Source organism: Lynx rufus, unplaced genomic scaffold (assembly GCF_022079265.1).
Source record: "Lynx rufus isolate CCGP_SWC_20201006 ecotype Redwood Valley unplaced genomic scaffold, mLynRuf1.p SCAF_16, whole genome shotgun sequence".
NCBI classification, from domain to species: Eukaryota; Metazoa; Chordata; class Mammalia; order Carnivora; family Felidae; genus Lynx; species Lynx rufus.
This window is the reverse complement of record NW_025814830.1, coordinates 53515748-53634513: the sequence shown is the minus strand read 5'-3', so window position 1 is coordinate 53634513 and position 118766 is coordinate 53515748. Positions and strand designations below refer to the sequence as shown.

The following is a 118766-nucleotide window of genomic DNA, read 5'->3' as shown; positions in this document are numbered from 1 at the left end:
CCATGCGTATCCCCCGGGCTTGGGTGCGGAGGACCGATAAAGAGGAAGGGGCGTCGCTCCTGTGGCTGGGGCGTGTTCCACGGCACCGCTGATTTTAAGAAAGGGCGATGCTCCCCGGTGGGCCTGACCTAAAAGGGTGAGTCCTCTCTGGCGCGGAAGTCCAAAGTGTCCGAGGGTTTGGTGCGATGGGGGTACTCCATTGCTGGGGGCGGGTGGCTGAGAGAGACTCCTGGCCGATGGTCAGCAGGAAAACGGGGATCTCGGGTACAAATCCACGAGGAAGCATATTCCGCCACCAAGCTGAACGCGTTTGGAACCGGCCCTGAGCCCCAGGCGACTGCACCTTGCTGGCCTTGGGGTTTCGATGCCCCGAGGACCCGGCCGTGGTGCTCGGTGCCGCTGACCTGCGCGGCTGTGGGGGCGTCCGTGGGTGGCAAGGGCTCCGGAGGGTCTGGTTTTAAGGTGGCGGAAATGTGTTCCCCAGCCGTAGAAAAGGAAGATGGCATTTAGGTTGTCCCCAGCTTTTGCTTGTCTTGAACTCCTTTGGTTACACGTTCTCACTCCAGAGTTTCTGCAGGGTTTTTAAGCTGAACCTTTAGATGATGACAGGAACCAGCAGTCCGGAAGCCCTGGCCTTGTGTGCGCCCCACCCGCTTCCCCACGCCCTCACCTGCACTGGGTCTTACGATTTTTTTTTGTTTTTTGTTTTGGTGGTAAAATACACATAACATCTACCACTTAAACAAAATTTTTTTAACTAAATAAATTGGTTAAAGTTTATTTATTTGGGGAGAGAGAGAGAGAGGCAGAGAGAGAGAGAGGATCCCAAGCAGGCTCCGCACTGTCAGCCCGGAGCCCGTCACGGGGCTCGAACCGAGGACCTGAGCCGAGATCAAGGGTCAGATGCTTGATCGACTGAGCCACCCAGGTGCCCCCATGTTAACCATTTTAAGGTGAATTATTCGGCGGCATCACACACATTCATCATGTGGCTCAGCCATCACTGCTGTCTGGTTCCGGAACTTTCCATCACCCCCAAAGAACACCTGCTACCCATTAAGCAGCCCCTCTCTACCTCTACCCCCACCGCCCCAGCCCAGCCCAGCCAACTGTGCTTTCTGTCCCCAAAAACAAACAGGGATGAACACATCCCTGCCCCTCCGGTCCCCCCCACCCCCCCGCACCCCCCGCCCCCACCTTCCTTGTTCTACAGCCTGCTGATCCCAAGTGGGAGAGCCGCCTGTATCTTGTCTGGCCCGGGCCCCCTCAGGCCCTCCCCTCTCTGGGCAGGGGGCAGAGTGGCGAGGGGACAGCGTGGAGGGGTGGGGACTGCGGCCAGGGAAGAGGTCCTGCCCTGTCTCAGAGGGCGGCTCTCACCCCGCATCACAGTGGCCGTGGTGTTCTCGGATCTCATGATGTTCAAAAGAGGGCCCGGATCGGGATATTTATGGAACAGGGAGAAGCGGGGGTGGTCGGGAGCTGGGAGCCATTCTGCCCCACGGGCCTAGCTCCCTTGCCAAGGGAATGAATGAGAGGTGCGGGAACAGCGGGTCCCAGGTTGCTGGAGGCTGGAAAGCCCCAGACAGACACCCCCGGCTCGGTCTCCAGGCCCAGCTCGTTCCTGCCAGGCTCTTTAAAGATTCTAGAACATTCTCTTCAGCTGCCTGTGTGCCTGGCTGTTTCCATAGCACTGCAGAGCATCTGAGGAAAAGCAAGCCTGGGTGTGTTGCTTTCCTGGAGTGTCTTAAGGCCCCCTTTGGGCCGAGCACCCCCTCCCCGTGTGACCTGGAGATGTCCCCCGGAGGGGGTTGTTGGCTGGATTTATGCTGGCCCTCAGCAGATGCTGTGGGAGGGCTCTGACCTCCCCAGCCGGGTGCATTGTGCTGAGTTGGCCTTGGGGGCTGGGGCTGTTCCTGGGCTGAAAGAGGGAGAGAGGAAACCCCACCCCTGCAGCCTGCAGCCCGCGTGGGCCTCTGGGAGGAGGCTGGGGGCACACCAGCTGTCGGGGGGGGGGCGGGCTGGAGAGCTCTGGGGGTGCAAGCAGGCCTCCCTAGGGCTGCCTGGCTGAGGGGGGACGTGCTGGTTTTAACAAGCCCACAGGGGCCTGAAAACCTGGCTCCCACTTGGAAGTTTTCCTAAAAGGCTCTTCTAGACAAAGGCCGTTACACCCGAAGGTCTGCAGTCACATTAACTTAGGATCTCAGGTTTCATTTATGTGTGGGAAAGCCGAGGCTCTGGGCCTCCCATGCAGCCCCCCCCAGCGCCCCGGTGCCGACATGAGAGAGTGAGGGGTGTTTTGGGGAAGGGGGGTGGGGGCCCTCCCCGCGCAGGAGGGGCCGCCGTTGTCACTGAGGGCACACCCCGCGCTCGTCTCTGAGGGATGCGGTATGGTTAAACCATTTTACAGGCGAGGAAACTGAGGCTCAGAGAGCCGAAGCTGTTTGCCTGAGATGGCAAAGCTAAGCGGTGAAGCTGGGACTTGAACCCAAGTCTGTCGGCTCAAAAGAATTGCGCTCACGACTTTCTTTCTCTCCCCGCCCGGAACCCATCGTAAAGACAGGACGAGGTAGCTATTTAATTATTCATGATGCACACTTTCAGTTAAAAAAAAAAAAAAAAAAAAAAAGCTCCAGAGGCCATTTTCTTTTCTTTTCTTTTCTTTTTTTTCTTTCAATATTTTTTTAAAGGCTTACGTTTGAGAGAGACAGAGAGTGAGTGGGGGAGGGGCAGAGAGCAGGAGGCACAAAATCCAACCCGAGCTCCAGGCTCCCAGCTGTCGGCACAGAGCCCATCGCGGGGCTCGAACTCACGAACCCGTGCTTAACCGACTGAGCCACCCAGGCGCCCCCAGAGGCCATTTTCACGGCACCCTGGGGTTCCACTTTGAAAGGCTGCTCTGGGCTCTGGTTTCCGAGATTCTGATTTCCACCCTGGGCTGACCCCGGGGGTCCTTTCCCTCAGGGCCCAGTCTGGCTGAGCGAGAAGGGCCCTCCTGTCTCCATGTGCCCCGCACGCGCACGCGGGGACCGCCAGCCTCCCTGCAGAGGCTACACAGCTAGAAGAGTAGAAGCCACATCTGAAGAGCAATCTGACCCCCAGATGTAGGCTTTCTCATGCAAAATCGTGTGCCCTTGACCCAGGGGGGCTTTGAAAGCAAGAAAACTCAGGATAGGATCCCTGGACGGGAGGTCCTTGGGCAGAGACAGCAGGCCGGGGAGTGGGGGACCTCGCTCTGATTCTGGTTCTGCCCCGGGCAAGCTGTGTGGCCCCCCTTAACGCGATGGATAAGAGACCGGAGATTTTGCAGGGGTGACGTTAGGGCTCGTGTTAATTGCTGTGTAATCACTGGAATGTTAAAACATCCACGGGGGAAGCTCACTCTTCCGTCGGGGGTCCTGACGCTTGAGCAGGCGCAGAACCACCCGCAGGGCACGTTACAACGCAGATGGCTGGGCCCACCCCTAGCATTTCTGATTCAGCGACTTCGACTTTTTTTTTTTTTTTTTGAGAGCGACAGAGAGAGCGAGCAGGGGAGGGGCAGAGAGAGAGAGAGAGAGAGAGAGAGAGAATCCCAAGCGGCCTCCACACTGTCAGCGCAGATCCCGACATAGGGCTCGAACCCAGGAAACTGGGACATCAGGACCCGAGCAGAAACCGAGAGTCAGACGCTTAACTGACTGAGCCCCCCAGGCGCCCCGTGGCTTTGACTTTGGAGCAAGGATGCCATTGGCGCTGCGCTGACCATGCAGAGGCTGCTTGGGATTCTCTCTCTGCCCCTCCCCTGCTCCCGTGCTCTCTCTCTCCCTCCCCGCTGCCTCTTAGGGGTCAGAAGGGCCAGGAGGGGATTTTAACCTTGGGCTAAAAATGTGGGTTTTTTTTTTTTTTTTTTTGATGGGGGTGGGCGCACAGTCTCAACTCGACCTCTGGAGGGGCTGGAGGCTGAGGTCGGCCACGCAGGTGGTCCACCACGTCCTCAGTGAGCGAGCCCCGGGAAAACTAGACATCAGGGCTCCGGTGAGCCGCTCGTTTTGGCGATACTCCGAGCACATCAGTGCTGCGGGAATAAGCACCCCTTTGGGACACCTGGAAGCTTGTGCTCCGCGTTTCCAGAACTCTGCCCTATGCACCTCTTCCCTTTGCTGAATCAGTCTGTCAGCTGTAATGGCATGGGTCCAATGGCTTTTCTGAGTCCTCCTGGTAAGTCGTCAAATCTGAGTGTGATCTCGGGTGCCCCCAAACTTGCCGTCGGTGTCAGAAGTGAGGCGGTCTTGGGACTCCCAAACTTGGCGAGCAGCCATTGGAAACCACGATGCCGTGCAAAGGCCCTGTGGTATGAAGGCATGCTATGCACTGGGACTTTCGCCAGGCCGGTGTAGCTAGGATAGATGGTGAGGGGGGTGGGGTGTCAGCCATGGAGACATAGGCACAGTGCCTGGGCTTGCTCGTCACCCCACACCGATGTGCGGTTTCCCAGCAGCTGTCCCCTGCTGGAGATAGACAGCTCGGGCCTCCAGAGCCGAGCTATTACGCACAGATCCCCCACCTCTGCCTGGCTGTTTTCCTGAGAACCAGGAGCTGTTCTGGAATGTTCCCTGGGCTCCTGTCTGAACTCTGCTTATGCACTGGTCCCCGGGAAGTATTCACAGAGTCAACCTCAGCTTGTCCTCCGGGCGCGTTCACCATGAAGGAGTACTGGCTCCGTCTGGTGGATGCGCTTTAGTCCCTCGGGCACCAGGCAGCGTGAGTCCGAGCCCCCAGGCACCTGCCCTTCCGCGGACCGCGGGGGTCCTCGGGTCTGGGTAGAGGAGATGCCCGCGGGATCAGAAAGGACCCCACACGGCGCCACATTCGGGGAGCGCTCGCCTGCGCTGTGAGTGCTCCCGCGTTAACTCCGTCGTCCTCCCAACCACGTTTCGGGGCAAGTGGTGATGACGCCCATTTCACAGATGAGGGGCCTGCGGCCCAGAGGGGCGGTAAGTGACCCCCGTAAGTGACACAGATGTTCTGGAATCGGGTCTGACTCCAGAGCCGGGCCCTGGGCCCCCCTTCAGCCAGCAGGAAGGCTTACCTAACATACCCCTTTGGCTGATTGGCTCAAAGATGCTTTCTGGAGTGCTCCCCAGGCCAGCCTGTGCTGGGGATTTCGTGGCTGACTTAATTCGGGTCCCAAACCAACAGAACCCAAGGCAAGGTCATTTGGGAAGTGGTCTAAGATACGGGAGCAGGAGGGTCGAGGTGAGACGGGAGGGAAGAAATAATGGGAGGGTTGGGACCATACGAGGCAGCAGGGACTCGGTCCCCGTGGGGCACCCTGGAGGCTGTCGTGTTCCCTCTAAGGTCAAGGCAGCTGATACTTGCCCTCCCCTCCCTCACACTGGCCCAGGACATCAGGCCTCTGCATTTCCTTCCCTTACAGGTGGGCAGAGTGGTCCTGGCCAAAGACAGCAGCCACTGGGCAGAGAAATGCAGGTGTGGGTGCTGGAGGGCAGGTGGGTGCATCACATAAGGGCAAAGGGGTCAAGGACCAGAGTGGCAAAAGAGAGGGCATATGGTCCGTATATGATTATATTATTTTTTTAGTATTTATTTATTTTGAGAGAGAGAGAGAACGAGTGCGAGTGGGGGAGGGACAGAGGGGGGGGGAGAGAGAATCCCAAGCCGGTTCCATACCGTCAGCACAGAGCCTGACTCGGGGCTCGATCCCACCTACCCTGAGATCATGCGTGGTCAACATATTATTAACATATAATTCACAAGGGGTCTCAGACTCCAATTCCAGGGCCAGACAGGGACCACGAGCGAGCACATGGTCTGGGTGGGGACAAGGGTGGCCGACCGCCCAGGTCTGGCCTCAGAACTGTCTGGTTTTAAACCCGAAAGACCCACGTCCCAGGCAACTCAGAATGGTTGGTAGTCCCCGTGTAGACCGTAGAGCCGTGCAGAGCAGGTGTTCCCCCCCCCCCCGAAAGCGGCAGTGGCCCCCTAACTCAGTGAACTTCACCGGTTAGGGGTGTCATCAGCTAACAGTTCAAGAAGCGTCAGAAACCTGGATTCTATGTGAAATTTACCAATTCTCATTGGAGTGAATCCACATTTATTTATTTTTTTAAACATTTATTTATTATTGAGAGACAGAGACAGAGCATGAGCATGGGAGGGGCAGAGAGACAGGGAGACACAGAGCCCAAAGCAGGCTCCAGGCTCCGAGCCGTCAGCCCAGAGCCCGACGCGGGGCTCGAACTCACAGACCGCGAGATCGTGACCTGAGCCGAAGTCGGACGCTCAACCGACTGAGCCACCCAGGCGCCCCTCGGCTGGGTAGGTCTTGACCTCTGTTATCCCGAAAAGCTTCTGAGTAGCCTCGTTGGAGCTTTATCTTCTTAAGTGTTTCTACCTCTTCTCATTATGAGAGAATTATAACTGTATTATAGAAAATTCAGAAAATGAAGGAAAGAAAAAAAGCAGCCCGAAGAGATCAGCCCCCCAGAGCGAGGCCAGTGGGATCTTCGTTTATTGCGTCTCATGCTCCCCCACCATTTGGTACACAGGTATATGTATTTGTACCTGTTTCTTCGCACGTATCTGTGATACTGCTGAACGTAAACTACTTATCCTGCCTTTTGACTTAATCCTGAGCATTTGCGTGTTACCGCACGGTGTTGATCACCAGCTATGGCTGGTTTTAGCTTCATTTGATTTTTCTGGTGGAGGGGCTTTCTGTCCTGAAAGTGGTTTTAAGCGGCCGCGACACCTTGGGTTCAGAATCCAGCCGTGCGGATTCCCCACGGCGTGACCTCTCCAGGCCTCAGTTTGCCTCGCCTGGAAAATGGGGATAATGAATAGCACCGCCTCCGAGGTTGCTGAGAGGACGAGCGCCTCTGTAATAGGCGTGTGTGTATCCCCGGGACTCGAGATCTCGCACAACATACGGGCTGTTTCGTAAACCGTTTCCCTGCGATGCCGCGATTTCTCTGTGTCATTTTGGGGGGACCCTTCTCCATGGCCGTCTCAGGTTTCTGCCTGTCTTGTAAGCAGAAGCATTGACTGTCCGTAAGGCTGTTGAAGTAGCAGAAGGCCTTGTTGGTTGGACGTGTTCCCCCGAGCCAAAGGCAGCTTTGGTTCTCTGCCCGCTAAGACACGGAGTCTTGCCTCAGGACAATGGCCAGGCAGGCTTCCAGCCCAGCAGAAGAGGTTTGGATTTCCTGAGCTCAGGGTTCCTCCGTGGCGAGGAACATGCTGGGCCACGGCTCATCGCCCCCGAGGGACCTGGGACACAGGGAGCAGAGGCAGACCTAAGCTCACGTTGCTGCTGTGCTGTGGGTAACGAAGCCCTTCTCTGACCCAGAGAGCTCGTGTCTTCCTTCAGCCTTGGAGGTGGTAGGCCACTCGTGGGCTGTGTGCAGGGAACGATGTCTGCTCACCGCAGTCCCTGGGTTGCTCGGTGGTCCTCTTGGTGTATGTACTGCTCATCCACGGTCCCGGGCCACTCCGTGGTCCTCCCCAGCATGCGTCCTGCTCATCCACGGTCCTGAACACTTGGTGGTCCTCCCAGTGTATATACTGCTCGTCCACAGTTCTAAACCACTTGGCGGTCCTCCCCGGCATGAGTCCTGCTTGTCCACGGTCCTGAGCCACTCAGTGGTCCCACCCCCTGGCATACATCCTGCTCATCCATGGTCCCGGCCCACTCAGTGGTCCTCCTGGTGTATGTACTGTTCGTCCATGGTCCCAGGCCACTTGGGGGTCCTCCCCAACATACATCTTGCTCATTCACGGTCCCGGGCCACTCGGTGGTCCGCCCTGGCATGCGTCCTGTTCGTCCACGGTCCCGGGCCACTCGGTGGTCCTCCCCAGCACCACTCCAGCGGGTGCACAGCTTTCCCTCACTTCTCTTTCCTGTCACCCTTCGGACCAATCTCCCGCTGTCGGAAACACAGGTTATTTCCAATGTTTTCACTGTTTATACAACGCTGCAGCGAGCAGTCTTGTAGCTAAGCTTTGCTCTCGTGTGACTCTTTCCAAACCATGAGTCACAAGGGAGCTGAGTGACGGGCCCCTGCTATTGGCTTATTAGGGGCTCTTGAGCCCCTCGTAGATTGAGGCCTAAGTGATCTGAGCTGCTGGGGTGTTGCTCGCCCCGTTCCCCGCTGGCCCATCTCCTTGGGCCTATAAAACCATTCCAGCCTTCCCGTCCTCCGGAATCCCCCTGGGGAGCGCTTCACAGGCTGAACTCTAAAGGAAGGGGCATCGGGGCGCCTGGGTGGCTCAGTCGGTTGAGCGTCCGACTTCGGCTCAGGTCATGATCTCACGGTCTGTGAGTTCGAGCCCCACGTCGGGCTCTGTGCTGACAGCTCGGAGCCTGGAACCTGCTTTGGATTCTGTGTCTCCCTCTCTGCCCCTCCCCGATTCATGCTCTGTCTCTGTCTCAGAAATAAATAAACGTAAAAAAAAATTTTTTTTAAAGGAAGGGCCATCCCTCTGACTCTGGCACCAGGCCCCGAGCTCTTCAAGAGAGAGATATCCTTAACCTTGTGTCCCCAGTTACCTGGCACATAGTAGGTGCTCATCCAATGCTGGCTGAACCCCTCCAGTCAGGAGCCATAAATCAAACCAGGAGGTTATCAAGACATCGTACTTCACGGTATTTAACCCGCTGAGTCCCCCGCATGGTAAACATCATCCTAACTTCTTTTTTTTTTTTTTTTTAATTTTTTTTTCAACGTTTATTTATTTTTGGGACAGAGAGAGACAGAGCATGAACGGGGGAGGGGCAGAGAGAGAGGGAGACACAGAATCGGAAACAGGCTCCAGGCTCTGAGCCATCAGCCCAGAGCCCGACGCGGGGCTCGAACTCGCAGACCGCGAGATCGTGACCCGGCTGAAGTCGGACGCTTAACCGACTGTGCCACCCAGGCGCCCCTCATCCTAACTTCTAACAGCATGGATTTGTTGTCCTGCTTTTGTGCGCGAACCACACACACACACACACACACACACACACACCCCGCGTGCTCTTTTCACGTCTGGTTCCTCTGACTTGGCGTCACATTCGTGAGACCCGGCCCCGCCGCCACGGGCAGTCGTAACTCATTCTTTGTTCTGCGGGGGTCTCTGTCCTGTGGATAGACCACCCTTCCCCCCCACCCTTCTACCGTCGATGGGCATTCGCGTCATTGCCAGCGTGAGTAGTGCTGCTGAGAACATTCTAGCACAAGGTCTTACACGTGCCCTGGTCCTGTGGGCGTGTTCTGAGGAGTAGAGTGGCTGCGTGTGTCTAAGTTCGGCATTCGTAGATACTCTCAAGTGGTTAGAAACCGTTTATCCGATGAATGACGTTCTCGAATCTAAGAATCAGGGTGATGGATACATCGAAAGAGTAACTACGGTCAGGGCTGGTCTCCGGGGCGTTGGGGCCGTGAAGTCACACAGGGCCCCCTGATTGGGTAGGCCACGCTTGGGATTTAATTCTCCGTGGTAGCTGGTTTGAAATTCTTAATAATTTTATCTTTGCATTTGCGTTGTTTTAATCTGCTTTTTTAAAGTTCATTTGTCCATTAAAAACATTTTTTAAGGTTTATTTTTGGCGGGGGGAGGGGCCGAGAGAGAGGGAGACACAGCATCTGAAGCAGGCTCCAGGCTCCGAGCGGTCAGCACAGAGCCCGACGCGGGGCTCGAACCCACGAACTGCGAGATCACGACCTGAGCCGAAGTTGGACACTTACCCAGCCGGGCCACCCAGGCGCCCCTGCATTTGCGTTTTGTAAGTCAGGTGCGATGGGACAGTGGAGCACGCGTGGGGGCCTTGCTGGTGCCTCCCGCTGCCACCTCCCTGCCTCCCGGAACCCATCACAGCCGCCGGCTCCCTTCCCTCCCCAGGAACCACCTCGGCTCTCCACCCACTTGTCCGAGAGCGTCCTGTGCCCCAGGGGGTGTGTCCTCAAATAATGCATTAAAAACGGCAGGACAAGCAGGGTTGGGGGAAGGGGGTGGCGGCGTGGGGGAGGGGAGGGTGGCCAGAAGAAAGGAGAGAGGTCTTTCCTGTCCTTTGAGCCAGGAGGCGCACCTTCTCACCTCCCCCCTGCTGGGGTTTATCCCGCTCTCGCTGTGGCCCCTGCCCTCTGCCTGCACGGCACACACACGTGACCACGTGTAGCTTCTCACCGCCCCTGTGAGCTCAGCCTTGCTGTCACCATCCCCCGTGGGCAGACAAGGAGGGGGAGGCAGGGAGCTCGGGAGCCCCCCACCCCCACCCCCCCCAGTGGTGGCTGGGAAGCGGGTGCTGGGCGGATTGGAAGGCCGCCGTGTCCGCCCCTAAAGCCTGCGCTCATCGTCCCCTTGGGGTACCAGGCCTTCCTGCAGGTCAGGGTCCCCTCAGGGCGATCATGTAGAGGAAGCCTTCCGGGGGCCTGGATGACAGCCAGGGTGATATCAGCAGAAGGCTTGGCTGCATTATGGCTGGGGGGTGGGGTGGGGGTGGGGTTGGCAGGCCCCCGGGGCTAGAGAGGGGGACAGTTGGGGGGGGGGTGACGGCGGTCTGGAGAGGCCCAGCGGTCTCCTGCAGCCCGAGGGCGGGGAGTGGCCGTTTCAGAGCCTGGCAAGCTTTATGAAATGATCATGAGGTCACGGCTCATAACGCAGAAGAGGTCGGGCGGAGGCGCCTGGCTGGACAGAGGGCCTTTGTTCCCCCGGCAGGGACTGCGGGGGGCACTTTGCCCAGAATCGTCTCAGAGAGGAAGGAAGCCGAAGATTTATCTCCCCGAGTCTAATCAACTTCCTTTGGAGAGGCCGCTCTCTGTCCCACACAGAACCCTGAGTGGCCCCCCGAGAACGCTGTGCCACACGTCCCTGAAGGCCCCGACTTCGAAGGGCCAGGAACACACGGTTCGCTCGGGGAGGCTTAGAAAGGCGCGTACGTGAGGCTTCTGTGCCAACCAGGCACGGTCACAGCTCCCCGTATCGGCCCCCCTCCCGGCCTGCTTGTCAAGTTTTGTTTATCGTGGTCGGCTCGTGTTGAAACGAGAGGAGCAAGAAAATGGCCAGAAGCCGGAGGATTTCCCCCAGATCGATAGCTCGGCTGGAAATGGACTGGAGGCCGAAGGGCGGCTCATCGATCACCAGATACCCTTGGAGGACCTGCTCCCAGAAGGGCAGTTCGCGGGCGAGTGAGCGAGGAAATGGTTAAGCCGCGCACGCACGGGGGCTGCGGCGGCCAGGGGGCCGTGGAATGCGTTCTACAGCAAGTTGCAAGATACGCTTGTTTTCTGCCAACTGCTGACAGCGGTTTCTGCTTCGACACGGAAGCGTGTCGCTCCCGCGGGCCCCTGACCCCTTGGCCGGCAGCGGCCGCCCCAGGACTGGATGCCCGACCCCAGCGGGGCCGGTCAGCGTCTCTGTCCCGTGAAATGGCCGTCGAGACGGGTCCTGGGACACGGGACGTGCGCTCTTGGGTGAGGCCAGCCTCCGGGTGGCTCCCTCCAGGACCGGGTAGGGGCCTCCTGGGCATCTCCTGGTTGCGGGGCTCCTGGGCGGCTCAGCCAGTTAAGTGTCCGACTTCGGCTCGGGTCATGATCTCACGGTTCGTGGGTTCGAGCCCCGCGTCGGGCTCTGTGCTGACAGCTCGGAGCCTGGAGCCTGCTTCGGATTCTGTGTCTCCCTCTCTCCCTGCCCTTCGCTTATTCATGCTCTGTCTCTCAAAAATGAATAAGTGTTAAAAAAAAATTAAAAGAAAAAGAATTCCAAGCAGAGCCCTCATGGACCCGGCGCTGGGTTTATGTTACCTGCAACCAAAGGAACTCAACTGAGCAAGACAGACCTGGCTGGAAAGGTGGTCTTTCCACTCAACGGAAAGAGCTTTCCGATCCTCCTAGAACTTCATTCAAGGGGGGCCACCACTGGTGGGGGGAACCGTAGAAGACAGACAAAGTCCAGGATGAATATTTGAGAGAAAAGGTAGTCCCCAGGGCAGATGTCTGGTGGAGAGCCCCATGCGTGCGGGGCAGGGGTCCATGGGAACTGGGAGCAAACTCCGGTAAATTCCATGTTACTATGGCGAGTGTAGACAGAGCCAAGCCCTCCAGGGCAGAGCAGGGCAGCTCAAGAACCCCAAAGGGGACCTCTGCACGCGCCTGACCGGGCAGAAGTCGGGTCTGGACCGGATGAGAGCAAAGAGAACCTTCTCCTCGCCCAGTGCAGCCAAGGGGCCCCCTCCGCACACCTGCCCTTTGGTGTCGATTGTCGTGTTTAAGAAACCGTGGAATCGGCTGAACCTTGTTCTCATTCTCCATCGTGAGTTCGTGTATGTCCAGCCCACCTAAGCCCCCAAAGGCTCCCCATTTCCCAATGCCATCACATTGGGGCTTAGAGCCTCAACATATGAGTTTCGAGGGGACACAAACATTCAGTTGGAAAGGCTCTACCTGGGGGTTTTTCCTGAGGATCTGGCTGCGTATCCTGACCCCGTTGCTCTAAACAGATCTCAGCCATGAACACAACCACGTGTGCAAATAGGAGTCCTTCTAGTGAGTCTCTGAATGTGGCATGGTCTTGGTGACTCCCGACACACTGTGTGTGTGTGTGTGTGTGTGTGTGTGTGTGTGTGTGTGTGGCTTCTTGTTTTTTGTGTCCGGAAGGTCTTTATATTTCTTTGATAAGGAACGACTAAATGTGCTTTACAATGGTCGAACGAATGCGCCACCGTGATATTTCAGCAATGAGATCGCGTTCTTGGGGTGGCAGCCTCAGGGGCCTTTCCAGCAGCTGTTCTGTTGGGTTTCTGTGTCTCCCTCTCTCTCTGCCCCTCCCCCGTTCACGGTCAGTCTCTCTCTCAAAAAGAAAGAAAGAAAGAAGGAAAGAAGGAAAGAAGGAAAGAAGGAAAGAAGGAAAGAAGGAAAGAAAGGAAAGAAAGAAGTCAGGACTCCCAAATAAGAGATCTGAGCCACCGAGGAATGAGCTTCCAGGGACGCTCCCAAGGTCCTCAGGCGCGTCTGGGGAACCCCTCTCAGGAAGACGGAGCCATCTGGCCACTCTATTCTGGAAGGGTCACTGCGTCCACATTCACCGTCCCAGCCACCGCCCTCGTTACCCGTGTGAATGAGAGAATCAGAATGACGTGATTGCAGAGGACTGGGCGAAAGGACACAGCGCTAAAATATGCAAACCCGGCATTCCCCAACTGCCCATAAATTTGCAAGTTGGTAACATTTTTGGGTTTCTTTGTTTCGGTCCTGGCTGGTCTGGCTTGGAGGGTGTTTGTCCAGACTTCCCAGAGTGGCCCCGGGGTGGGGGTGGGGAGGGTGGGGCAGGGCCGCCTCCCCAAGCTGCAGGTGTCTCTGGAGGACGGGAGCAGGGAGCGCACCAAACCTGGGGTCCCAAAGGGCGCAGGCTGAGGGACACGGGGAGGAGGGCGTGGTGATCAGAACAAGGGCTGTGGCATCAGAAGGCGTCCCCCAGCCTGCCTCAGCCTCGGCAAACGTGGGCAAGTCACAGGACCTCTCTGAGCATCTGTTTGCTCGTCTGTCACATGGGACAATAGTTTCTACCCCAGAGGGGCCCCCCGGGAGGATGAGACCTTGTGCTTTTGAGGTACAGACACCAGCCTCCGCCCAGGGTCACCACGACTGCAGGTGACGGACAAGGTGGAGTTTCTACCTTCCTTTGGGCAGAAAAGAAGGTCAAGGGGAAGGAGCTAACCTGTATCTAAGTCAATAACGTACAGGAGCCTTACAGTTTATTTGCTCCAAACGAGACTCTGCGAGGCAGGGTAGGACTTTTCAAAAAATGTAACGTGCCCGCAAATTCCCCGGAGGATCTCCAGCAAAATTAGCTTCTGATTCGGCAGCTCTGGGGGTGGTGGCCGAGGGTCTGCGTTTCTAACGGATCTCAGCCTTTGCTGGTGCTGCTGGTCCCTGACGCCACCCTGAGTGACACGAACGGAGGCAACTCTCACTGCACCCATTTCACAGAGGAGGAAACAGGCTCCGAGAGGAAGCCTAGTTTTCCATCTGCCTGAATCCGTGTTCGGGGCTTTGGCGTGGAAATGAGAGAACTGACCCACAGATACAGCTGCAACCCTTTTATGACCTTGAAAAAAGTCCTGGTCATTGGGACGTCCGGGGGGGGGCTCCGTCGGTGAAGCGTCCGACTTCGGCTCAGGTCATGATCTCGCGGTTCGTGAGTTCGAGCCCCGCGTCTGGCTCTGTGCCGACGGCTGGGAACCTGGAGCCTGCTTGGGATTCTGGGTCCCCCTCTCTCTCTGCCCCTCTCCTGCTTGCACTCTGTCTCTCTCTCTCTCAAAAAGAAACATTAAAAAAAAATGTTTTTTTAAAAGTCACAGGCACACATCCTAAGCCGCCGTGATCCCCACGCGGTTGTCACAAAGTCGGCCTGGACAGATTCTGAGGTAGGGGGCTGCGTTATCCCCGCAGATTCACGCCATTCCAGACCGAGGTGCGTGGGAGTGCTGGTGGTTTGTTGGGCGTGTCGAATCGAGCAGAAAAACAGGAATAACGAAAGCCAACCTCTGCTGGCCACTGAGGAGCTGGGTGCTATTTTGAGAGTTTTCCTTAATGCCTAGAATAGGAGGTGGGTGCGATCACTGCCCATTTTACAGACGGGGAAACTGAGCCAGGCAGAGAAGTGGCCCGGTCACACAGCTAGTGGGTCTTCCCTGCCCCCTTTCTTGGCGTACTGCCCACAACGAGCCCCTGAGGCTGCAGGCTGAGGGCATTTCTGCCCTTAAATTCTGTGGGTTTGGGTCCTGTTCCTGAGCTGAGCTAGCTTCTCCTCTCTTCGTGCGTCCTTTCTTCTCTTTGCAGCAAAGGGCAGTGGTGGAGTTCACAGATTCCAGAAGCAAATCCCAGCTCAGACATTCTCATGGGATTTTGAGCAGGTCAGTTAAGCTTTCTTGGCCTCCGGGTCCTCGGGGCAGTAACGCTTGGTTAATGCCTGAACTTGCCTCGTGGCCCGAAGGATAATTAAACGGTTCTGAGCCTCCAAGCGCTCGGAACATGGCTGGGCACATAGTGTGATTTGCGTGCTTGGTATTGTTACGTTTTCAAATAACAACGTCCATGTTTACCCAAAGAACAGAACTTGGTTGGAGAATTCTTTTTTTTTTTAATTTTTAACGTTTATTTATTTTTGAGAGAGAGAGTGCGTATGTGCCCAAGCAGGGAAGGGGCAGAGAGAGGGGGAGACACAGAATCCGAAGCAGGACCATTCTGAGGCACCTCTGGGCAAGCGGTCAGCAGTCCCCAGGACCTTCGTGTTTCTCTACAAGTCAGGGACGCTTAGCTGTCACACGGAAAGTGAGTCGTTAAGGGAAGGGTTCTAACTACAAAGCCGGTGTCCATGGGACAGGGGAAAACATTAACCAAAAAGCATGCACGGGCCGCCCGGCTGGCTCAGTCAGAGGAGCGTGTGACTCTTGATCTCGGGGTCGTGAGCTCGAGCCCCGTGTCCTCCCACGAAGCCCCAGCCGGCACGGCGACAGCTTCCGGTGACACACCCGTGGTTCTCCATGCTGCTGTGCACGGGAACCCCCGATGCCTGAACCCCGTCTCCCAGAGCTGCTGACTCCGTTGGTGTGGACGCAGCCTGGGCATCCGGGCGTGTGTGGACTCCCCACGGGATCTCGCAGACCGTCTGTGCCGTCCGAGAGCGTGTGTCCGGGCGTGCGTCCCAGCTCCGGCGGCCTCCCGCACGTGACCGTGGAGGACTCGGGACGCTCATCCGTGGGGCTCATCAAACCGGCTCTCGATCCTGTGGCGTCGTGAGGTGTTTCCCCAAGCACCACCAGATGAACGCCCTTTTATTTGGGGCCCGTCCTTCCCTGTCGGCCTCCCCTGGATGTTGGGGCCCCGGTTTGCGCCATGGAATCAGCGGGCTGCCGGGTGGGGCCAGGCCTCACAGTCACCTGGCTGCGTGTCTGTGGCCCTCGGTGTCCCGGTGGGTGTAAGAGCTGCGGGCTGTGGTCAGGGCGGTGCACCACGCAGCGGGAGTGAGCGCGGCGCCCGCCAGCTTCCGGAGGACCGACATCTCAGAGGACACAGCCTCTCTTCCTCCCGGATGAGAGGGGGTGTGACAAGCATAAGCTCCTCAGGGAGGAGCGAACTGCAGGCCGACCTGTGGTGGCTTGAACGGTGGCCCCCCCCCGCCCCCCGCCTCCCCCAGAAGACGTGTCTGCCCGGCACCTGTACGCGGGATCTTGTTTGGAAATAACGTCCTTTTCGCTTTGTATCAGCCCCTCGACGTTTTAACTGGCTCGTGAAATCCACACGTCTGGCCATCGTGAAATCCACACGTCTCGACATCGGGCCCTTTGTGTAAAAATGTACAAGACCGCGAAGTGCAGGCTTGCGCGGAAAGGCCAAAGATGGGGAACAAGCGACATGCTGGTCCGTAAGGGACGGGCTCAGTTATCTGTTCTCAGACGGCGGCACGTTATAAAAACAGACGGTCGTGTGAGCTCCAGGGTGGATGGTACACGGAGGAAGGAGACCGGGTATGACGCTGGCTTCCGGTGTGTGTGTGTTGAAGGGGCTGTGGATGCACTCGGGTGTGGATTCACAGACTGGCTCCGAGCAAAGCCCCCGGAAGCTTCTGGTCGTGGCTGCTTTGGGGGAGCAGGACTGGGGGCCGGGTGTCAGGATTTCCCTTGTATTCTAGCCTTCTCTCTCTCCGACTGTTTGAAATTGTTACCGTGTTGGCTGGCCGCGTGAATGATTCACCACACAAGTTAATGGAGTGAACGTCCGGGAGCCATCAGTTGAATGGAGATGCCAGTTTGGGGGTCTGGGAAGGAGATACCCAGCCTGTGGCTACTGATGGGGGATTTTGCTACTTTCCACCTCAACGGAGAGAGCGCGGGTGCTCTTCAAGTCCCCACGGGCTGGCATGGGTGGAGGTTGTCAGAACACATCCAGAGTTCAGGCCCGTGCTTTTCTTTTTCTTTTTTTTTTTTAATTAAAAAAAATTTTTAATGTTTATGTATTTTTGAAAGAGGGAGACAGAGCACGAGCAGGGGAGGGGCAGAGAGAGAGGGAGACGCAGAATCCACAGCAGGTTCCAGGCTCTGAGCTGTCAGCACAGAGCCCGACGCGGGCCTCGAACCCACGAACCGTGAGATCATGACCTGAGCTCGAGTCAGACGCTTAACTGACTGAGCCCCCCAAGGTGCCCTGGCCCCGTTTCTTTAAGGCTCTGCTCCTCAGGCTCGGGCGTGCATCAGAATTGCAGGGAGGGTTCCTTAAAACATAGCTTGTTGGGCGCCCCCAGTCTCTTGATTCCGGACGTCTGCGGGGGGTACCTGCACCTGCCTTTCCCACAAGCTCCCAGGTGATGTGGATGCTTCAGGCCCAGGACCGCACGTTGAGGGCCACAGCTCTGAGGGTCCCCACCCTGAGGTTGGGTACTTCTCTCCCCAGATAACCTGCCAGCCCTTCTTCGCAAAGCCCCCCCGCAGCAGGTGGGGGACCCCCCTCCCCGGCCCGCTTTGTCAAGGTTAACTGGGAAAGCAGACAGGCTGCAGCTGAGAATTGGCAGCCGCGTGAGGGACAGTCTAAGCCGCACCCAGACGGGCTCTGTCAGAACCTTCCAGCATGGGCTCAGCCTTGGGTGGTTGAAAAACCCTGCAGGCGAGGTTTAGAGTATGGGCTGTGCATGGTGTCCCGGGGCCGCTGTGGCTCGGGACCCCAAGCTCTGGCTGAAACGGCACAAGCGTCCTCTCTCTCCGCTCTGGAGGCCTGGGGTCCAGAATCACCGTGGCGTCAGCAGCGCTGGTCCCTCTGAGGCCGTGAGGATCTCTGTTCCAGGCGCCCCTCAGCCTGTGGACGGCCGCCCTTTTCCCCGTCTCCTCGCGTCGTCCTCCCCGTGTGTGTCTGTCTGTGTCCACATTTTAAAACGACGCCAGTCACGCTGGATTAGGGGCCCACCCTGCTCCGGAATGACCTCGTCTGAACTGATGACGTCTGCACTGACCCTATTTCCAACTAAGGCCACATTCTGAGTCCTGGGGTTGGGGCTTCAGCCTATGAATCGGGAGGCGTAGAATTCAGCCCCCAACAGACCAGGTGTCAAGTTTGTTTTCCGGACTGTAATGAGCACGCGGGTTAGTTGGGGACCTTCTTGCGATGCGGATTCTGGTTCAGTAGGTCTGGGGCAAGACCCCAGAGCCCGCATTTCTAACCGGAGCCCCCGGATGGAGGGTCAGACAATATTCAGGATTTTTGTTAACGGTATTGTGGTTGGGTGACAAGTGTCCTATTTCACAGGGACGGAGATGGGCCTATTTAGGGCTGAGGGTCAGGATGACTCTGGTCTCCTTTCAGATACCGGCAGCCGTAGGAAATAGGGCAAAATGTTAACAGTTGCTAAATCTAGGCGGTGGGTAGAGGAGGGTTTGTTTTATTCTGCTTTGTTCCTCTTAGGTTAAAGAATTTTCATAATCTTTCCAGGGAGTCCAAGGGGCAGTGGGGGCTAAGTACCTCTGGGATGGATGGAAGGACAGATGGGTGGGCGAGGTGGGGGGCTGGGGGACACTCAGGAGTGGGGCGTTGGGCTGCAGGGGTGCCCCTGAGTGCTCTGACTGGGGACAGCAGCTTCGCACGCCAGCACCTTCTCCGCGTGGTACTGATTCTTCCCCCACCGACCCTGCCTCCGGTTTGTTTGCGGGTGGGCTCAGGGAGGGGTCAGGAGTGGGGCGGCCTTCTGGGATCCCCGGGGCCTGCTTCCCGGGCCCCGGGGGCAGGGACACTTTACGTTTCTGAGCCGCGCAGGCCTCGCTTCTGTGTCCCCGGCCCTTAGCACCGAGTCTAGCACTCAGCAGGGGCGCAGGAGACGGGCTGAGCGAGTGAATGATATGACAAACTTACCCTAAGGGACTGGTCTCCTCCAGGGAAGCCAGGCTCAGGATGCCGTTTCCCATACAGGAAGCCCTCCTCGGGGTTCTAGAAAATGCAACTTACTGAGAGAGTTGACGCTTAAAACCGTCTTCTCACACCATTTTAAAAATTAGGAAAAGACCCCACCCTGTCGCTGAAGTCTGGTATCTTCCACGCGCACCACACATCCCGTTGGCAGCAGCCCCTGAACCTGTGCCCCGCGGCCCTGGGCGTGGTTGTGGCCAAAGTCGCCTCATCCCGCCACACAGCGTTCTTGGGGGTGGGTGCCTGGAGGCCTGTTCTGTCCCCCCCCACTTTTTGTTTTAGCTGCCGGACAGGAAGTCTCTTTGACACCTAATTCCTGGTTGCCATAGATACACGGTCCCTTCGGGGAAGGTAGTGAGCAGACTGCAGGCTTGGAGGCCAGACCTTCTGCAAAAATCCGTGCAAAGCCTCTTTTGAAACTGAGGGCTTCCTTTATGAGCCCTGCTGCCCTCCCGGCCCCGGGGCTGCTTTTCACCATATAAGGCAGTCCCCGCGGTGGCCTCACGCAGGTGAGCGGGCTGAGACACAGGCCTTGCTCAGCTCAGCTGTAGAGACACTGCCATCTGGGCCTGTGCACAGAGGATTTTAGCAACGAGGAGGTTTTGGCACCTCTCATGGTCTTAGAGGAAGAAAAAGGCCTGTGGACCACAAAAGCAGAAATGCAGCTTTGTCGTGGCGAGACATGGTGGGTTGTGAATCTAGGATGTCACCAACTCTGCGAGGCTCACGAAACACTGTGAAGAGGCCATGTGTGTCCTGTGTCACCCAGAGTGGGACGGCATGCATGTGTGTGTGTGTGTGGGGGGGGGATGGCCAAACCCAGGGTGTGAGGAGTCGTGAGGTCCGCTCAGGAGGGTGGAGGTCACTGAAGGGTTTTTAAGCAGGTGACAGGTGTGAGGGCACGGTGTGGGGTCGCTGCTCCCAGGGCAGGGGCAGGGCGCCCCTGTGGCCTTCTCCCATTGCTGGTCTCTGGCTGTCCTCTCCTGCCTTCTCCTTCCTATGACCCCTTTGAGGATACTGATGAAGTTTTAAAAAAAATTTTTTTTAAATTTTTTTAATGTTTATTTTTATTTTTGAGAGATAGAAACTGAGTGCGAGCGGGGCAGGGGCAGGGAGAGAGAGTGGGGGGAGACACAGAATCCGAAGCGGGCTCCAGGCTCTGAGCTGTCAGCCCAGAGCCTGATGCGGGGCTCAAAGTCATGAACCGCAAGATCATGAATGAGCTGAGCCGAAGTTGGATGCTCAACGGACTGAGCCACCCAGGCGCCCCGATGAAGTTTTATTTGGATAATTGGAGAGGCAGGAAGAGACTAGAGCCCCAAGTAAATGTCACATGCGCAAACCTTTGAAAAACACGCGATTCAAAGAGCACGGTATGAAAAGAGGAAGGAGAGAGACTGGGTGATGGCGAAACCAAGGTCAACACCAACCGAGTTAAGTCACAGTGATGGCATGTGTCCTTGATACGATGGACGAGCAGACGCTTTACACCCCTCAAAGGGGTGTAAACCCACAACCCTAGTCTAGTCATGAGGAAAACACCAGGCAAATCCCAATAAAGGGGAACCCGACAGAACACCTGACCAGCATGCCTCAAACTGTCCCGGTCATAAAAACCGAGGAGAGTCTGAGCAACCATCCCCGCCTGGAGAGCTACATGTAACGAGGGATCAATATTGCTTCACTAATGGTGACAAATGTGCCATACTAATGCAAGATGTTAATCATAGGGGACACTGGCTGTAGGTTGCACAGGAAAGTTTATTTACGTATTTTGAGAGAGAGAGAGAGAGAGACAGAGAGCCCACGTGCATGTGTGGGGAAGGGACAGAGAAAAGAGAGACAGAATTCCAGGCAGGCTCTGCACCGTCAGCGTAGAGCCCGACATGGGTCTTGAACTCATGAACTGTGAGATCACGACCAGAGCCAAGATCAAGCTGGCTTAACCGACTGAGCCACCCAGGCACCCCTAAAGAGTTTATTTTTAAGTAATCTCTACCCCCAACCTGGGGCTCAAACTTACAACCCTGAGATCAAAGAGTCACGTGTTCCACCTACGGCCAGCCAGGCGCCCCTGAAAACACACAGGACTGTAGCAAAGTCTCTTACAGTGATCGTGGGCGCCACCTTGTGGGCACATGGCCTCATTCGCTGTGACAGGTCTGGGTTTGGAAAATGAAAGAGCCAGTTTTCTTCCCTGCAGTGACTCTAACCCAGCAGGGGTGAGGGGTGAGGCCAGACCAGATGCAAAGCACACACAGGACCCTTCATCGTGGCTGCTTCTGTTTGCCCCTTGACCTTGAGCTAGAGATAGAGCTTTCCGTCCCCCTGTCACCGGTCCAAGATAGCCTTGCAGGTGCGACCATGATAGCCTTTTTATTTCCTGCCGCTCCTCGAACCCGCTCGACGCCGGATGAAAAGTCCAGAACTTCCCCATGATTTTTTTTTTTTTCTCCATTCTTGGGAAACTAAGTCTCGGGTCACTTTTAGATTGCTGGTGGTCTCAGTTTAGCACTGAAAAATGTCCAGTCCCGACTGATAACGCTTGGACCTTCATTCAACATTAAATCTTCCCCACTCCCTTCTAGAGCCTGCTGTGGACATTTGGGGGGTGTGGGGGAGTGTGGTGTTTGTCTTCCTTGCTCCCTTCTTCCCTTACAGCTGCTGTTGTCACTAGGGTTGCCGGATAAAACCGGGATGCCCAGTAACATTTGTATCAATCATTTCTTTTCAGGGTGAGTAGTAGGTCCCATGCAACACTGGGGACTCTACCAAAAACAATGACTGTTGATCTGAAATTCAAATTTAACTGGGCATCTTGTGTCTTCATTTGCTACCTCTGGCCACCCTGCTTTCTGACCCCTGCGGGCTCCCAGCTGAGGGACGGAGGGAGGAGAGGTTATCCGTGCTCCCGCCACCCCCCATTGCTGCTGTAGCAAACTACCCCACCTTTAGTGGCTTAACAGAGCAGTAACTCACTCCCTTACGGTTCAGGAGGTCACATGTCTGAGACCAAGATGTCAGCAGGTCTGTGTTCTTGCTGGAGGCTCCAGAGACTTTCTCCCCTGCCTTTTCTGGCTTCTGGAAATCCTTCCTCCACCTTCAAGCCAGTAACACAGCTTCTATCACCGTGTCCCCGTGTCTGGCTCTGGCCCTCCTGTCCCCCTCTTAGAAGGACCTGTGATGACATCGGGCTCACCTGGAGAGTCCAGGGTTATCTCCCTTAATCACATCCGCAAAGTCCCTTTTGCCAAGTAAGGGCACGTATTCACAGGTTCTGAAAATTAGAAAGTGGATGTTTTGGGTGGGTGGGTGGGGCCTGATATTTGCCCCCCCAGCTGTGGCCAGCTGGCTTTGGGTCATCTGGGCCCAGCCCGTGTTCACAGCTGATCTTGATCTCAGGGCCACTTCGGTGCATCCTTGGAAGCCTTCCTGGCCCGCTGCAACTCCCCCGACTGGGCATTGCCCGGCCTTTGGCTGGTGGCTCCCAGTCTGCCCCGGGGCGGGCTCACGCCCCTGCAGTCTGTCCTTGCTGGACCCCGGTGACTCCAGGTGGCCGTGCCCACTTTGCATTCTGAATCCTGTCCCAGATCCTGCACCTCTGATGAGCAGCGGGGTGGTGGGACGGTCACTGCCAGGAGCAGACCCTTCTCTGCTGGGCCTACACCTCTGGTAATGCACGTGTGACGTGGGCATTGGCTGGAGGCCGTGGGGGGACTGCCACTCCCCTAGCCCCGGTCCTGAGGTGAGAGGCTGGCTCCCCACTTACTCCTGGGGAAACGGCCTCAGCCCCCAGCGGGTCCCTTCAGATTTTCCCTCATCTCCACAGCCCTTAAGATCCCCCCTTCTGGGAGGGATTAACTCTCCCTGGAGTGGAGATGTGAGCTCACAGGAGGGGAGGTAGTCCAAGGGTGTGCCAGGCAGTGGAACAGAGAGGCCCTCTGGTCAGAAGGGCCCGTGCCACCAACCCAACTCATCGCCGTTGATGTTGACCTTGATCACGTGGCCGAGGTCATTTTTGTGAGACTTCTCCACAGTAGGGTTAACCCGGCTCCCACGTTCATCCTGTCCCCTTTGGAAGGAAGTCCGTGTGCAGGCAAGTTAGGCTCTACCTCCTTGACTACAGAGCATCTACATAAATTATTGGGTTTTTTTTGGTTTTTGTGGGTTTTTTTGAAGGGGAGATTCGCCTCTTCTCCTACATGTATTGAGTCACTCGTATATATGTAGTTGTTTTATTAACTTCCTAAATTTCTTTCGTGACACGTAGCTCCACAAATAGGGCAGGCTTCAAACGCGAGCCTACGTTTGACCCAGATTGATACAAATTTCATTACGTAGGACATTCCAGAAACGGAAAAACTGCTCATGCCTTTGTGTGTTTGGGATTCATTCCAAAGGCCTTTAGCCTGCTCTGTTGTTGAGAATTGTTAATCACAAAAGCTCCAGGGGTCATGCAGCATGAACTCATCAAAGTAGCCCAAGGTCTGTTTCTTGGCGTTGGCGATCACTAGGCTTCCAACATTTCCTTCAAATCCGCTCTTTTAACACATGAAAACGTACCCCAGGAGAAGCCGGGGCACAAGCCACATCCTAAGTGACTTTGGAAAATTCCTGATATTTCAAACTTACTCTTGAAATGAGCACCTACAGCTGAGTCCATGGGGGGGGGGAGCCAGACCTACGAAGGGGAGTTCTCCCCCCAAACACCCAGCTTTTAAAGGGTATGCCATACAAATGTGCAAATTTCAAGCCTATATAAATATTACTAAAGCACGACGGTTAACCGTACTAACTTGTGAGCCAAATCTGGCTGGCTGCTTGTTTTTGTATAGCCAGTGAGCTATGAATGATCTTCACATTTTCAATGGTTGGGGGGGGGGGGATCAAAAGAATTTTTCATGACGTGCGAGAGTTACACGAAATTCAAATTTCAGTGTCCGTCATTAAAGTCCTAGCCGAACACAAGCCACGTTCGATGGTTCGTGTATTGCCTGTGGCTGTTTTGTGCAATGACCGCGGAATCGAGTAGTTGTGACAGAGACTGAATGGCTTGAAATACCTAAAAACATTTACTACCTGGCCTCTCACAGGGCAAGTCGGCTAGCCCTTAGTTTACAATTTTTTTAAAATGTTTATTTATTTTTGAGACAGAGCATGAGTGGGGGACGCAGAATCGGAGCCATCAGCACAGAGCCTGATGTGGGGCTCGAACCCACGAACTGTGAGATCATGACCTGAGCTGAAGTTGGACGCTCAAGCGACTGAGCCACCCAGGTGCCCCAGCGAGCCCCTACTTTAGTGCTTAGACCAGTAAAAGCGTTTTTCACGGAGGACAGTTATGTCACCGATGTTGTTTAGAATTGCCAGCTCGTGGTGATGGTAAGCACACTGACTGTGTGCATGGTGTAGCCACCGTGAATATTACTGCAGGGTTTCCTGAGGCCAAAGCACAGCCAGGGCTGGGGGGGGGGGCGGTGCAGACAATGGGCGCAGGGGTGTCCCTGGCTCTTGAGGTTGGGACACTATCAAACCAACCGTGAGTCGGTCTGCTTTTTATCCCTCTGAGCCTGCTCGTGTGCGTAACCACAGGGGGATCCAATCCTTCCGCTAGCTTGGCTGCAGGTGGCACAGACCTAACCCGAATGAGCCGGAGAGTGGGGATCCTTCACCGGTGTCGCTGGGCTTTGGGACACTTGCTTCTCCTGGACAGCTTCTCCTTGGTGCTCAGACCAGTCGTGCCACGAGGGACCGCGCTTTACAGGTTGTCATCAGCCACGTGCAGCCCTCACGCAGGGCTAGAAGCAGGAAGGAACTCCCCTCGCCGGGTTCCCAGCTGGAAAATGGCCAAGGGGTAAGTGAGTGGTAGGGAGGGTGGAGGCAAGGCTGGGCAGAAAGAGCTTGGAAAGGCAGGAGACCCTTGACACAAGAAGGGAGAATGTTCAGATGGCTTCTGAGTTCTTCTGAAGCCTAGACATGCGGTGTGTTCCCTTCTCTCCCACCTGTTGCCTCACGACAGCCTCTCACTGTGCTTGGTTTTTCCTCTTTATCATCCCCCAACCCGCATTCATTCAGCAAGTGGAGATCATGAAGGGGGCGCTGTGAGCAGGGACCCAGCTCACAGCTGTGTCCCACTGCCCGGCAGGGAGCGGGTGTCCGGGGTGCATCTACGAACCGGAGAGAACAGCACCACTTTGCCCTTTTGGACCTCGGCCTTCCACCAGGACCAACCCCGCAATCTGACAAGGCGGCTTTGTGAACCCCGTGCCCCCGGGAACTTTGGGCAGCTCCCCTGACAAAGGTAAAGCGTGAGCTTTCAGAGGGTTTTGTGGCAAAGTGGGGTTTGGGTGGAGTTGGAAAGCAGCAGGCCTTGGTGCCAAGCAGGGCCAAGTGGAAGGGACCAGCATCAGGTCTGGGCTCCAAAGTGGAGCAGCGGCTCTGTTCTCTCGGGAACCACAAAGCCATCCTGGAGCTCGGCGCCTGGGTTGGACATCTGGCAAAGTTGACTCAGATTTTCCGGGCGAGAGCGGGAAGCTTTCATTGTCACTGAGAGAGCGTCAACAGCAAAGTTGGGGCTGACCTGTGATTTCGGAGTTTTAAGTTCTTTTGGAGTGAAACATTCACGACTCAAAGGGATCTTTCTGATACTTTACAGGTACAGACACGCGTCCTTGAGAAAGAACGTTTCTTGTGAATTTTAGGATCAGTAAAAACCATCAGCTGGCTTTATCTGTCTGTGTCTGTCATTGGGGCCTGATGAGTGGCCCAGCTGATCCCGCAATTCTAGTTCTCCGTCTCTAGGGGGCAAGATAGGTATTTGCCAGTTAAATGCTCCCTTGACTGGTTAGGGCGGGGGTTGGAGGAGGCAAAGGGGCCAGGAGGAGGCTGTTACTGAAGTCTGGCCTGGGTGAGGGGGCTCCGGGGGACATGGAGGGAAAGGGGTCGATGCAGGACCTATCTTGGAGGTAAAACAGAACCTGGGGAAAGAGGAACGAGGAGGCGTGGCAGGTGTTGACATGCGCCGAGGAAGGAGGTAGAGAGGAGGAACAGTTTTGGAGGGAAGAGGCTGAGTTTGGGTTCCGCTGGGCTGGCTTTGAGGTCCAGCCTTGCAGAGACGCCTGCTAAGCTAAGAGCACATGGGGTCAAAGTGCAGGCTTGGGGGTCAGCACAGCGGACAGCTCGAAGTGAAGTCACGAGGAAGGCTGTTATCTCGGGAAGGGGTGCATGGGGAGAACACGGAGAGGGACTCCCGCAGAGCAGAAGTCAGCAGGGACTCGGTGAAAACTTCCTGGGAGAGGGGAAGAGAGAGGCCAGGGACTAGCGACCTAGAAGCCCAGAAAGGAGGGCTTTAATAAGGCATGCATGCGAGGACTGAAAGTGCCCGCTGTATTTAGGGACAGGGCCCCTGGGGCCAGGTTTCAGGGGTTTGAGGAAGGAATGGAAAGTGAACGAGTTGGGATAACAGTCTGGAAACATTCTGGAGTGGAGCGAGGGGGGGTGGGGGTACTGGTGGAGAAGGGCGTGGGGTCAGGGACAGTGGGTCAGGCTGGAACGGATATGAGCACGGTTAAACGCCGCTGGGAAGGACGAGTTAGTGAACGCGGGCAGAGGACTCGGTTACCTGGGGGAGGGCAGGGGAGGGCTGGCACCCAAGCTGCGGGTTAGGGGTATCACAGGGGAGCCGCCTGCGTCTGGATCCGCAGTTACCTGCCTCTTCCCTCACTGTCTCCACTGGACCCACTCTCCTCTCTCCCAGCTACTCCCTCATCCCAACCACACCCCAGCCTCTCCCACCCCCCCCTCCCCCCCAGGTGCTCCTCGTCGCCTCCGGCCCCAACCCTGCCGCTTCTCTCTCCTCCCCGCCCTCCCTGCGCCTCTGCAGGCGCTCCCGCGGGAATCCTGCCGCTCCCGGGTGCTCCTTCCGGCCTGCTGGCCCCGCCCCTAGCCCCGCCCGCCGAAGCGCCATGAGGTGCATGCCTATTGGCTGACTTCTTTCCAGGGCTCGGCCCCCTCAGCGTCCATGTCTGCTATTGGGGCAAATAGCTGCCCGTCAGCGCTGTCGCCTGGCAACGGGGGCGGGCTGCTCCTGAGGAAAATCCATGCCGGAGACCTGAAAGGCAGGTTCTGCTGGGAGCTGGGCTGGGGGCGCTGGCCCGGCGGCCCGGAGCGAGCAGCTGAGCCAGAGGAGGGGTCTGGGGCGAAGGCCCGGGGCCCGGGGGAGAACGGTGCCCGGAGTGGGCTTGGGCCCTGCCCCTCTCTGGCCGCCCACTCCTCTGGGCCCCAGGGCGGGAGAGGTGGGGGGTTTGGGGGGACAGCTGCGAGGGAGGGAGGGCCTCCCCGCGTGGTCAGTCGGAGCACAAAATCACCCCGCGTCTTCTGCCTTTCGTGTGTTAAGATCAGAGGGTCCCAGCAGGTGCTTACTTACCCCCGGATACCCTGGGTTGAGGCCCGCTCTCGGGAAGGGCGGTGGTAGAGGCGGCATAGACGCGGGGAGAACTGGGGAGCATCTGTGGGAGAAGGAGACGGGCGGGGGGGGGGGTTGGTTATGTTGGACTGGGGGTGGGAGTGGGGGATCTTGTATTCTGACCACAGCTTACTAGCTCTGTGGGGTGGGGGTGGGGGGGTAGTGGAGCTGGTGGCTAAGTTCACAGAGGGGAGAAAAACAGCGCCCCAGGGCTAACAGCCCTGCAGATAAGCTAGTGGGGCTCCCTGGAGGAAGGGAAGCCAGCCTTGGGCGGAAGCAGGGACAGGTCACCTTCCGGCCAGCAGGGACTGAGCGCAGCCTGACGGCGGGCCCAGGCCTGAGCTGGCCCTTCGCAGAGGGCCGCTGGTTCTGGGATGTAAGCAGGGCTTGAAGTCTGTATGTCCTGATGAGGTGGTTGGGGGCCTTCCCGGAAAGGGGGCACTGAGGGCCAGGTGACTGCCCTCAGGACAGTGGCCCCTTGGAGGCAGGGGCTGCATGTTGGCAGCCAGAGGGGAGAGCACCCAGGACAGGGGCCAGCGGGGGAGGCTGTGAGGACTGACCGTGCTATCTGCGGCTCCGTTCTGCGGGAAGACGGCTCCTGGCTGTCCCCCAACGCTGAGGGGGTTCCTTGCTGCCAGGCCGGGCTGCTTCCCTTGTTCCTGGGGAGGGACTCAAACTTGCCTTGCTTGGGCCCATCTCTCTCCATTTCTGGCACCCAGAAAGCCCCGTGTTGCCTCGTTGAATCTCTTCTTCCTCACGATGGGGCTGGTAGCACTTCCCTCATTTTACTAAGGTGGGAAGAGGCTTAGTAACTTGCCCATAGTTATAAAACCAGCCAGTGTCTGAACTTGAACTTGGGTCTGTCCATCTTGGCTTGCACCGTGACTTCAGAGCTCAGGCCCTTGAGCTGAGAAGCAAGCATTCAGGATTATCTGTGCCCTTGGGCTCCGCCCCACTGCCCCGGGAACCGCAAGGCCAGTTTCCCACCTTCAGCCCTGTGGCATTTGGGGGCAGGTAATTTGTCGTGGGGGGCTGTCTTGTGCAGTGGAGGAGATTTAGCACCCCTGCTTTCTACCCCCTTGACGTCAGTCAGCATCAGCAGCCATCAGCAGCCGGACCTCACTGCCAGATGTGCCCTAGGGGACACAACGGCCCCCAGTTGGGAACCGCTGCTGTAAGCGGTCTTAAAGTAACATCCAGGTGCTTCCTGCTGAAAGAGAACTTGGTCTCTGTGAGCCTACCGAACACTCAGGCCAGCGTCGGGTTGCCAGGCAAAGAGGCTGTCCTACGTGCCGCGAGGGTCCCACGAGAAAACCGCTGCCAGGGGAGACAGTTCAGGAGGTTGTATTTGGGGAGAAGGACACATTGAAGGCCTTGACTTCTTCCCCAGAGTTGGTGAGAAAGACTTGGCAAGATCGTAGTGACCTGGGCGAGGCCGGATGAACTGGGGGACACTTGGTGCCGTTGTTGTGCGTTCTTTCAGAGGAGGGGGGCCCGTCCTTGGAACTGTTTCAGATGTGTCTGTTCACCGGCACTCGGCCGGCGCCAAGCACAGTGGGATGGGGGGCCGGGGGGTGTTCTGGGGCTGATGTCCTCCCCACCGTGTGACTCCAGGCCTGGAGTCCTGACAGAGCAGCTATGCACACCCTTCTCCCTCCCACTTGAAGAAAACCTGTGTTGCCGGTTGGCCCTACTTCTGGGCCTTTCCCATTGTCTCCTGGCGCTGGCCTGTGCCCGGCCCCCTGCTGATGGTCTACACCTCTCCTGTCCTCAATGTTCCTTCTCACAGCCGGTTGGGCCCCCGGGAGATCTGGCCGGGCCACTCTGTCCTGCTGTGTTTTCAGACAACAGTGGAGGGACGTGTTCCCGTGGGACAGAGGAGAAGGTGGGGGGCAGAGGTGAGTGGAGGCAGACGAGGAGGGCCCCCTGGCTCCGGAGCCCCGCTGGTTCCCCTCAGTGATCTTAGTCCGCACCCCTGCGCCTTTGTGCCCACTGTCCCCACTTCCCAGGGGAGCCCCCTGTGGGAGCCTGGAGACCCAGCCGGGACGTGTCCTTCGGGACATTTTCTCCTGCCTTGTGTTCTCCTTTCGATCCCATCTGAGCCCTGCAGCACTTAACTGTCTGTCCCTGTGTGATGGGAAGTTCCTGCAGCCTAGCGCCTGCCCGAGGCTTCTCTGTGTCTGCCCGCACTCTGATGGGGTCTGGCCCAGGGGACGATGAGTCACTTACTGCAGGATTAGAGGAAGAAGAAGGGCCTGGGAGGCGGGGCCTGTGGCCCCTTCGTGGCACAGCCTCTAGGTACACTGTTCCCTCACCTGGAACTTTTGGAAACTTCCGAGGAGTGGCGTTTAAATGTTGGTGGGCTTTTACCTCCAGATGTCCCTCTTAAAGAGGCTGGCCTCCCCCTGGGAGGGCGATTCCTTGGCTGTGAGCAGGGAGGAGGCTTTCTCAGGATTTGGGGAATTGGAACGCGGGGCAATCAGATAGCATCACTGGTAAAGAGAGGCCCGGGGGTGGTGTCCGTTGGGGATCCCATCCTTGCTGGTGGCTCTCCCCGGTGGCTTCTGGGTTTGTTTTCTTCTCCAGGCGGGACGGTTCGGCAAACGGAATTGCGCGTGCGGAGTCCCTGGCGGACCGTGGGGTATAGAGATGGCATCCCGGAGCTTGTCCTTGGGCAGGGGACCGGTCGTGGGGGTAGAGCACGTGGCACCGATCCAAGAGGCCCGGGAGTGCTGTAGGGTGGGGAGTGAGTCCCGCCGGGGCGGGGGCCGGGGGGGGTACTCGGGCCAGGCTGGCTTCCCGGAAGAGACACGCGGGAGCCCGCAAGGCAGTGGGAGGATGGGCCGGTCCACCCGAGAGGCCGGCCAGGGATGTGACGGGCATCGGACAGGCATCCTGCCCGCGTGCTCCGGGTTGCTCGGCTGCTAGGCAGGTGGTTGTCGGGCAGAGTCTCTGTGACTTCCAGGTTTGAGCAGGCAAGTCAGGCATGAGCCTGGAGGGGGTGAGGGGGGGGCAGTGTGAGCAGAGCCGGGGAGGGAGGGGCCTGTGCTCCATCTCAGTTAAGGCGATGCCAGTTCTAGGAAGGTCAGGGGTACCGGGTAGCCTTGGAACCCAAAGGCTGGGGGTGGGGGGTGGCTCTCGGGCTGCTGAGAAGCTTGAGGACTGGAAGCATTTAGATCGGCTGGCCTGTGAGTGACAGCCCCAGACTGGGCTCTGCTGGCCCTCCTTTCCAGCTGCCTTTGTAAGCGCGCTGCGGTCCCTGTGTGAGTCCTTACTGGAGTCCTCTTTGGGGCACATGGGTCCCCCTGCCACGGTGGCTGTTAGGAAAAAAGATACCAAAATACCAGTAGCGTTGGAGAAGATATGGAGGAATTGCAACCCTCCTGCTTTGCTGCTGGGGTGGAAAATGGCAAACAGTTCGGCGGGTCCTCAGAAATGGAACATCGGGTTACCGTATGACCCAGCAACTCGGTTCCTAGGTGTGTCCCCCCGAAATCTGAAAGCGGGGACTCGAACAAGTATCTGTGTACTATGTTCGTAGCGGCGGCATTCGCGACCCCCAAAAGGCAGACGCAGCCCCGACGTCCAAGGACAGATGCGCGGATACACCAAACACGGTCTACCAATCCCAGCCGAGTAATTCAACCGTGAGAAGGGATGAGGTAGTGGCCTGTGCCACGGTGCGGATGAGCCTCGAAAACACTGTGATGAGGGAAAGAGACCGGACCCCAGAGACCACAGATTGTGTCATTCCACGTACATGAGTGTCCCGGAACAGGGACGCCCGTGGAGACGGCCACAGGGGGCGTCCGGGGGCTGGGGGAGGGGGCGGGGAGTGAGCGCCAAGGGGGACGAGGTTTCCTTTCGGGGTGACGGAAATGTGTTGGAACCGGGTAGAGGTGGTGGTCCCATGACACTGCGGATGCACTGAATGCTACCAAATTGGGTCACTTGAAAATGGTTAGTTTCACGTTGTGTGAATCTCTCCTCTAGAGGAAAGAAGAAGAATCCCTACTGTACCCCCGTTTCCCCTTGAGGTCAGCCAGGTCTTGGTGGCCTGCCCTCCCCCTCCCCTCCCCCCTCCCTTCCCCTCTTCCCCCTCCCCCTCCCCTCTTCGCCCCTCCCCCTCCCCTCTCCTCTTCTCCCCTCCCCCCTCCCCTTCCCCTCTTCCCCCTCCCCCTCCCCTCGTTTCCCCCCTCCCCCCCTCCCTTTCCCCCTCTTCCCCCTCCCCCCTCCCCTCTTCCCACCCCCTCCCCTTCCCCTCTTTCCCCTCCCCCCTCCTCTTTCCCCTCCTCCCCCTCCCCCCTCCCCCCTCCCCTTTCCCCCTCCCCCTTCCCCTTTCCCGTCTTCCCCCTCCCCCCTCCCCTTTCCCCTCTTCCCCCCTCCCCCCTCCCCTTTCCCCTCTTCCCCCTCCCCCCCTCCCTTTCCCCCTCTTCCCCCTCCCCCCTCCCCCCTCCCCTCTTCCGCCCCTCCCCTTTCCCCTCTTTCCCCCTCGCCCCTCCTCTTTCCCCCTCTTCCCCCCTCCCCCCTCCCCCTTCCCCTTTCCCCTCCTCCCCTCCCCCTCCCCTTTCCCCTCTTCTCCCTCCCCCTTCCCCTTTCCCGTCTTCCCCCTCCCCCTCCCCTTTCCCCCTCTTCCCCCTCCCCCCTCCCCCTCCCCTTTCCCCTCTTCCCCCTCCCCCCTCCCCCTTCCCCTTTCCCCTCCTCCCCTCCCCCTCCCCTTTCCCCTCTTCCCCCTCCCCCTTCCCCTCTTCCCCCTCCCCCTTCCCCTTTCCCGTCTTCCCCCTCCCCCTCCCCTTTCCCCTCTTCCCCCTCCCCCTCCCCCTCCCCTTTCCCCCTCTTTCCCCCTCCCCCCTCCCCCTTCCCCTTTCCCCTCCTCCCCTCCCCCTCCCCTTTCCCCTCTTCCCCCTCCCCCTTCCCCTTTCCCCGTCTTCCCCCTCCCCCCTCCCCTTTCCCCCTCTTCCCCCTCCCCCCCTCCCCCTCCCCTTTCCCCCTCTTCCCCCTCTCCCCTCCCCTTCCCCTTTCCCCTCCTCCCCTCCCCCTCCCCTTTCCCCTCTTCCCCCTCCCCCTTCCCCTTTCCCCTCTTCCCCCCTCCCCCCTCCCCTTTCCCCTCTTCCCCCTCCCCCCTCCCCCTCTCCCTTTCCCCTCTTTCCCCCTCCCCCTTCCCCTTTCCCATCTTCCCCCCTCCCCCCCTCCCCTTTCCCCTCTTCCCCCTCCCCCCCTCCCCCTCCCCTTCCCCTTTCCCGTCTTCCCCCTCCCCCCTCCCCCTCCCCCTTTCCCGTCTTCCCCCTCCCCCCTCCCCCTTCCCCTTTCCCGTCTTCCCCCTCCCCCCTCCCCTTTCCCCTCTTCCCCCTCCCCCCTCCCAGGCTCCACCTGGCCTGAGGCTCCTCTCTCCTGGGCTGCGGGCGACGGTGCCTGTGTCTCAAGCAATTTCACCAAGGCCGGTTTCCAGATGGAGGCGAAGGACGGAATGAATGAGCCACAGGACTTGGCCTCCTGAGAGGCTTTTCTTCCTCCTCTCTGCTTTTCTTTCTTTTTTTTAATGTTTATTTGTTTAGAGAAAGAGAGCGTGTGCGCGCAGGGGAGGGAGAGCCGGAGACAGGATCCGAAGCAGGCTCCGGGCTCCGAGCTGTCAGCACAGAGCCCAACGTGGGGCTCGAACCCATGAATCGCGAGATCATGACCTGAGCCGAAGTCGGACGTTTAACCGACTGAGCCACCCAGCTGGCCCTGACCCTGCTTTTCTGACCCCCCCAGCTGGGGGCAGATCCAGGATCACAGGGAAACGCCTGTCCAGTCCCACATTCACTTTATAGGTGGTATTTTTTTTTTTTTTAATTTTTTTTTCAACGTTTATTTATTTTTGGGACAGAGAGAGACAGAGCATGAACGGGGAAGGGGCAGAGAGAGAGGGAGACACAGAATCGGAAACAGGCTCCAGGCTCTGAGCCATCAGCCCAGAGCCCGACGCGGGGCTCGAACTCCCGGACCGCGAGATCGTGACCTGGCTGAAGTCGGACGCTTAAACCGACTGTGTCACCCAGGCGCCCCTATAGGTGGTATTTTTAAGGCGCTGCTTTGATTCAAGTACGTGTGATCATCCCAGCCTTCCAGACTTTTTTCAAGTCAGGTTTCAAAAAATACGAGTATTTCGATTAACATACTGATTTTTCTACCTTTTCAGTGACAATGAGTTTTAGAACCGTGTTTTCTTTTTTTTTTTTCCTTTAGAACCGTGTTTTCAAATAACACGGTCCAGACTGCTCGGCTGTCATGAGTATGCTCCAGGCGCCCAGGGGGCCGGGGTCGGGCTTTCCCACTTTATTTTCATCGACTCCATTGCCGAACCACCTTGGAACGTTGCTTAGCTCTGAGGGGTTCCAGCCCCTTTTTGCAGCTAACTCGGCCTTGACTGACTGACCATGTGATTGTCAACGTTGACTTTCTGTGACAGACTGTGCTTTGACCTCTCTGACGTGATCTGTGCCGTGGTGTCTTCCGCAGAGAATTCTGCCGGATACAAGGAGACATGGGCAACAGCAGAAGCCAGTCGGGGCCGAGGTTTTGTTCACAGTTTCTCCCCCGCGGAGCAGGCCGAGATCGATGGGTTGTTTGACGCTCTGTCATCGGAGAAGCAGCGCCCAGATACCTCCCCCAGGTCCTTCTCTCTGAGGGGCAGTAAAGGTGAGAGCGGGACGTGGCCGTCAGCGTGAACTCCGGAGCAGGTGCTGTGGCCTTCGGGCCCAGGTCGGCTCTCCGTGGTTGTCTGATGGACGTACGGCACTCTGCGAAGTGCGTCTTCTGTAAAGGGCAGAGAGGATGCGTTCTCTGCTCCGCGGGCTGCGTGATCTCTATCGCGACCCGTTCTGCCTCTGTGCCGCGGTGCGTTGGGGGACACTTCCAGCTTGAGACCAAAGGGGCCAGCCCTGCTCCCGTCTCTTAAACCCTTGTCACCCAATTTCCCTCCGAGACTGGGTGCGGGACTGTCTGAGTCAGATTCGTGGGTCCAGAAACCACAGATTCTTTTTTTTTTTTTTTTAATTTTCTGAGAGAGAGAGGGCACAAGTGAGTGAGGGACAGAGAGGGAGAGAGAGAGAGAGAGAGAAGAGCAGGGCTCGCGCTTAACCGATATGGGGCTTGAACTCACGAAGTGTGAGATCGTGACCTGAGCCGAAGTCCAATGCCTAACTGACTGAGCCCCCCAGGCACCCCCAGCAACTGCAGTTTCAAGTGTACTTTGCCTTCAGATGAATTTGTAAGTGTTTGATGTCCTAGGAACTTAATGTCCTAACAAAAGAATGACGTTTAAGTTCCGCGTTTACCTGACAACGGGTTCAAACTGCCCATTTCCCCATCTTTGCACCCCGTTCAGTGGAGCTTTTTTTTTTTTTTAAATGCTTATTTATTTATGTAGAGAGACAGCATGAGCAGGAGAAGGGCAGAGAGAGGGAGAGAGAAAGGATCCCAGGCCGGCTCCACACTGTCAGCACAGAGCCCGACACGGGGCTCGAACTCAGGAAACGGTGAGATCATGAGCCAAAACCAGGAGTCGGACACGTGACCAGCTGAGCCACCCAGGCGTCCCCCATGGGGCTTTTTTAGCAGTGTGTTTGGGCCAGACAGAGGCAAGACCCACATCCTCCTGGGTGACGTGGAGGTTGCAGTGTGGGAAGGCGTTCCAGCAGCCGCTTCCTTTAGCATGTGCAGAGTGGGAGCTGGGGGGCCTTTGGGGATCCCCAACATGCTCACTTTGCAGACGAGGAAATCGGCCGGGGAGGATATCTCGGTCACAGCTATGTGCTGTGTGTGTGTGTGCGCGTGCACATGTGTGTATGGATCTCCACTAAACCAAAGCACCCCAGTTTCCTGGGCCACCCACTTAGCTGAAGCAGACAGAACCAGCCAGGGCAATTACATTTTTTTCTTAACGTTTATTTATTTTTGAGAAAGAGACAGAGTGCGAGCAGGGGAGGGGGCAGAGGGAGAGGGAGACACAGAATCCGAAGCAGGCTCCAGGCTCCGAGGTGTCAGCACCGAGCCCGACGGCGGGGCTCGAACCCCGCAAACCGTGGGATCATGACCTGAGCTGAAGTCGGACGTTTAACAGACTGAGCCCCCCAGGCGTCCCGCAACCAGGCCAATTAAAGGCATGAGCGCAGGGTAGAAATGATGTGCACAAATGTGTATGTATCACGGTAAGTGGGGTGAAAGGTTGATCAGAAAACCGGGCCACTGAATGAAGTGTCTTCTGGGGAAGAAGGGGTGGGTTGCTTTTTCAGGAGAACCTGGAAAACGTTGACAGAACTAGGAGTACTCTTGAGGGTGAGCGTAGGAACCTGCCTTACAAGACCCTCAGGGTATCCGTCTTGTCACACACGGTGCGGACACGGTCCGCAGTTCCAGGAGAATCCAGTTTTCAGACCCCGCTGCAAAGAAAGTTCGTGATTCAGTGTGTGTGTGACTTGCTCGCTCGCTCTCCATTCGTTTGTAATCCCTGGAGCAAAGCAGATTTGATTGATGTTGGAGTGAAAACGGAGAGCCGTATTTACAGGACGTTATTGACAAGATGTTAATTAAGAATTAGATGTAAATAAAATGTAATTAAAAATACATATTGAACACCTTGGGTAAGAAGTAAGAGCTGGAGGAGAGCAGATCAGCTGTGCCCAGACGTGTGTTCCACGCGTTAATAAATTCAGACACGTATGTGGCTGCCACTGGTCTAGAATGAAGAAAGTGTAAGCAGAGGGAGGAGCAGCTAGTGGCCAGAGGCAGGAATGACGTGGCCAATCTGGTGGGGACTGGAAAGTTGGCAGGGCAGGCTGGGCACAGACTGTGGAAGAGCCTCATGGCCAAGAGGAGCCACGAGCCAGGATGCGTCAGGCATGGGCATTTTGGGGGGGGTGTGATGCCCTTGGGTGGGTCCACGTGGAGTTAGCAAGGTTGAGTGCTGGTGGAAGCATCCGGGAGCAGCAGTGGGTGCTCTTGGTCCCTGGTCCTTTTCCTGCGATCCCGCCACACTTAGCTTGGCCCCATGTAGCCTTTTCTCCGGTTTGTCCCCAACAGAGTCACCTAGGGGAAGCCCTTCCCCCGGAGATGGTCACAAGACTGTACGATGGCATGCGGAGCCTCGACCTGCCGGGGAAGGCGAAGGCGCCCAGCGAGAGCGTCTCCCGGGAGCAGTTCACAATGTTCATGTCCCACTTGCTAAAGGGAAGCTCCGAGGAGAAGAGTCTTGTGATCATGAAAATGATTTCTGCCACAGAAGGTCCCGTGAAAGCGAGAGAAGTCCAGAAGGTAGCGAGGCCGCGAGACCCTTTAGGAGGTTTCGTATCCTCACCTGGGGGCTTAGGATGAGGGTGGGACACAGGGAGATGTCCCCCTGGGGGGGGGGACCCTGGTGAGGTCAGGACCCTGGACAGAGGCCTTGGTGAGCCGGAGCGTGAATGCCCTTTGTGTGATCTCCTCCCACCCTGTGGCCCATGATAGTTGGCATTGAAAAGATAAACGCCCTTCCCTGTGCTGATAGGAGGTAGGTCATGGGTCAGGGTGGAAATGTTACTCATGGTAAAACTGTCGTCTTGCAGTTCACGGAGGATCTGGTTGGCTCTGTAGTGCACGTGCTAAACTTCAGACAGGAGCTGAGAGGCTGGACCCAGAAGAGGGGCCCGGGCCCCCCACCCGGGGTGCAGGTGCTGGCCGCCCAGCTCTTCTCCGAGATGGAACTCCGAGGCAAGTGGCCCGTGCGCTCACCCCACTGAGGCCTTGGCGCCTAGACTGGTACCCCCGCGGTCTCAGTTACTGTAGCCTTGTCGTGAAGCTTTGAAATCCGTAAACATGAGTCCTCCAGCTCTGTTCTGGATTATCTTCTGGGCTGGCCGTAAGACGTGCCTCGATAGATTTGAAAAGATTGAAATCCTACAAAGTATGTTCTGCAACCACGATGGGATGAACCAGAGGCATTTGGGAAATTCACAAGCAGGCAGAAATTAACATAATTATTTCTACTGTTTCCTCTTATTCTGCAAGGTCAGCAGTGATGTCCCCACTTTCGTTTCTGATCTGTCATTTGAGGCTGTTGATTTTTCTCGATCAGTCTAGCTGAAGGTCTCTCGGTTTTTGGTGGATGTTTTCAGAGAGCCCACTTTTGATACAGTTGGTTTTCTCTGTGTGTTTCTTCCTTCCTTTGTCTCTATCCTAGTCTTTCTTTCTCGGGGCTTCAGATTTAGTTTGGTCTAGTTTCTTTAGCTCCCTAAGGTTGAAGTTTAGGTTATTGATTCGAGATCTCTCTTCTTTTTCAATATAGGCATTTACGGCTATACATTTCCCTCTAAGCACTGCTTTAGCTGAATCCCATAAGTTTCGGTACATGTTGTGTGTGTGTTCATTCCTCTTGGTATTTTCTAACTTCTCTCTGATTCCTCCTTTGTTTGGTCTCTTGCTTGCTTAGATGTGTGTTATTTGACTTCTACATGTTTGTGGATTTCCCAAATCGCCTCCTGTTACTGATTTGTAATTTCATTCCATTGTGGTTGAAGAACGTACTTGGTATGATTTCAGCTCTTTTAAATTTACTGAGGCATGCTTTACACACTAGTTTATATGCGGACTATTCCAGAGAATGTGCCATGTGCACTTGAGAATCATGTGTATTCTGTTCCCGTTGGATGAGAAACCATATGTGTTTGAATTCACTTGAGATTTAAAAATACCTTTTTGGTTTGGTCTGCTTCAAATGAATCCCAATTCATGCAAATGAATCCCAATTCATGCAAATGAATCCCTTGGCAAAGTAGATTTGTTTTATAAAAGCATTCTTTTATTATAAAGCTGGATTTTAAAACGCATTTTGGACACAGGTCATATTTCAAAAACCAAGTGGTGAAATTTGGAACTTGGACAGAAGAAGAACAACACGTATAAAATATCAGTGGTCTGTCTTCTGTTACCACCACCATATCGCCTCCATTCTTCGTGGATAAGAGATATAAAACAGGACTGTAGATAGATGTGAAGCAGAATTCAGAGTTCATGAAACCCGTTCTTCCCAGATAAACTGGGGTGGGGGGTGTCCAGTAAGTTACCCAGCCACTACCCTGACTTGCCTGGAGAACATCACACTTGGAAAGCTCTGCCAACTGGCTGTGTTGAGTAGAGGCCCTCAGCGGCTTTTGGTGTGGCTGTCTCCGGAACACCCGCTGGAGGGCTTCGGGGCTGGGCCCACGGGTGAGGCCTGGCTGACTCCTGGGCCTCTGAAGCGCAGCTTGCAGAGGAGAGAAGGTGCGGCTGTCAGATGGTCAAGATCACTGCCGTCCAATAAAAATGGAATGCAGGCACTGGTGCGAGCCACACGTGAAACTGTAAATATTCCAGTAGCCACATTGAAAGAGGAAAAAGAAACAGGGGAGTTACTTTTCACGTGTCCAGAGTATACTCTAACATCAGCGGTCACCATAAAAGGTGATCGGGGTATCTTACATTTCTTTTTGGATACCAAATCTTTGGAATCAGGGGCGCATTTTGCACTAACCGCACAGCTCTGTCCAAATGAGCGTCACGGCAGGTGCTCTGATGGGGGTCGTGGATGTCAGCTGATGCGATGGCCCCACTGGTTGTGTCTCCCCCTCCCCTAGGCAGCGAGGAGCAGCTGGACCGTGACTGTGACCGAGCCGTGATCGAGGACTGGGTGTTCAGGGCCCCCCACGTGGCCACGTTCCTGAGCGTGGTCATCCACAGAGGCTTTCTCCTCCCGCGCTTGTCCCTCGATCTGGCCCCCCTGGTCCCTGAGCGTCACGTGGACCAGGAGAGGGCGTTTCAGAGCATCCTGGACGTGCCGTCGGTCATCTACGTCAACGCCCACCTGCCCAGGGAGCAGCGGCACCGCTGGCACCTGCTCTTCTCGTCTGAGCTCCACGGGCACAGCTTCGCCCAGCTCTGTGGGCGCATCACCCACCAGGGCCCCTGCGTGCTGCTGCTCGAGGACCGTGATGGCCACGTGTTCGGTGGGTTTGCGTCCTGCTCCTGGGAGGTCAAGCCTCAGTTTCAAGGTGAGATTTGGCCCCCCAAAACCGCAGGCAGTAGCACGGGGTTTGTTGAGACTTCCGGCCTTGTGGTTGCTGCCTGGGGACCCCCGAGCCGAGCAGGGCGTGAGCGGGGCTTTCTTCTGTGTCCTCCAAGTGCGGTTCTGGATGTGGTCAGGAGAAAGGAGACGCTGCCTCATGTGGTCTGGTGCTTCCTGGGTTTCTTCTGTGATTCTGACAGCAGAGGAAGGCAGAGAGGACAGGGATCCCCACCCCGGATTCAGGCCCGGCATTAATAAACCGCGCCGGGTCCGGGCCACGGGGAGGCTGGGGGCTTGGGCTGCTCCTGTCCGATGGGTGTCTCCTCCACGGGCCGCCCCCCTTCCTGGACAGCCCGTCCCCTGCCCGTGCGTCTGCGTTGCTGCTTCTGTCTTTCCCTTCTGCCCTGGTTTTTCAGTCTTGTGACTTCGTTGTAATTCGAGCGCTCTTATGTGACTTTCCGTGCACTGGACGGCGGTCTTTTAAGGAAATTTTTCCGCTTCCGTAAAGAAAAGTGCTCTGAGAAACATTTTTAAAGGACCGTTCATCTCCTGGGCAGCAGGCCGCTCACACACTCAGAAGCGATGTCCCTGCGTGAGCCCCGGCGTGTGGCCCCGGAGGGTCTCCTCGGCTGTGAAACGGGCCTTTCCTGGAGGTTCTGGGAGACCCGACGCAGCCCTGTCCTCACGCCCAGGAGCCAAATGGTTAATACCGGCCCTGAACAGGTCCTTAGGCATGACAGACGGGGTGGAAAGGCAGTCCCTTGGGGACAGGGACTGCGTGTCTGAACTAGGTCATCTGTTCGTCCCCAGCCTTCTCTCCATGCCACTCTGTGGGGGCCTCCTGACCAGCCCCCTGGTTTCCCTCTCACCTCCCGGTCCATCCATCGTGTCCCAGCGCGTCTGACATGCTGCCCTTCCTCTGAGACCCTGAACGCTGCCCGCAGGAGGTCGCCTCTTCTCTCCAGCCTCCTGACCCGCGCCTGTCCCCTGGTGCTTTGTGTGCAGTCTCCCCGGACCCCCCGCAAGCGGCACCCTCCCATCCTCTGATTCGGCACACGCTTCTCTTCCTCTCCCCCCGACCTGTTGGCATGGCCTCCTCGTTGGGACTCAGCGCAAGGTCACCTCCTCCAGGAAGCCTTCCCAAACGTGGGAGGGCCATGTGCTCCCTGCACATCCTCTGTCACACTGCACACCTCTGCACACCTTCCTCCACTCCGCGAGCTTCTGCGGGCCGGGACATCGTGTCCAGATGGCACAGCTGCCATTACTGGGTGGGTGGAAGGAGCTGAATCCCTGAGATCCTGTTTGTTCTAGGATTTGGTTTTCTCTGGGTTTCAGAATGTCCTAGATCTTGAATCCCGTTGCTGCCACCAGCCCTTCTCCACTGTGTCCGGGACCCCCAAGACTGCCCACGTGTCAGTGACTCCCTCGGAGCACCTGTAGGTCTCAGGCTACGGTCCTCCTCGTGGCCGTGATTTATTACGGCAAGAGGACACGGGGCAAGGTTGGCAAAGGGACAGGGGCCAGCTTCCAGAGCCCTCTCCCCGGGGTCACACGGGACACGCTCAATTCCCCAGCAATGAGGCGTGAGAGCCCATGTGAGGTGCCGTCCATCAGGGCTCCTTGGTAGGGACTCAGCGCCCTGGGTTTTATCGGGGGCCGGTCACGTGAGCGCCCTTTGCCTGGCACGTGCCCAAATCCCAGAGTTCCGGGACGAAAGCAGGTGCTCGGCCTCAACCACACCGTTTGCACAAAAGTGTCGGCCCAGGGAGCCGCTCTCGCCAGCTCTGGGGGCGGGGGACCCTCCAAGCCCCCAGATGGCGGCTGAGCGACCCTTCTGGGGGCCGCAGTCTCAGCCCTGCTGCGTTAGCTCGCCTCTCGTCCCCACCCTCCTTGTCACCGTGTCTGGGGGAACGAATGGGGCATCCTCCCCCCGCCCGGCCCCGCTCAAGGCCTTGGGGGAGTGACAGGTGCTGTCCGCACGGTTGCGGGCTCGGCCTCAGCATTTGGAAGAACACGCCTGCGAGTCGCGTGGACTTCCGCCCCTCCCAGCCCCTTTGGCATTATCTCCAGGCTGTCTCTGCTGGTTTTAACGTTTTATTAGCGAGCGGGCTTAGTCTTCGGTAAGAACGGTGGAAAAACGCCAGCTCCCAACTTTCCAACCCCAGTCCGTGCTGTTCCGAGACGTGAGGGCAGAGGTCCGGCAGAGGGCAGCCTCGCGTCCCAGACGCAGGTCAGGTTCAGCGCAGGAGCTGCCCTAACTGCTTGATGTTGCGGGCCTGACGTGTCGTAGCAGCTGCCGAGTCGCTTCCGTTTTGCTTACGTTTCTGTGGTGCGGTGGACAGACCGGCGGCTTTGGGCCGAGCAGACGGTCTCCCCGGTGCTGGGCGGGGGGCTCGCCTTCCCCGGCCTGGGCTCCCCAGCACCGCATGAACTGGTGCTGCGCGGAAAGGCCGCCTGTGAGTGCCGCGGGTAGTGGCAGGTGCTGAACCCACGGCTGTCCCTTGGGTAGCGGGTATCGCTGACGTGACCTAGATGAGCCTTCTCTGGTGGCTTGACAGCTTTGCAGCTGATAATGACTCTTTGGACCCTCGCCCCTAGGAAGGGAGCCCCCACGTGGCCCTCCCGACACGGCCCTCCCCGCGAGAGCACACCCGGATGCCCTCGAAGGAGGCCCCCTGCCGCCGACCACGTGCACTTGGCGGGCCTGTCGCCTCGCTTAGCGTCTGGGGCCAAGGAAGTGTTGGTGGAAAGCCAGCCTTGGGGTTGCAGGACAAAGTGATGCTTGCACGGGCACCCGGGGCAGCGGGGTGGGACCAGCAGTTCATCGGCCCGAAAACACCCCGGCCTTCTGGGGCTACATAAGCCCGTGGACTCAAGCCGGAGTCTTTCACCTGGAGGAAAGCCCTCTGTCGTGTGGCCCCAGGCTCATCTGTCTTGCCCTCTGACCCCGGCGCTCACAAACCCCGCAGTGTGGCCAGGGGCCCCTCGGTTCCCTGCCTGCCCATGTCTTGTCCCAGCACGGGGTCCCTCCTCCAGGAAGTGCTTTCTCTCAGCCTCCTCTGGTTCAGGATGTCCCTCGTGACCTTGGGTCCACCCCCCTCTCCTCGTGGATCCCTCTGGATTGGAGGCCCAAGGGTTTCCTGCCCAGACTCTGCCAGCTGAGGTATCCTCCCCCCCACCCCGCCCCGCAGAGCCCCTCTGGGACTCGAACCCCCTTTCATATCCATCCTCAGCATTCATGCTGCCGGACTGCTCCTTCCCACCTCGCGAGTGGCCGGACCCCCCAAAGTACTGGCAGCTGGTTGTTGAGTTTCTTGTACAGGTGATTTGATATCAGGTGCCTTCACGATGTCCCCGGGGAGCCAGGCCTCAGGGCCGTGTTCTCACAACTGTGGGGAGTATCCCCTGTTTGGTCCCCACCCAGGGAGGTCCCTGGGGCCCCCTGTGTGGCCTCCATCCCTGTCCGTGGTGCTGACGGTGCTGGTGGAGAGGAAATCGCTGCGGGCAGGAGGGAGTCCCTGAGCCTTAGGATGCTGGTCATTTCCAGAGTGTTGACCGCCGCCTTCCCTGAGGGGCACACAAACGTCCACACTCGTGCCCGGAGGGGAGGCAGAGGGTCGCGGCTGCCCGTGTGTTCCCTTTCTGGCCGCAAGTGCCCCGGGGGCCGCTGTGCACCTGCAGACTTTCTCCCCCGGGAGGACGCATTCCTTCAGGCTGGGGACACATCCACTCAGTGTCACATGCCCACTGGAGGGGGCTGTGCTGGCGAGGCTCCTGCGTGAAGGGGAGACTGCTCTTTTGACTTGAGTGCACTCGGTGGGCGAGCAGCGGCCGATTCCCCTTCTGTCTTCCTTGGTGAGAGCTGGAAGGTGTCCACAGCAAGCCGCTGGTACACTCACCACCACCCCTCCCACCCCTGCCCTGAGCTTACCTCTGGGCACCCGGGGGGGTGCTGGTGGGGGGACAGCGAGAAGGCCCGGCCTCTGCGGGGTCTGGGACCTGCCCACTGACCCCTGGTGGCCACAGTCCCGGTGTGCGGTGAGCTCCGGGGGCACAGGAAGACCCGTGTGCAGAGTTTGCCTTGTGAGCTGTGGCTTGTTTGTGGTCCCTGCTTGTCCTGGTGCCCAGCTCACATTGGTGACCCTGCTTGTCCACACCCTGCTCACTTTCAGGGGACGACCGGTGCTTCCTGTTCTCCACCTCCCCCCGCATGGCTGTGTATACCTCCACGGGCTACAACGACCACTACATGTACCTGAATCACGGGCAGCAGACCATCCCAAACGGCCTGGTAAGGACTTGAGGAGAGCAGGGGACATGCCACCTTGGTGCTGTCCTTCCTGCAGCGGGGCCAGTCCTGACGTGCCCAGGCCGACGCTCTCCCTGCGAGCCAGGGGAGCCGTATGCGCTGGGTTGCGTGCGTGGGCCGTGTTCATTCTGCGCGGGTCTCCGTGCTGGCGTGACAGCTGGGACGGAAGTCTCTCCTGCACGGTCGGGGTGTGTGTCAGTGGCTGGTGTGCAAACGGTGGACGCGGCCAGTTTTCCCGGGGTCAGCTGGCCGGCCTGTGGCCTTTGTGGCTGGCGATGAGCTGGGGGAGGGGCACGCCCCGACCTGGGTCCCACCCCGGACCCATTGGGCGTTGTCAGTGGGCGACTCACAAAACCGGGGCTCCCGTCAGGGTGAACACACCTCCTATCTGCTCTGTGCCGCAGCCCGAGACTCAGCCACGGGAGGAAGACGGTGGGGGTGAAGGTCAAGGGTGGGTGGGGGGAGTGGGAGCTGGGTCGGGTGCCCACCAACGGGCCCCCACCTGTACCTGTGAGCCAGCTTGGTTCGCGTGACAAACGGGTCCCCTGCCAGCTCCCCAGCCTGTCTCTTTTCTCTGCTCCTTAACACAAAGCAGCTTTCGGGAAACTCCAGCTCTGTGCTCGCCGGTCCACCTTGTCTGGAGGGAGACGGCCCCGTGTTCCTTCCCAGGCTGCTGCAGGGCCCCCGCGGGGCCGCCTGAGGACCCTGGAAAGGGCAGTTGGGTGGTCTCCGGAGCAGCACCCAGTGGGTCCTCAGTCATCAGCCCGAGAGAGAGAGAGGCAGCCCTGAGAGTCCGCAGCTCCTGCTGTGGTCTCTCGCTCAACTTCAGTCGCCGGCCACCAGGGGCGCCAGAGGGCGGAGGTGGCGGGACGTAGGGGAAGGTCATCCGGAGGCTGACGGGCAGTTCGTCCCGGCCGCCTGCTGAGCGTGACCACGTGGCGGCGGGCGGGGATCGCCCCGGGTCTGCTTCCTATGTCTGGTCCCTGCCGTCCCCCGCACCCGGTAGGCGACGGGCAGTGTCCCGGTCTGAGCGAGCCAGGCACCTGTCCGGGGGTCCGGACGCGGGTTTTCCAACCTCGGGGTCCGTGCTGACCTCTCGCCTCCTTCTTTCGCGGTTGGGGTCTCGGGGCCGTGGCCTCCGGTTTTCGGCGTGCTCTGCTGTCACTGGTGTCCCCGGCCGGCGCGGCCCCGGGAGGAGGCGCCGCGATGACCGTCTTAGCGGCTTGGGACGGGTGCCGGGATGCTGAAATTGCCGCGCTGTGTGTGAGTTTCGCAGTTAAAAAAAGGCGGAGGAAAACCGCATCCGCCTCTGAGCCGCCTGGTCTCGTCTGCGGCTTAAGGCAGGGGCGGACGGGGCGTCGGACGGACGGAGGAGGCGCTGACGCTCGGCCCCCACCCCCCGCAGGGCATGGGCGGACAGCACAATTACTTTGGGCTGTGGGTTGATGTCGATTTCGGGAAAGGACACAGCAAGGCCAAGCCCAAGTGCACCACGTACCACAGCCCTCAGCTGTCCGCCCAGGAGGACTTCCGGTTTGAGAAGATGGAGGTGTGGGCAGTGGGCGAGGCGCCGGGCTCGCAGCAGGTGAGCGCGGGCCGTCGCTCCGCATGTCGTGTCTCCGCGGGTCGTCTCTCCTCTCTCTACGTCTCTGCCCTCCGCGTGCTGTCTCTCTCCTCTCTGCCTGTCGCGTGTCGTCTCTCCACGGGTCGTCTCTCCTCTCCCCGCGTCTCTGCCCTCCGCCTGCTGTCTCTCCCCTTTCCACGTGTCGCATGTCGTCTCTCCGTGGGCCATCTCTCCTCTCTCTCCGTGTCGCCTGTCTCTCCGCGTCTCTGCTCTCTGCATGTCGCCTGTCGTCTCTCCGTGTGCTGTCCGTCCGCTCTCTGCGCGCTGCCCCTGTGCTCCTGCATCTGGAGGCGGTTTATCCGGAACTCATTCCCAGCGGCTGCTGCTGGACCGAGAGATGCCCGCGGGTGAAGGGCAGAGCTGGGAGTCCTGCCGGGCTCCGTGCGGTTTGGTGGAGGAAACCGGTTCTGGAACAGGGCCCTGCCCCAGGTGGGAACCCGGGCGGGTGCACGGCCCGTCTGCAAGACGAGGGGGCTCTGGGCTTCCTTCTCGTTCCGGGGTCCTGCGATGGGCCCTCTGCCCCTCATGACCCCCAACGATGGTTCCCAGGCTGGGGGGCACCTCACTGAGGGCGCCACAGCCCCCACTGTGTTCTCCTTGTGGCCAACAGTGGGATACTGATCCTGCTGTCATGAGCTTGAAGTCAGCAGGACGTTCCCGCTTGTCCCCGGCTGTCGGGGAGACGCCCACCTCCCTTCCCTTCTTCCCAAGGCCCAGAGGAGCAGGAGCGTCCTGGCTGTGGACCCTGAGGCCCAGGCGCTGCTGGAGATCATCGGGCGCCCTCGCCACAGCCAAGGGCTCCGGGACGTCCCGGAGGATGAGTGAGGAGCCCCCCGGGCTCGGGCCTCCCCAGAGCTGGATCCCGGCGGCCCTGTGCAGGGCGCAGCCTGCAGACCCCTCCCTCTGTCGCACGTGCTCACGTTCAACACGGAGCCATGCTGGTCACGTCCGGCACCACCCGGAACGCGGTAAAATTCCTTTGCTGCCGTATACGGATTGGTCAGTGCCTCTCCCAGAAGTCCCGAGGGCCAGCAACCTGGTCCTTGTGTTGTTTCTTGCCGAGGCAATCCGGGGACACAGACGCCGAGGCCTCTGCCGGGCATTTGACGGGCACGTGCCTTCCTGCCGCGCAGGACGGGTTCCACGTGCCGGGGGGCGCTTGGCCTCTGCTCAGGACCCTGCAGCCGAAACCGTGCCTTGATGTTGCATTTCAGCTGGTCAAGGGCAGAGGCATTGGGGTGTGGGTCTCCGCGCTTTTGGGGAGCAGCTTCCCCTGACATGAAATTTCTGTGTTGATAAAGCAGCACAAACAGTGTGCTGGGGTGGGGGGTGGGGAGAGCCAAAGACTCGGGAGAGAGAGCAGGTGTCCCCGTGCAACGGGTCCTCAGTGGTTGGCAGCCGGGCTCCACACCCGCCCTTCTCAGCTGGTTTTAAAGGAGCCTGTGCCATGATCTACGGATCACTGCCAAGGTGTGGTTCTGTCACCGATTTAAACGTGGGGAGGGCGGAAGCCCCGCCACGTCCCGTCGCATAAACTGGTGGTGAGTCACTGGGAAGTACTGACCCGGGTTCCTGACCCTGGCACCGCCTCCTCCGTGTCGCCCCCTGGCCCAGAGTGGCTCCCAGAGGGGGGTGACGGGCCATTCGATAGCAGGGACTCACTTTGAACCAACTCAAGTGACCCCGGCTGCTAACTGCGATCTCGGTGGGTGTCTGAGACGGGCCGGAGGAAACCAGCCGCACCGAGAGGTCCTTCCCTGAAGAGCTGTGGGCTCGTCTCCAGAACACGTATCTCTTCCTCGCCTCTCTCTCCGTAGACTTTTCACTTTCTGCAGATCTGACGAAGAACGTGATCCCTTATGATCGACATCGCCGGATTCTAAGCCATCGTCAACTGAGCTGTGGGCATTTTTCAGCTTCTACTTTTGCTGCCAGGAGGCTCCTCCAACTTTGCACTCGGCAGCTCCCCCCCGGCCGAGCGGAGGGCCTTGCAAACTAGAAGGCACGCGCGTGCCTGGCCAGCGCGCAGAGGGACAGCGGCCTGACACAGACTTAGTCACTGTTGATTCTGCTTAAAAAAGCCGGCTTTTAATAAGCTTCTCTGGTACGTTGTGTGCTGTTCTCAGCTGCTGGGAACCCAGGCACAGGACATTAGGATCCTCAGATCTGTCTGTAGTAAGTTCTATTTATTACCGTAAATCCAAAGAGTTAGGTAGGTCCTGCACCTTCAGTTTGTTGAGGAATTTGCTTTCACGGAAAGGAAACTAGGGGCGCCTGGGTGGCTCGGTCGGTTGGGCGTCCGACTTCAGCCCAGGTCACCATGTCAAGGTCCGTGGGGTCGAGCCCCGCGTCGGGCTCTGTGCCGACAGCTCGGAGCCTGGAGCCTGCTTCCGATTCTGTGTCTCCCTCTCTCTGCCCCTCCCCCACTCATGCTCTGTCTCTCTCAAAAAGGAACAAATATAAAAAACATTTTTTTTGTCAATGGAACTCCATACCTCACTAGTAACAGGTCTGTTGGTATCTGTACCTTAAATACCTTCACTGCTGCCTCTGTTTATGGCTGTCAGAGAGGGTCAGACTTTGTCGGCCCGCTTTCCTTCCTTGTGCTCATTCTCATCAGAGTTCAGATTACAGCCAGGGTCTGTCTCCCAAGACGGCACCCTCACACGAGGAAGGGTGGGCGCCTCCGGGCGCTCGGCAGCCTGGGGTCGGTGGGGGGGGGGGCGTTCAGCCTTCCGGTGACCTTTTGGTGCGAGGCTCTCCACACACAGACCTGCTCTCTGCACATGCGCCACCGGGCCTGGGAAGCATGTGGTTTTAACGAGTGAAGAGTTGGTTCTTTTGTGCAACAGGAATAAGAATTGGGGACCTGTGGTTTCCCCTTGAGTGAAGACCAATCAGGGCCCCAGAAGGTGCTCGAAGGAGGAGGCGAAAGCATGTTCTTTGTGGTGTGACCATGGCTACTGTTAGTTTTTTCCCCACCGCGTTTCCTTTACTTAAAAAAACGGCCAGATGTGTACACGGTAAGGAAGCTTGAAACACGCAGGCTTACATCTCCGTCCAGCTCTTTTCCTCCCCGAGAGGCAAAGCCACTCATGAGAAAACCACGAGGGGACTCCTTGCACGCCCGGCGTAACTGTGTTTTCCGCGACGGCGTGTCCCCCGCTCTAATTTTTTTTGGTGGAGATCACTGAGTCTCCCCATCTGTGATTTTTGTTGGGAAGAAGAAACTCTTAGAAGTTGAATGGTTGGATCCAAAAAATGCCTCTTAATTTAGAGGCTGACACATGAGCCAACCTCTTTTGAGGTTTCATAGCCCTGCCGTACGGGAGCACCTGTTTGCTGCGTTGGTGTGGACACTGTGTTAAAACTTCGTTTTCGTGGACCTCATCACGTCTCAGCTTCATTTTTTCAAAAGCCGTCTGTGTCCTGCCCTCCTGGTGTCCTAGGGTGTCGGTTTTCTTCTGACTGATGTGCAAGAGTGCTTTTTGGAACGAAGCAAAGTAGCTGGTGACTTGCATGCCAAGTATTTTTCTCCAGTTTGTCGGACTTGATTTTTCTATACGTGAATTTCACATTTTGTCCCATTTAGCCAGCGTTTCCCCTTAAGGCTTCTGAGATTTGTGGTATGCTTGGAAAGTTTTTGCCCACTCTATGATTTAAAAAAAAAATGCTGTTGTCTGCTGCTGCCCCTCCGCTTTGCATTTTTCCTTCTAAATTTTTGATCCATTCAAAATGGATTTAAAGTTTTTTTTTTTTTAATGTGTTATTTATTTTTGAGACAGAGGGAGAGCATGAGCAGGGGAGGGGCAGAGAGAGAGGGAGACACAGACTTCCAAGCGGGCTCCAGGCTCCGAGCCGTCAGCACAGAGCCTGACGCGGGGCTCGAACCCACAGTCCGCGAGATCGTGACCTGAGCCAGAGCCGGATGCTTAACCGACTGAGCCACCCAGGCGCCCCCATTCAAAATGTATTTTCAAATGTACCTCTATCTTGTCCCAGAATAAATTCCAGTATCTTTTATGTTAAGTGGTACATTTCTTTCCCACTGACTTAGAAGTTCTACTGTCTGTCTCATCACCTGAGTGTCTCTTTGAACTTGAGTCTCTACCTCATGCTTTAAGTCGTGGTGTTTTATGATGAAAAATGCCAGAGCTGTTCCCCGATGACTTCCGGTTTCTTTTGGAATGTTCCTCCCTATGCCTGCCTGTTGATTTTCTCCGACGGCTGGTAACCCTTCTAAAAAGTTTGATGGTTGCATTTTGGAGACCACATCGAACGTAGATTGGCACAGGCAGGGCGGACATCTGGCGCATGTGGCTTCCTCCTGTCCCCGAGGATGGGAACATCGAAGTTTGCGATGTAGATTTTGTCGTTAGTATCGGCACTGTATATGGATTTTTTTTTTTTTCCTCCTGAGGATTGTTTAAACATAGGAAAGCCCTTGATTTTTCTACCTAGGTTTGTACCCCAGCTACCTTGCTGAATTCTGTGGTCTGGGGGTTTTGAACCTTGGGCCTCAGAATTCTCTAGAAAGCCTCCTGAGGTGCAGATGGCAGGGCTGGGGAGGGACCTGAGAGTGGGCCTTTGTAAGGAGTCCCCAGGCTTAGTGTTTTGGTCCCTGTGATTTCTTCTTTTTCCCTCCAGCCTTATTGAGATCTGACGGATACAGGACTCTGTGCGAGTCTGAGAGGTAGGTACATACAGCGTGTTGAATGCAATCGTTAACGATTGTGTACCTGGAAATGAGGATAATTTCCCTACTCTGCACTTTCTAGGCCTTTTATTCTTTCTCTTAATTGTATCAGCAAATTCTTTAAGAACTTCAGTAGCAGTGATAGGCCCTCACCATTCCTGACTTTGATGGAAATGCACCTGGCCTTTTACCGTGAAGCAGGGTGCTTTTCAGATACATTTCCACGTAAAGGAAGGATCCATCTGTATTTACGTTAAAAGTTTCCGTCTAGATGGTGAATGTCATAAAAAGGTTTTCCCTCTTAAATAAGGAACCGAAATCAGTAGGGCTCTAGCTGCTGAGCAGTGTTTGTATTTATTTTTTCTTTAATTTTTTTAATGTTTTTATTTATTTTTGAGACAGAGGGAGACAGAGCATGAGCAGGGGAGGGGCAGAGAGAGAGGGAGACACAGAATGCACAGCCTCCAGGCTCTGAGCGGTCAGCACAGAGCCCGACGTGGGGCTCGAACTCACTGCGAGATGATGACCTGAGCTGAAGTCGGACGCTTAACCGACTAAGCCACCCAGGCGCCCCAAGCTGGTTTGTATTTAAACTGCCAAGCTTCGAATGTGTGAATTCAGTTGGACTGGGTTCAGTACGTGTGTGTTCAAATAGGTTAGTCTGGGGCGTCTGGGGGGCTCAGTCAGTTAGGAATAAAATTCATTCTGACGATTTTTTATATCCTGGTAAGTTTTTCATTTTATGCAAGTTTTCAAGTTAACTTACGTACGTTTGACCAGACTACGTGAAATCTTTTGAGCTGTGGCTTTTTACTTCCATTTTTCCTACATTATGTTGTAGCAATTCTGTTTTTCTTTTAAATTAATTTTGCTCTTATAGTATCTCTTGCTGTTCGTTTCTTTTTCCAGTTTGAGTCGATTGTTAAGTGCCTACATGAATAATGGAAGTAAATGCATATATAGAGGTATCACTTTTCTCTTTGAGCTCTGCCTTCTTTGGTAGTACTGTATAGACTCTGATAGATGTGTTCTGGGTTCGTGGTTGGCTTCTAGATTTTCTTTTTTAAATCTTTATTTCTCTTAGAGAGAGACACACACAGGGGAGGGGCAGACAGAGGGAGACGCAGCATCCGAAGCAGGCTCCAGGCTCCGAGCTGTCAGCACAGGGCCCGACGCGGGGCTCGAACTCACGAACCGTGAGATCATAACCTGAGCCGAAGTCGGAGGCTCAACCGACGGAGCCCCCCCAGGCGCCCCTGTACTCAGAGCTCTCCACTTGGAGCCAAGAGTTTAAAAATTTTTGTGGGCTGGAGAATTTTCCTACAAATGGGGCTGTTCACTTTCAGTTTTAATAAATAGTAATTAGGGGAGCCACCTATGTCCTGTCTACTTGGGATTGTGGTTTTAGTTGTGCCCTTCCCTGTGACCAGGTAGAGTCCCTGAATGAATTCTCTGTGTGTCTTCCTACATTTGCCGTACGGTGCCCTGTGAGTGTGGATGTTGAGTTGCCCTGTGCCCAGGCCCGTTGGATTTTCAGTGGTGAATGTATCTCGTTGAATTCCCTGCCCTGCCTTCCCTCATGCTTTTGGCCTCGATCTTAATCTTGCCTGCCGTTAATGATGTCACGCGGCTGTGTGTGTTGCTTGGAGTTTGCCTGGTATATTTTAGCTTGATTTTTCGGAGTCTTTTTTTTCTTATAAACTTTATTTTGACGTAACTTGAATCGACCGAGAGGCTGCAGAACTGGTGCTGAGAGTTCCTGGGCACTCCTCTCACAGCTTCGCCTAATGAAAGCATCTTCCCTCATCAGAGCACAGCCACCCAAGCAGGACGCTGGCATCGGCACGATATCAGCAACGACGCATAGACCTTATTCGAATGCCGCCAGTTTTTCCAAAGCCCCTGCTTTTAGGCACACTCAAGGCTAGGGGCACAGTCTTCCAGATGGCAAAGTCTGCCCAAGCCTCCCGACACCCACTACGCGGTCCGAGGGCCCCCCGAGCCGCCCTCAGGTTGGACAGTTCGCTGAAGAGACGGAACTCACCGAAACCTGTTGGACTGTTGGTCAGGCTTGTTACGGGGGAGGATACACATCAGCGCCAGCCGCGGGGTGGACCGGCAGTGTTCCGAGAACAGAGTTTCTGGTCATCCTCACTGAGCCCGACGGTGGTCTTGGGGATCCCTGCCATCAGTCCTGTGAAACTTGATCATGTGTAGAGATTGACGTGACCCTCGCTACAGTCAGGATCCAGAACTGTCCCATTTGCCTCCCAAACTCCTTCCTGCTCCCCCTCTTCCAGTCCCGCCCTCCTAACGCTGACCCCTGACAACCTGTCATCCACTCTGTCACCTTGTCACTTCGAGGATGTTAGGTAAATGGAACCGTGCCATACATCACCAGTAAGACGGGTTTCTGCCACTCGGTGTGATACCCAGGGGACCCACCCAGGATGCGACGTGGACGCTCCTGAGCCCTCCACTGTGGGGGTGCCGCTCGTCGGCAGAAGGAGGCGTGGGTGGTTGTAAGATGCGGCTCTTCCGAGTGAAGCTGCCGTGGGCACGAGGGTCTGTGCCTAGAGTGGCGAGCCTGGGTCACAGGCTAAGCGTGTGTTTGACCAGATGGGACGCCATCAGCCTCTTCTCCAGAGCGGCTGTGGTACCTCCCTGCCCTGTGACACATCCGGGCACCGGTTGTCCCACATCCTCGCCAGCCCTCAGTGTCCTGGGCGTGTTTTCAGCCATTTGGAGAGGTGTGTTTACTGCCTCTATGCCCTCTTAAGAGCTTGTGCCCTTTTTCTGTTTTTTTTTAATTGTTAAATTTTAATTTTTTAAATTTTGGATCCGAGTCGATTGTTGGGTTTGTGACTTGAAAATACGTATTTTCCAGTCTTTTTTTTTTTTTTTTAATTCTCTCCACTAGTGACTTTCATGGACAAAATGCTTTCACTTTTGGTGGAATCCAGTTAGTTTTTTTTCCTGGATTAAAAAAAACTTTTTTTTTTTTTTTTTAACTCAAGCCTCATTTACCATGTTAGGTTAGTTGCAGGTGTACAACACAATGATTCAACAATTCTCTATATTTCTTGGAGTTCTTTAAGGTCTGTACCTAAATTTTTTTTTTTTAATTCCAGTATAGTTGGATTGCAGAGTGATGTTAGTTGCAGGTGTACAAGACGGTGACTCAGCACGTCTGTACGTCACCCCGTGCGCCTCATGGTAAGTCCTTACCCATAATCCCCTTCACCTGTTTCACCCATTTCCCGGCCCTCCCCCCCCCCTCCGGTGACATCAGTTTGTTCTCTGGAGTTAAGAGCCTGACTTTTCGTTTGTCTCTTTCATTCTTCGTTCGTTTGTTTGGTTTTGACGGCACTTAGGCGCTAAATCATAAGACATGTGTCTTTGGCTTATTTCACTTAGCGTTATACTCTCTAGGCACCCGTGTTGCTGCAAATGGCAAGATTTCATTCTTTTTATGGCTGAGTACTCTTCCAGTGTGTGTGTGTGTGTGTGTGTGTACCCCACATCTTGATCCGTTCATCGACCGAAGGACATTGGGGCTGATTCGTATCTCAGCTATTGTAAATAATGCTGCAGTAAACATAGGGTTGTGTAGATCTTTTTTTTTTTTTTAATGTTTTTTATTTTTTGAGACAGAGAGAGACAGAGCATGAGCAGGAGAGGGGCAGAGAGAGAGGGAGACACAGAATCTGAAACAGGCTCCAGGCTCTGAGCCGTCAGCACAGAGCCCGACGCAGGGCTCGAACTCACAGACTGTGAGATCATGACCTGAGCTGAAGTTGGACACTTAACCGACTGAGCCACCCAGGCGCCCCTGTATATATCTTTTTGAATGAGCATTTTTGTTCTCTTTGGTTCCTCACAAAATTAAAAATAGAATTACTGTGTGATCCAGTAATTCCCCTACAGGGTATTTTCTCAAATTTTCTTACCTTTTAGGGATGGTCTTGTGGGGTCATGTCTAAGAACTCTGCCTAACCCGGGATCCCAAGGATTCTTCTGCCCCGTTTTTCTGTTTTGGCCTGTGGCTCATGTTGAGTTCATTTGTGTGGCGGGCGTGAGGTCTGAGTCGAGGGTGGCTTTTCTCGGCCGCAGATGTCTGTCCCCACACCATTAGCTGAAATGACCATCTTTTCTTCATTAACTTGCTTCTGGATTGGTGTCAGAAGTCACAAGGTTTCTTTTTTGGGGGATCGGTTTTAACTACATCCCTGTCCTCACACGTTCTAGAATTACTCGGGTTCCTGCCTTTTCAGTGCGTGTTAGTAGCTTGTGGTTTTCAAGGAACTGGTTCATTTCCTCTAACTTGTGAATTCACTGGAGGGGGGCTCTCATGATAGACCACCTCCGCTCCTAACAGAGGTCATGTGTGTCTCCCTTTGGTAAACCTTTAGCAAGACTGGCGATCTTATTGGTATTTTCAAAGAACGAGCTTTTGATTTCTACCCGCGTCTTTGACTTCACTGATCTCTGCTCTTTCCTCTGTGTTTTTTGGTGAATGTCCCTTTGCTGTTGATGGGTGAGTGTTTTACAAGTGGAAATCCAGCTAAGTCTTCTGTATTTTGATGAAAAGATGCGTGTAGTCTGACATATTCGTTGGACTTGATGGTTGGCGTTGTGTCTTGTTTTTATTTGTTTTGCTTTAGCACTTGTTTATTTCATCTCTTAATTTGCAATCTACCTCGGGCTATCATGGATGGTAGAAATAGGGGTGAAGGGTACTTTGATGTCGCAGTCTAAGTATCGGTTGGCCGTGGTGGGTCTTGATTATTTTTGAAGGGGAAGCACGTTGCTTGGACGCGTCCTGACTCAGAGTCGAGCTGTGCACAGGCTTGTGCGCGGGGCAGGTGTCAGCCTGTCTCTCTGAGGGGTCATCAAGGGTTGGCAGCTGCTGGGCAGGTACCATCCTTGTGCAAGTGGCCTCCCCCTCCAGGCAGCCCTCTCGATCATGTTTCTGCGGGCCCGGCACATGTGCGTGTCCTCATTTAGCTGTGGGGTCACGTGTGGGGGCTTCAGAGGACAGTGCAACCCAAGCCGTAAATCCTACTTGCAAGGAATCGGAACTCTGCCTGGCAGCTGCAGGGGTCCACTCTGACCTCCCTCACCCTGGCCTGGCCCAGACGGCCGGCCTCACAGCCACCGTGGCTGGTGTGAGGGTTATTTTGTGGGTCAGTTTTGCCCGGCCGTGGGGCCCAGCTGGTCAAACAGTAGTGTAGATGTTCCCGTGAGCTCTGTTTTTCGGGGGTGATTAACATTTGTATCGGTAAACTTTGAAGAGAGCAGGTTGCCTTCAGAGGGCGGGTGAGCCTCATCCAGTCCCTTAAAGGCTTAAGAGAAGGGCCCGGGATCCCGGAGGAGGAGGGGAGCCCGTCTCTGCCTGGAGCTGCCCGGGAGACCCCGCCTGCCCGAACACGGGGGACGGGCCAACCCGACAGTCGCGTGAGTCACTTTGTTAAAACAAGTCTCTCTTCCCTCCCCCTCCTGTTGGTTGGGTTTCTCTGGAAAAGGCTAATAACTGGGGGGCGGAGTTACAGCCGTGGCCTCATTTCACGAAAGCTGGGGCTCCACGGCTGGGTCTGCGTGGCCGGTTCCTGCCCCCTGTGGGCTCTGCATTTTGGAGCTGGGCGGGCAGGCCTGTTGTAAGACCGGCCCCCGGGGCTCACGCTCAGGGGGCTGGCAAGCACCCCGGTCCCGGTTCCAGAGGGAAAAGGCCAGGCCTTCGCTGAGGCCACCGGGGCGTGACTCTCTCGCCCCAGATGCGGTGGGTCGTGAACGAACGGCTGCGTGGGGATCCCCCCGGGGCCACCCGTAGGAAAACCACTTACCAGGCGCCTGCAGAGCCCTTAACAAAAGGGTACAAAGCCCACTACTTTATGGTCGGAGACACGAGGCCTCTTCCTTGTGCGGGGGCTGCTGTGGCACAAATACATGGGCAGACGTGGTTAAGAAAAATCACTGTGATTTAATAAATAGCAAGGTGTTGCTGTGCGGTCTCCAGAGCTCAGCCAGAGAGGCTGGCGTAGACGCGGGCCCAGGCTTCCTGCCGGTTTCCCAAGAAGATCAGGTGAGGGACCTACCGCACGGTGTCCTAAAAGCGTGCCTTGGGAGGGGGGCTGGGGAGGGCCATAGTCACATAAAAATATAGATTATTGAGGGGTTGGACGCAGGCGGGGGCCGCTATGCATCTTCCTGGTGAACCTGGGCTTTCTCGGCTCTGGAACAGAACTTTTCGCATAGTTTGAGCAGCTCTGACAAAATGAACACGGATGAAGCCAGTGCGGTTAAAAGCAACAAGTCTGCAAAAAGGTGAAAAGAAAATGGGGGTCAGAGCGCACAGTGCCACCCTGAGGCTCCCTTCCCTACGTCTCGGCTTTGGTCGCAGAGAGCCCAGAGGTGAGGGGCGAGGACCCGGGAGCCGAGGACCAGGACTTCCCCTCCCGGGAGGGACGGATGTCCGTGCAGCTCCACAGGACCACCCTGTCCTTCCAGGGGGCTCAGGACTGGGGTGGGGGTACGCTACCCCCTCCGGCAGTAACAGGACCCTCCCCCATCCATCCTGAGGGCAGACACCCCCCACCCCGGCCTCGTGCTCCGAAAAGTCGTGTCCAGCACCTCAGACCCGACCGTGTCATGACCTGTGGCCATGACCTACGCCAGCCTCCCCACCTGCTGGCTCCCACCACGTAAGTGGCTCCGGTCACTGCTATTGCTCAGGTACCCTCCTCCCCCCACCCCTCCCCTCCTCCCACTTGTGTGCTCTGTTAGCTTCAGGCAAAGGCGGCCAGTCACCCCAGGCAGCTCACAAAGAAAAGGCTGGAATCGCGTCCCCCTGGGCGGGGAGGCAGGGGAGCCCCAGGATTCCACCCCGGGGCAGGTGGGCTCGGGGCCCTGGACGGCCGCGGTCATTGAATCATGTGTTTAGCCCGAGCTGCTGGGTGGCCCGCTCCCTGTCGTGGGGTCAGCGGGTGCCCAAGACCCATGAGCCCCCTGCCAGCGGGGGCAGAATGAGCCCGGACTGTCACCCGCCATGGCGCAGTCCCCGGGCCTTGCTGCGTCGCTCTGAGCCGCCAGCCCTGGGACAGAGGGGCCGGGAGGCCGTGTCCCCTTCTGCCCTCGGTGGCCCTCCCGGTGGAGATGCCTCATCCTCTGCTTCCCCGTGTACTCCATGACCCCATCACATCGCCCTCCCGCCCCGTGCGGCCGGCCGGGCACACGTAGGGACTTCGCACCTGGAACACCGCATGTCGGCGCCCAGGCGGCAGGTGCCGGCCTCTGCTGACCCCTCACATCCCCGCCCACTCACCGAGGGCACCCAGGTTCTCCGTCTGGAAGATCTTCTGCAGGGGCGGGATGTAAATCACGGCCAGCTGGCCCAGAATGGAGCCCAGCACCGAGTACAAGAACATGGGGTTCCGCAGAAAGCCGATCTCAAATATCAGCTTGGTCTGTGGGAGGAGAAGGGCACGTGTCAGCCGGGTCACAAGCCACGGCTCAGACGGCGATGCTTACAGAGGCCTACTCGGGCTGCGGCCGCACCATTCGTCCCCGACAGCGCGACTGGGTCCCGCCAGGAAGGGAGGGAAGGGCAGCCCAGGGCTCACCTGAGAGCGGCAGGTCAAGGCGTTGAAGAGGTCGAAGAACACAAAGCAGGTGAAGGTCATGGTCGTGGTACGCGGGGTGCTCGCCTTGTCTGCGGGGATCTGGAACACAGAGGAGCGCAGGGGGGGCGGGCCCCGGGAAGGGGGGTGCTTCTCGTGACGATGAGCACGGAGGGAGCAGGAACTCGAGGGGCCTGGACCGCCCAGCAGAGAGCGGCTCTGCTAGGAACTGACCACGACCGCCCCCTGGGCTGGAGTAAGGGGGGTGTCTCACGACCACCCCCCATCCCTCCCCCCACCCCGAGCTGAAACCCTGCACAGGTAAAGGGAGCGTCCCTTCCTGCAGCAGGTGACATTGCCTCCTGGGACAGGACGGGGCTACAGCTGCATCCACTGAGTGTCACGGACAGAGGACGCACACCCTCCCTGGTGCCGCTGTAGGGACCTGAGGCAGGTCTCCTCCCGGGCCTGGCCTGGAGCCAAGGTGAGAACTTTCCCTGCCTGAGGGGAGGCGGATCCTTCCTGCCCGAGCTTGTCACTGTCCCAGGGTTCCCCGCAGACGCCCTGGCCGGGGGTGGCGTGAGTTGGAGCCTGACTCCGGAGCCCCTGGGGGGCCCCCCACACTGAGGCCCACCGTGCTGGCACAGGAGGGCCTGGGTCCCCTTCCCCGCAGGTGGAGCACAGGCTGGACACGGGCGGCCACACCACCTTCCTGGGCAGGTGAGAACTGGGGAAAATGCAAGGCCCCTCCTCTGGGGGGCGGGGCTGAAGAAAAACAGAATCTGCAGTGGTCCCGTGTCCTGCCCCCCCCTTCCCGCACATGACACCTGCCTGGGTCTCCACCGAGAGCACCGCGTGTCAGCACGGGGGCCGGGGCCCCTGGAGCCATCACAAGGAGGCCCCTAAGCTCCCTCAAATAATCACCTCCAGGGAATAAGACGGACTTCCTTCTAATAGATTGCAAATTGTTTCCTGGTGACCATAGAAAGCGGCAGGGGCATCGGGTCCCTTTTAGAACAAAATGATTTCTTTTCCCTGCCAGGGGGGCTTCCTATCCTTCCGCCTTGTCCCCACCTCTGCAAAGTCAGCTCCTGGTCCCCCGCCCCCCCCCCCTCAGGGACAGCCCCCTGTATGTGCACCTGTCTCCCCAGTCAGAGCCGGAGCCCCACGCGCCCGGGCGGGGACCATCCCCGGTGCTTGGTGCACAGCCGCTAGGCTCCTACCACAGGGGCTTAGCGAATACAGGCCGAGCCGGTGAGAACTTGCCCCACCTCTTTCCAGAAGATAAAGAGGGTCCCGCTGATGATGACAGCAGCCGACAGGAGGATTTTCAGGATCAGGGCTCTGCCGAGAATCGTGTCCTTGACGTTCCGCGGTGGCTGTCGGAGGGCATCTTTGTCAACCGGCTCTACCCCCAAGCTGCTCGGAACAAGACAGGGGAACCTTGACATAAACCGCGAGGACACTTAAAGTGCTGAAGCTGTACAGGCTCTCAGGTCAGCCCCGAAGACACAGCAAAGAGGGGGCTTTGGCCAAGTGCCCCCAGGTCGTCGGCAGGAGCTCGGTCTGGTCCCACTCTTAGGGGGACTTCTCCGTCCTTGCTGGAAGCCCGCCCCTCACATCCTCTGCCCTCGCCCTCCTTCCAGGGTCCCCACCCTCCACCCCACCGGCCTGGGCCCCAGGGGCAGCCACACACCCGTCCCTGAGCACGGCGGAGGAAAACCAACCCCCAGCCGACCACACCACCGTCCTGGAGCCACTCTGGGTCACCCCTCATGATCGCACAGCTTCCATCACAAGGGGACGCCCAGCAGGCTGGAGAAACGGGGTCCAGACGCCGCCCCCCAGGGACCCGCCTTCAGCCGACTGCGCAACAGCGGGACTGGGGCTAGACCAGCGGAAGACGGGACGCGGGGCACCGAGGAGGAAGCCGGCTGCAGAGACGGCTGAGGCCAGCTTGCCTCCTGGCCCTGCTCCCAGCGTGTGAAGAGGGACCTCCCCCTGGGCCCGGAGGGACAAAGCGGGACTCCTGCCCTCAGCGGCGACAACTATGCTAATTCATGGTGACATATATGTATCACATTTATATCACACACACATATATAACGAACAACAGCATGTACTGTGTGCTCGAACCCAGTGCCTCGCTTGCTCCTGGACGTCTCGCTCCCCGACTCTGAAGGTGGTTCTTCCTCCTGCCCGTTCAGCTACCCTCACCCTCCCTTCTCACCCATCCACCCAGCAACTAACTCGCCGACCGCCTACTGTGTGCCAAGCACCGTCCCGGGAGCCGGGAAATGCTACAAGGAACAGAAACCTTGCCGTAGGGGAAACGGGTCATAATCAGATAAACAAGGACATACGTATTTTCTCCTCTAGGGACAAAGACAGCAGGGTGAGGAGGGAGAGCCCGGGGGCTGCTGTTAGAGCGATCACGGAGGACACCTCCAAAGTGGGGACGTGAAGAGAGGGACTGAGGCGTGGAGTCACCCGGGGAGCACATCCCCCCCTCCGCCGCCCGCCCCGGCTGCCCATGCGGGTGCTTCCCCCCATGCCCAGGGCATCCCGCTGGCTGTCTTCCCCACAGTGCGCCACACTCCGGCTTTGCAGGACTCCCGGGGACGGCGTCCCGTACTCGGTGCAAGGCACCCGGGGCGGCAGAGTGGGCGGGCGGCGGAGCCTCGGGGACAGCCCGGCGCCTCACCTCTGCGCCGGTGGCCCGTCCATGATGATGTTGATCCACAGGATCTGCATGGCGTTGAGCGGGCTGGGCAGGTCGCACACGGTGGACAGAGTGATGAGGCTCAAGGCCGAGATGCTCCTGCGGGGCACACACCGGGCACCGTCGATGGCTGCACGCCGGACGCACGCGCGGCCCGACGGCCCTCGGAGACGCCGGCCTGGACTTACGTGCTCAGCTGAAACCGCACGAAGTTTTTGATGTTATGAAAAATCCCCTTGCCTTCCTCCACCGCGTTCCTGCAAGAGGACAGAGCGTTTCTTCGCAGAGGGCCCGCTGGGAGCGTCCGGGCACCTCCGGCAGCCGTGGGAGGGAGCGATGGTGTCACCGGAGGGGGCCTCGCACGCAGGCGCCCCTTCCCCTTCCCCCCGCTGGCGGCTCCAGGACAGAGAGGTACAGGAGGACGGTGGCCTGGCCAGCACCACCCGCCGCGGGGGCCTGGGCCGCAGGCCATGATCACCCTCTGTACGAAGACCATAGATCATTCTCCCGCCTGAGCCCAGGGACCCCGCCCTCACCCGGGACTTGGGAAGCACTGACTGCAACCCAGAGATGCGTCTGGACGACAGGCACAGCAAGACAGATCAAACCTGCTAATTCGCCCCGGGGGTGTGGCGCGGTGGGGAGAGAATTAGGAGGCTGAGAAACGTCCTTGGTATGTTCAGAAAACCGTAAAAGTCCTTTAAAAACCTTGATCTTGAGTCACGAATGCAGAAAACTGCCTAACCCTTTTTTTTCTGCTAATGTTTTTTTTTTTTTTTTGCAAGAGAACTAAAATTACGGAGTTATTTATTAACTGCATCTCAGGACTTTTTTTTTTTTTTTTTTTTTTAACGAAGGGGGAAGGGGGCTAAGGATTCCTAGGGTGAGTCAATCCATTTACAAAGACAAGACTCCTCCGTAAAGTCAAAAATCGCACCCAACTTCAGTTTTTGCTCAGAGTTCTGACAGCAGGCTTAAGAAAACTTCCGTGCCACCCCCAATTATTACAATGGATTATGAATAAAGTCTCGATTAGAACGAATTAAAATCAGAGCTAGAGGGAAGGCAAGCTTGTTAAGAAAACAGAGAAAAGGGAAACAAGAAACCAGGTGTTTTGCAATCTCGGGAGCTTGCGATCACACGAGGGCCAACAATTAGACGCTCCTGCCCCGTCGCTCGTCGCTTTCAGCGCATGAAACATACGCATCCCCACAAACACGGCCCTCCAGCCGCCCATGCTCACTCTTAGCGTTTTTCACTTAACCCCACAATGTGAGCATTTCTCCGTCTTTAAAACGTTCCCCAAAACGTGATGTTTCGTGGCTTTGTGGCACTCCCGCCCTTGCTGTCGGCAGTTAGGGTGGCCTAGGATTTCCCCACAGACGGTGCTGCGGCCGACACACCGGAGCCCGCCTCCGTCTGTGCACCTGACCCCGGCTCGCCCGTCGGATGCACCCTCGGGCCGTGAGGGGGGCATGTCCCGAGGGGGGCAGCGGGTCACCGCGGCCATTTCTGCCGCTGAAAACCAGCCACGGAGCCACTCACATGATGGCCGAGAAGTCATCATCCACCAGGATCACGTTGGCAGCCTCTTTGCTGACATCTGTCCCCGTCTGCCCCATGGCGATCCCGATGTCCGCAGACTTCAGGGCGACCGCGTCGTTCACCCCGTCCCCCGTCATGGCCACGACTGCCCCCGACTCCTGCAAAGCCTTTGGAAAGAGGAGGTGAGTGAAGGCTCATTCGTGTTCTCCAGTAACAAACAAAAGTCCACAACTTACCCCTGAAACCACGCAGTGCCCCATGGGATTAAGTAAGTCTTAGGAGTGACTTGCATGGAGGTTTCCTCCCTAGAGCTAAAGCCCCCCAAACAGCACGAAGAATAAAACAGCACAGAGCTAAAGAACACCTTTTCTTTCTCTCTTTTTTAAAATTTATTTGGAGGGGCGCCTGGGTGGCGCAGCCGGTTAAGCGTCCGACTTCAGCCAGGTCACGATCTCGCGGTCCGTGAGTTCGAGCCCCGCGTCAGGCTCTGGGCTGATGGCTCAGAGCCTGGAGCCTGCTTCCGATTCTGTGTCTCCCTCTCTCTCTGCCCCTCCCCCGTTCATGCTCTGTCTCTCTCTGTCTCAAAAATAAATAAACGTTAAAAAAAAATTTTTTTTTAATAAAAATAAAAATAAAAATTTATTTGGAGAGAGAGCGAGAGCGCGTGCGTGCAAGCAAGGGAGGGGCAGAGAGAGAGGGAGACGGAGGATCGAAAGCGGGCTCTGTGCTGACGGCAGACAGCCCGGTGTGGGGCTCGACCTCCTGAACCGTGAGATCACGACCTAAGCTGAAGCTGGATGCTTAAGCGACCGAGCCGCCCAGGCGCCCCAAGAGCTCATTTTCAAAGCGCTTCCGGGGAGGAGACCCAGCGCACCGGCAGCGCCCTCCCCCGGGCACAGGCAGAAAATCACATCCAGTCTCCACCGGGCACCCGCCGTATGCCAGGTGCTGCGCCAAGAGCCGCACTAGCCTTGTGAGTTGGCTGACGTCGTCCATACAACCCCGGTTTACAGACTGGGAAACTGAGGCCTGGAGTTCGGGAATAAGAATAACGCCAGGGCGCTCGACTAACAGAGACTGCCTGCTTTTTAGTTTGCCCTCCGCACCACCCAATTCCTGCTCCTGCTTTTGCTGTACGTGGCCAAGGACAGCCCGTTCTCCCCTCCCTGGGGGCTGGGCAAAGGCCCCGCCTGGTGCAGCCGTCCCCGGCCTAGAGAAAGAAGCACGGCTTGAGGACGGCCGACGCTCCTGCCAGCTTGGACCCAGGACCTCCCCCTGGGGACAGAGCCACCGCCCTGGACTGGCCCCAACGGACGGACGCATGAGGCACACAGCTCACCTTTATGATTTTGAGCTTGTGCTTTGGGCTGGTCCTGAAGAAGACAGAAACCTGGACGTGGAGGTGGAGAAGAGTCCGTGAACTTGGGGCTGAAACTCCCCCCCCCCCCCGCCCCGCCGAGCCCCCTGGGAGGACCCCACCTTCCCGACACAGCCAGCCAGCTCGTCCTGCCCCGTGCTCTCCACCTCCTCCCCGGACATGGCTTTCAGCTTCCCGTCGCACAGGCCAATAGTCCTTCCTGCGAGATGCGGAGAGTCTGCTCTGAGGGCCCGCTCCCGCCCCTCACTCCCCCTGCCTGACATCAGGCCCCGCCTGGGCCGCAGACCACGAGCACAGCAGAGCCGCGACGGCTACCCCCCCACCGAGCACCTGCTACGCGACACGATCCCAATTCCATCCACAGAACTAAGGCCTTATTGTCCCTGCTTTAACGATGAGGAAACGGAGGGGAGTGACCTCCCCCAGGTCCCAGAGCTGCCGAGCGGCGATGCTGGGACCTGACGTGGTTTTGTCTGATTCTAGAGTCTGATTTTTTCACAGCGCCGGGTGCCTTGAGACAGAGCAGGGAGAACCAATCAGGTGAATAAGAAGAACGAGAAGTGTGGGGGGGTGGGGGGTGGCCGGCCCCCTGTGGGAGAAGAGCCCGGAGGCCAGGGTGGTTCAGTGACCCGCCCGGGGCACACAGAACCAGACCAGAACCCGGACACGGGCAGATGCTGTCTGGGAAGAGGCAGTGACGTCACGGCTGAGAGCCCCCTTCAGGGCCCCTGCCTACACTTTAGAGACAGCCGTCTCTGTCGGGGGGAGCGCCGGCCCATGAACCTCAGGGTCTCTGCGAGCTCACAGCAGGTGGGTGGGGGCGGGTTAACCCGCAGGAGCAGACCCGCGGGAGGGGACTCCTCCCCGCCCGGCGCCCACTGCGCCCCACTCACCTATAGCAGAGGCGGTCTCCAGAGCATCTCCCGTTATCATCGTCACGGACACGCCCGACTGGCGGAGAACCTGCACCGCTTCCTTCACGCCGGCCCTCGGAGGGTCGATGATTCCAACGAGACCCAGAAAAGTCAGCCTCCCCAGCTCGGGTCCGGAAGCCAGGGCCAGCACTGAGGAGACACCGAGAGCCGTGGGAGGTCCCCCGCGGGCCCCAGGGGTAGGAGGACTCTCTCTCTGAGCTCGTCCCGGCCTTGACTCTGTTTCGGTGCGTGTACCATTGGTACAGGTGCCAGGGCTGCGGGTGCCAAGCCTCCCTTTCCCCAGGCTCCCCTCCCCGCCCTGCCAGGCTCTGTCTCAGCCTCGCCTCGCCCCCTTATCAGCAAGCTGCTAGCAATTTACAACGTCTGTTTCCCGCAGGGAAAACCCAAGGCAACTGACACCGGGCCCCAGGCTTCTCACTTTCCCCGGAGGGAACCCACGGGTTCCAGAGCGCTTCTCTGAAAACGGACAGGCACTGTGGGAAACCCGAGTTTCCAGCTCATCGGGGAAGGCGGCGTCCCCGATGCAGGAGACTGGAAACGGCCGAGGAATGAAATGTCTGCCTTGATGCGAAAGAGCTTTGGGTTTTCCTGACCGTGGGCGACGAGCAGGACGACCAATCGGGAAAATCAGCGTTTCCGGGGCGCCTCAGTCACGTGTCGGGAAACCCACAGGCGCCGCGTCTGGACTAACGGGTGTCACATGGTGGCAGAGGTGGGCCGGGGGCGGGGGGGGGGGGGGCTCTCTGCCTTTCACGTGACCATTGACCCGGAAGGTCAATGCTGCACACTTAAAGCGCGGCGCTGGGGACGAGAGGTACCAACCCCGCAGGCCGAGCGACCCCATCCTCTTTTCCTCCTGCTGGCACAAGGCTGTGTGCTGGGGCGTCAGTGGCAGGGAGAGGCCTCCGTTGTTGTACGAGGTACAGTGATTAATCACCTCTTCGAAGGCCCCCTTCATGAAGTAAACGTCTTCCTGGTCCTTGGGAAAGAAGAAAAGGGAAACGGCTGCATTCCTTGGGTCGGCTCCTTGGAGAACTTTGATCCGCAGCCTCTCTGTGCATCAGGTGCCCTGTTAACGTCACCGAGAGCATCCCATACGTGTCATCAGCCACACCCCAGCCACTGTTAGGCCTTTATGTGTGTGACTGACTGCGGGACGTCTATTTCCACTGGGACTGTCGCCTCCCGAGGGCAGGTCCCCTTTCTGTTTTGTTCACCCCTGCACGGGGCTCATCGAGCCCCGAACCGTTCTCCTGTGTATTCGTTAAGCTCGGTCTCCTGCGGATGGTAAGCTCCACGCGGAAGGCGCCGTGACAGCCCGGGTCACACTGTCCCCGGCATTAGCACGGCGCCTGAAAGCTCACGGCGGGCGGGGGGATGAGCTTGTGTGAACCGATACGGAAAGATGTCTGAGACATCGCTGAAAGGGGAGAGAACAGATTACAAACCCCACACACAGCACGACCTAGTTTCAAAACTACCACCCCGTACGTCGCTCTCTGCATGTTTAGGACCTCAAAGGTCGCATCCCAGACCGTGGAGGGGGGCTGCCTTGGGTCGGGAGACACGAAGGGCGGGATTATACGGTGCTTCCGTTTTTAAGTCATGTTTCTAGAATTTATTTCAGTGAGAATATATTACCAGGGTCTTTGGGGAGAAAAAAAGATGCGAAGGTGAGCGCAAGGGTGTATCTGTGGGCACGCACGTATGACGCGTGAGCTCGCCGTTCCCACCATCTGGGGTGGGTGCTGGGATGCGCCTCCTGGTCCCCCGCAGGGCTGAAGGGCTGTCCCCACCTGGTGACGATCTGAGGCACTCATACGTGTAAAGAACTCAGCACCAGGATGTTAAGAAGGGACCTCCAAGTTAGCAAGAGGTTTTTGCTGCTAACGGCGGGAGCCCACGTCAAAATTCCCCGCACGCACAGGTGACAACCAGCTCCCGCTCCCGAGATTTCGGACTCAGGGGTTCCGGGTTGAGCCTGGGAATCTGCATTTTGTTTTAAATTCTGTTTTCAATTTTAAAAAAATTGACATCCAGAGAAGCTGCATTTTTAACCGATTCCCCGGGGGATGCCGCTGGTCTGGGAAGCCCGCCTTGAGAACCACCGTTTCGGACCAAAATCTCGGCAGGAGACGCCAAATGATCAAAGGTCTGAGTGCCATCAGCCGGACGGTCCTGTATTTGACCCTCCGTGGAAGCAGCTGGGAGCGCTCAGCTTTCCTCCTCGACACCTGCATTCTGTTTCCTTCGGGGTGCAGGGGAGAGGGTGGGAAGGGGCAGAGAAGAAAACTCACCGCAGTCTTGGGGCTGCATTTCACTGCCATCCACCTCTGCTCCGAGCTGAACGGAATCTCCTTTTTTCTCACGTAGGAATCTTTAACATCAGCTAAGCCCATCTGGGAAAAGCAAATGCCACGCTTCTCGTGAGTCATTCTGAGCCAGCCTCGCTGCAAAGCTCAGGCCGCCTCCGTTATTCATTCGTCAAACCATTTCCGGCAGGTAAGGAATCCCAGCGTTTAGCTCGCAGAGAAAGGCCATTTGCTTTCAAAAGTCCCACCCGGAAAAAAAAAAAAAAAAAAAAAAGTCTCATCTCTTGTTCCAGGGGCAGGGCCAGCTGGTCCTGGCGACAGCTTCTGGCCAGAACGTGCTCAGAAACAAAAGCCCGTGGGCTCCCCTCCAGGAGGAATGTTCCAGACTCAAAGAGGTAGCAGTTTCCCCCTCAAAGAAGCCCTGCTTAGTGGGGTGGGTTGCTGTCACAGCCCGGGGTCCTTGCCAGGCCTGACATTCGCGGACCGTTCTCGGGCCAGTTACTTGACATCTCTGAGCCTCAGTTTCCCCAGCTGTATACCAGTCCCAAACCATGCATCCCACGCACCACCCCCCCCCCAACAGGAGAAAATGGGTTCTGAGGAGGCAAAAATCTACTCCTTTATCCATACAGTACCCGGACAGAGAGTCTATCTGTGGGATTAAATCTCATGGGGACTGATCAGGAACAAAAGAAATGCCCGAAAAGTCTCTTCGGGAAGGTCTTGTGAATGATTCTGCATCCCTCCAAAAGACGCGTCGACGCCCTAACCCCTCAGTGTCTGCGAACGTGGTCTTGTTTGGAAACAGGGTCTCGGGGGGTGGAACCAAGTTAAGATGAGGTCGTGAGCGTGTGTCCAGATCCGATAAGACGGGTGGTCCTTGGACGAAGGGGACAGGGCCACGTGAAGACGTGTCCGTGAGCCAAGGAGCATCTGGCATGACGGGTCACAGTTGGAGGGGAGGGGACCAGGGCGCTGCCCACACCTTCCTTTCAGACCTCCAGCTTCGGGAACCGTGACAGAGTAAATTCCTGCTGTTTCAGGCACCCAGGTGGCGGTCCTTTATTTCAGCCACTGCGGGGAAACTAGCAAGGGCGTGACAGTGGAGAACTGGTTCAGAACCACTGACCTCGACCCTGAGACGGGTTTGAGGACAGACATGATAAACACAGAGCGCCGAGCACCGAGCCTGCCACACGGTCACGGGAGGCACTTCATACATGTCAGCTGTCACCAGGCTCCCCTACTGGTTCCGGCCCACGGAAGAGTAAATCGTGACCCGTAAAGGAGAGGGGGTTCTGGAACATCGGTCCTCTCTGGGCTGCACGGGAGGCAGGCGGCGGGAGCAGGGGTGGAGACCCCACACCGGGGTTCTCTCCTGCTGGGACAGTCAGGCCACTGTCCCCGTCCCGGACGGCAGCCTGCGGTTGAACAGGGCCAGCTGGGGCCCTTTCGGAAGAGGTAGTAAGGTCTAGTCGGTATGACTGTCATCCTGGAAAGAATTTTCTTCCCTGAGTGTAACAGTTTCTTAACATAGCTTGTTTACAGTTAGAGGGACTTTCTGTTTTAAGTTTACTTATTTTGAGAGAGAGACAGACACAGAGACAGTAGGGGAGAGGGAGAGAGAGAATCCCAAGCAGGCCCTGCGCTGTTGGCACAGAGCCCGATGCGGGGCTCGAACTGGTAACCTGAGCCTAGATTAAAAGTCGGCCGCTTAACCCACTGAGCCACTCAGGTGCCCCTACAGTTCTTTTTTTTAATATTTATCTTTGAGAGAGAGAGAGGAAGACACTGCGTAAGCGGGGGAGGGACAGAGAGAGAGGGAGACACAGAATCCGAAGCGGGCTCCAGGCTCCGAGCTGTCAGCACAGAGCCCGACGCCGGGTTCGAACTCACGGACGGCGAGATCACGACCTGAGCCGAAGTCGGACGCTCAACCGACTGAGCCACCCAGGCGCCCCTACAGGGACTTATTCAGAGGGTGACTCTTCTCCCCCTCCTCAACCCAAACTTGCAGCACTGTCTGCCTGAACTTGGCAGAGATGGGTAGCTGGGTCTTGGGCTGGGGGAGGGACAGGGGAACAGATGGACGGCGAAGCCGTTCTGGGGGCCTGGATGAGCGAGGGAAGGGAAGTAAACCTGAAGGGAGAGCCCGAGGCAGCCGTGGGAGGAAGGACAGAGGGGCTGAGGAGGAGGCGGGGGTCAGCTGGTGCAGGACAGGCACCCCGAGGTGGGCCTGGGTCCCTCTGGGGAGGGGTGTGATCAGACCTCCTGTTTGTGCCCAAGGCGGAGCAGGTACCCGGCCCGCCCACCGCCCACCCCTCAACACCCGGGGCAGCGGCTCCCCGCCTAGCTCTGGGCACAGAATGGGGGCATTTCTGCAAAGTCGCAGACTCAGGGTCTGACCACGGAGCCCTGCGATCCGTCAAATGCACTAAAAGGAAGGGGTCTTCCTGCACGGGAGCTCGGGGGCCACCAGGTGGGTCATTCCTCTGTCTCCCCAGCACCTCCGTGGGGTCTGAGCCACGGGATGCCCCAGGATTCTTGTGGGATGGTCGGGAAGGGTTAGAGGCCTGCAGAATGTTCCAGAAGCACACAGCATCTCAGAGCCCATTGCCTCCACCAGCCGGCGACAGCCTAAGGATGTTCGGGGCCACTCTCTCCATTGTTACTAAGCTTCTCCACTCCTCATTTGCTCAGACAGGCGCCCGAATTCCGCCCCTCATCCAGCCCCCAGCGGAAGCCCTCCCGGTGTAGACCATCAAAGGGTCCCTACCTTCATTGCCAGGGCGATCAGGGCGCCTTCCGTGGGCTGTCCCATCACGGCGTTTTTTCTGATGATGGCGTTGTTGGCCACACAGCCTGCCTGAAAGGCGGGATTTTGGAAGATCTGCAGTTAACTCTTGGGAGCTGGCGCCCCTCGGGGTCCTGGGCTCACTCAGGCATGTGAAAAAGCCACACGCTGCAGGCTTGACCCATTTGGGGGGCGAGGGCCGGGGTGGGCGTGAGGGGCAAGACGTGCTCTTTAAAATACATCCCAGTCCCCGCTCTTCAAAATAAACACAGTGAACATTTACTGACTCTGCTGAACCCTGGCTGTCACAGGCCGGATGGTGGGGAGGCTGGGGCGATAAGAGTGGCCCCTGATGGGTACGGGGTTCCTGCTTGGGGTGACAGTGTCCTGAAATTAGATGTGGCAGTGGCTGCACAACTTTGTGAAGGTGCTAAAACCACTGAACCGTGTGCTGAATTTAAAGCAGGGAATTCTCGGATGCCTGGGTGGCTCAGTGGGTTGAGCGTCCGACTTCGGCTCAGGTCACGATCTCACGGTCCGTGAGTTCGAGCCCCGCGTTGGGCTCTGGGCTGACAGCTCAGAACCCGGAGCCTGCTTCGGATTCTGTGTCTCCCTCTTTCTCTGCCCCTCCCCCACTTGTGCTCTGTCTCTCAAAAATAAATAAATGTAAAAAAAAAATTTTTTAAAGGGGGGAATTTTGTGGTACAGGCCCGTCACTCTCAATTTAAAAAGACAATGAAAATAATAGAAGCCAACACACGAAAAGCGCGTGGGGGTGCATCCCAGCTCCCTCCCTCCTGGGCACGCACATCACCTCTCTGAGCCCGTTTCTTAATCTGCGCACTGAGATCGCAGGACGGGCCTCGGCCTCGAAGGGGTGCTGGGATAGTTAAGTGGCACCAGTGAGGCGGGACCTTCACAGCTCACGACAAATTCTAGAAGACAGCGGCTCAGTTCACACCTCGGAGGGCACTGGGTGTGTGGGAGGCGGGAGTCTGGCTAATACAACTCGTGTCGACAATTAAACAGGCTCCTTGTCTGGCGTTCAATGAACCCCCACCCTCTGCAGGCACCTCTTTCACGCCTGTCCAGCAGGCAGGGAGGAGTAGGGAGGGCTCCAGCTCTCTCTTACTTCCGGTGTTCCCACCTATTTCTGGGCCCCTGTGACACCTGACCCCTGGCGGGGGCGGGGCGGGAGGCCCAATGGTCACCAACACCTGGTTGGTCCAGTAGCCGGGAGCCATCGATTGTTCCTCCCTTCTGAGAGAATAACCGTCAGCTCCTTTTAAATGTCTGTTTCCACCCGTGGGGCTTTGACACTCACCTCTACCAATTTCCCCACCGAGACGTTGTTAAACTCCTTAACGACCTCCTTTGAGGGTAACAGACACACAGTCCCTTTGCCGTTATAGCCAACTCCGCTGACCTGCAGGGCAAAGCCACGGAGAGGATGTCACCACGTGTCAGTAATACACGCCCCGGGTTGTCCCCTCATCTCTTTTCTGGGAGACCCACCCCAAGGACATAATCCTACCCACCAACGAGGCTGCAAGCAGGAGGATGGTCCCTGCAGACCGTGTGTTAACCAGAAAACCTCACTAAGTGCCATGCTCTCGAAACTTCTCTAAGCTTGGGGCGCCCGGGGGGGCTCAGTCGGTGGGGCATCCGACTTCGACTCGGGTCATGATGTGGCAGCTCGCGAGTTCGAGCCCCACTTCGGGCTTTCCGCTCCCTGTGCGGAACCCACTTCGGACCCTGCCTCCCTCTCTCGGTGCCCCTCCTCTGCTCCCGCGCTCTCTCAAAAATTAGAATTAAAAACAAAGAAATTGCAACAAGCCGATTCCATGGGCTGTTCGGGAGCCAGGGAAAAGTATGGTTAAGAAAACAAAGTAATAGCACAGAAGAGAGCCCCTTAATCTGGAAGGTTTGGGGTTGTGGGGGGGAAGCAGGAAACAAAACTGCACGTTCCGGGAGCTTATAACTGTGCCAGAGGTACAGGAGGGAGACCGAAAAACCCAAAGGGACCGTCACGATCAGTTTCTCACAGGGGATTACGGGTAACCGTGTTTTTAACTTCTACGTTACATAATGAGCTAATGGCTAAAAGGTAATTGTGAAAACATAAAGGTGGCTCCCTTAACTCGGTCACGTTCCTTGCTGCTGTGGGTGGCAGGGAAACTATACAACCACCCGTGTTTGTTTCTTCCTTATTGCTTGCTAGAAGGTTCCGTGTGCTTTCTTCACGAAGGAAAGGGGCTGGCAGGGCAGACCTTTGGCCGGAACCGGGTAAATCGGCACGGGGCTCACCTCGGCGTGGAGCCCATCGGACGTTACCAGCTGGGTGACCGTCATCTCGTTGGCCGTCAGAGTCCCTGTCTTATCGGAGCAGATAACACTGCAGCAACCTGGCAGGAGAAAACCCCAGTTTATGGCAAAGAGGAATCATCACCATCACCTCTCAGGCCGATGAAACACCCAGGCGGAACTCCCACCCACCCGATCCCGTTTGCAGGAATTCAGCCAGCGGAGTCCCTCACCTAACGTCTCCACGATCGGTAACTTCTTCACAATGACCCGCTTCTTGGCCATCCGCAGCACCCCCAGGACCAGCGTAACCGTGACGACGATGGGCAGACCCTCCGGAATGGCAGCCACCGCCAGGCTGGACCAAAAGGCCAGATGGGTCACCTTTAACATGCACTTAAGGACGACACGAATCCCAACTGGGGTCGGCAACACTTTTACCCGGGGAAGTATGTCTCTGGTGTCCCCGGCGTCCCGGTTCTAGTCTCTGTTCCCAGTCCCTTGATGCACCTGTCTCCTTCTTCAGCATCCACTGCTCTAAGCTCTCCTGTTGCGAAACCCTGTTCTTGGGGTGGGACCGTCCCTATCAGACATCCACACTTTAGTATAAATTAGTCTCTCGGTTGTTTTGCCTCTTTTAAGTGCCTCTGCGTTTAAATTGTTCTCGTTTACTAAAGAGAAAAGTCTTTGGGTCCTAGGAGAAGAATTTCCAGAATTGGGCAAGAAGCAGGAAGTGGAATGTTTTGGTTTGGAGGGTCCGTCTGGGTCCTCCTCTGAATTTCACTTCTCATTGGTCCAGTTGTTTAGACACTTCTGATAAGAGAGCCAGACAAGGAAATTGAAGCTGAAGGAGCTAGAGTGACTCTGCTGTGCCTTTGCCTGTGGTAGCCTAGCTGTCTGGGTGTCTGCTCACTTACATTATTATCCTTCCAAGTCTTCCTCTACCATGTGACCACACCCCCCCCAGGCCATGGCTGATTGGATTAGAAGAGAACATGTGACTCAAGCTGAACCAATGAGCTTCTCTCTCTCAGGAACCTGAACCCGATGAAGCACCTAAGATCCCCTTCCCACGGGCAGCGTGTCAACACGTGATAGGATGTTAGGAAGGGGCTCTTTCTGCTAAAATTCGGCGGCAGGAACATCGTGGCAGACTGACTCTCCATCCCACACTCTTGAGCGGGCATGGCTGAGGCCAAGGGCTGGTGTGGGGCTTCCTGCTGATCTCAGGGGGGGAGACTGAAGAGTTTCGGGGGGGCGGGCTCTGCACCAGGACATCAGCAAAGCGCTGCAGGCATTCAAAAATATTTGCTGGACGAACAAATAGGAATGAGTGAACACAGGCACACCTCGGAGGACCTCTGGTCAGTTCCGGGCCACGGCAATACAGCGACCGTCACCAAAAGCCGGTCAAGTGGACCTTTTGGTTCCCGGTGCATAAAAAAGTCATGTTTACGCTGTACTGTAGTCTGTTTTTTTAAATGCTGATTATTTTTGAGGGAGAGAGACAGAGAGCAACAGGGGAGGGGCAGAGAGAGAGGGAGACACACAATCGGAAGCAGGCTCCAGGCCCCGAGCCGTCAGCACAGAGCCCGACGCGGGGCTCGAGCCCACGGACCGCGAGATCGTGACCTGAGCCCAAGCCAAGAGTCAGACGCTTAACCGACTGAGCCCCCCAGGCGCCTCACTTGTAAGAGGCAGTCCGACCTCAGAGGAGTTAAAGTGGGAAAGACAATGTGTCTGAAATCGAAGAAATACGGTACATGAGCGGTGGCCTTTTCCCCAGAAACAATGGCGCATTCAGGGGCCGGTTATATGAACCAAGATTACTGAATTTGGTCAAAGGACTGTGCCCAGTTTCTATGGTGCCAGCAAGAAGGCTTCCTCGGTTTTATGGCACAAGCAGACGAGACTAGCTAAGCAAACATTTGCAGAGGGCGTACGATGGGGCCTTTCTCCCCCCCATATGGCTTGGGAAGGGCATTTTTGTATGTAGTTGGATGCTTGCGTGATAAAAAAAAAAAATTAATCCACAGACTAATAAAGATTAGCATGGACCAGGAAAAGCGAGTATACTTTGGATCACCTTGAATGTCACTCGAGGCAGAGGGAATTAAGAGAAAGTGTTTAAAACAGTGGCTCTTACGTTACTTCTTTCGAGAATCTCTTCCTCGCTGGCCACCCTGCTATTTCTGCCTTCTGATTCAGGGGTTTCGAGCGACTAACTCTGCTACAAACGGAAAAGCCTCCGTCGCTTCAAAGTCACAGGTGACACGAACAGAGTAGATTGCCTCTGAGCGGCAAGTGAGACGTGGCTGTCGTGGGATAGGTCAGGTGGAAGGAACACTGAGACTGGGGACCAGAAATGACCAACCAATGGCTCTGGGGAGGGCGGGCCTCTCCTGTTACTGAGTCTTCGGCTCACAGAACTTTCCACCGTGTAGAAGAGGGGAATGGCATGTGTCATTATTTAGGGGAGGTCCTTAAGCGTCACAGCTTTGGAGTGCTCTGGCTTTTCTAGGAGTCCCCCCAGGGCTCAGGCTTCTCTGTCCCTCGGCCACCACACCTGCCCTTGAGGGCTTAGTCACCTGAGCACTCTTATCAAGGGCTCACCCTTCTTCCCTGGCCCCGCCTCCTGCTGGAGCCCCGACTGGGTCACCACTTAGAGTTAGCAGTAGCACCCCGGGGGGCTGGTTAGGAACGCAGAGTCCCAGGCGCCCCCCCAGACCCACCGAGTCCGTGCACCCGTGACCCCAGGACCCTCGTGTCCTCCGGCTACCGTTGGAAACCCCTACTCTTCGATGACCCATTCTTCCAGGAAGCCCGCCCTGACCTTGAACCCCACGTCCCACAGCGCAGCCAGCTGCCCACGCCCCCTGGCCCCCTCTTGGCTCAGCAAGCTGGGGTTCGCACTCCTGTCACCTCTCATCTCTATGTCGAGAATGGCCAACGCTTTGCCAAAAAGATGGCTCGCCATGCGTGTGGGGAAAGATTCTGATGACGCTATTCAGAATCGGGAGGGAAAGCGGCCCCCAAAAAGCCCGGTGGCACGTCCCCTAACCGACGCCCCTGGTGCTTCGGCTTAGGGAGCCCAGCCAGTCCTCTTGCTGTCCCCAGATGCGCGTGGCTGGGTCCTCCCGGCGGAACCCCCTTCCCGCCTTCTCCCGCAGGCTCTTCCTCGACAGCCCTCAGAGGACGTTCCCGGGCCGCCCTCCGGGGACATTCTTCCTACCTCCCTTGCACTCCCTCCGCGATGGTTTCCTCTGTGGCCTTGATCGTGAGTTGTGATTATTTTGCTACCGTTCACTTGACGTGTTTGCGCTTACTTTCCCCACCAGCCCGCAAACTCTGTGATTGGCTCCCTCAGCCCTGGGTGGCGCGGAGAAGTCATCAGCGGGCCCTCACGGCGGGGGCCGGGGGCCGGCGAGGGAGGGGTGGCGCACAGGAGAGTTCCTGCCCTGCCCCAGAGGCGGTGGGGTCCCCGCCACGTGGGGCAGGCTGGCCTCCACTGCTCCCCCCAGGACACTGAGTTCAGGCCAACACGCTTGCCAGAGGCACAGAATCCGGGCCTGGCGGAGACAGGCTTCAAACCCGCAGCGTTCCCACCCAAGGCCGGGGTCCTGCTCCCCGGTCTTCCCCGCTCCCGCCTTCCCAGGGGAGGTCCGTGCCCTTACCTGACCCCGATCGTGAACATGCTCAGAAGCTGTTTTCCTTGTAGCCAGCCCGTGAACATGATTACGCCTGGGAAAGAGACAAAAAGTATACATCTGCACACACGCGCGCACACGCGCACCTCCTCTGACACGCCCAGGTGTTTCAGACTCCTCTCCTGCGCCTGAGTCAACGGGTAGGAACCTCAGGGACTTGTGACCACTCTCCTGTTCCTTTGTAAGACACTCCCACGCCCGCCAAAAAGAACGGCGTTACTTTTTCCGGAAAGGACCAAGCCGGTTCAAGTCAGAGAAAGAGACAGACCATCCCTCCGTTAGTTCATCGCAGGCTGTTTGAAAACGCTGGCAGACGATTCCAGAACTCTCCCCGGGTGCCGTTTGTGCTGGGACGCCCCCCCCGTGGCGTCCGATGTGGCAGGTGACAGCTGTTCCTGTGACAGGCACGTGGGCCCGGGTCGTAGAGGGTTCCGTCCTGCCGTGCTCGTGTCCCAACGTGTCCCCTGTTCCACTCTCGCCCCCATCAGTCACCCGGTGTTTACTAACCAGCAGGCCCGGGACACGCGGACCCCGCCAGAGGTGGGGCAGAGAGGGGGCATGAGTCACACTGGGACCCGTGGACGCGCACGGGATGCTCTGGCAAGGAGGAAAAGTTCTGGGGCCTCAGTGTCCTCATCTGTAAAGTGGGGATAATGACCACGTCCCCCTCGAGGAGTTGTTTCGGGATTTGAGAAGCAGGAATCCACCTGAAGTGCCATCCCGGCTGAGAGCCCCACTGGCTGAGACCGGAATCGGCCGGTTAAGACCCATCTTCCACTAGGGCTCCAGGACAGAACAGGCTGGAAAGGAGGGATGAAGGCAGGACAGGCTGGAACAGGCCGGAAAGGAGCTGCTCAAAAACACAGTACAGCCTGTGATTTAGCCAACGCCAGGCACTTAAATCCAAAGCTGAACTTGGAGAGGTGACCAGACACCGGAATCTGGGGACGGGTGTCCAGGGAAGAAAGGGCAGGCGGGTGCGTCCCCCGCACGACAGATCTGGAAGCCCGGACTCCAGACCGCATCCTCTTAACCACTTCGCTAGATTTACTCCTGCGTGTAAGTTGCAGGGGAGCGGAGATCCCCTCGGTCCCGGCACGAAATTCCGAGTTTCCCTCTTTGTTCCCTCGGCAAATTCCTGTCACCCTACGAGACCCGGCTTGATGCCACACCTCCCTTGGAGCCTTCCCCAGCCTCCCACTGGAGATTAGCCGTGACCTTCAGGTTGCACGTTTGTTCAGGTGCCTCCCTCCTCTCGGCCTGGGCGCATTCAAAGGGCCGAGGCTGTGTCTGATCCGTCTCGGTGGCCCCAAACCTCTCCCAGTGTCACAAGACACTCGCTAAACGAATTCGCACATCTGGGTGGCCAGAGGCGCGACGTCTGCTTCTCCCGGAAACGTCCTCTGGCTCCTCCGCAGGTCTAGCCAGACCCACTCGTACGTCCTGTCATCACCGCCTGCGCTAGGGGGCGCTGCTTTCTGGGTCGGTTCCTTTATTAAGTATTCACTCAACAAGCGTTTATTGAGAATCTGCTACGGGCCAGGCTCCGGCTGACCGTGAGGGCTGGAAAATGAAGAACACGGAACCAAAGCCAGAGCTGGAGACAGCAGGAAGGAGTGGGCGAAGGGACCGGGGCGGCCCCAAGGGGGGATTCAGGCTTAAGACCTGTTTAGACCCACAGCATCGGGTCGGGCCCGTTTGCTGTGTTGCCAGAGGCCGAGCGGCACAGCCTGGTCGGTCACGTAGACGCGTGGCTAAACCGTCCCTCCCAGTCGCCTTTGCGGTCAGGCAGGCCATGTGACTCCATTCTGGCCAATCAAGAAGGGGCAAAGACAGCAGGCCTTGGGGGCCCATGCCTTAAAAATGAACCGTACTGGGGCGCCTGGGGGGGCTCAGTCGGTTAAGCCTCCGACTTCGGCTCAGGTCACGATCTCGCGGTTCGTGGGTTCGAGCCCCGCGTCGGGCTCCGTGCTGACGGCTCGGAGCCTGGAGCCCGCTTCCGATTCTGTGCCTCTCTCTCTCTCTCTCTGCCCCTCCCCCGCTCGTGTTCTGTCTCTCGAAAATAAAAAAATTTTAAAAATTTCCCACACAACCTCTGTGTTCCCGCTTTCCCCCACTCGCTGGCTGAACAGAATTCCGGCCCGCCTCTGGGGACCTGGAAGAAGGGGGAATGGTCGGGGCTCGGGACCCCGAGGCGGCGTTTGGAGGTGACCTACCCAGGAAAGCCACCCAGGCGGGAACGAGCAAGAAATACACCTTGACCACGCTACGCCCTCCCAGGGGCAGGCTGCTCTGTACGACAGCTTGTCGTGTCTCACACAGAGACCGCTTGGCCCCCTGAGTCTCCCGTCCGCCCTCGGTCCCACTGAGGACCGCAGGACGGCTCCCCCGCGCCCCAGGGACCCAGCGCAGAAACGGCCTCGCTCACCAATTATGCCGAACGAGAAGACTGTCAGCTGCTTCCCCAGCTTGTCCATGCTTTTCTGTAGCGGGGTTTTAGGCGTCTGAAAGGAGGAGATCGGTGGGTCTGTTAGAGGACACCGCCCGGCTTTCTCGTATCTTGAGCGGGGCGACAATCACAGAGCGGGGCACACGCATGTAAAAATCCACGGGCCTCCACACTTCAGGCCCGTGCGTGTTACGGTCTGTGAGCTGCATCTCGGCAAAAAAAATCCTAGTAAGTGTTTTTACCTGTGTTGTTTTTTAACGTTTTATTGATTTTTGAGGAAGAGCGTGGGGGGGGGGGAGGGGCCGAGGCGGGGGGGGGGGGGGGGGGGACGGGGACAGAGGATCCGAAGCGGGGCTCGAACTCACGAACCGTGAGATCGTGACCAGAGCCAAAGCTGGACGCCCAACCGACAGAGCCACCCAGGCGGCCCCACCCCCACCCCCCCGACCCCCCCCCCCCGGCCATAAGTGTTTTTAAATAAAAACAAAGTTTAAAAAACGTGAACTCGTATTGACCACATCACCCTCATGCCTAAGGAGGGCGCAGGGCTGGCAGCAGCAGCCGAGAATAACCTCAAACCCCGACTTGCAAGAAAAGCAAAGCCCCCCCCCCCCCCCCCCGGCCCTTACCTCTTCAGCCTGCATCATCTTAAACACTTCCCCGAACTGGGACCTCTCCCCTGTTCCGATCACGACTCCCTGCGTTCGGGAGAGAGAAGGGTGAGATCTGAGGCGGGGAGCCTGCTGGCGAGGGCGGCCGAGGTCCCCGGGGCTCACCTGCCCCTTCCCGTACTGCACCAGGGTCCCCATGAAGACGATGTTGCTCAGAGTGGTGAGGTCCCCTCCGTCCGTCAGCGGGCCGTCCGTCTTACTGCACGGCTCCGCTTCTCCTGTGAAACTGGATTCATCCACCAGGAGGTCTGTGACCTAGAGCCACGAGGGGAAAAGAACGCAGTCTGCGCCCTTCGCCCTGAGAACAGCTCGGTCAAGCGCAGAGCAGACCCCTCGCACCCCATAAAACTTCTCAACTGGGAAAAGCGTCCTGTGCCTAAGAGTTAGCGGTCCCGGTCGACAGGGACGAATCCTGACCGACGGGCCGCTACAAAGTCGGCACGCAGCTCTAAGCAGAAAACGTCCCTCCGCCAGGCCCTGGAGTCGGGCTGAAAGGGACTTTTTTCTGGGCCACCTGTACTGACCTGGAAGGATATTCCAATGCAGGCTTTCCTGGCTTCCCGGACACATTCCAGGGACAACACTCCAGTGTTGGCAGGGAAGAAAAACAAGGGTGATCTGGGACCGCCCCTGACAGCGAGGGGTCATTTCTAAGCCCGCGAGCCGAGGAGCCCCCGAGTGTGACGCAACATTCAGGAACTTCAGACACCTTTCTTTGGTGCATTAAAGAATGAGTAGGTCTCTGTTTGAATTTGGACCTGATCTTTAGGCTTTGAGAAATCACTGCCCTCTTGCCAAATGATAAAAACGACCGATCTGGCGTTGAACAGAGGCGTGGCTGGGGAGACGCCTTCGGAGGGCAGCTGGGACGACTGGGACCCAGCCACCTGAGGTGCGTGCGTGCTGGCCGCTCTGGATCTGAGGCCTTCCGGAAATGGTGGCTCTGACGCCTGGTTTTGTTTGGTCTTTTTGTTTGTCCTAGAGAGAGTGTGCATGCGTGAGTGGGGGAGGGGCAGGGGTGGAAAAAAGGAGGCCGAGCGGGCTCCAGGCTCGGTGCAGAACCCACCTGGGGCGCAATCCCCACCGTGAGATCATGACCTGAGCCAAAATCAAGAGTCGGTGGCTCAACTCACCGAGCCCTCCCAGGCGCCCCATGATGTCTGGTTTCGTAAAGCAAACCATACTGCCCCTCTGCCATTCAGGTACAGCTATTTTCGTGAGGATTTTCTGCCACGAAGAACTCATACAGATCGCATCTTAGGATGGAACAAGGCTTCTGCTTTTGTTTTCGTTTCTAATTGTGCCACGACAAAACAAAACGAAACGGAACACAACAAAACCGCGACCAGAGAAGCACAGCACGGTATCTGGCACCTTAATTCCATTCGCCAACAGACAACAAACACCACGTCGAAGTCACGGGACAAGTTATCAGAACACGGCCTCATGGGCCTCCGGGAACTGGACAAGAGTTGATCGTGTGCCCCCCCTCCCCTGAAAAAACACAGAAGTCTCATACCGGCTTTAACATTATTTAAAATTTTAGTGTACTGTTAAAAAAAAATACTTGGGCAACGGGTAATTTAGAATATATCTTACGATTTTTTTTTAATGTTTATTTATTTCTGAGAGAGAGACAGAGAGAGACAGAGCACGAGCAGGGGAGGGGCGGAGAGGGAGGGAGACACGGAATCCGAAGCAGGCTCCAGGCTCTGAGCCATCAGCACAGAGCCCGATGCGGGGCTCGAACTCACGAGCTGTGAGATCGTGACCTGAGCTGAAGTCGGACACTCAACGGACTGAGCCACCCAGGCGCCCCTAGAACGTATCTTTCAAAGCACCTGTGTCTTTCTCCGGACACTCCGCGTCCTGCCCACCTTGGAGAAACCCATACAATCCCGTGTGCCTGGAGCACCACGGAACCAGCTACTCAGCAGCAGCCTTAGGCTGTGTTAACACCAGAAGCCACACGTGTGCACACGCGCACACACACACCAGGAGAGGAGGAGAGAGTGCTCACATTCCCAGAACTCCTGGGATGAGCTAGGCCCTGGGCCGAGCACTTTGCAAGGCCCCTCTCTCCAAATCCCCATCCCCTCCCTGAAAGATGCTACTGTTTTCTCCATTTTACATGTGGGGAAACTGAGGCACGGAAACATTAAGTCACTTGCTCAAGTAACTTGTTCAAGGTTATACAGCTGCTTCGTGGCAGAGCCGAAGCGTGAGCCAAGGCTCTAGTTCCAGAAACCGCACTCTTGACCATCTTGCAAAACGGACCACAGACCCAGTAGCTATCACACAAGAGGAGGGCCTCCTGTGGCCAGCTGGATACTATGGGGGACATACGTGGGGGCCAGGGTGAGCTCTGCCCCTAGGGACCTTGTCATTTAAGTATCTAAGACCAACTGAGAGAAGCCAACGTCCTACAAGCTCACAAGAGAACAGTTAGGTCGGCATTATTCAAACAGGGACCGGTGAGTTCTCTATACTTTCAAATTAAAAAAAAATCTAGCAGCGATCTTTTTAAAATGTGTCCCCAAGAATGACAAAGGCTCCCACTTGCCTGTATAATGCCCACGTCCCCTCTTCCTAACAGAAACCCCGTTGGCAGTGGTATCTGGACTTGGGGGTGGCTATGTGCCCCTGCAACACTATTTCCCAGCATCCCTTGCAGCTCACAGTGTCTCCACCCCTTTGGACACTGGGACACAGGGAGAAGTCACGGACGGTCCAGGGCAAGATCTGTGAAGACGACTGAGGGTGAGACGCTCTTCACCCTTCTGGCTTCCTCTTTCTCCCTCCCTGGGCCTTCGCCCTAGTGGCTCCAGAAGCCATCTCGCAAGCATTTAAAGGACGGTCCCATCCTGCGGAGGGCGCAGTGGGGGCCTGGGAGAAGCCCTGTACTCTGTTCCATGGTGGAGCCGCCATATTGGCTCTGGACACCCCCCCTTCCAGTCTCTCATCATGTGAGAGAGGAGTAAATCCCTGACCCACTGAAGCCCAGGCATTTCTCTCACTCTATTACCATAGCCAAATAACAACCGCCACTGATCTAGACTTTGTGTTTGTATTTTCATCTCCAGGACACAGGGAAAGTCAAGGGACTTCCTGGAGTGGCGCCTAACACGACGAAGGAAGAAACGGGAAGACGAAGTCGCCCAGCACCACCGGCTGCTGGCACCACGCACACAGGCGGGAGACAGTGGCACCACATCCCCAAGGCAAGCAGGGATTCGGTTTCTAGAATCGTCTCATGGGACAGGATGATCATTTGAATACGTTGTACTTCCTAGGAAAATCTGGCTTAGGTTTCCAGGTTGAAGCACATGGAATTTGTACCTAACTTTGTTCACATTTAAGCAGCACTGTAGTAAGAACAGAAAGTCAACACGGGGAAGAGAAACCCCTCCGCTGACTGGGCCCGAGAGCCCAACTGACCGCAGTCGCAGTCGGATGTTTTTGTCAGATCGAACCTGCGGCCTTGGGCTTGGGAGTGAGAAACAGGAGGGCGGAGCTGCAGGGTTGGGGGATGGGCCGGAAGAGGTGAGTTCCTGCAGGATCAGGGACTTGAAATGGGCCTCGAAGGATAAGCACACAGTTGGTGAGTCAATCAGGCAGGGAAGGAAGAGAAAGCAAATTGGGGGGGATCGATGATGCGCGAACTCGGTAGTGACAGGCTTAATAAAAAAGACCTCTCTTCTCCCAGCACCCCACCAGCTTTAACGGGACAGAAACCCAGGGTGCTGAGTGTGGGCACCTATCCACCCTCTTTGGGGCACAGATTCTTGGCCGGGGTGGTGGGGAGAGGGTGGAGGTGGGGGGGCGGGGGGGAAGTGCGGTGGGCGCTGTCCCTGGTGCTGAAGCCACGGGCGGGACGAGCCCTGAATGGAGAGGGTACAGGCAAGAAGACAGGAGGTGTGGTCCACAGGGAGCACTGGAGGAGGTGGGGTTGGAACTCAGTTGCTTCTGGCATCGGCTAAGAAATTTGGAGGGTACCTTGTAAGTAATGAGGAGCCATGAAAAGTCTTGAGCAGAGAAGGGAGGTGAGTGAGATCCACAAAATGATGCTAGATGTTGAAAGACGCGGCCAGTGGCATTGGGAAGGGAAGCCCACAGTCCAAGGAATGAACCCAAGTGAGGCCAAGGATGGCTCCCCGGGGAGGGGGGGGGGCAGTGCGCATGGACAGAAGAACCAGCCAGGAAGAACAACAGAATTGGCAGTGAGTGGAATTAACTAGATATATGGACAAAGGCACAGGTCACTAAGGCTCACAGCTTAATCTGGTCTACAGAACATTAAAAAAAAAATTTTTTTTTAATGGGGCGCCTGGGTGGTTCAGTCGGTTGAGCATTTGACTTCGGCTCAGGTCATGATCTCATGGTTCGTGGGTTCAAGTCCCCGTTGGGGGGGGGCAGCTTAGAGCTTGGAGCCTGCTTCAGACTCTGTGTCTCCCTCTCTCTGCCCCTTCCCCGCTCGTGCTCTGTCTCTCTCTGCCTCTCAAAAAAATAATGATAATAAAGAAAAATAATCAAAACATTTAAAAAAATTTTTTTAAATGTTTTATTTATTTTTGAGAGAGAAATAGAGCTCAAGTGGGGGAGGGACAGAGAGGGAGAAGGAGCCACAGAATCGGAAACAGACCCCAGGCTCTAAACTGTCAACACAGAGCCCAACCCAGGGCTCAAACCCACGAACTGGGAGATCATGGCCTGAGCTGAAGTCGGATGCTTAACCGACTGAGCTAAGCAGGCGTCCCTAGGGGACATTTTTAAATCAGGCAGGCTTGATCCTGAATACACTTCACTGAAGTCAATTTGGGATTGGCAGGAATCTTCCAGGCGGAGGCTCAGTCAACACCCCGACCTTCTGAACTGAGACGTGAGCCTTAACTCTTGCCCAGGTTTATTTGTTGTGTTTTCAAATGCCAACACCTTCCTTTTCTTCCACCCAGTGAAATGAGCTGTCATTCTGACCTTCAGAACCGTAAGATAATACATTTGTGTTGTCTTAAGCCGCTCGGTATCTAGTCATTTGTTATAGCAGCCAGAGGAGAGAGATACATTGGGGAACCCAGAGGGAGAGACGGAGCGAGAAAAAGTCAGAACAGCCGACTGCAGGCCAGAGAGCATGTGCTCCTCCTCCCCCACTGACAGGTGCATGACCTCAGGCGGGCTGCTCGACCTTTCCCGGTTTCTGCGTCCTTATTGTACAGTCAGAAGATGAAGTCGTGTTCTCTCGAGGTTGTTGGGAGACGAAAGGAAGCAGTTTCTACCCCGTGGTCGGCACAGACCCGGCTTTATATGTAAGCGCATTCGTTCTTTCTGGAAAGAGAAACACGCTGGGAGGCAGAGACGAAGGGGAATGTCTGGGCCAAGAAGGAACAAGGTGTGCGTGCCTGTGCAACGATTCTGGCGGCTAAAGATACTCAAGGCCCAGAACCTATGTGACACCAGTGGCCAACCGGAGGTGGCTGGGCCTGAAGACAGTGGAAGCCTCTGGTCCCTTCCTGCTGGAGAGCAGACAAGGCTGTTCCTGTCTCCTCACGCCCAGCCAGTCTCCCCTCCAACACAGAGCCTTACTTGGAGCCCCGACAGATTCCATTCAACCCCCTTTTCATTTCCGGAAGTGGTCAAAGAAAAACAAGGAGCAGTGACCCTGTTCTACTGGCTGGGCCGCATCAGCCTCTCCCCCACCAGGCCTTGGCCTTTGTTTTCACTGTGGGAAGAGAAAATACTCCGTGACCTCCACACACTATGCAGAAGGGTGGTGGGCTTACCTATTTTAAGAACTTTCTTGAACCCGCTCTTTCCTGGACCTAAGTGGCTTTAAGCCCTATATAAAGTTCTCCCGGATCTCAGGGTTTAATAGCTGACACCAATATGCCACGGTGAATAAACAAAGGCATTGGTTGTTCAGGGCAGTTGCAAAATACCAAGAAGGGGAAGGTGCCGCCTTGTGACCGGTCGCAGGGAAAAAAAGCATCTTGTGGCATCAGAAGCAGGTACGGGTGGCCTTAACATAGGCAGGAAGAAAACCAGTTGAGGGAGAGAGTTACCCGGGGGTTATGAACTGTTGCGGGGACTCGGGGTGGGGGTGGGGGGACGGGAAAGGGAGCGCAATGAAGCCACTGCCGACGCACCGACCGCTCACGTCACGCCGGCCGCCGGGCCGAGCGTGCCGCAGGTGGTTACTCGTCGAGGCGGAATGAGCGCTATCCCCTTTGACAGATGGGGAAACCAAGGCTCAGGGAGGCCGAGCCTTCGTCAGAGTCGCAGGCTGGCAGGTGCGGGGCTGGGAGACGAAACCCGGGGCCCCCGGATTTCCAGCGTGCGTCACTCACCCGTGCCAGGCCCTGGGCTGAGCCCTTTCCATCCAGGGGATGTCATCCTTACGGCCTCCCACTTTCTTCCCCCGTTTTGCAGACGGGAAAACGGGGCACACAGGTTGAGTACCTCGCTCCAGGCCACCCAGCTTGTGAACGGTAGGCCCTGGCTTCAAACTCAGGGCCAGTGCCCGGCCTCAGGGCACTAGCCGCCTCGAGGCACCGCCTCTGGACCGCTGAAGGCCAGTGCGGGGCGGGGGAGGGGGGGTAGCAGACGCCGAGGAATCTGTTCTGTTTCGGGAAGGGACAGCGGCATGAGCCTGACAGCAAGCCCCCCAGCCCGCTCACCCGGGTCCCTACCCTGCCGGCAGATCTCAAAGTCAGGGGCAGAAGGCTTTGAAAGCGGGAGTGTCCCTCGGGCCCCTGCCTCTGCCGCAGAGAGCGGCTCGGGGCTTTAAATGCGGGGCCCGGATTTGGCTCTTCGTCCTTCCCCATCACCCTCTCCAGGCCACTGTTTGTGTTTTTGTTTTCTTTAAGTGTATTTATTTATTTTGCGAAAGAGGGAGAGAGAGAGTTCAAGTGGAGGAGGGGCAGAGAGAGAAGGGGAGGGAGAGAGGGAGATGGAGAGAGAGGGAGAGAGGGAGAGAGAGAGAGAATCCCAAGCAGGCTCCACACACCGTCAGCACGGAGCCCGATGCGGGGCCCGAACTGACGAGCCTCGAGATCGTGACCTGAGCTGAAATCGAGAGTCGGAAGCTCAACCGACCGAGCCACCGGGCGCCCCTCCAGGCCGCTGTGTTAACAGCATGCCAATGATCCTACAATTCCCAAAGACACATGCTCTGGAAATAAGTGAGTCGGGGAGATAGCCTGCACTGAAGCCGTTATCACTGAAAGCCGTGAATGATTCTTCAGCATTTCTGCAAAGTTTCGTCAAATAGATCACCCCCGCCGACGGATCCCTCTGAACTCGACTTCACCTTTTCTGATACATCAAGGATTATCTCCGAGAGCCTCAGGTGACGCTGTGGCACCATGACACCCACAAAGGTCAGGGACACGGCTCGCCCCCCACCCCACGTCCCCAACCCACACTGTCGTAAAAGCTCGTACTTCCGTTTTGTGTCTCCGCTGGTCTGTTTCCCTCCTCGGCACTGAGCAAGCAATCTGGTCACACTTCCTTCTGGCATCAGAGCAGCTCCTTCTAGAAGCCACGCTTGCCTCATCCCTCAGTCCCACCCTGGTTTAACGGGCTAGTGTTGTCTGCTCTAAGCCAGAAAATCACATAACCAAAACTTAAAACTGGGAATGAATAATTTATGAAACACAATTCGAGGGGCTTTGTGCTTAAAATGAGCTTGCTTGCTAACTTCATGCCTTGTGTGTGTGCACGAGAGAGAGAGAGAGAGAGGGAGAATATGCCTGTCGCCAATAAGCTAAGTGTCTACAGATCACAAAGGTCAGGGTCCGGGACTCCTCACCTCAGTGAGACGGATGTCTGCGGGGATCCGGTCTCCGATCGAGAGAGACACGATGTCTCCGGGAACCAGGTCTCGCGCAAGCAAATGCTGGAGTTTTCCTTCTCTGATGCTGCATGTGAAACGGTAAACAAACAAACAAACACACACACACACACCGACATGCTGATCACATCCTACTTTTGCGCACTTTAGCCAACTTGAGCAAAGAATACAGAAGCACGTTTTCTCTCCCAGTTACGGACAAACCCTCGCGCCTTCGTGGTTTTGTCGTATTTTAAGGTCACACACGCTAAAAGACGTTTGGCGAAGCGTGTGGCTTCTGGGAGACCCTCGGCTTCATTTGAAACGCGGGCCCACCACTACTGTTTACCCTGCCTGGAAGCAAGGCGGAGCCACGTGGCCTCCAGAAGCTTCTGCAGGTGTAAGTCGGCAGCTCTAAAGCTTCCTTAATGGAGTCAGTGGCTAGAGGCACTTCTGTCCTCAGAGAAGACACCACTCGGGCACAGAGCACTGTCTCCAGGACTCAGTCTGGCAGAGATGGGGGGGCATCTTACGGGCCCGAGAAGCCCGGGACCTCCTTTCCCGCTGGGCCGTGACCCCTGCTCACGGCCGTGCCAGTAACAAGCCGCGTGCTTCTGGGCACAGGCTCCCGCTGCAACCCCCCCATTCGCCACCCTCCCCGGACGCCACAGTCCCAGCCGAGCTCCCGCCCCGTCCCTGGCCATCTTCTCTCTGTCCCACACGCCGTGGCCAGAGGGCTCTTAAAACGCAAAGATCAGGGCCACCTGGGTGGCTCAGCCGGTTAAGTGTCCGAGTCTTGGCTTCAGCTCAGGTCATGATGTCACGGTTCGTGAGTTCTAGCCCCACATAGGGCTCTGCGCTGACAGCACGCAGCCTGCTTTGGCTTCTCTGTCTCCCCCTCTCTCTGCACACCCCTGCTTGTGCCCTCTCTCTCTTTCTCAAAATAAATTTAAAAAAAAAACACAAAAAAGCAGATAAAAAACCAGATCACAAGTTCCTACTGCTCCAAACCTCCAATGGCTTTCGATGACCTTGGGCTCAAACTCAAAGGCCCTGCTAAGGCCCCCTTGACTGGGTCCTGCCCCCTCCCGCACTCCTGCCATCCAGCCCTTGAACACACCCAGCCCTTTCTGGTCTCAAGCTCTTTGCTCTTTCCCCTCTTCTTCGTTAACAGATTTCACTCTTGTTCTGAGAGCCACCCTTTCCCACCTCGAGCCGTCTGCTCCAGCGAGTGGCTTCTGACTGGCTGAGACCATCGGGGTGAGCCCGGCCCCTGCCCAGGACTGGCTTAGGCACAGGCACTTTCCGTAACGCTGGTTTGTGAGACACGAATGGACATTTCCTGGGGGCTCGTGAGAAAGGCTTCCCCATTCTGTAAACACACACACACACACACACACACACACACACACACACACACACGACCTCTTCCTCTCTTGGAGCTTTTCACGTCCGGCTCCGATGTCTGGAGCTGTGGCAGCCGTCTTGGGGCGCCTGGGTGGCTCGGTCGGTTGAGCGTCCGGCTTCGGCTCAGGTCGCGATCTCACGGTTCGTGGGTTCGAGCCCCGCGTCGGGCTCTGTGCTCACAGCTCGGAGCCTGGAGCCTGCTTCCGACTTGGTGTCTCCCTCTCTCTCTCTGCCCTGCCCCCACTCACACTCGGTCTCTGTCTCTCTCTCCCTTTCTCTCAAAAGTAAATAAAAACATTTAAGAAACGAGAAATCAAAGCACCAGGCCCCCCGTGTCATCTCCAGCTGACCAACCACACTGTCCCTCCCACCCGAGGCCCCTCGCCCTGAGACACCACGACTTCTCTGGTTTGTGCAGCTCGGCTGTCCCTTGCAGCCACGAGCGCCCGTCAGACGTTTCCCTCAACTCTCCACGGCTGGCTCCTTCCATCTCTCAGGTCCCAACCTAAAATGTCAGCTCCTCCTTAAAGGTCAGGTCAGGGCAGCCTGCTCACCAGCTACGGAAAGCCGTCCCCACTCTCCCATCGGGAACTACTGTGTCTCCATGAGGTTTCCTGTGGTTTCAGGTGCGGGGGCCCCTTCTGGCTCGAATGCACCTGCCGTATTCCAAAATCATCTCGTTCCTTCCCTTTAGTATCTGCCTCCCCTGGTAGGAGTGTGTGCTCTCTGATGGTCGAGGCCTTCCCTTCTCGTTCCCCGGGGTAACCCTGGCATGATCTCTCCTGGCACACGGTAGGTGCTCAATAAATACGTAACGGCTCCGCGAAGGACGGAGGTCTGTTCCTCCCGGCGTGGAGAACAGACACCGAGACAGAGGCTGCGTATCTTCGGTGCCCATCGCTCTTCTTGAAAATAGAACTGTCTTTTAGAAGTGACTTCTGGGGACATCGATAAGGCATACTGTCCGCCTGAAAGGCCGAGACCTGATATTTACACTCAAGATCAGATCATCAGACCACATGAATCATTTATGTGCCCGTTTGGTCGTAGGATTACGTCACATGTCACACATCTGGATTTCTGACAGCCTGGCTCGTCTTCTTATTAAGCTCCGTCACGTTTGGTGCCCCCAGTGAACCTTCTAGAATCGACTCACCTTCTCTAGCCCTTCCACATCACCCTCTTTTTGTCTCTGTTATTGGTTATTCTCTGCCTTGTGTTGTACACACACACACACACACACACACACACACACACACACACAAACGCCCCTCGCTTGCTGGCTTCTTGGGAGGTGGGACGCAACCCACTAGAGCTTTCTACCCCAGCTGTGGGACGCACCTGTGCCATATGTATCTAGATACATGTTCAGGTTCTTCCCCAAACATCATCTTTGAGAAAGCAGAGGGTTACTGTGTGTCTAAACCCTTCCCAAGCCCCTGGACCTGTGAGATACTTTCGGCTACTTTGTTGTAAGCAGCAGGTGCATATTTGGGAAAGACACGGGCCCCAAAACAACATGAGCAGAGCCAGCCGGGGGATGGGGGAGGGGCGCAGACTTGGCCCTTTCCTGAAATCAGTCCATTCTCACCAGGAGAGACTAGAAAAGTCACTGGCAAACTAGAAATGACATCAAGAAAATGCCAGGCCCCAGACACTGTCTCCCGGGTGTCGGCCGCGTCCCTACCCTGGGGCAGCGGACTGTGCACCTGCCGGAAGCCTCAGCTGTCCCGCCGGCTACTGAAGTTCAGTGAAATGAAGAATTCACTTCCCCAGCCACACTGACGTGGTCATAGGTGAGTAGTGGTTCGTCCTGGACGGCGTGGATTACAGAACATCCCAGAAAGTTCTACCGCATAGCACTGCATTCTCGGTCTCCCTTTGTCCCTCTCAAACGCCTCTGGGGATGGCCGTGTGGTAACAACGGGCGACGCGGAAACGTCCAGGCAGGAAAGAGGCCGGCGGGGCCGCTGAGGCCAGCCTTGCAACGTCTCACCCCACAGCCCAACGGCCCGAAGCCTCGGCCTGTTCGAGCCCTGCGTCGCGACTGCTCAGTCCACTCAGTCCAGCCGTGCCCACCATACCACGGGGGTCGCGGGCTGCTCTCTTCCCAAGTCCACTCCCGTCACCCATGGCCCCAGCCCCGGCACTCTCATTAGACCCTGATGAGACCGTGAGAGCCCAGAGAAGTCGAACGACATGCCCAAGGACACACAGTAATCCGTTGGCAAGGCAGATGCCATGTCTCCCAACCCCCAGGAAGGCAGGGTTCCCCTCCATCACACCACAAGGGACACAGACTTGGCAAACTTTTGCCAACCCCACCAGCCCACTGGCTGCCCCGAGGAACCAAGAAGCCCCAGGCCATCTCTGACTCACCAGTTACATTCGGGAGGGACCAGCTTGGTCAACTCCTCCAACGATTTTTCAGATCTGTATTCCTGGCGGGAAGCACATCCGACATGACATTCAAGGCCGGGAACTCCAAGGCTCCCGTCACACCCGGGTTACCCTGCCCGAGACCTCAGGAAAGAGCTACGCACCTGGATGAAGGCGACAGTCACCACGATAAGCACCGCCTAGGGAGCAAACAGGGAGGGGGTGTCAGTACCCAGCTGTTCCACGAGTGAGCGAGCTGGCCCGTGGAAGGTGGACCACGGCACCTGGCCTTGCCAACTCTGTCCCCTTCTTGCAAAACAAGCACACAGAAATTTATAAAACGGATGCGAACCCCTCCCCCCCCAAAAAAAAGAACAGAAAAATCATCCCAAATTCTGGTATCCAAAGATTCACATTTTGGGGTACCCTTCTAGATTTTTCTGCATAGACACACAACACAGGATCCTACAGTACAGACGTATTCTTTTATTATTATTATTATTATTATTAATGTTTTTATTTATTTTTGAGAGAGAGAGAGACACAGCATGAGCAGGGGAGGGGCAGAGAGAGAGGGAGACACAGAATCGGAAGCAGGCTCCAGGCTCTGAGCTGTCGGCACAGAGCCCGACGCGGGGCTCGAACTCACAGGCCGCGAGATCGTGACCTGAGCCGAAGTCGGCTGCTCAACCGACTGAGCCGCCCGGGCGCCCCTGGATTGTATTGTACACTTTAAAACGCTTACTTTTTAAATGATGCGACTTTCACCTAAATTAAGAAGAAATCCTTTTTAAGCAGGTGCTCGGTGGTCACCTCTGGGAAGCAGCTCACAAAGGACCGCTCTGTGGACCGGTCTCTGTGCTACCTGCACAGACGGGACAGAGCAGTTCCAGCCCGGGGGTCTCGGCCAGGGAATTCTCCGCGACACTGTTCCCCACAGGAAGGAACCAGAGGCCACCTGGCTATCCGCCAAGACAGCGACGGCGAAATTAACCACGACACCGCCGTGCGGGGCAGAGACGGGCCCCCGGGCACTCACCACGGCGATACTGGCGGCGTCCTCATACTCCTTCGTGAGGATGCTCACCAAGGCGGAGGCCAGGAGGAGCAGGATCAGGGGGTTCTTAAACTGAAAAGTGAAAACAGGGCGGCGGGGTGGGGGTGAGGGCTTCTTTTCCAGTCCCTCCCCCCTAGGACGCAACTCTCTGCTCGAGGCCGGGCTCCCGGGCGGGCACCACAGGGGCCCGAGCGCTAGGGAGAAATACCGCCCCGTCCAAAGGGTCCCCTCCACCCGAAATCCCACCTCTGCCGTTTCACTGACACTGGCTCCCTGGGGGTCGTCCAACGCCGTGCCCGTCCAGACACCAGCCCCGGCCCTGCCTTGGAGGTCCCGGTCCCACCTTGCCACGTCTCCATGACGCTCCAGGGCAGGACCCAGCCCCTCTGGTGGCTGGCCAGAGCTGGTCCAGCATGGCCTGAGGGTCCCCTTCGCTCCACTAGCTCCCCAGTCCCATGTGTCCCAACTACACCAACCTGCTCCTGTAACTAACTGCCTCGGGGGCCTCCGGGGAGGTCGTTCCCGTCGACGGGTGTCACAGAAACTTCCCGAAAGGGTGTTTGCTTTATTGTTTCATGGATCTGCCCCCTCATTTCACAGACTACATAGTATCTCATGTTACAGACGATCGAAAGGAAACAGAAACACAAACACATAAAAACAGCAAGAGAGAGAGTAGACCAAAGATTAGGATCGAGGTGAAAGTCAAGGTGTCAACAGGCAAGTCATAGTTGTTTAAAATGGGGCCGTGCTAAAAGGATTCAGTCTCCATAATCTGTTCTAAACGGCTGCAGAGAAAAGGGGGGGGGCGGATAAGAGTGGGTCAAACAGACTGATAATCATCGAAGGCAGGTAATGGGTATGTGGGGGTCATTATATTATTCTACTTATGCATAGTTTTGAAAACGTCCCTAATGAAAGATCAACGAAAGGTTTGCCCAGCGAAGTCCCACTGTTGCTTCTGAGAGTCTCGGGGCAGCCGGCAGAGCGAGGGGCTGAGAGGCCCTGGGCTGCGCCCAGCGCTGCGGGCAGAGCTCACTGCCAAGGCCATGCACTCCCCGACGGAGGCAGACACACCCTTTCCTCAGAGATCCGGGGAGAACGAAGTCCAAGAGAAGAGGGGAACGTGAGCTCCGGAAAGCCCACGGAGGTGCGTCAGTGTCCTGGGGCCGCTGTGATAAATGACCACGACCTGGGGGGCTTTGAACACCGGGGGCTGGTTCTCGCTCAGTTCCGGAGGCCGGAACTCCAGATCAAGGTCCTGATGCGGCCACAGTCTCTTCTGGAGGTTCTGGGAGAGAATCCTTCCCGCCTCTTCCAGCTTCTGGGGGTTCCAGCCATCCCTGGGGCTCTTGCCTTGTAAGACACGCCCCGCCTGGGTCACATGGCCCTCTCCTCCCTGTGGGTGTCTCTGTGTGTCTCCCCTCTTCTGATTAGGGTCACCAGGCATTGGATTTAGGGCCACTCTGACCAGTCTGACCTGCTCTGGACTAGCCACCTGTGCAAAGACCTTCTTTTCCAAATAAGAGAATATTCTGAGGTTCTGGGAGCCATCTGATTGGATAGAGGTGAGACGGTAAGAGAGACACAAACACGGGCCGGGCACCCGTAACGCACCAGGCACTGAGCGCCTTAAATCTCCAGGCCACCTTCTGAAGCTCGGTTAGCCTCCCATGCACCAGGCCTCTCCTGCCCCAGGGCCTTTGCACTTCCCCCTCCTGCACATCCTTCCTCCAGACCCTCGCACGGCTCCCGTGTCTCCTTCCTTCAGGTCTCTGTTCGAAGATCACCTCCTCTGGGCACCAGTCGAATGGCTCCCCTGACCACGCAGCCCAAAAAGCCGCCCTGCTATCGTTTCCTAACGGCCGTCCTGACCACACTCAGCGGTGACGGATGACACAGGAAGCTGGCCGTCTGTCTTCCCCAAAGCAGAAAGTCGGTGTGGCTGCTGCTCTACGCACAATGCCTAGCCCATGGCCAGCAACGTGGAAAGCACTTATCTAGAATGAATAAGTGAGTGAATGAATGAATGAAGCGGCCCGCACCCATTTTGAGGCAGGGCAACCTGACGCTTGGTGGGGTTGGAACTCCTACTCAAGGTCACATAGCAGAGCAGAGACCAGCACTAGGTCTGTCCTGCCTCAGGTGCATGTCCTCCTGTCCGGGTCGCTTCCATAAGGCCCCCTGGCTCCCTGCCCTGCCCTGCCCTGCCCTCCCCTCCCCTCCCTGCAGGCCACACCCACCCGGGACTCCCGGAGCAACAAGACTATTTCTGGACACAGGGCCCCTCCAGCCCCGGGCTCCAGGCCAGCTCAGGGCTGTGCATCCTGGCGGGGGCCACTCTGAGACCTGGGACCAGGTGCTGGTCTCCAGCCAGGCCTGGGTCAAGTGCCACCTTGAACCCCAGTTCCAGTCCCACCGGCTCGGCCCTCTCGGGAGCTGGACCCAGACGGCCCTTCCACACTGGCATCACCAGCCCCCCTCCTTCCCCCACCTTGAGACCATCCCAAGCACCTGCCACAGGCGAGTCACCGTGAGACACAGCAGACAGGTGGCCGACCCACGTGCCACCGGCACTGCTCTGATCGCAGATGATTAGACTCTTCCTAAGGCCACATGTAAAGGGACACAGGCGGAAAGGGTCTGCGGAAGGCTCCCCGTGCGGGCCACGGGCAAGACACCAGGTGAACGGCAACGCTAAAACCAACCGACATCTTACCGAGCGCCTCGTCTGTGCCACGCTCTGGGCACACGCCTAGCCTCCCCCCAACCTGAGGACACAGTATCGTCAAATGTCCCTGCTTGACCAATGAGCAGCCGGAGGCTCTGAGAGAAACTGAACTGTCCAAGGATTCACGTCGGCCAGCCCGACTCTTAACTGCCAGCTTCAACCAGGGCCAACCGGTAGGCATGGGGGTGGGGGCCCACGACAGAAAGTCCTTAAATGCGCTAAGCCGCCCTCTTCTCGTGTAAAACCCTCGTGTAAAACCCGGAACAGCAGGGACGTACTGGTTCCAATCTCCAGACAGCGCAACCGGGCTCAAGGAGGCTCAAGGCCCGGCCCGCAGTGTCGCAAGGCTGGAAAGTGGGGCTGGAACCCTGCTGGCCTGACTCTAATCTACCTTGGCCTTGCGATCCTGGGGCCACGTGTCTCGGGTCACGCTGAGGCGGGACTCCTAACGGTGATTCGCTGGAGACAGAGAAGCAGGGCTATCTCTCGAGGTGGAGAGCTCCCTGTCGCCGGAGGCAAGCAGGGTGGTCAACACCTGGAACAGAGCGAGTGCTCTCCATGCACGTGTAAGTGAGTGCGGATGCTTTTCTGTCCCCGTCACGGATGGGCAAACACAGCCATGGGGAGTTGCCTTCTAGACCTGCAGGGAAGCCCACAGATGAATCCCTGAATGGACAAGGTTACGCTGAATAAGCAGGCTCCCTGCTCTTAGAAACGTAAGAGGTCTCATTTCTGGAAAGGCCTTGGCTGGCACCTGTAGGAGTTTGTTTGTTTTTTTTTAATTTTTTAACGTTTATTTATTTTTGAGACAGAGAGAGACAGAGCATGAACAGGGGAGGGGCAGAGAGAGAGGGAGACACAGAATCGGAAACAGGCTCCAGGCTCCGAGCCATCAGCCCAGAGCCTGACGCGGGGCTCGAACTCACGGCCCGCGAGATCGTGACCTGGCTGAAGTCGGACGCTTAACCGACGGAGCCACCCAGGCGCCCCTGTAGGAGTTTTAACACAGCCGAGGCAGGAAGGGGCAGTCAGGGCTGGACAGACCGAGGCCCAGCTGCAAAGGGGAGACCGTCAGTCCCCCCGCCTGTGTTCGCCTGCTTCCCTGAACTCTAACTTCCAGGAGCCTCCACTGGTGCCTTCCAACCCTGGGATTCCGGGAAGCTTCTGGGCTGGCTAGAGCCACCTAGGCACCCAGAAGCTGACTTGGGTGCCAAACGCGTCCTTGAAAGATATCCCCAGTGTGCCGAGACCTGACCAATGAGCGGCGGGGGGGGGGGGGGGGGGGGGGGGGAGGGGACTGGAGGGGAGTAGAGACAGAGGATGCTGCACAGAGGGCTGTGATTGGTCCGTCAAGCGGCCAATCACGAAGCTTTAAGTGCTGAAGCCAATAGGAAGGCCGCTGAAGCCTGGGGCAGCCGGGGTACCACAGAATGGAGGGAGAAGTGTCAGGTTCAGGAGGGGAAACCGAGGCAGTCTGGATGTCTGCAGGTGTCTGGGCTAGTCAGCCTGTTAACCGGGGGGTTCTGAACTGGCACTGGGTAGGCGGTAAGGGCGTTCGTTGACTTCCAGATCAGAATTTGCAGCCACGTGTGTTTCAAAGCTTTCTTTCCTCTTCCCTGTGGCTTCCAGGCATCGGACTCGTGTGCCTTCCACTTGGCTTTGGGCCAGCACCGAGGGCAGAGGCGAAGGGCAGGTATCGTTCACGGTCACGGCTGCCTGGGGAGTTGGTGAGCGGCTCGTGGCCATCAGGCTAAAGGCAGCCCGAACGAGCAGGGAGCCTTCTCTATCGCACGGCCGCCCTGCAGCCCAGACTGGTCCAAGGACACCTCCAACCAATATCTAAACACCGAACGGCTACTCCACACGCTCGGGCCGACACTAGCTAACGCAAGGCAAGACCCCTACCTGATCGAGGTATTTCCTCCACACGGGCTCGGTGTTATCGGCGACAAACTCATTCCAGCCATGGACCAGCCTGCGTTGCGACACCGAGAACTCGGACAGCCCGTTCTGTAAGTCCACCTGGAAGGACACGGTGAAGCACCGGCTCACCGAAGGGCCAGGAAGGACCGGGGAACCCACCCCGCAGAGCTTCCACTCCGGAAGCCGGCCACTGCCACCGTGGACAAGGAAACCGGGCTGTCCACAGAGGAGAAGGAACTTGTTGAAAGGCCCTGAGCAAACAGGGACAGAGAGAGACAAGGGGAAAGCCCACAGTCCAGTTCTGTCTCAATCGGACCGCCCTCCTGCCCTGTAATTACAGCAGAAAAGACAACCTCGGGCCACAATTTCAATGAAGGAAACTGTAGCCAGGAATTCCAGAAACGTAGAAACGCTTCTGTTTACTTCTTTAAAAAAAAAAAAAAAAAAAATTCGCCTTGGAAACATCAAATGCTGCACCTGCCGTGGAGAGCGGTATGGAGGGTCACCCCCCCCCCCCAGTTAAAAATGGGATCTCCGCTTGCTGCGGCCCACATCCCTACGTGAGGCGTCTAGAGGGGTCAGACTCCCAGAGGTGCAAAGGAGGAGGCGGGTGCCAGGGGCCGGGTGGCGGGGAGCGTGGAGCGAATGTTTCGCGGGGACGGGGCCTCGGTTTTGCAAGACGGAAAGTTCTGGAGGCTGGTTGCACCCAGCGTGAATGCGCTCAACGGTCCCAAACGGTACACTGGACGATGGCACGTTTTACGTTGAGCGTGTTACCGTAATTAAGAATTAAAAAGAAAAAAAACGGAGAAAAGGCCCGTCCTTAGAAACAAGGGCTCAAATTACTATTATCTGTAATAATTATGACCTGGCATTGTGCCAGATACAACTCCAAGCTCTTTGCACAGCATTAGAGCAATAATTATGCGAGGGAACGTGGTCGTTCCCCAAAGGTACATCACCCCAGCGTATAAAAGAGAACGCGTGTGCACAGGCGGGGGTTACGGGGTTGAGCTCTGTCAGACCGCCCGGATTCAAGTCTTGCCCTGCTCCTCCAGGACCACGCGGGTGACCGCGTTCTCTGGGTCTCCGAGTAAGAGAAGTACAGAGAGGTTTGGGGGGGACGCCTGCCCTCGGGTAAGGGCCCCACGAGGGCCAGCTCCAATGACGAGACGACGATGACAATGGACGATGACAATGGTCCCGTGGGATGTCGGAACGGCTCAACAGGAGTCGCATTTTCTAGCAGTGGTGAGAAAAACGCAGAACAACACAGAATTCTAAATCGGGGCTGTGGGGGGCTTTCTTCTGAAACTGAGAGCCTCCCCATCCCAGCATCAAACGCAAATTCAATTCTTACATAAAACGCTCTGGCCAAGTCCTCTCTGTGGCATTTGCTCGCCTCCTTGGGTGACAGAGCCACCACTGTTTTCTCTTTCTCGATGGCCTTCAGCTCACATTGTCCACCAATCTGCGGAAAAAAGCAGGATTGCTGTTAAGCAAGCGGCAATTTTGTACTGACGCGTTATTTTCGAAGCATAACATACACGGAGAAAGTGCGCATTATCTTTTTTTTTGTAGTTCAAAGAAAAAAATTTTTAACGTGTATTCATTTTTGAGACACACAGTGTGAGTGGGGGAGGGGCAGAGAGAGAGGGAGGCACAGAATCCGAAGGAGGCTCCAGGCTCCGAGCGGTCACCACACAGCCCGACGCGGGGCTCAAACTCACAAACTGCGAGACCATGACCTGAGCCGAAGTCGGACGCTCAACCGACTGAGCCCCCCGGGCGCCCCTGCCCGTTCTACCCTTGATGGACCTTTGGGTTGTTTCCAGCAGTCGGTTGTTACTGATGCATCTGTTTTTAAGCAAACTTATTTTACGGAATTGGAACTCGCAAAGCGGAGAGAGAAGGGTGACAACGTACACGTTCAGAATCTCGAAGCTTGAACTTCTGGGATTCGTGGTCATGTATGTGCTACGTTGTAGCGAAAGCCCCTGATGCTGAGAGGTGATATCACGGCCTGTTCCTGCGTGTCGTTTGCAATAACCCAAGCAAAGCGGGGGGCACAGCCGAGCTCTGGGTATCAGGCAGGCCTGGATAGAAGTCAGAGGAAGTATCTGGAGGGCACGGGAAGACAGCACAGGAGAGCTCAATCAGGAAAAGGCTAGGTATTTCTGCAAAGCGATTCCTAGTATGCTGTCCCCCGGGACATGATAATCATCTTTTTCTTTTCCAGGAAGCAGGTTGTTGGGCGCCGGGAAGGAGGAAGGAGGCATCAGCCAACCTCTTACTTCAGCTGAAAGAGACAGAGCGGATTCCGCTTTTCCCTCTTGCCAGCCCCCATCCCCGACGTGGCCCCCAAGTGCCTTGCTGCCTAGAAACCTTCTGCCAAGCCTAAACCCAGCAGAAGAAGAGAAATAATAAAGATCAGAGCAGAAATAAACAACATAGAATCTAAAAAACTGTAGAGCAGATCAACGAAACCAAGAGTTGGTTTCTTGAAAAAATAAACAAAATTGACAAACCTCTAGCCAGGCTTCTCAAAAAGAAAAGGGAGATGACCCAAATAGATAAAATCATGAATGAAAACGGAATTATTACAACCAATCCCTCAGAGACACAAACAATTATCAGGGAATACTATGAAAAATTATATGCCAACAAATCGGACAACCTGGAAGAAATGGACAAATTCCTAAACACCCACACGCTTCCAAAACTCAATCAGGAGGAAATAGAAAGCTTGAACAGACCCATAACCAGCGAAGAAGTTGAATCGGTTATCAAAAATCTCCCAACAAATAAGAGTCCAGGACCAGATGGCTTCCCAGGGGAGTTCTACCAGACGTTTGAAGCAGAGATAATACCTATCCTTCTCAAGCTATTCCAAGAAATAGAAAGGGAAGGAAAACTTCCAGACTCATTCTATGAAGCCAGTATTATTTGATTCCTAAACCAGACAGAGACCCAGTAAAAAAAAGAGAACTACAGGCCAATATCCCTGATGAATATGGATGCAAAAATTCTCAATAAGATACTAGCAAATCGAAATCAACAGCATATAAAAAGAATTATTCACCATGATCAAGTGGGATTCATTCCTGGGATGCAGGGCTGGTTCAACATTCGCAAATCAATCAACGTGATACATCACATTAATAAAAGAAAAGATAAGAACCATATGGTCCTGTCAATCGATGCAGAAAAGGCCTTTGACAAAATTCAGCACCCTTTCTTAATAAAAACGCTTGAGAAAGTCGGGATAGAAGGAACATGCTTAAACATCATAAAAGCCATTTAAGAAAAGCCCACAGCTTACATCATCCTCAATGGGGAAAAACTGGGAGCTTTTCCCCTGAGATCAGGAACACGACAGGGATGTCCACTCTCACCGCTGTTGTTTAACAGTGTTGGAAGTGCTAGCATCAGCAATCAGACAACAAAAGGAAATCAAAGGCATCAAAATTGGCAAAGATGAAGTCAAGCTTTCACTTTTTGCAGATGACATGATATTATACATGGAAAATCCGACTGACTCCACCAAAAGTCTGCTAGAACTGATACATGAATTCAGCAAAGTTGCAGGATACAAAATCAATGTACAGAAATCAGTTGCATTCTTATACACTAACAATGAAGCAACAGAAAGACAAATAAAGAAACTGATCCCATTCACAATTGCACCAAGAAGCATAAAATACCTAGAAATAAATCTAACCAAAGATGTAAAAGATCTGTATGCTGAAAACTATAGAAAGCTTATGAAGGTAATTGAAGAAGATATAAAGAAATGGAAAGACATTCCATGCTCATGGATTGGAAGAATAAATATTATCAAAATGTCAATACTACCCAAAGCTATCTACACATTCAATGCAATCCCAATCAAAATTGCACCAGCATTCTTCTCGAAACTAGAACAAGCAATTCTAAAATTCATATGGAACCACAAAAGGCCCCGAAGAGCCAAAGTAATTTTGAAGAAGAAGACCAAAGCAGGAGGCATCACAATCCCAGACTTTAGCCTCTACTACAAAGCTGTAATCATCAAGACAGCATGGTATTGGCACGAAAACAGACACATAGACCAACGGAATAGAATAGAAACCCCAGAACTAGACCCACAAACGTATGGCCAACTCATCTTTGACAAAGCAGGAAAGAACATCCAATGGAAAAAAGACAGTCTCTTTAACAAATGGTGCTGGGAAAACTGGACAGCAACATGCAGAAGGTTGAAACTAGACCACTTTCTCACACCATTCACAAAAATAAACTCAAAATGGATAAAGGACCTGAATGTGAGACAGGAAACCATCAAAACCCTAGAGGAGAAAGCAGGAAAAGACCTCTCTGACCTCAGCCGTAGCAATCTCTTACTCGACACATCCCCAAAGGCAAGGGAATTAAAAGCAAAAATGAACTACTGGGACCTTATGAAGATAAAAAGCTTCTGCACAGCAAAGGAAACACCAACAAAACTAAAAGGCAACCAACGGAATGGGAAAAGATATTTGCAAATGACATATCGGACAAAGGGCTAGTATCCAAAATCTATAAAGAACTCACCAAACTCCACACCCGAAAAACAAATAACCCAGTGAAGAAATGGGCAGAAAACATGAACAGACACTTCTCTAAAGAAGACATCCGGATGGCCAACAGGCACATGAAAAGATGCTCAATGTCGCTCCTCATCAGGGAAATACAAATCAAAACCACACTGAGATATCACCTCACGCCAGTCAGAGTGGCCAAAATGAACAAATCGGGAGACTATAGATGCTGGAGAGGATGTGGAGAAATGGGAACCCTCTTGCACTGTTGGTGGGAATGCAAACTGGTGCAGCCGCTCTGGAGAACAGTGTGGAGTTTCCTCAAAAAATCAAAAATAGACCTACCCTATGACCCAGCAGTAGCACTGCTAGGAATTTACCCAAGAGTAACAGGAGTGCTGATGCATAGGGGCACTTGGACCCCAATGTTTATAGCAGCACTCTCAACAATAGCCAAATTATGGAAAGAGCCTAAATGTCCATCAACTGATGAATGGATAAAGAAGATGTGGTTTATATACACAATGGAGTACTACGTGGCAATGAGAAAGAACGAAATCTGGCCCTTTGTAGCAACGTGGATGGAACTGGAGAGTGTGATGCTAAGTGAAATAAGTCACACAGAGAAAGACAGATACCATATGTTTTCACTCTTATGGGGATCCTGAGAAACTTAACAGAAACCCACGGAGGAGGGGAAGGAAAAAAAAAAAAAGGTTAGAGTGGGAGAGAGCCAAAGCATAAGAGACTCTTAAAAACTGAGAACAAACTGAGGGCTGATGGGGGGTGGGAGGGAGGGGAGGGTGGGTGATGGGTATTGAGGAGGGCACCTTTCGGGATGAGCACTGGGTGTTGTATGGAAACCAATTTGACAATCAATTTCATATACTGAAAAAAAAAAAAAAAAAGAAATGTTCTGCCAAGGGGCGCCCGGGGGGCTCAGTCGGTGAACCATTTGACTTCGGCTCAGGTCACGATCTCTCGGTTCGTGAGTTCGAGCCCCGCGTCGGGCTCTGTGCTGACAGCTCAGAGCCTGGAGCCTGCTTCGGATTCCATGTCTCCCTCTCTCTCTGCCCCACCCCGCCCCGTCCCCGACCAAAATAAATAAACATTTTTAAAAAGAAAGAAAGAAACAAACGCTCTGCCAACCACGTCCACTTCCGGGGATTGTTCTCACTTGTGCCGTGACCAAAAAGCACAGCAGTGATCACATTCCACGGGCGCCCCTGATTGTCAGGAGCTTTCCGGAGACCCACCCTGCACGCACACACCAGGCTTGAGACATCGGATTCCAGTGGCTCTCGGGATAAAACACCACACTGTACTTTTATTTTTTTATTAAAAAAAAATTTTGTTAATGTTTATTTCCTTTTGAGAGAGAGACAGAGCGCGAGGAGAGGAGCAGAGAGAGGGGGAGACACAGAATCCGAAGCAGGTTCCAGGCTCCGAGCCGTCAGCACAGAGCCCGACGCGGGGCTCGAACTCACAGATCGCGAGATGGTGACCTGAGCGAACTTGGACGCTCAACTGACTGAGCCCCCCAGGCGCCCCCACCATGATGTATTTTGAAGCAGGCGTTGTCACCCAGGGGCAGCTCTGCAATGCCTGGAGACGTGTTTGGTTGTCATCACTGGGGGGACAGGGGAGCGACTGGCACCGGCTGGGTGGGGTCCCACACACACAGGACACGCAAGGACTGATGGGGCACAAAACCTCAGCAGCACAGAGGGAGTGACCCCTGCGTGAGACACAGAAGCATCACTCTGTCCTGACGTCCCCCCAGACCAGATGAGGACACCAATCAAGACGCACGTGCCCTCGACGCCACCGGACGGATGACTGGACGCCTGCTCTCGGCCACAAGCCTCCGTTTGCCCTCATCACGGTGTCGCCCAGGACACGGCCCGGGCTCGCCTGCCAGCGTGTCGCCGCGGGCTTCCCTGATCACAACGTCTGCGTCTGCAAAATGGGGGGATGATACGGGCCTCGCGGGGCTTTCGTCGAGTCGGGCAAGGGGCGGCGTGTCAAGGGCTCAGTACAGCCCAGACCCGCCTCCTTCCCGGGCTCCCCATCGGAGACGCCCACACTCTCTTCTCTCATCCGCCACGGTCAAGCTTGGGAAGGGGTGGTTAACACTCACCGCCCCCACCTTCTCACCTCCCACTCTCAACCCACTTCCGCCGCCCTTCCCAAGCCCCTCCCATGTCCCGAGGGACCCGAAACACCACCGGCGAAACACCACCGGCGAGGGCTCAGCCTGTCTCACTGCAAGGTTGTCCGTTTCAGAAAGCGGAGCCCTTGGATCGGGGGGCTGAGCCCGTGGGCCCCGTGCCCCGCTCGCGTGTGGGTGGCTTCTGCCCTGGGACGCTCGCAGGTGGCCCACCCGCTCCCTCCTGAACACACGCTCGCAGACATCCATCGGGTGAGGATCCCAGCGTGTGCCCCTCGTCTCGACAGTGGCACATCCTGATGGAGGTCAGGTGCCCTCTGGGCACCGCTTCCTGTCAAGCCTGATGTGGGGGGCCACCTCTCCCTTCTCCTTTATTCTCTTTTTAAAATTAAGACGAAACTCACATTACATAAAACTATTTTTTTTCATGTTTATTTAATTTTGAGAGAGAGAGAGGAAGAGAGAGAGGGAGCAGGGGAGGGTCAGAGAGAGAGGGAGACACAGGATCCGAAGCAGGCTCCAGGCTCCGAGCTGTCGGCACCAGAGCCCGACACGGGGTTCGAACTCACAAACCGCGAGATCGTGACCTGAGCCGGAGTCGGACGCTTAACCGACGGAGCCCCCCAGGCGCCCCTAAAACTAACCCTCTAACAATTCTGTGGCATTTAGTGCATCTCCCGTGTTATGCGGCCACCAGCTCCTTCTAGCTCCAAGACCTTTTCATTCCCCCGAGACCTGTGGCCACTGTCAGTGAGTCCCCTCCACTCCCCCGGCTGCCACCACTCTGCTCTCTGTCTCTACGGATTTACCTGTTGTGCATATTTCACATAAACAGGATCATGCAATAGGTGACCTCCCTTTGTGACCTCCGAAGTATTGTTTGCCCACAGTACACAGAGCCGCCTGCCAGGCATGGGGCCTCCCAACCCCCTAAGGAAAGGGTCTGGAACGTTCGGACTTTGAGTGTTTTCACTAAGCAGAGACGGCTCGGAGCGGATATTTAACCTAGCGGTGGCTTCCAAAGCAGCCACCAGGGGCAAATAGGACACTCGCTGACAGCCGAGTCGGCTGGCAACGTGAGCTCACTGCGGAGCAAGTGCCTGCGTGGCACCTGGAGGGCGGGCCAGCCTCCCTGAGCCAGAAGCCAGGCTTTCTCTGCCTTCCCGTCCAGCCCGGGGGACTCGGTTTGTCGCAAACCCTCAGGGAGTTAGACCCGAGTGATTGCTTCCCTGTTTCTTTAAACATTCCTTAGACCTTTATTTCTTCAACACGTTGGTGCAAAACCTCCCCCATGCCTTGGTTTCCCCCTCTGGAAAGTGAGGGTTCTAAGAGCAGAGGCTTGTAAGTCTCCCCGGGGGGGGGGGTGTGGTAACAGGAAACCAGACACGGGGCCCCAAGGGCAGTGCCTGGGACCCAGAAAGCGGAAGGGAACATATACATCGGGAGCTCGCCGACTGCTGCATGAAGACACGCGCCCGCGAAAAAATTACTCTCTATCTGCAATGCGAATGCAACGCGGTGTCTGCAAATCTGGGAACAGTGGGAAGGAACAGGCCGAGAGACACCCGTGGCCCAGGTGGCAGGGCCATGATGGGGACACCTCACTCTAGAGAGGAGACGGGCAGGGGTGTGATTCTGAGGAGGGGTGGGGCTCGGGAGTCGTGAGTAAAAGCATCCTCAAAGCAGATGCAGGAGTGAGTTCCCAGGGAGCGGAGAGGGACCGGCTGGGCTCAAGAAGGACAGTCGGCAAGGTGCCCAGCAGAGCACGTGGTGCGTTTGGGGAACTCGAAGGGACAGAGCGTGACTCGGAAGGGTTCCAGAAGGAGGGCAGGGGCCGCAGAGGAAGTCAGGGGCCCAGTGAACCACACAGCCCTGACTCCTCTAGACTCCCATTGTAGGGGCGCCCGGGGAGCTCAGTCGGTCAAGCGTCCGACTCGATTTCGGCTCCGGGCGGGTTCGAGCCTCACACTGGGCTCTGCGCTGACAGGGCGGAGCCTGCCTGAGATTCTCTCTGTGCCCCTCCCCCATCCACGCTGTCTCTGTCTCTCTCTAAATAAATTAAAAAAGAGAAAAATGAGTCTCATAGTGTGGGTGGATGCCTTATTGGGATCAAGGCACTTGGAGAGGAACAACGTACGGGTCACGGTAACCCAAGAACAATCGGACAGGGTCATTACGGAGGGGACATTGGAGATGAGGGGCAAAGGACCCCAACTCAATGCAAAAGCTTCCTTCTTTCCAAGACTTCCGCGACAGTCTCTCCTAAGGCATCTGTGAACTATCTGGTTATGCCTCAGCCTGGTGGTTCTCGCCGAGGGGTCCTCAGCCCAGCGTCACCTGGGACGCACTAGAAAGGCAGGTTCTCAGGGCCCATCCCACATCTCACGGATCAGAAGCTCTGGGCAGGAACCCTGCAATCCATGCATTAGCAGTCCCTCGAGGGGACAGTGAGGCACTCCACAGTTGGAGAACCACCGGGGTCCTGTAAAAATACGTTGTCTGCAGGCAATGCTGCAGACTTCCCCTTGGTGATGGCAGAGCAAATGCCCTGTGCCACGGCCAGTGCGGCCGGCCTGCGTCCCGTGCTGTCTCCGCTCGTCAAACGAGCCCTTGTCGGTCCCTCATCCAGTCCCCAACTTCTCGCGCTGTGCAGGAAACCAGGCCTGGTACCCCGGGAAAGCAGACACAGTCCTCGCCCTCAACTGACAAATGACACCAGCCGCTTTGTTTAAAAGAACAAGGAGGACAATCAGGACAAAGAGAAACTGCGAAAGTACCCGAAGAAATCATGGCCTACATTTGTTCTTTTTTAATCTCAGCGGGAAAAGGACTTTCTGAGCACAAGACAAAGCCAGATGCCACGAACGAAAAAGCTTGATAAACTCACCGCGTAACAACGGGGTTGTCTTTTGGAGAAAGCACGGCACGCCAAGTCTAAAGACAAGCACCGCACCGGGGAGACACCTGCAGCTCGTGACACTGACGGTGAATGGCCCCCGAGCGAACGAGGAGCGCATACTCACGAAGAAGGAAAGAGACCATCGGCCCATGGTTTTCAAAAATGGATGGAAGAGAGACACTAAGAGTTCGTGGAAAGAAGGCGATCGATAAGTAACTGACATGTAAAAGGATAATCAAACTCGCTGAAAACCAGAGCGCATTTGAAAACGGCCACAGCCGGTCTTCACCTGTCTGCGAGGTCAGGTTCAAGAAGTTTGCGGCTTGCGGGGCCGGGGGAGCGAGTTTTCATCCTCAGGAAGGCAGACAAGCCCTCGCGGAAGGCCACGTGGCAACATCAAGCCTAAAGCTGATCCATTCTAGCACTTTCTTTTGCAGACCTATTTACTGCAGGATAGTATCTCTTCCAAGTCACCCACTGCACTAGTGTTTACAAAAGCGAACTATTGGAAACAACCCCCATGTCCATTAACAAAGGACCGGTCAAGGGGAGGCTGCACGGCTCAGTTGGCTGAGCGTCTAACTTCAGCCTCAGGTCATGATCTCACGGTTCGTGAGTTCAAGCCCCGCGTTGGGCTTTGTGCTGATGGCTCGGAGCCTGGAGCTGCTTCGGCTTCTGTGTCTCCCTCTCTCTCTGCCCCTCCCCCACTCACGCTTTGTCTCTCTCTCTCTCAAAAATAAATAAAAACATTTAAAACATTTTTTAAAAAATCAGATTGTGAAAGCTTTTGATTTACCTGTATGGACAACATTAAACATATACTGAAGTATGTCCTGTACGCAGTCGGGTGCACAGTTAGGGAGTGTGCACCTGAATGCATTCTCGCAGACAGGTTCCCCCGGGGACCCCGTGCCGACGCCGCGGAGAATCTCTTTAGCAGCCAGAAGGCTGCCCCGTGCCCGCTCTCGGTTCGTAGCTCCTTAAAAGATGAGCAACGTTTCGATCTCCCCCAGCGTGGATTTGTTGTATTTTGGAGCCCCACGTAAATGAACACAAACCATACAGCTGTCCTCCTGTGTCTGGCCCCTCTCACCCAATGTTACTGCGGTGAGACTCGCCCGTGTTTCTCCCCGCACGTACGACGTGGATTAAAATCAAAAACAAAACTGTCACGCATCGTCTTTAGATGGCCGGTCCTATTTCAAGTATTCCGTGGCCCAGACGGGCCGCAATTCACTTAACCATTTGCATGTGGCTGGGTATGTCAGGTGCGTCTGGTCTGGCCTTCACACACAACGCCTTCCGCGAGCCATGCTATCGTGTGTAGGTCTTTGAGCGGGCGTGAGCCCTCGTCTCTCCGGGGAACACACCCAGAAGGGAAATGCGGGCTCATAGGTACACCTGCCTTGAGTTATAGGGGCCCCTGCCAGGCGGTTTGCCCAAGGGGTGGTGCCACTAACAAGAGAAGGCAAAAAGGTGCACGAGACTGGGAGTAAGCAGCTAGCCTGGGTAGGACAGGAAGGGAATAGAAACAGGCTGGTTGTCTTTGGGGCTGGGCGGCTGGAGGACGGAAGCAGCAACGGCCTCCCAGAGAGCCTCCCTTTTGTCGCCTCCTGAATCATGAGTCACCTGCATAGGTTGCTGATTCAAAGGGGGAAAAGCCTGCAGACCAAGCCTGAGAGGGGCAGAACCTGTGCAGGAGGGAAGGGGGCTTCCTAGCGAAAGGAAAGGAACCTGGGGAACCCAAGACCTAGCAGACGCTCTGGAGGGTGGGGAGGGCAACCCCCTGGGGTGCACAGAGCAAAGGGAGGCTGGTAACCCCACGGGGCCTGCCCAGTACTCTTGGATGTTAGGGGGAAACAACCCTAAATCAGCCAACTGGGCGGAGGGACCGCTGCCTGGCCCCCGACTCGGCTCACCGAGATTCACTGATCGGGGGGCCCCACTTCCCCCGCAACCTGCTGTGCAACCCTCAGCCAGGCCCTTGACTTCTCTGAGCTTGTCTCCTCTGTGAGACGGGAATGATCCCCACGCACTGGATGGGACTGCTGACGCGGGGCTTCTCCAGTTCCAGCCTTAGGTCGCCATGGGTTTCAGATGTGTGTTCCAGGCCCTGGAAGTACACCTAGGCAGGGTTTGCGGTGCGTGTGAGACGGTGGTGTCACCCCAGACAACAAAGCACGACCAACGGGACAAAATGAGATGCTGTTTTTGCCAGGATGGCCAGTGCAGTCAGGGACCAAATGAGGAGACCCCAAGCCGGGCGGTGGCCGACACAACCGGGGCGGGAGGCGGGGGCAGCGGGAAGGTGAGGAGACTGGGTGCAGGCAGGGCGATTGCGCGGTAGGTCGACACGACCACTCTCACTGGTGTCAGGAGTTAGGAACATGGAGGGGCACCAACCCCGGGGTATTCACGGGATTGGTTGGGATCTATGGACTTATTTACTTATTTATTTGTTTATGGTCAGGGTATAGAGGGATAGAGAGAGAGAGATTAGGATATATAAGGATATATATATATATATATATATATATATATATATATAGGGTTAGGGTATAAAGAATTAGGGTATATAGGGATATATATATATAGGGCTAAGGTATATAGGGATATATATATAGGATTAGGGTATAAAGGGTTAGGGTATATAGGGATATATATATATGTGTGTGTGTGTATATATATATATATATATATATATATAGGGTTAGGGAATGGAAATATATATATCTATGTGGTCAGGGTATATAGGGATATATATAGAGAGATTAGGGTATATAGGGATATATATATAGGGTTAGGGTATAAAGGATTAGGGTATATAGGGGGATATATATATATATATGTATATATATATATATATATAGGGTTAAGGTATATAGGGATATATATATAGGGTTAGGGTATAAAGGATTAGGGTATATAGGGATATAGAGAGAGATTAGGGTATATAGGGTTAGGGTATAAAGGGTTAGGGTATATAGGGATTGGGGTTAGGGTATGGATATATATATATATGTGTGTGTGTGTGTGTGTGTGTGTGTGTGTGTGAGATCAGGGTATATAGGGATATAGAGAGAGAGATTAGGGTATATAGGGTATATTATATAGGGTTAGGGTGTATAGGTTAGGGTATATAGGGATATATAGAGAGAGATTAGGTTATATAGGGATATATATATAGGGTTAGGGTATGGAGATATATGTATATATGTTGTCAGGGTATATACGGATATATATATATATATATATATATATATAGGGTTAGGGTATAAAGGATTAGGGTATATAAGGATATATATATATATAGGGCTAAGGCTAAGGTATATAGGGAGATATATATAGGATTAGGGTATAAAGGGTTAGGGTATATAGGGATATATATATATATATATATATATATATATATATAGGGTTAGGGTGGATATATATATCTATGTGGTCAGGGTATATAGGGTATATAGAGAGATTAGGGTATATAGGGATATATATATATATATATATATATATATATATATATATATAGGGTTTGGGTATAAAGGGTTAGGGTATATAGGGATTGGGGTTAGAGTATGGAGATATATTTATATCTATGTGGTCAGGGTATACAGGGATATAGAGAGAGAGATTAGGGTATATAGGGATATATATATAAGGTTAGGGTACGGAGATATATATATCCACGTGGTTAGGGTATATAGGAATATATCTACATCTCTCTCTCTCTCTCTCTCTCTCTCTCTCTATATATATATATATATAGTACACACAGACAGAGCTATACAAGTAAATGTTGATCTCACAGTGTACATACACACACACACACACACACACACACACACCCCTCCGAGAGGGCTCGGCAGCCATAACACCCCAGTGGCATGAGCCACCTGCCCTCAGATCCTGATTTCTAAATTCCATTCTTCCACTAGAAAGAGTGGAGAAATGGCTGCTTCCAGGGCTGGGGCTGGGAAAGTGCCAAATGAGCCTGGAATTTCTTGTGACGCCAGAAAACGAGGACGGGCTCCAAGAGCGATGGAAAAAACATCCAGGGGACATGGCAGTCACCCTGCAGATGCTCCTACTGGCCAGACCGGGGACATGAAACTAAAAACGATGGTAACAAATGTTGGCGCCCCTTATCAAATAGGAATTCATGATAATATGAGTGAATGAATGAATGAATGAATGGGCACGCCGAGGGGGGCAGCGCTCCCTCCGGTCTGAACACCAAGGGATCAATGAGCGAGGGACAGAACTAGCAGATCAGCTCCTCTTGGAGGCGTCATCGATCTGGGCAGGGACCCCCCACAGATGCTAACACCAGAGTGGAAAGGTATGAGAAACAGCCTCGACACGACCCTCCATGAAACACTTACTAATCACGGCGAGGACAGCAGTAACTTTATGGAAGAGAAACGTGGGCTGGAGGAGGTCAGGAGAACTCAAGCATCCCCTACACCTGACGTGGGTCCGAATTCCTGGGACGGCCGCGTGACCCCGGGGAAGGTGCCTCACTTCCTAAGCCTCAGATTTCTGCAGGGATTTTTTATAAGGATTCAACACAGCACGGTGCACCCGTAGATGTTCACTGGGACATTCTTCTAAAAATTAAAAAGAAAAGGGGGGGGGAACCACCCAAATGCCCATCAGTAGGAGGTGGGTGAAATAGAAATGTCTATGCAGCCACTGAAGAAGAACGATCTTGATCTGTATCTACTGCATGGAGAGGCTGGTGGAGGGGGGGGCCAGACGGCGTGCACAGTGTGATTTTATGTCTGTGTTTTTAAAGAGACACTTGTGTAGTTGCATATAAACAATAATTACTGAGATCAGGGGCTGCCCTAAATGCTTTATACATACTGAATCATTGCCTTCACCCCGTCACAACACCCCGTTGTACAGAACACTGAGTTGGCTCCGGGTCATTTTGCCCCCCCCCCGGGGGGGGGCCTGGGCTGCGGGCTTCAGTGATCTTGACCGCAGCCTCTCAGGACTGCACAGCAAGGGGCCACGCCTCTGACTGCTGCCAGCTGATTAGATTCAAACAGTACCTCCCTCCACCCCCCGCTGAGGAGGAGCGAAAAAGCACCCAGAGAAGGAGGAAGTTCATAATGTGCACCTTTTTATTGTGGTTTATGGGGGGAAAGAAATCCTTTAGAAAGGAGAAAGGGGGAGGAAAGAAAAATGTGTAAGGCTCTTGGTTCACAAAAGGTAAGTGAAAAACAGTAACTAATATTAGCCTAATTCAATGGTCCAGGAAGGCATTTCCTCGTGCTCGCATTTCGGTGCTGGAATTTGGGGGAGGGAGGGGCAGAGAGAAGGACAGAGGGGGACAGTGAGAGGACTCCTGACCCTGGAGAATGAAACTAACTGCAGAATCCACCTGGGCAACAGGAACCTCCCAGACCAGAGGAGGGAGGCCAGCTGGGCTTGGGGCAATCCGTAGTAGCTTGGGTGCAAGTCTCAGCTCGCCAAAGGGCTGCCACCTCCTCCGGGAAGTCTCCAGGGTTGCAGCCAGGTTGCAGTAGTCCCTACCATTCGCCACCCCCCCCCCACCTACACACACACACAGGCTGTGTCCCGCTGCTGCCTTACATGTGCTCTCCTTCGTGGGGCTTTTCTTAATTTGTAATTATATACTCACTACTAGAAGTATTTGATAGCTCTCTGTCGACCCCACCAGACCATAAACTCCACTCGGTAGGGTCAGTCTTTTTAAACAGGAGGACAGCTGTCCAAGGAGCTCAAGTGGGCATCGGAACCACGCACGGGCTTGTAAAGACTCAGACCGCTGGGACCAGACCGCATCTGGACAGCAGCTGCCCTACAGGAAGAATCGACTAAAGCGGGGACAGCCAGAAGGATGGTCTATGCGGGGGCTGAAGGGACGGACACCAAAGAGCAAGAACTTGCTAGCATGTCCCACTCATGACTTCATGCCAATGACCCCCACCGGGGCCAGCCCCACGGGCGCGCCCAGGAGGGCGTGTGTTCCAGGCAATGCCCTGCCGTCGTCATCTTGAAATTCTTGGTCGTTTCCCCCACATTGTCCTTTTGTGCTGGGCCCCGCGCACTGTGTACCCGGTCCTTCCTGCCCCTAACACGGAGCACTTCTCCGGGTGCAGGGCCGTGCACTTGACCCAAGTCAGACTGCAAGACAGTGAGAGACTCTTCAGAAAAAGAACTATCGCTTTGGGGCGCCTGGGTGGCTCAGTCAGTTAAGCGTCCAACTGCGGCTCAGGTCATGATCTCGCGGTTCGTGAGTTCGAGCCCAGCATCGGGCTCTGTGCTGACAGCTCGGAGCCTGGAGCCCGCTTCGGATTCTGTGTCTCCCTCTCTCTCTCTGCCCCTCCCCTCCTCACGCTCTGTCTCTCCCTCAAAAATAAATATTTTTTAAAAATTACTATCACTTTTGTAAATTTTTGAAGTCTATTTATTTATTTTGAGAGAGAAAGAGACAGTGTGAGCAGGGAGGGGCAGAGAGAGAGGGAGAGAGGGAGAGAGAGAGAGAGAGAGGGAGAGACTCCCAGGCAGGCTCTGCACTGTCAGTGAGGAGCTGGACAAGGGGCTTGAACTCATGAACTGCAAGATCATGACCTGAGCCAAAATCCAGAGTTGGATGCTCAACCAACCGAGCCACCCAGGCGCCCCCAAAATTACTGTCACCTTTTGAACTGAGCATTGTACAAAGGGTTTTAATAAAAATTATCGCTTTTTGGACCAGGCATGTACAAAGAGTTTTAAACCTTCTCGTTTATTTTCTGATCCTTTTTAATGACTACATTCCCTGAAGGCGGGCATACTCGTGAGCAAAGAAGTGTGCTGAGTATTTGCATACATTCCCTAATCTCATCTTCTTCACAGAAAGCCAGTGAAATGCACTGACGAGGAACCTTGAAGGCAGAAAGGGAATCCCACACTTTTACCGATCCTTACAACAAATGTCCCCACTTTCAGGCAAGGATATTTGAAAGTGGAGAGATTAAGTAAATATGCTTAAACTCATGTTGCCGTAAGTAACGGACCCCGGGCGGGAACTCTGGGCTTCCGGTCCCAGTTCAAGCACTAACCAAGATCTCTTGGTGGAGAGTAGTCTCCTGGGCCGATATTCTTTCCCCCTGCCCACAAGGACCCCCAAGCTCAGTCCTGATGGAGAGACAGACAGGAGGATCCTGGGGCCAGGGGGTGAAATGACCAGATCGAATTAACACGGTGGTTTGGTTTTAAGGGTTTGAAAGATAAAGAATGATTCTGTGAAGCATCTGCCTTTGTTCCAGATGCTTCAAGTCTATCCTGAGCCCTTCTTTCCCATCAAGCACTTGAGTTTCAAGGCGGGCCAAACAAGTGCTTAGGTGGGCTCTTTTCCCTCCCTACCAATGGAAGGTCAAGGGGAAAATGGCGGAGCTGGAAGAACCCAGTCCACCCATTTTCCACCCGGTGACGTAGGGCAGGTGGGTGAGGTTAACAGTACAACTTCAAGAGTGTCTATAACCTCAACAGAAGATTACATATTTTCCCACTGTGGCCCACAGCCCCTCCCCACCAATACCCTTCAAGATTCTACAAGGAACATTGTGTCATGAGCTGAACTGCGTCCCTCCAAAATTCATATGTTGGAGTTCTAGCCCCCAGTACCTCAGAAGGCGACTGTATTCGGAGGGAGGCCCGTCAAAGAAGTGATTAAATTAAAGTGAAATCGTTCGGATGGGCCTTCATCCAATATGACTGGTATCCTACCTAGAACAGGACATTTGGACCGATACACCCAGAGAGAAGACAGCCACCGACAAGCCTTCTAGTCCCTTCCCCTGAGGAGCTCTGGAGATTTGGGATCTGCCACCCCTAATAACAAGTCTCAAGACATTGGGATTTGGGGCAGAGTTTCTAGGATGGGATCCTATTCCCAAGAGCCCACGGTTTTCTAAGAACTTTCGAACTTTGATGATGTGTTCCAATGATTGCCCTACTTAAAAGAGACCATTGGGGGCCAATCGATGACAAAGCACTGTTATGCTACACTAGGGCCCACATGTGCATCGGTGACAAGAGTCACATGACACCCCGCAGGGATGAAAGTTTCTCAGTGGCTCAGAGAGGAAAACTGGCAAGAGAACAGAATCGTGACCCAACAGACGGTATCGACAAGTCAACTCAGAAGTACCGAACCACGGAGTGGTGTCACCACATTGTAAGCAGAGCCTGACCTGAATCCAGTCTGGGGGGCATAGCTACCCGCCAGGGTTGAGAAGCACCAAGTATGATAGCCAACACAGAACGACGGATCTTCTCGCCCCCCCCACTGGCCGAGACTCACCTTACCTTCAAGTGCATGGGCCAATTCTACGGTTACCACGGGACAGCCTTGAAAACAGACATTCATAGGCTGCTTGCTGTCCCTTGTGCTTAAGGAAGAGGCTGGCCATCCCAAACTAGCAAACAGACTCTCGACAGATTTAAATGCCATTTTGCACACATACGTGTAATCGGACATTCTCAGCCTGGGCATTATCAAACCCAAAATTGAAAAGGAGCCTAAATCAAGACTAGAATTCAAGACTAAGGAAAACAGTAAGAAAAAGAGAGAACTATTGAGCAGACTACGTCCCAGGCGTGGCTCTGGTTTTTATGTGACTGATCTCGTGTAAGAAGCTACTCCTTTCCACCGCTGTGGTGGACAGCCTCTACCCCCTGCCTCTTGAGATTCACGCCCTTATGGAATCCAACCCCCTCCTCCTGTCCCACCTCAAGCATGGGCTACACCTAGACTCATTCTTTATATATTTTTAGTTTTACTTATTTAAGTAATCTCCACGAATGTGGGGCTCGAACTCACACCCCCAAGAATCGTATATTCTACTGACTGAGCCAGCCAGGGGCCCCCAGACTCACTTCTAACGAACAGAACACGGCAGAAGTGATAAGATGTCACTTCCGGGGTGCCTAGGTGGCTCAGTCATTTAAACGTCTGACTTCAGCTCAGGTCATGATCTCGCGGTCCGTGAGTTCAAGCCCTGCGTCGGGCTCTGGGCTGACGGCTCAGAGCCTGGAGCCTGCTTCCGATTCTGTGTCTCCCTCTCTCTCTGCCCCTCCCCCGTTCATGCTGTGTCTCTCTCCGTCTCAAAAATAAATAAACGTTAAAAAAAAAAGAATGAATTTGGAAGGGAATCCTTCCCCTGCCACAACATGAGCCTTCAGATGAGACCACATCCCCAGCCAACAACTGCACAGCAATCTCACGAGAGACCAGAGCCAGGGGCACCCGGCTGAGCCACACCCAGATTTCTGACCCACAGGAACCACGAGATAATCGCTTGTTGTTTTAGGCTACTGCATTTTGGAGTAATTTGTTAAACAGCAACAGACAACTAATACAATCATTCAACGTCAGTGGTCGGGTTTAAATAAAACATCACCAGTCACATCAAACCTCAGTCGCTTCATTTGTACTTTATGATTTCACTATAAACTCCGTTTGATTTGTTGAGTTACATCATATGCACACAGCTACGTTTACTGCAAGTTTTATACTTTTTTTTTAATGTTTATTTATTCTTAAGAGAGAGAGAGAGCGCACAAGCATGAGCAGGGGAGGGGCAGAAAGAGGGACACAGAATCCGAAGCAGGCTCTGGGCTCTGAGCTGTCAGCACAGAGCCCAACATGGGTTGGAACTGGTGAGCTGCGAGATCATGACCCGAGCGGAAGTCGGATGCCGAACTGACGGAGCCACACAGGCGCCCCTGTGCTTATACTTACTTAAGCCGCCTTGTGGCACAAATGACTTAGGATGACACCTGAGGGCTGTAGGACATTTCTTCAACAAGTCCTCTCGTTCTATTTTGGGAAACACTAACGTGCATGCGTGTGGGTGCGCGCGCGCCTCAGAACTCCCTCCTGCGCACTGTCTTCCCGCAACCCAAGGGTGATATCGTCACAACGCGAGCCTGACCGCGTGTTTTCTCTGCTGCGCTCCTAATGTTTGGCTCATCTGTGAATGAATGAACGACCGTCATGCCCTGACTCAAAACCCTTCAATGGTTCCCTGTCTAGCGATACAGCCCAAACTCTTCACGAGGGCCCAGAGGCTCTTCGTGGTTCACCTCTGCGACCTCACCCTTCTCACACCAACCCCTGCACCTCGCCCCCCTCCGCCCAGAGCCCCTGTGAGCTCTGTCCCTCTCCCGGCACACCACTCTGATCTTGGCCACTCGTAGGAAAGTAAGCATCCCTCTCCCTCCCGGGTGTTACCCACCCGCCGTTAAGCAGCCCGGTACCCATCTCTGCCCACCAGGAGGGGGCGCCAGGGGAGCTGGGAGTGTGTGCTTCTTCTCCTCCACCCCTAACCCTTAGCACCTGGCCCCCCCTGTGAGTTTCGATGTCCTCATCTATCTCATTTTTTTTTTAAGTTTATTTATTTTCAGAGAGAACGAGGGAGTGCAAGAGGGGCAGAGGGAGACAGAGAATTCCAAGCAGGCTCCACACTGTCAGCACAGAGCCCGATGCAGGGCTTGAACCCACAAAACCGTGAGATCATGACCTGAGCCGAAACCGACAGTCAGACACTTAACCGATCATCTATCTTACGATTATGGTAATAAAACTGACCTCAGTGCAGAGAGACCCGAAAGAAGGCACAGCAAGTACTCAGTGATAATTAGTATCATAGGTGAGGTGACAGGGCAAAGTGGCTGGGAGGCTCGGCGGCCGTCCAGAACGCTGCCTACAAGTGCTCATAAAAGACAGTTACAATCGCGTGGAAATGGTCGCTGTGAGCACACTCTGCTTCTTTGTCAATTTTTCTTGGCCAAAAAAAAAAAAAAAAAAAAGGGTTCAAAATCGGGGGGTGGGGTAAGTGTGAGAGCAAAGAAGGTTTCAGACTCTGAGCCGAGCTGGCAGTCAACAGGCCGCCTCGCCTGCCAGCCTCCACTCTCATCACACCCCCATTTACATTTAGTGTAATCTGGGTTTGCACGGGGCGCCTTGAGAGACCGGACCCTCCGTTTCTCAGCCAGCCTTTGCCGCCAGCTGCAAAGGGTCGCCAGCCTCCCCGCCACTCCCCACCTCCAGGCCACCCATCACACGCCATTCAGGGTCCTGCTGAGAACATCCCGGTCCACAACCAGGTGGGTGAGCCCCCCAACATACCTACAGGCAGGTTAGAGACCTGTTGCGCCCTTGGCAGGGGGGTGGGGGGGCGCCCTCGGAAAAGATCTGGAGGGAAGGAAGTCCGCTTTGATGCAGAGATCAAGTTCCCCCCAGCACCTGTTTGTTACATCATCCTCACACCTGGCCACGTGGCCACCAGCCACACCTGGACAGCCTATAAAACCTAATCACAACCAACTACACATCAGGAGTGTTTGCAAAACACCCAGCTTGATGCAAAAAAAAAACCAAAGCATGGAAAGAAAGAAAAAATAGAGAAAGGAATCACAGCGTCGGCAAACCCACCTCCACCTCCTTTCACAGGACTCACTGCGTGGCACGTGGGTAGAGAAACGGACCTCAGCAAAATGACCGAACCCTACATCCATCCAATCCACGCTGAAGCCACACGTCGCTTCAGAAAGACAGAGATTATGTGAGGCCTGCTAGTTAGTTACCCGGCTCTGCGGTCTCCCACGCTGGTGCCAGAACGCTCGCGGACGTTCCTTTGCAACGCGCTACTTTGTAAATGCGCAAACGTTTAAGCAACATACAAGCAAAGCGTTTGGACTTGTTGTCTGTCATTCTTTGGGAGGAAAAACCAATAGCTTAAGTCCAGCTTTTTCATCCGATCTCTTCCATGAGGAAGTGAATTTAACTGTGAGGCTCCCCTTCCCCAGTCAGAAGGCCACTGCAATGTTGTATTCTCCTGAGCTCGCCCAGGGCACTGTTTCGGGAATTTTATTCTGAAATGACTGATTATGCTGGAAAGGAAGAAACAAACAAACAAAGGGCAACGACCCCAGGATGCTTTTGCAAGAATCCAGCGCTCTCGGCTCTCCTAGCATGCAGGACGCAAAGCTTACATTCTTGCAAAGCTCCGGAGAAAGTTCCTGGGTCACCCACCCACGCTGGCTTCACCAAGGGCACGGGCTTTTTTGGATACTTTTGTCATTTCAGCTGCTAGTTACCCCTCCCTTACCCGCCCCCCCCCCCAGCCTCCCCCCACCCATGCTCCCGGCCTGATAATCCTGTAGATTTATCCTAGAGGGTCCCCTAGAGGCTGCAAAGTCAACATACACATCTGAGTACATTTCAAAAGCGCGCTGGAGAGGCGGGAAGCATTTTCACCATTATTATTATTATTATTATTATTATTATTATCACTCTTACTGCTAAAACATTTTCGCCAAATGTTTTTGTTTTCTTTACATCGCTTTGATTTTGTTTTCAATTCAAGTAACTTAAAAATCAACCCATCGATCCATATAGCAGCCTGTGTGCAGAGACCCAGGAATTTAAAATCTCTGCAGTCGGAGAAACCCAGCTGGAGTGCCCAGCTAGGTCGTTTGCCGGCCAGGTGCCTCTTAAGGGACCCGCTGAAGCTCCCTCTGCCTCGCTTTCAAATCCACAAAATGGGCTGTTTTGGGGGGGAGGGGGGTGAAATGGCGCGTGCCCGGCTCGGGGTAGCAACGCGACCTGGCGACCTGGCGTTGCTCTGAAGACGGCTTGTTTCTAGAGCCCGGGGTGGGGAGGGCGAGTGGCGGGGGCGCGGGGGAGGGTGGGGTGCGGCGGGGCGGACGGCCCGCGCCGGGTCGCCCAGACTCACCAAGATTTCCAACTCGCTCCTCTCCAGCGGCTCGTACAGGTGGCCCGCGCCCCGGAAGGCGAGCTTCTGCAGGAACCGAGAGAAGCGTCTCTCGACCATGGTGAACAGGCGGGGTGCCCCTCGCCCAGCCTCCCGGCCGCCGCCGGCCGCCCCTGCCCGCGTCCCTGGGTCCCTGGCGTGGCCGCGGCCGGCTGCGCGCGCCCAAGCCTCCCGGGCCAGGCCCGGGTTACCTGGTAGCCGCCCACCTGCCCGCCGCAGGTGAGGCCCCGCCCCCGGGGCGGAGCTACGCCGCGGGCCGCCCCGGGCGCACCTGGCCCCGCCCCGCCCCGGGAGCCGGCCGCGGGCTTAACCGCGGCGCCGGAGGGCGTGGGCCGTTTCCCAGTTTTGCCAGATCAGGAGAACCACCTGCAGCCGGGGACGGGGTGGAGGGGGGCGAGCAAACGCCGGTTGCGAGTGTGGATTCCCGGACCTCGCCTTACCCTGCGTCGCCGGGTCCGGAGCCCGCAGGGCATGTGGGGTGTGGCGGTTCCCGGTCCGTAATTAAAGAA

At 55.9% G+C, this 118766-nt stretch overlaps 2 protein-coding genes and 1 long non-coding RNA gene across 3 annotated transcripts; 2 read left to right on the top strand and 1 right to left on the bottom strand.

Annotated features, from left to right (window-relative positions):
- Positions 1 to 24137: 24137 nt before the first annotated feature.
- Positions 24138 to 47712, top strand: MEAK7 (MTOR associated protein, eak-7 homolog). The gene is given in 11 exon segments (XM_047078851.1): positions 24138 to 24305; positions 24538 to 24777; positions 25069 to 25224; positions 33889 to 33970; positions 33972 to 34059; positions 36425 to 36681; positions 36972 to 37116; positions 39018 to 39431; positions 43621 to 43739; positions 45163 to 45342; positions 46093 to 47712. Coding segments are annotated over 8 exon segments (1374 nt in total). The 5' UTR covers positions 24138 to 24305; positions 24538 to 24777; positions 25069 to 25224; positions 33889 to 33913; the 3' UTR covers positions 46207 to 47712.
- Positions 47713 to 51265: 3553 nt separating this feature from the next.
- On the top strand, positions 51266 to 68222 carry LOC124511543 (uncharacterized). Its single transcript, XR_006961921.1, has 10 exons — positions 51266 to 52449; positions 53209 to 53293; positions 55372 to 57745; positions 58065 to 58413; positions 58975 to 62142; positions 63053 to 64449; positions 64650 to 64985; positions 66647 to 66775; positions 66879 to 66980; positions 67629 to 68222. It is a non-coding gene; the product is annotated as an uncharacterized LOC124511543 (long non-coding RNA).
- Positions 56038 to 118317, bottom strand: ATP2C2 (ATPase secretory pathway Ca2+ transporting 2). The gene is made up of 27 exons (XM_047078847.1): positions 118219 to 118317; positions 97193 to 97303; positions 95815 to 95931; positions 91161 to 91250; positions 90286 to 90321; positions 90122 to 90183; positions 86315 to 86423; positions 78616 to 78765; positions 78469 to 78537; positions 77819 to 77894; positions 75358 to 75424; positions 71917 to 72041; positions 71687 to 71784; positions 70704 to 70805; positions 69362 to 69451; positions 66571 to 66672; positions 65096 to 65252; positions 64232 to 64402; positions 63440 to 63537; positions 63300 to 63350; positions 61961 to 62127; positions 60604 to 60672; positions 60398 to 60514; positions 58965 to 59112; positions 57697 to 57795; positions 57399 to 57540; positions 56038 to 56391 (listed from the first exon to the last, which is right to left on the bottom strand). Exons 1-27 carry the CDS (start codon positions 118315 to 118317, stop codon positions 56273 to 56275), a joined length of 2841 nt encoding a protein of 946 aa, XP_046934803.1. The 3' UTR covers positions 56038 to 56272.
- Between the last annotated feature and the right edge of the window lie 449 nt (positions 118318 to 118766).

Excerpts from the sequence above, each read along its gene's own strand:
- ATP2C2 (XM_047078847.1), bottom strand. The coding sequence starts at position 118,317 with ATGGTCGAGAGACGCTTCTCTCGGTTCCTGCAGAAGCTCGCCTTCCGG. Across the intron at positions 72,042-75,357 it reads ATGTTCACGATCGGGGTCAG|CCTGGCGGTGGCTGCCATTC; the intron begins GTAAGGGCACGG and ends CTTTTGGTCCAG. Across the intron at positions 60,515-60,603 it reads GTGCGGTTTCAGCTGAGCAC|GAGCATCTCGGCCTTGAGCC; the intron begins GTAAGTCCAGGC and ends TGTGCCCCGCAG.